Genomic DNA, 144179 nt, shown 5'->3' on the forward strand with positions numbered 1-144179 from the left:
GGGAAAAGAAGAGCAGAGAGAGAGAGAAGGAGGGAGGGGGTGGGGTCTTGGTGTGTGCCACATCTTTTGGGAGCAAGACACGATTGTAAGACACTGATTGCCCTAACAAATCAGTGTAACCTGGTTTCTTGCACCCTCAATGAATCCCCACCAATAAAAAAAAAAAAAAAGGAAAGAAAAAGAAAAAGACTGCTAAGAAATCCTGGTTTCATGTACCCCCAATGAATCTCCAACAACTAAAAAAAAAAAGAAAAAGAAAAGAAAAAGACAGCTAAGAAATCACACAATAAATTAGATTCTGGATAAGGTAAATCTGAGAAAACTTTGCCAATTATTTGGAAGATCATTTTTATTGAACAAGTATTAATATAATGACATAAATAAAATTTTGAGAAATAGAAGAAGAGATCCTGTAACTCTTCACCTTAACATAACTCTATAAATGTTGCCTGTTGCTCTGCAGTGTCGTATGTGAGGTGGTTGAGGTGGTTGGGAGCATTAGCTCAAACCAGACTTACCAATAAACTCCAGGTCAGTCATTCCTAACAGAGCACGTAAAGGAAGACTCTCTCAGCATTGGTTTTCTTAGCTGTATATGGGCATAAATACATAATGCAGATAAAGTGGTAAGATACCTGAGATGAGTTTACGTATCATTAAAATAATTTCTATAAACAGATATTACTTTTAAAAACAAATTGGGGTTAATAGGAAGGTACATATGATTAGGTTACAATGTTTGCTCTTGTAAGGTAGAGTGTGAGCTGTAGTCGAGTCCTGCACCCACAACATGTGCCTGTTAGGTGGGAACTTACTGACCCTCCTTCCCCCACCCCTCTTCTTGAATTTAATCGTGTTTTTCTCTCATGTGGGCCTGTAGTTGTTAATTGATTAGTTTTTGGAAAGAAATCTGGAGAACCCTCAAAGAACTAAAAGTGGATTTGATGCTGCAACCCCCTTACCAGCTATTTACTATGAATAAACAGGTGTTTCTTAAGCCCCTGCCGGGATCATCTTCATAGCTGGTCTAGAGAAGGTCTGGACAGGGAAGCAGACCATCAGATGAGTATGCAGGTAGATAGTGACAGAGAAGGAAAAACTCAGGAAGGTGGAAGAGCTTCCAGCAGAGAGATCTGGCCTGGTCTGGGGGGCCAGGGAATGTTCCCTGAGAAAGTATTGCCAGGCTGAGAAGCAAAGGAGAAATGGGGGGTAAAGAAGGAGGGAACCTGGGAAAAAAACCCCAAACATTCCAGCACAAGGAACTGTATGTATAAAACCTTCAGGAGAGTAGGATTCTCAGGCTTTGGGGGGGAATTAAAGGTTGGCCATTGTGGCTGGAGTGTCAAGATTGAGTGAGGGAGTCTCCAGAGACAAGACTGGACAGATGTGCAGTAGCCACGTCACGCTGCGTCTTTATCTTCAGTGTAGTGGGGAGTGAAGTCAGGGCTCTAAGCCGGGGAGAGACCTGAGCTTCTGTGAAGCAAGCAGAAGAAATGGGGTGGGTGAATATTTGCTCTTCTCTCCTCCCAGAGAGAGGCGGTGGCAACTGTGACTGGGTGTGGCATAAGCAGTGGAGTAGAGAAACACAGGAAATGTTTAGGAGGTAAAATTGATGGGGCTTAGTGTGGGCGGGATGTGGCAGTTGAAGGAGAGCCACGGTGTTAAGGATAAATCCTGGTCTCCCGGGCTGGAAACTCAGCAACAGACAATTCCAGAAAAGTACCAACTTTGCAGAGTGCCTTTGTCCTAACTTACATGCAGACGTAGTTCACAAATCTGAAACCACAGTTTACCTCTTGCCTAAAATCTCATTTTTATTCATGAAAGAGCATCATATTTATATGCACGTATCTGTAGAAACTCATATATATATAAATAAAGTAGGTTTGCTGTCATTGGTCTAAACTAGTCAAAAACCTTTATTTAGCTTTATTATAAATTCAAGTACTTTGACATTTTGGTGGTATTCATATTATTTACAAGAATCTGTCTTATATGCTTTGCTTATAGTTAGGTTTCTAAAGTATAATATATCAGGTTGGCACCTGTAGCTCAATGGCTAGGGAGCTGGCCACATACACCAGGGCTGACGGGTTTGAACCCAGCCTGGGCCTGCTAAACAATAACAACAACAACAACAACAAAAATAGCTGGGCGTTGTGGCAAGCACCTGTAGTCCCAGCTACTAGGGAGGCTGAGGCAAGAGAATTGCTTAAGCCCAAGAGGTTGAGGTTGCTGTGAGTGGTGATGCCACAGCACCCTACTGAGGGTGACATAGTAAGACTCTGTCTCAAAAAAAAAAGTATACTGTATTAATCCTCTGATCAATTGTTTTTCTCCCCAAAGTCTGTGGAATGGAATTTATGCTCTTCAGATTCATCATCATATTCAAGGCCTTGAGTCACTTTCCTGCCTCATGTTCATCCCCTCTGTACTCGTCCCTCAAGCGTGTTGTGTTTTCTAGGCTTTGATTCTGTGGCTCCTTTTGCCTCGGATGTCCTCTAATGCTTCTGCCCCAGCTGAATCCTATGCATCCTTCAAGGCTTCCTTGACACATCACCACCCCTGAGCTCTTATGGACCCCTGACAACTTGTTTCTAGGCTGTCTTGTTCTCAGGTGAGTTTATATCACAGACAGACTTGAATTATAGCCAAATCGTTCATATTAGTCTCCTGCTCTAGATCCACCGTTTCTAAAACCTTTTTGATTCTTTGTCCTTATTACTAAATATTGTTGCACATACTGTACTCTCGAAGCTGGGCTCCCCGGGAGCAGATCCTGAGATAAGGGTTTCAGTGCAGGTGATCTGTTTGGGAGGTGATCCAGAAAGTGCTTTTAAGAGAATGGGGAATTTGGGCGGCGCCTGTGGCTCAGTGAGTAGGGCGCTGGCCCCATATGCAAGGGTGGTAGGTTCAAACCCAGCCCCGGCCAAACTGCAACAACAAAAAAAAATAGCTGGGCGTTGTGGCGGGTGCCTGTAGTCCCAGCTGCTCGGGAGGCTGAGGCAAGAGAATCACATAAGCCCAAGAGCTGGAGGTTGCTGTGAGCTGTGTGATGCCACGGCACTTGACCGTGGGCAGTAAAGTGAGACTCCGTCTCTACAAAAAAAAAAAGAGAATGGGGAATTTAAGAGCAGGTGATAACAGTGGGCAACCAGAGGTCATTTCCATCGTGACCTCTCAAAGCCTTTGCAGGATGTGACTTGGAGTTGTTACAACTGAAGGCAAAGGTGCAGGGAAGCACATCCTCCCTGGGGTGCTCAGTGTTCATGCCCCCCAATATTCCTGTGTTGAGGTAGAATCCCCAGGGTGATGGTATTAGGAGGCGGGGTCTTTTGCAAATTGTTAGGTCATGAGAGTGGAACCCTCATGAGAGTGGATGAGATTCATGTCCTTGTAGCGGGACCCCCGGAAGCTGTTTCTGCCACATGAGGACAGAGCAACAAGTGAGGAGACGGCTGGGTATAATCCATAAGAGTGCTCTCATCACAACCTGACCATGGTGGCACCCTTATCTTGATTTCCAGCCTCTCAAACTGTGATGAATAAATGTTTGTTGTTTAAGCCATGCAGTCTACAATAATTTGTTCTAGCAGCCCAACCTAAGACATCCTCCTCCATCAGTCAGTCATGGTTGAGGACTGTTCCAAGGGACCTTGAATTCTCAACTCCTGGCCTGGCCTTTGGCAGCTGGAGAATCCTCCAAAGCATAGAGTTGCAGATATTAAAGTCGAAATGGTGCTAATGGTGTCTGCATGCCCCTCCTCCATATACATGGAATATCTTTTTATTTCTCTGTCAAACACAGTAATGAAAGCTTTTCCCTCTTCCTCCAAAACAGTAAAGGGGACATGATGTTTGGAAAGGAAAAGATGAAAAAGGAAGTGGTGTAGGTACCAGAACTTCTTAAGTAAAGGCACCATATTAAAAATTAGAGTCTAGCATTCCTAGTGGATATAGGATTCATAAAGGGTAAGGTCAAGAGTAACAAGGCCCTGCAGCCTGACAAGTGTTAGCATGTAAGTGTGGACCAAAGGAAGGACAGGATTATAAAATCTCTTTGTGGACTATGGGAGGCATCAACCATGTAGCTAAAAACCAAAGAATTTGCTCATGAACAATGCAATGCAAAGCCTGAATAATGAAGACTTTGGAATTTGGATAGGGTCTCAGTTTAGGAGTGTGTTTTCTGGAGTCTTAAAAAACAGGGAAAGTTTTGTATGAGAGTGTTTGTATCAAGGCAGGATCATTTGATTGTTTCCCAGTAGAGGAAAAAAATAACCAATCACCTTCATTCCATCCACCGTTTCTCTGCAGTTCCCACGGCTCCCTGGAGGTTCCCTGTCTCCCCCTCTTTTCTTCTCCTTCTTTCCCACTCCCCACCACTGGCTGTTTTTTAAGGCAATGTGATTTCTGGATCTGTGGAGTCATTTAGTGTTTTGAGAAATGAAATGACCCTGAAATGCTGTCACAGTGCCTGAGTTATAAAGTATTCAGGTGATGTGGGGCCCACACACATATGGAGAAAGTATCTTTACTTGAGGAAAAGTATAAAGATTCTTTCATACATCTGCACCATTTTTATCGCAAATAATATTTTAAAATCAGAGAGGGGTGCAGTCTTGGTGGGCTTATGTTGCTTTAAATTAGTTTCAAGAACGAAATCAGATCAGTCATTGGCTGGTTTTTCTGTTTCCAAATCACATTCCCAGCAGAACGCAATGCGGTCCAGCAATTTAATTCATTATTACACAAATTCCTAGCGAGTGAAATTTTAACCTCTGCTTCTAACGACTTCATATTGGTTTTATCTGTGATTAACTTAGTGAAAGGTATCTGGTGACAGATTCTTCCCTGTGCTCCAATTACCTCACTTACGAGGTTCTCCAGGGAGTTTATTTAACCACTTTCTGCTGAAAAGTGTCATATGGTGGACTAGGAATAATAATCAGGAATTCTAGGTGTTTTAACAGGGAATCTCAAAGGGTATTACTGGATGAGCACAGGTGGAGAATGCTTGTAAACCTTTGACTAGTGTGACAAGGTCTGGGGCAGTTTCATGGTCAAAATAACACGGCACCGAAATCAAAATTAATGTCAAAGTACTTTAAATCTTTTACATTTTTCAAAATCAATGCTTTCAAAACATTTCTTCCCACCCCTCTCCCATCCATGGTGTATAGTCTCTGCAAGTGTGTACCTGAGCTTTGCTTTTCTCTTTTTTCTTTTCCTTTCTTTTCTTTTTTCATTAAATCATAGCTGTGTACAGCAATGCAATTATGGAGTACAATGTGCTGGTTTTATATGCAATTTGAAATACTTTCATGAAACTGGTTAATATAGCCTTCAACGTATTTCTTTTCTTTTCTCTTCTCTCCCTTCCTTTCCCTTCCCTTCCCTTCTCTTCTCTCCTTTCCTTTTCTCTTCTTTTTTAACTTATTTTGAGACAGAGTCTCACTCTGCTGCCCTAGGTAGTGTGCTATGACATCATAGCTCACAGCAACCTAAAACTCCTGGGCTCAAGTGGTTCTCCTGCCTCAGCCTTCTGAGTAACTGGGACTATAGACACTTTGCATGACTGGGCTTTTATTTTCAAATGTCCTTTACCTGGGAAAAACTTTCCCTTTAGAGCAGTGGTTCTGAGCCTTCCTAATGCTGTGACCCTTTAATACAGTTCCTCATGTTGTGGTGACCCTCAACCATAAAATTATTTTCGTCAACTGTAATTTTGCTACTGTTATGAATCTTAATGTAAATATATGATATGCAGGATGTATTTTCATTGTTACAAAGGGGTCGCAACCACAGGCTGAGAACCTCTGCTTTAGAGACAATTCTGTAGTTTCTTATGTTTACTCCCCTGCCACCTGCATGTTTCTGCCTTAAAAAAGCCTTAAACATTCAGTCTAGCAAAGGTGGGAACTTTTGAGGGTGGAAAAGAGGAAGACAAAATAGGAAAAGCTAGACTTTCTTTTATAGGACAGACAAATAGAAAAGTACAGAGATCTTCAGAAAATCATCTTTGTATTTAAAGTATATAGATAAAGATATAGGAAAATTCTTTATCTGACAGCACCAAGGAGCATCTTATAAATATTAACAGTGGAAATAGCGTTCCTTTTAAGAGTGCTATGAGAGATATGAGAGGTATGGACCTCCAAATTCCATTCTATATTGTAACTCTGATTCATGACTTCTTCTTAAAACCACAATTGAAGAAAATTCAAGAATTCTCAAATTTGGTGGCTCCTGTAGCTCAGTGGGTAGGGTGCCAGCTATATACACCAAGGCAGGCATGTTCAAACCCAGCCTGGGCCTGCTGAACAATGACAACTGCAACAGAAAAATAGCCGGGCATTGCGGTGGGCACTTGTAGTCCTAGCTACTCAGAAAGCTGAGGCAAGAGAATCGCTTAAGTGCCACGGACCACCCTGTCGGTGGGCTCCAGTCCGAGGGAGAGCAGGGAGAAGGAGCGAGGAAGGTTGAGAGATCGGCGCAGGAATGACAGTCTGACACACTACGGGTTGGAGTATGCAGCTGCAATTTTACTGAAGGCATATGTTGGTATTTATACATTTTCTTTACAGGGTTTTAAACAATGCTATTTTCATTCTGCTTACACTTGCAGGTTATCTTTGTGCTCACATATGCGGTTTATCATGCATAACCATGTTCTCAATGTTCCGCTCTCCGAAGGGTAGTGGTTATCAATCAAACCTGTCTGCTTCCTCTTATTTTAAGAATGTTAACGTCTGCAACTCTTTTCCAGTTCCTTATAATCTTTTTTTTAAAACAGCTTGACATATTCCTTATATATAATGTTTGATTATTTCTATATATTTTTCTATATATTTTTACTCCTATTAGTAACTATACTTTGATTCATAGTTGATTGTTTGTTAAACATTAAATTACTCTATTGATTTGTATTACATATAAAAATTGGTGAAGCAAGATGTTCTGAACAAAACTTTATTGTGGGTGGACATGTTTTGTTAAATTTGTAACTTATGTATGCATCTTGTTTTTCTTGTTTTCATGCCTATTGTCCTAGTTCACTAATATTTATGGTGGGAAAACATCTTTGTGTGCTCATTATTGGTGCCACTGAGTTTAGCAAGCTCATGAGGTTGTGTTATATCTGGATCAACAGTGTATTGTGCTCATTCTTAACAAAGAACATATTGATTACTTATCAGGACAAACAGACTTCTGGTACAGAATGACAATCACATGAATAGATGCCACAATCTTTAAACTTTGGCAAATACCTAAACACGTTGAGCAACATTTCTGATGCTGTACGTGCTGGGGGCGCTGGGGGCAAAGCTCCGTGGAGCACAATCCACCTTCCCGTCGTTCTAGAACGCGGACAGCGCCGCCTCACTACGGCTATGGTGCCGTGGGTGCGGCACTTAAGCCCAAGAGTTTGAGGTTGCTGTGAGCTGTAATGCCACAGCAATCTACCAAGGGCGATCTAGTGAGACTCTGTCTTAAAAAAAAAAAATAATAATTCTCAGATTTGATAAATAAAATTTACCTTTATATTAACACTCTATTCTATCTATACCTTTTATGATTTGAGGGATTTTGCAATGGGCTGAATGTTTGTGTCCCCCCAAGTTAGAATTTCATATGTTGAGATTCTAAAATCTAATGTGATAGTTAGGAGGTGGGGCCTGTGGGAGATGATTAGGTAATGAGGGTAGAACCCTCATAAATGGGATTAGTGCCCTTATGAAAGGGACCCCCAAGGGCTCTCTAGTGCTTTTTCTGCCAAGTGAGGAAATAAGAAGACAGCAGTCTGCAAACCAGAAGAGAGGCCTCACCAGAACCAGACCTGCTGGCAGCCCAACCTGTCTCACATTCCAGTCTCCAAAATTATAATAAATCAATTTCTATTGTATATAAGCCACCCAGTCATTGCCAATCTCCATTTACTCTTGTAACCTTTTTTTCTTGTTTTAATCTCCCATTTTTGAGAAATGCCTCACTGCCTGTAGGCACTTCAGTTAACATTCTTGGGCATCGTCAAGTTTGGCGATGCCCCACTAATATGCAGCAGTCAGAAATGCTCACAGTTCTTCAGGGGTGGCTGTGAGGAATGAAAGACTTGTGCGATTTACTTATAGCTTACTTTTTGGTAATACCTAGTATTATTTTTGTCATTTTAGCATTCCAAAAGACAAATCTCTTTAAAACCACACCATTATAATTTGTATACCATTTTCTTTGACATTTTCTCCATACCCTAGAATTACAATCCAAGAACAACTTGATGGAAATTGTAAAAAAAATCACAGTCATTGACTACATCTACACAGTGAGCCTGATGGGTAGGGGTGGCCGGGAGTGCTCTTGAGGCAAGGCAAGAAAGGATTTATAGTAGGAGAAACCAGTAAAAATAAAATTAGGCTTTCAAAATATCTTTAACAAGGCTCCACACACAAGTTTCATATGGTGAAATAATTTATGGAGAAGAGAGTCTTGACTAAATGTAGGAAGGGAACTTTATTTATAAGTGGGCAATTCTCTGGTGAGCTCAACTGCTTTCGGTTAGGCCACACATTAAAGAGATTCAAAAACATAAAACCATACCACTCTTCTAAGTTTTGTGATTTGAAAAATATAGTTTGTTCTTATAAAGGTATTTATATTAACATTGATGAGATTATCGTCATTTTAAAATGAATGAATAAATAAATGTTTAAAACTTCTCAATTTAAATTTCTTTTCTTTTCTTTCTTTCTTTTTTTTTTTTTTGAGACCAGAGTCTCATTATGTCGCCCTTGTTAGAGTGCTGTGGCATCACAGCTCACAGAAACCTCAACTCTTGGCTTAAGTGATTCTCTTGCCTCAGCCTCCCGAGTAGCTGGGACTACAGGCGCCCGCCACAACGCCCAGCTATTTTTTGGTTGCAGTTGTCATTGTTGTTCAGCAGGCCCGGGCTGGGCTCGAACCCACCACCTTCAGTGTATGTGGCTGGCGCCCTACTCACTGAGCTACCTGCACTGAGCCACAATTTAAATTTCTAACATTAATAGTCCCAACCCACACAAGCTACAATTCTTTGGGGTCCTCAGCAAATTTTGAGGGTGTAAGGGGATTAGCTGAGGCGAAAACACTTGAGAACTGTTAGACTTCTGAGAATCCAAATGTTATCTCCGTATTCTTTGTAGAACCAAGAACTTACTTCCTCAAAGAGTCCCAATATGATTACATATCTTTCACTCACCAGGGTATTTGTATTTATCTGAGAACGTAGAGCAGTTTCCTACTGTTTTGACATTCTAAAGGTAGAACAGAGTACTTACAAATGAGAAAGTACAGTAGCAGAGAATATAAATACAGAGAATAATGCTAATTTTACCTTTTTGTGGTTCTGGACAAGTCTTTGAAGTTCAGTATTTAGCTTTCAAATAATAATGTTATAAATTAAATTTATTTTATAATCTTGGAAACACAAATCTTTCTTTTTCTGAAGGGAAAAGAAAGGGAAAGGAAAAGAAAAGGGTTAAGTCTGGGAAAGCCATCTAATCCTTACAAAATTTAGGAAATTCTGTGATTTCAATGATGGATTAAAGAGAAGCCTCAAAATTTCAGACAGAGAAAACTGATGAATGTAAGAAAGGAGGTTATGAAATTCGCTAAGTCTTCCCAGTTCCGGGATAATTAATGACACCAGTGCAGTTGTCTCATGGTGGTATTTTATGTGCACTTCTCTTCTTTTTATACATTTATTCATATGTATTTTTATTTTAATTGTTTTGGGTACACAATATATGTAGTTGTATGTCTACCGCATACGTGTGATATTCAATACAGGTATACAATGTGTGCTAATCAAGTCGGAGTAATCAGGGCACCATCACTTCAGGCACTTATCATTTCTTTGTGTTAGAAACATTCCAGTTTCACTTTTTCAGTTATTTTAAAATATGTCCTAATTTATTGTTGAGTATAGATGCTTGGTTGTGCTTTCAAATATTGTTTTTTCTATCTAACTATATTTTTGTACCCATTGACCATCCCAACTTTATCCTCCACCTTCCTGCTTCCCTTTCCAACCTCTGGTTACATTCTACTCTCTCTATGAGATCAATTGTTTTTAATATTTAGCTCCTGCATATGAATGAAGACACGTGAGATTGGTTTTTCTGTGCTTTGCTTATTTCACTTACCATGATATTCTCCATTTCCATCTAAGTTGTTGTAAATGGCAGGGTTTCATTATGGCTGTGTAATATTTCAGTGTGCACATGTACCACAATTTCTTTATCCATTCATTTGTTGATAGAGACTTTGGTTGATTCCAAATCTTGGCTATTGCCAATAGTTCTACAATAAACATGGGGCATGTAAGATAAGACATCAATAAGAATTTTATTGAGGCCCAATAAGGATGAGCGATTTCTGAGAAAATATAACTTGGTTATTAGAGAGTCTTTAGATAATTTTTCAGATGTAACAAAACCACTGTGGTAGAGATTAAATGCGTTTGTGTTTGTACTCGCAAGTAACTATGTTTGACTGCTCAAAGAAATACACCAAAGAACTCTTCTAGATGAAAACAGGAGATTTAGAGACAGGTGTGACATTTCCTATAAAAAGTTAGATTTACTTCAAATATAGAACAACTAACCTATGACTTTACCCATGTGGACCGAAGCACTGACAGCTGGTGTGGTAGATAGTGTAATGACCTCCCCAAAGACGTTTGCATTCTGATTCTTGGAACCTGTGAATATGTGACCCTACATGGCAAATAAGACTTTGCGGATATGATAAAAAGACATTAAGATATGGTAATTACCTTGGATTATCCAAGTGGGTTCAATCTAATCACATAGATCCTTAAAACAGAGAACCTTTCCCAGCTGTGGTCAGAAAAAGGGACATGTGATTGCAGAAGACTGGTCAGAGAGAGGCAACATTGTTGGCTTGGAAAGTGAAAGAAGGAGGCATATGCCAGGGAATGCAGGTGGGCTCTGGAGCTAGAAAAAGCAAAGAGATGGATGTACCCCTGAGTCTCCAGAAAGGAACTAGGTCCTGCAGACACCTTGGTTTTCACCCAATGAAGCCTTGTTGGACTTCTAACCTATAGAACTGTAAGAGAATACATATGGATTGCTTTAAACCTCTAAGTCTGTAGTAATTCATTGTAGTAGAAAACGAAGGCAGCTGGATTGACATCAGTATCCTAACTCTCGGCTCTTCAATTTCTTTTCAAGGTCAATATTGTCTGGGCTGTAACGTGCCAGTTAAAGTAGTTAACCAAATAATAAGGAAGGAACTCAGGGAGGTACATGTTGCTTTTCTTTCAGAAAGACCACACCGTAACCCATGTCTGAGTCTTTGATTCCAGTAGCAAGTGAATAAGGAAGGCAGCCTCCTGAGGAACTCATTCAAAAATCTTGCCTTTTTCTTTGGGTGGGTAAAGAGAAGAAAAATAGTTCTTAAAAGTCTCTTGAAAATTATTTAAATCAATGAAATAATTTGTTATCATCACTTATGGTCCATAGGCACATACACTTTATAAGAGAGGCTCAGCAAAATGTTAAAAATTATTTGTTAATATATTAAGCTTTGATCCAATGGTATGACAGTGGTAGAGAAAAGTCAAGTATGACAAGAAAAAAGAAAAGAAATGAAAGTTAACTAAGCTGCTTGGAGAGAAAAAAAGAGCAGTTTCTATTTTCTTTGTGCTCATGCAATTGTGTTGACTTTGGGCCAAAGATGCCCTGCGGAGACCAGCATGTACAAATGAGAGCCCCAGGAAAGGGGGATGAGGCAGCTCCTCTGCATCTAAAATGAGAAGTGCAAAAGTGGTTTGAAGCTGTTGAGGAAGGCTGCCAGGCCCTGGAAGGTCTTCTGTGTTTGCCGCCTCTTCATGCGCCACCTGGTACAGAGACTGGGACAAACTCAGTTGTGTTTGCATTGAGCATTTTTTGTGTGTGTGTGTGTGTGTTTTTTTTGGCCGGGGCTGGGTTTGAACCTGCCACCTCCAGCATATGGGACCGGCGCCCTACTCCTTGAGCCACAGGCGCTGCCCGAGCACTTTTATTTTGAAACTGTGTATACTTTGTCACTGATTTTAGTTTGAAGTCCATCATTTATCTGTAACTGATTAGCTTTAAATTACTTCAGAGTAATCTTAGCACATTTTAGGGATGACAATTTTCCTAGGAGAGGACAGCTGAAAATCAGGAGTAAATTAGGCTTACCTGAAAGAATTTGAATTTTTTAACACGTTTTCCCTGATGAGTCCATTCAAAACCTGTCTGCATTTCAGAACCCCAGTGGAAGGGGAATACTTTTTTTGCTAAAATTTCCTAGAATATGCTGAATATCATGCTAAGAGGAAAACAACATTTACTGAAATTGCTAAGCAAGGGGTTTAGAACTACCTCGCGGTCATTTGTGTCTCACCCAGATGGTGTCTCAGATCCAGTATAAATTTCTATCAGGGAACAAGGAAAGAAAACCTTTAACCAGCTGTGCGTTTTATTGGATATCTCAGGGCACTTAGGAAATGCCTTATGAGTATAAGGAGGTTTAATTGCAAGAGTGGTTTATTTGGAGGACTGAGAAGGAATCAAAATGGGAAGGGAAAGAGTTTTCTATGTGGTCTGAAATACTCTCCAACTGGGTTTAGCTTCTAGAAAGTCAGCATTTTGAACTACTTTTGGCTTCCCTCTACTGTTCTAGGAAGATTCAGCTAACTCAGCTAATTTCCGAGACCAAAAAAAAAAAAAAGACTCAATGAACTTGACCTCCCAGCTGGTGTTTGTCTATCAAAGGGTCTATTCTTCAGTTCCTTAAAGTCCTAAAAACAATAGTTTGGACAGTGTTTGAATTATAAGGTGACATAGCAGATACTGTTTTATAGGTGTACGATGTTAGTTACTATGAATCAGTCAACTAAGCTTCAAACTCACAAAAATAGGATAAAATGCTGAAGTTCTGACCTAGGAGCATAATATCTAAAATGCCACAACAAGGATGGAAAACATGTAACATCTCATTAAATATAATATTGTTACACTGTAATTTTTTTTTCTGTAATTAGCCTTAAATCAGAACATGCAATAAATTTTACACCGGATGAACCTACCTCTATAAAAGCAATGTTCTTTCCTGTGCAGGAGGATGCTGAAAAATTGCAAAAGACGTGGAACTTAAAAAGTGAAGTGTAGCAGGAGCTGTCTCAGAGAAAGGATGCCCGTGGCTTGGACCCAGGGACAGAGAACTAAAATAGAAGTCAGGAGGTCTGACTTTCAGCCTGTCTTTATTTCCAGATGAGGGACCAATGACATACTTAATAATTCCTCATGAGTTTCTTTTTCTTTTTCTTTTTTTTTTTTTGTAGAGACAGTCTCACTTTATGGCCCTCGGTAGAGTGCCGTGGCCTCACACAGCTCACAGCAACCTCCAACTCCTGGGCTTAGGCGATTCTCTTGCCTCAGCCTCCCGAGTAGCTGGGACTACAGGCGCCCGCCACAACGCCCAGCTATTTTTTTGGTTGCAGTTTGGCCGGGGCCGGGCTTGAACCCACCACCCTCGGTATATGGGGCCGGCGCCTTACCGACTGAGCCACAGGCGCCGCCCGAGTTTCTTTTTCTTATAACATGGTATCAATAACCCCTACCCTGAGTGTTATTGTAAAGACTATTAGATAAAGAAAGCAAAATATCCAATAGGGTACTTCACACACTGGTGCTTAATAAGGAGATGGGAAATGGCTCCCTCCTTGGGAAGAGGGAGAATGAGGACACACTTGGGCAGCCTCCTCCTTCTTGGTGTTTTGCTAGGATCAAGACACTTGCAGAGATGCCGCACAACGAGGGCCTGCCTCAGTTGCCTTCAGACTTGAGTGGCAGGAGCTGTTGGCAGTACTTCTTCACCTTAAGGATCAGTTTCTGACTTGGCATTTAGATGTTTTTGAGAAAAGTAAATTGGGGTAGATCTAATAAGTTGTTTGAATAAATCTGCATGTTATGGAGACGGTGTTTAATATTTTAGTGGTTGAATGGTAAAATTTCAGTGAAATCAGTTTCAGTGAGGATCCTTGGCACTTTATAAAGCAAGTGTTTACAGTTCCCACCTCACTGGGCATGACACACCCATATCTGAACCCTCAGTTCTGCACAGTGTTAACAATCTGAACATTGAAAAGAGGGCAGACGTGTTTGTGCTTGCAAACTTTTTCTGAAATATGTTCAGTGAAAAACTTAATATGCTTGTGTTTGAAGCACCATCTTTTTATTGACTGTATCTTCTTGGCAAAAAAATTTCTCTTAAATTTGATAAAATCTTAAATAGAACTGAATTTCAGTGTATTCAGTTTTATTTTTACCTTTTTCAAACCACAAAATATTAATGGAACTTTTAAAAATTGCATATTCTCTTTTGTTTTTTTGTTTGATCTTATATTAATCTTTCTCCTTAAAAAATAAACTCAACAGGCTGATATACCTCACCATAAATGGCCCAAATTACTACCTTCAAAACCTTCTTTTGATAATTTTGGCGTACTAGTTTGTCCTAAATGTGGACACAGCTAGAAGGCACCATCCATGAACCAGGAAGCAGCCTTCATTCCGCACCAAACCTGCAGGTGTCTTGATTTGAACTTCCCAGCTTCCAGAACTGTATGAAATCAATTTCTGTTATTTATAAATTAATCTTTGTAAGGTACTCTGTTACAGCAGCACAAATGGACTAAGTCACATAATTTTCTATTGAAAAGTTCATTTTAACTAAAAAGTATGATTTAGGTTTTCTTCTGTGGTTCATGAGTTTATAGTGGGCTATTCAGAAAGATGACTTACAACAATAATTTGAGCAATGGTTGCATAAATTAAAATATATGCATAATATTAGGAAGTGAAAATTTCAGAACTGAAAAAAAACTAACTTGAATGCTCACATTTTAGTTGACTTTATGAAGAATTCAGTAAAAGCATGAGATAATGTGAATTCTGATAAATTTTGGTGATGGGTTCATTCTCTACCAGGATTTGGGGTTTGGCTGGGGTAGATATTCAAGATACAGTGTGTGTGTGTTTTAAATTGGTTTATCTCTGACACATCTAATAAATGAAAATTTGTTCAAACAGTTAACAGAAGATGGAGTGAAAAAAATTAGTTTTCATTAACTTTGCAATACTTTGATCTTTCATGACATTGCTATTGTTGGTTGTCTTGGAGTATTTAAAACTATTTTGTAGTTATTCCTCATTTCTTTCCTTTCTTTTTTTAATTAAAAAATTTAAAAATTTGTTTTAAAAAGAATTCCCCCTTGAATGGAATGGAACCAAGTCATTATATTCCTGGCATGTATGCGATAATACTAGTAATTACAATTACGATATCAATAAACACTAATGTCTATTATTTACAATGCACTCAGCATTATTTTATGCAATTTTTTATTCTAACTTATTTAAAAGTATGAATCAGTCAACTTATGTTACACACAATTTATAAATGAGAAAATTGAATTAAAGGGAGGTTAACAAGCCTAGTCTAATAGCACATAGGTAGTTAAGTGGTTCAGTGGCATTTTAAACACAGTTGGCCTCAGAGCCCATGCTCTCACTAAAACTATATATGCTGTGCTGTAGTCTGAATGTTTATGTGCTCCTAAAATATATATGTTGATAGTTAATCTCTAATATAACAGTACTAAGAGGTTGGGCTTGAGGCAGTGATTAAATCTCAAGGGCTGAGCTCTCATGAACAGGATAAGTGCCTTTATAGAAGAGGTCACAAACCACAGTCTCTGGTTTGCCTCTCCCATGGGAGGACACAGTGAAAAGACACAGTTAGTCAGAGAGCAGAACACAGTTGACATCAACTCTCCCTTGATGTCAGACTTCCAGCCTAGAGAACTGTAAATAAATAAATTTCCACTATTCATAAGGCATCCAGTCTATGGTTATCTTAGTTCACTTGTGTTGCTATAAAGAAATCCCTGAGGCTACATAATTTATAAATAAAAGAGGTTTATTTTGGTCATGCTTCTGTGGGCTATACAAGAAGCATGATGCTAGCAAGTATTTCTGGAAAGGGCTTCGGGCAGCTTCTACCCATAGTGCAGAGGGAAGGGGAGCTGGTATGTGCAGAGATCACAGGGTGAGAGAGGAAAGGGGAGCCACCAGGCTCTTTTTGACCACCAGATTTTGTGGGAATTAATAGAGTAAATTCATTCCTCCACCACATCCCTGCCAGGGAGGGCATCAATCTATTCCTGAAGGATTTGCCCCATGGCCCCAACACCTCCCACCTCCAATCTTAGGGGTCATATTTCCACATGAGATTTGCAGGGGTCAAACAAAACTAACCAAACTACAGCAACAGTAGTATGTGATAGCAGCCCACACATACAAAGATATGCTGTTTCATATACATACACATACATACATTCATTCACAGGTTAATTATCCATTCATTTTGGAAAAAAAATTCTAAGCATTAACTACAGATCAGGAGGTATCTTGGATGGAGGAAAAAAAATCAAGTTAACACATACTGGCCTTCATGCCTGACAGAGCCTCGCAAGAAGGAGAACATTGAACAAAGTTTTCCAAAATGTACAAATTACTTGGAGAACTGGGAAGAGATAGATATTCTAGGCAAGAAAAAGAAAATACAAAAAAAAAAAAAAAAGAGAGAGAGAAGCGAGATTGAATACTTGGGAAATGCAAGTGGGACTACACTGCAGAGTGTGTCAAGGTCAGTGGGAGAAAGGAGCCACCCTGAGGATTTAAGACTAACTGGAAATGATGAAGGGAATTAATTTTAAGAATAGCTTATGATATTGATGGTCTCTTAGTGCTATACTAAAAAGACTTCCTGTACCTTCCATTTGTTGTTTTTCTTTTCTTTTTTTTTATTATTAAATCATAGCTGTGTACATTAATGCAATTAATGCAATTAATCAGTGTATGGGGCACCATACACTGATTTTATAGACCATTTGACATATTTTCATCACACTGGTTAACATAACCTTCCTGGCATTTTCTTAGTTATGTTAAGACATTTATATTCTACATTTAGTAAGTTTCACATGTACCCTTGTAAGATGCACCATAGGTGTAATCCCACCAATCACCCTCCCTCCGCCCATCCTCTCCCTCCCCTCCCCTCTCTCTCTGCCTTCCCCCTATTCTTAGGTTATAACTGTGTTATAGCTTTCATATGAAAGCCATAAATTAGTTTCATAGTAGGGCTGAGTACATTGGATACTTTTTCTTCCATTCTTGAGATACTTTACTAAGAATATGTTCCAGCTCCATCCATGTAAACATGAAAGAGGTAAAGTTTCCATCTTTTTTAAGGCTGCATAATATTCCATGGTGTACATATACCATAATTTATTAATCCATTCGTGGATCGATGGGCACTTGGGCTTTTTCCATGACTTAGCAATTATGAATTGGGCTACAATAAACATTCTGGTACAAATATCTTTGTTTTAATGTGATTTTTGGTCTTCTGGGTGTATACCTAGTAGAGGAATTATAGGATTGAATGGCAGGTCTATTTTTAGATCTCTAAGTGTTCTCCAAACATCTTTCCAAAAGGAATGTATTAATTTGCATTCCCACCAGCAGTGTAGAAGTGTTCTATTTTCTCCACATCCACGCCAACATCGATTTGTTGTTTTTCTCATAGTACTCCTAGCATTCAAAGATGCTGTACATCTTGGTGAAACAGAATTGTGGCATACAGATCTATAAGACATTCAGAACAAATTCTGTATGTTGGATGGTCTACTCTTCAGGGCAAGGATGCACCTTAATCATTGAAAGAACAGACAGAAAGTTAAACCTCCAACTGTGACTGTGATAAATGCCCAATGTGCTTGAGGAATGGAAGTGCCCAAGAAATTTTTGCCCAGGCCAGTGATTTACAAAGAGTTATCTTTCCTTTGACAATCTACCCTTTGAAAGTGCATCATCTATAATCATATCTTAGTACCTCAGCAGAAATGTTTGGTGAATTTTCAATGCTTTGTTTACATCATACGCTAATCCAAATTTGTAAATAAAATTTTACATGAATATGTTTTCTGAAAATATTTTGAAAAAAAATTCTCTTTTTGATTGAGTAAAGAAGTGGAAAATCCATGTTGAATTTTAATTTAGCTGTACCACTGATTAAGGAAGACAAAATTAGAGCTTTTCTTCATTTTTTCTGACAGTGTATAAAAGATGATTGATATATGCGTATCTCAGATAGATGAGATTGCAAAGTGCCTCTGCCACACTCCAGGTGAGTAGGGAAACCACCTGGACTGATGGAGGGCTCGCTGTGTTTAACAAGATAAGGAGAAAGGCATGTTTTTCTGCACGTTCTGTGAATACAAAATGACATAATTCTCAAAAGATAAAAATGTACTTAGCTTTGTCAGGCTGTGGCTTGCCTGATAGGTATCATTTTAACATTTGCATCAGCAATAAAATTGTTGAAAACAGTTTCAGAGATTCTGGTTAAGAAATATACATACTAACTGCAAAATTCATCATTATTTGAAGGGGCTTATCAATAGCTACTGTTTGGCAGAAAATTTTCACCTCCAGTTGATCTGACTTAAAAGTGAATAGGTTAAAATGTTACATGTCCTAACAGCCAAATCTTATTACTATGATAATATTAGCTTTAATAATTTGTCATGCTTGCTAAAACTTGGGCAGATATTGACATGCTTCTATGCCTGAAACCCTCACAAATGTCATATTTGTAAAGATTTCTGGTTCCTACCACCATCTCATTTGTATAGATCTTTATAAAAAATAAATACTTATTGAATGCATTACTTTACTATCCACATTATGCATAATTTTTTCATCTTTATTGGAGATATTATTCACTACCATAAAATCCCTCCTTTTAAAGTATACATTTCAATGGTTTTTGGTATTTTCATGAAGTTATGCAATCGTCATCACTATCCAATTCTAGAACATTTTTCTCTACCCACAAAAAAGCCCAGGACTCATTAGCAGTCACTCCCTATTGTCCTCCCCCACCCCCCCCAGCCCGTAGCAAAACACGAATCTACTTCTGGTTTCCTTGAGCATTTCATACAAATTGAAGCATACAAAACATGGCCTTTTGTGACTGGCTTTTTTCACTTAGCATGTTTTAAAAGTTCACTCCTGGAGTGTACTTTATTCTGTTTTACTGTAGTACAGTTTGATTTTCCATTGTTTGGATATGACATGTTTCATTTGTCCATTTATTAGTTGATAGCTGTTAAGGTGGCTTATACTTCTCGGCTATTATGAATAAGGTTGCTATGAAATCCACATATGCATTTTTGTTTGGAACATGTACATTTAAATATATTTTATTAAAATTAAAAAAATTAACATTTAAAGCATGTGAAAGAATAAGTACAACCTGAAAATATTTAGAATATATAAACTCATGCTATTAACGTTTTGGTTTACCTCCTTTTATATTTCTTTAGTTACTTTCAAAATTCTTTAAAAGAGCAAATTTGGCATCAAAATATGAATATTATTCTAGATTTGTTTTTACTTATAGAAAAGTATATATGATATATATATTTCTAGGATAAAAATTTTAATCATTGCATACATCTCCATATTTTAATTATTAGATTAAATTTCTGTGCAATATAATTACATTTCTTGAAAACAATTGCTTTATTCCTCATTTTATCTCTATCCTTCTCTTCTACTAGTAGCTAGTAGGTACCTACTAGAATAATAGTCACTCAAATGTTTGCTACAATGAATTTTTTTTCTATATGTAGAATCAAAGTTTTCCCAGGGTTGAAAAGAGTCTTAGGGATTAACAGTGCTGTGAATAATATGAATGATACAATATTTTAGTTAAAAAGTGGTTTTAACTAATGGGTGTACTTTTAGTTCCTAAACTTACACTTAACCACTATGCTATATTCTAAAATTAAACCGTTTAGGAAGACTGAAAGACTAATAGGAAATTTGTTCCTATGTTAAATCATGAGTAAGATTTAGCAACTTCCTGCATTCCAGTATGATAAAATTTGAAGGTTAGAGAGTCAATAGTTTTTCACTCAATTTAAAACGTCATCAGTGAAAAGGCTTTATTATTTTCTGAAGTTATGAAATGTTTAACAGAGTCATTATTAAAAAAACTAAGCTATCTCCAATGTTGTTTTGTTAGATATTCACAGGTTGTTTTAAAAGAGTAAAGTGCATTTGTTTTGCATACTGGGTGTAATACTTTATATTTTAACATTGTTTTTGACACTTTATCTACTGTTGAGTCAGAGTAATATCACTGACTCTATATTTCCAAGTTGAGCTTGTTCCAATTTTTAAAATATCATTAATTCTAGCTCCCAGATGGTGCTATTTTCTACTAAAGGAAACCAGAGCTTTTTAGAGAAATGACTGATTCCATGTTCAAGGAAAGAATATGCATGAGATCACCCTGGGGCACCTGTCATACCATATTTTAGGGAAGCTATGAGAGACCATTGGGGTCATAGGAAAAGGCTTCAGGAACCAACATGAAGAGGCCAACTCATTGGCCAAAGATAGGACAATTTGAGCTTTAGTAAGGATTTTAATTGCCAGGGAGTGAATTCATCAGATATATTTAAATCCTTAAATACATGAAGCTGTTATTAATAAAAAATTGATGAACTGGTTCATTGTCTCAAAAATTGGTATATAAAAAGGGGAAAAACCAAGCATTTGGTGGACTCTTCTCAAGGAACTGTCCCACTGGGTAACATGTAATAGTAGAGGAGAGGAAGAGCCTAATTTATAAAGGCATTCCAATGAATAAATGAAAAGGAACTGATAGAATTAGCATCATTTTGCAACACATATGAAATAGCAATCTAGGTATTGAGCTGCTAATGTCATGGTTTGGTAGGTCAGAAGTCCAGAGGACCTTGACTGGCTTCTCTGTTATGGATCTCACAAGGCTGGAAGCAAGTTCCTGGCCAGCTGGACGCTCATTTGGAGGGGCCTGCTTCCAAACTCATTCAAGCATTGCCAGAATTCAGTTCCTAGCAGCTGAAGGGCTGAGGAGACCGTTTTCCTTGATGGCTATCATTTAAGTGCCTCTCTCAGCTCTTTGAGGCCACTGCACCCTTGCCTCTTCCATTGTCAAGCAGCCACCATAGGTGGAGTCTTGTTAGTTTTGAATCTCTCTAATTTCTTATTCTGTTGCATCTCTTCTGCTTTCTTCCTCTGTTGCTTTTAAGGGCTCATGTGATTATATTGGTCCCACACTGATAATACAGGATAGCTCCTCATTTTGTGACTTTAAATCCATCTCCAATATCCTTTCAAATCAAGGCCTAGGTTGGTATTTGGTTGTACAACCAGGGAACCAGAATACTGGGAAGATGTGTTTGAAATACTGCCTGCCGGGTGGTGCCTGTGGCTCAGTCGGTAGGGTGCCGGCCCCATATACCGAGGGTGGCGGGTTCAAACCCAGCCCTGGCCAAACTGCAACCAAAAAATAGCCGGGCATTGAGGCGGGCGCCTGTAGTCCCAGCTGCTCGGGAGGCTGAGGCAAGAGAATCGCTTAAGCCCAGGAGTTGGAGGTTGCTGTGAGCTGTGTGAGGCCACGGCACTCTACCGAGGGCCATAAAGTGAGACTCTGTCTCTACAAAAAAAAAAAAAAAATAAAAAAAAAAAAAAAAGAAATACTGCCTGCCATAAGGGTTTCACCTTATACATTGTGTTCAGTTTTTTTTTTTTTTCTGTTTGTAGTTTATTTTACAAATACCACATGAAGGCTAAAAAAAAAAATTAAGACATAATATAAACTTTTTTTTTTTTTTTTAGAGACAGAGTCTCACTTTATTGGCCTTGGTAGAGTGCCGTGGCATCATAGCTACAGCAATCTCCAACTCCTGGGCTTGGGTGATTTTTGCCTCAGCCTTCCAAGTAGCTGGGACTATAGGTGCCCACCACAATGCCTGGCTATCTTTTGTTGCAGTTTTGCCAGGGCAGGGTTCGAACATGCCTCCCTCAGTATATGGGGCTGGTGCCCTACCCACTGAGCCACAGGTGCTGCCCCATATGTAAACTTCTTGTGATATTTGAAATATACTTGTCAAAAATGATTACTTTTCTATGGGAGAAAGAAAACAATGTCACTTCTTAGGGAAATAATTTTTTTATTAAATCATAGCTGTGTACATTAATGCATTTATGGGGTACAATGTGCTTGTTCTATGTAAAATTTGAAATACTTTCACCAAACTGGTTAACATAGCCTTCATTGCACTTTCTTAATTATTGTTTTGATTTGTATTTATTTCTGAGTAATGTCTTGGCTAATCGTGGTTTTTTTTCTGATTCCATATAAAATGAAGTATTATTTTTTTGAGATATTTAAAGTATGACAGTGGAGCTTTAATAGGGATTGCATTAAAATTATATATTGCTCTGGGTGGTATGGACATTTTAACAATGTTGATTCTTTCCAGCCATGAGAATGGTATGTTTTTCCATTTTTTTTTTTTTTTGGCCGGGGCTGGGCCTGAACCCACCACCTCTGGCATATGGGACCGGCGCCCTACTCCTTGAGCCACAGGCGCCGCCCTGTTTTTCCATTTTTTAACATCTTCAGCTATTTCTTTTCTCAGAGTTTCATAGTTCTCTTTATAGAGATCTTTCACATCCTTTGTTAGGTAAACACCCAAATATTTCATCTTCTTTGGCACTACCGTAAAAGGAATAGAGTCCTTGACTATTTTTTCAGCTTGACTATTACTGGTATATATAAATGCTACTGATTTGTAAGTATTGATTTTGTATCCCGAGATGCTGCTATATTCCTTGATCACTTCTAAGAGTTTTGTAGTTGAGTCCCTGGTGTTTTCCAGGTATAAAATCATATCATCTGCGAAGAGTGAAAGTTTGATCTCCCCTGACCCTATTTGGATACCCTTGATCGCCTTCTCTTGCCCAATTGCAATGGCTAAGACTTCTAATACAATGTTAAAAAGCAGTAGAGACAGTGGGCAACCTTCCTTGGTTCCTGATCTGAGTAGAAATGTTGTCAATTTTACTCCATTCAATATAATATTGGCTGTGGGTTTGCTGTAGATGCCCTCTATGAGTTTAAAAAATGTCCCTTCTATACCAGTTTTCTTAAATGTTCTGATCATGAAGGGATGCTGGATATTATCACAAGCTTTTTCTGCATCAATTGAGAGAATCATATGGTCTTTGTTTATTATTATTATTATTTTATACGAAAAGTTTTTATTGGCAAGGGAGGGATGCTGCAGAGCAGCACCAAGGAGGACAGAAAAGAGGAGAGAGAGAGAGAGGAGGAAAGAGAGAGGAAAGAGAGGGGTGTGTGTGTTTATTATTTTGCTAATGTGATGTATTATATTTATAGATTTACATATATTGAATCAGTCTTGGGACCCTGGGATAAAACCCACTTGGTCATGGTATATAATTCGTTTGATGTGTTGCTGGATTCTGTTTGCTAGGGTATTGTTGAATATTTTTGCATCAATATTCATTAGAGATATTGTTCTATAATTTTCTTTTCTTGTTTGGACTTTTCCTGGTTTGGGGATCAGGGTGATATTTGCTTCATAGAATGTGTTGGGTAGTATTCCCTCTTTTTCTATGTTTTAGAAAAGGATAAATAATATAGGTACTAGTTCCTCTTTAAAGTTTTGGTAAAATTCTGATATGAAGCCATTTGGTCCCAGAGTTTTCTTTTTAGGGAGATTTTGTATAGTGGATGCTATTTCAGAACTTGATATAGACCTATTCAACATTTTCACTTCATTCTGGCTAAGTCTTGGAAGGTGACATGCTTCCAAATATTGCTCTATTTCCTTCAGATTTTTATATTTCTGAGAATAGATCGTTTGTAATATTCATTAACATTTTTTTGAATTTCTGAGGAGTCTATTGTTTCATCTTTGTCATTTCTGATTGATGAAATTAGAGATTTTGGTTTCTGGTTAGGGATAGCCAAAGGTTTATGTATTTTATTGACTAGTTAGGTTAGCCAAAGGTTTATCTATTTTATTGACCCTTTCATGAAACCAATTTTTTGATTTATTGATCTGTTATATAACAGATTTATTGGTCTGTTGTCTATTTCCTTTAGGTTTTCGTATTTCTGAGAATAGAGTTTCTTGTAATATTCATTAAGGATTTTTTGAATTTCTGAGGAGTCTATTGTTATTTCATCTTTATTATTTCTATTTATGAAATTAGAGATTTTACTCTTTTTTTTTCCTGGTTAGGTTAGCCAAAGGTTTATCTATTATTGACCTTTTCAAAAACCCAACTTTTTGATTTATTGATCTATTTTATAATTCTTTTGTTTTCAATTTCCTTTAATTCTGCTCTACTTTTGGTTATTTCTTTTCTTCTCCTGCATTTGGGGTTCGAAGATCCTTCCTTTTCCTGTTGCTTGAGATGTCCCATTAGGTTGTTGACGTTCTCTTTTTCTATTCTCTTGAGGAAGGCTTGCAGTGCTATAAATTTCCCTCTTCGGACTGCCTTTGCAGTATCCCACAGGTTCTGATAATTTGTATCATTATCATTTTGTTCCAAAAATTTGGTAATTCCTTCTTAATCTCATCTGTGACCCAGCTATCATTCATCATAAGGTTATTTAGTTTCCATGTCTTTGTGCGTATGCAGATTCTTGTTGTTACTGGGTTCAAATTTTATTCTATGATGTTCTGAGAAGATACAAGGAATAATTTCTATTCTTTAAATTTCCTGAGGTTAGACTAGTGACCTAAGATGTGATCAATTTTGGAGGATGTTCTGTGGGATGGTGAGAAGAATGTGTGTTCAGTTTTGTTAGGATTAAATGTTCTGTAGATGCCTGTTAAATCCAATTGTTGAATGGTTAATTTTAAGTCTAAAATTTATTTGCTTAGTTTCCTATTGGAGGATCTATTGAACACTGCCAAAAGGGTGTTAAAATCTCTGACTATTATGGTGCTGGAGGAAATCAAGTTGCTCATGTCTGTTAGAGTCTCTCATATAAATTAAGGAGCATTCTTGTTAGGCACATAAATGCTAATAATTGAAATTTCATCATGTTGTGTGTTTTCCTTAACAAATACGAAGTTACTATCCTTATCTTTCCTTATTTTTGTTGGTTTAAAGCCTACTGTATCTGCGAATAAAATTGCAACACCTGCTTTTCTCTGAATTCCATTGGCCTGAATTATAGATGACCATCCCTTCAGCCCGAGTCTATATTTATCCTTTAAGGTAAGATGAGATTCTTGTATGCAGCAGATATCTGGCCTGAGTTTTTGTATCCAGTCAGCTAACCTGTGCTTCTTTGGAGGACAATTTAAGCCATTCACATTAGTTCAGAGTATTGATAAACCTGGTAGTATTTTGGGAGTCGAGTTTTTCAAAAGTCCAGTGGACATTTTTAATCCTTTTGCCACTGTGGAAGTTGGAATTTGATCAAAAGTTTTTGAGTGAGTTTACTTTGGTGGTAGAGCATTGTACTGGTCATTGTGGAGGATGAGTCTGAGAATATCCTGGAAAGCTAGTTTAGTTATGGCAAATTTCTTCAACATGTGAATGTCATTAAAGTGTTTAATATCTCCATCATAAATGAAACTAAGTTTAGCTGGATACAGGATTCTGGATTGAAAGTTGTTTTGTTTTAAGAAACATTAAAGGCAGATGACCCTCCTCTTCTGACTTGAAAGGTTTCAGCAGAGATCTGCAGTCATTCTAATATTCTTCACCTTGTAGGTTATGGTTTTCTTACATCTGGCTGCTTTCAGAATTTTCTCCTTCATATTAACTTTGGTGAAGTTAATTACAGTGTATGTGGGAGATGCTTTATTTGTGTTGATTCATGCTGAGGTTCTGAAACTGTCTGCTATCTGAATTTCAGAATCTTTTGCCATTTGGGGGAAGTTCTCCTCAATTATCTCTTGGAGTAGAGCATCTGGACCTTTTGAAACAACCTTGTCACCTTCAGGAATTTTTATAAGGTGAATGTTTGTTTTTTGGAATTGTCCCACAGCTCTCTGAGAGAATGATCTGTTTTTGCTCTCCACTTCTCTTCCTCTTAGAGAGTTTGGGATCATTCAAAAGCTTTGTCTTCAATGTCAGAAATCCTTTCTTCTGCCTGTTCCATTCTGTTACTGAGGGATTCTACTGTATTTCTCATATCTTGGAGGGCTGAAAATTCTTTTCTCAATGTGTCAAAATATTTGGTGATTTTTTCTTTGAATTCATTGAATTCTTGAGACAGCTTTTAAATTATTCCTAGAATTTCTTAATTCTAACTTTACTTCCATTCTGTTTATCTTATTTGTCATCCAAATTCTTAACTTGATTTCTGACATCTCAGCCATTTGTTTATGAAGGGGATCTTCTGGTGTGTCCACCTTGTCTTTCCTTAGGGAGTTGATCAACTCTGATTATTCATGTTACCAGAGTTTTTCTGCTGATTCTTCCCATGATTTTTTTTTAACCATTTGGCTAGATGAGCAGGTAAGGTGAAATTGGATTGGGAGCTCATGGAGTAGTAATTAACCAGCCCTTTGCTAAAGAGCTGGGACTGGTGACTGCAGCTTTCCCCTACAGCTTTGCAAAGGACCCGTATAATACTACAGCCTGTGACTCTGGGGAACTGCTTGGTGTGGTGGGGCTAGCTCACTCTGTCTTGTATCAGCTGGTCTCTGTCCAGTCCTAGTGAATCAGTGACTCTGACTTGAAGTCTCAGCTATGGAGAATACAAGCCACTAAGACACCCTGCCCCACTCAGGCAAGTATTGGAAGAGGAAAATCAAACCTTTCCACTAGAACACAACCAGGGTGCCACCTTGTAGGTTCCTCGGGTGATTGGCCCAGATCAAGAGTTCCAAACCAATTATCCCAGTCAGCACCAACTCTCAAGTAAGAGAGTTTAATAGGTCTCCATCAACTAGATGGCATTGGTCTACTGGCAGCTCAAGTGTGGCTCACTCCAGTGCTCTGTGGGGTCAAAAAGGCTCGCTCAGCCAATGAGTTAGTCCGGGGAGGTTGATGACTCCTTTCCCACCTTGAACCTCTGTCACACCTAGTCACTGGTAACCCCACAGGGCCATGGCCCTGTTCCCTCCAGTGAGCAAATGAGCCCACGGTTTGAGCCTGCCAGAGTCATAGGGTGATCAATATCTCCTCAGCCAGGCTGCCACACCCTGCCACCAGCTGACAGGGATGCTGAAGCTTGACTACTTCAGATACTCAGTGGAAGCGGAGTAGTGTCACTCAGTTCCAGCCCCACCTGAGCTGATACTGCTGCCTCTTATATTCTTGTGAAAATTGCATTTCTGTCCTTGCTGTGTTCCACCTCAGGCTAGGTGCATTTTGAGTTCACAGAAGCTGTGACTCAGCCCTGCCCTGTGTAGCTGCCAGTGTGAAAATTCTCGCGGACCTGGCATTTCTGTCTCTGCTGCAGTCTTTGTTGGGGCGGGCATGATTAGAGCTCACAAAAGGCTCTCAGTTCCTCCCTGGTCTGATGCCACTGCCATGTGCCCTTTTGTCCTGGCTATGCTTCACTAAGGATGGGGTGTGTCTTGGGCTCACAAACGCAGCAATTCTGATTCAGCCTTGCCCTGGGAGTATGCCACCTCTGTGCTTGCATATTCTATTCTCAGACCCCTCTGAGCCCTGCCCCGGCAGTTATTACTCCAGGCCTACCCTTTGCTCACAGGGCTTGCATTTCTGTCCCAGATCTGCTCCACCCATGGCTGCCCCCGGAGTAGAGGCCCAGCTCCCTCTGGTTGCTAAGGGAGATGGGAAGTATTTCTCCAAAATAACACCAGGTATGTGAGGACTGTTGTTCACCCTGGTGCTGTGCCACTACTGCATTCTGCTGTGGGGGACCATTTCTTCCTCTCCCACTTGGCTCCCTCACTCCACAGTCTCCACTTTACACCCATGCTGCTGATTCAACACAGGCTTCTAGCAGTCCATGCCTTGCCCATACCTCTCAGGAAATTTCCCAAGAGTCTGGACTTTGCAGGGGACAGGCTTCCAGACCTTGGGGTGGGAGTGGAGGGGAGTTGTGTGGGTTCAGAATTGCAGGTAGAATATATGTTCAGTTTTATGCCTGATGGAAGAATGCCAAGGCCCACAATTGGGTTCTTTCTGGGGAAGAAGTTTCGTTTTGTAGTGGTTCTCTCCCATGGGATAAAATAGGAGGAGATCTGAACTCTGCTCACTTGTTTCTAGAAAGTACACTGTGAGCTGTTCTCTTGGGGGAGGGGACTCCCATCTGCTTGGCAATGGATTTTGTACATATTGTTTGTTTCCTTTGGGTTGCAGTTTGCCTAAGCAGGGGTGATCTGCACTCTTCAATCTTCTCTCTTGGCTCAGCTCCAAACCATCAGCTTACTTAATAAGCTTCTGTCTATTAACTCTCCTTCTGGATGGGAACCTCTATGGAAAGCTGGCTCCAGTTGGCCATCTTGCCTCTCCCCCACCCCCACCTCTTAGCCAAAATAATTTGCACTTCCTTTTACCTTGTCTAAGGGAGTCAAAAATATTGATAGATAAAAGTAGATTCTAGAATTAGCAATACAAATAGCTTTAAGATGTTTTCAATGAAAGAGTTCTGTCTTAACAATATTTACAATTTGTATGGAGTTATTAAGCATCACTTTAAGGGCATTCTTGATAGTGTGTGGTTGGGTTCATTTACCATAGACTGACAGTGAATGCTTGAATCCATTTTGGCAATAGCTTTTAAAAGAGAGGATATTCAACTACTTTTTAGTATAGCTATCATTATATTTCTTCTATCTTAATTGATGGCATATTAAAATTTAGCTGGGGTGGATGAGCTCTTTCTGTAAAAGCCACTTTATAGATATTTTTTGAGTTTTTGGCCATGCTGTCTCTGTTGCAGGTATTTGACTCTGCCACTGCAGCCTAAAAACACATGGACAACAATTAATGGGCAGGGCTGGATTTGACTCATAGGCCATAGTTTGCAGATCCCTGATCTGTGAATTTAAATATTTCCTCTCCTATTGTGTGTATGTTTAGTACTTTATTAGTGATTGTAGTCACTTGTATGAGAATATCATACAAAAATAAACAATATGAAGATAGCCACAAAAATCAATGTGCTCATTTTGTTGCAACATGAAGATTTTACAGGGTTAGAACCAAAATTTCAAGCATGTATAAGTATATATCATATGATGTGCATGTCTGGATTCTTCTTTGAGCCCTGATTATAAAACTAAATATATTTCTGTATCAACTTTACCACTTACTCATGCATTTATTCATTCAAGAAACATTTATTTGGTACCTAATATGTGTTGTGTTAGGTCCTGGAAAGAAGTGATTAACCAAGCAAAATCCCTGCTTTTGTCATGATCACCATCTAGTTGACTTGCTCATATCAAGAGCCCAGGGAAAAGCTATTAGCTATTAATTTTTTCTAACAACTTCTCCCTGACCTGCAAGAGAACAGTATATGAAGATGAAAGTTTATACATTTTTATTTTTAGTTGTAATTTGGATATGTTTTCCTATAAATAGACTGTTAATTACAGTTGAAAAAATGTGAGGTTATGTTATATGTTTATTATGTTTTGTTTCAGATTTACACTAGGGTATGTTCAGAGTCAAAATTATTTTGCAAAATTTTACTGTGTAAAATCCATAGAAGACCCAGGTAATGTACCATCATAGTTTCTTATCTTCAAGCTGTGTTGTGTGAGTTTGAGAGCCACTGCTTTCATTTTGTATGCAGCTGTGAATAGAATTAAGATTTGTTGAAGAATAATCTGGAGATAATTGGTCATTTTGACAATTGAGCCTCATCAATTCACTGTTCTCTATCTACTTGATTTTTAACTGGTGATGTGTATCCATTTTCAGCTTCAGAGCAATTTATTCTTTTTGGCTAGGGGAAAAGAAAACATTAGATAAAAAGACCCAGGACTTAAGATAATTCTATCATTAAAATAAAAACTCAGACTTTTACTAGAACTTATGTTCAGGCACTCACTTTCTATTGCATAACTGACAATTATTCTGGGATGAGGGCATCTATGCTTAAGCCTTTCCTGGCATCAAACTGTGAGCGTATTACCTGTGTCCTCCAGTCATGTCCTTCCTCACGTACTTTTACATGAGTTAACATGCCTAAATAAAAAAATAAATAGGTCAAGCTACAACTTACCTCCTCCATGAAATGTTTATGGAATATGTATCATTTACAGATATGGCTAGGGAAACTTTATTCTAAAATTTGAATAAAAACACTAGTAACTAGTCTGTTGAATTTTGGTGAGTGTGTACACACACATCAGATTTTCTATTCTTTCTTTAAAAAACATATTGCAACTAAATGATATGAATTATAGATTTGTATGGTTCCTGCAGGTCCTCCGTAAAACTGTAAGTTTCTATAGACAACTCTGAGAAATTTGATCTAAGTCGGGAATTTTCATGGTGTGCGATGGCACACTGGTGTGCTGTGAGAGAATCTTAGCTGTGCCATGAAAATTTTTGGTGAACATAAACTATTTTCAAAAGAAGCTCAAAGCAAGATAAGTATATAATTTTTTACTCCTTTTTAAAATCAACGTAATTTAGGTGTGCTGTGGAAATTTAACTACAGCTTCAAGTATGCCATGAGATAAAAAATGTTGAAAACACTTACCTAAGTCAACCCTTTTATTTGTTAGATGAGGAAACTGAGGCTCAATGAGAAGCTGTGACCTAGGTGACTGCCTTAGCATCAGAACCCAGGAGTTCTAACCCCACGTGTGGTGTGTTCCCCATTGCTAGGAGTTGAATTTGTATCAAACATATTTTACAATCTCTGCAATTTACTTTAAAGTGCTTACAGTCTGTATGACTTCTGGTATGTGCTGGTTAGTGGTACAGCTAAGTGATGGCAGGTGGTGTATTGTGAGAGGGACCCAGTCTAGAAGCAACTTCTGCATGCCCTTCCATTCTGTATCTCTTTGATCAACTTCTGATATTCTATGAATTAGCATATTGCTTCCAAATTTGGGTTTCTGTTGCTGAATTTAGTGTTTGTTGACTAGTATGATGGATGTTAGAAATAGGATTTGGCTCTTGCTCACGAAATTAAACATATTTTGAACATATGAATTGACTAAAATAGTTTACAGATGCTCTACCCTTTTATAAATAAGGCATAAAATTTTATAGAGGACTATACTGATCTTTTTAGGGATGAGCATCATAGCTTGATTCCCTAACTGTTTCTTAGTCCAGACATTGGTTTAGGAGTATTTCTGATTGCTTGGTGCCACCCCACAGGTGCAGAATCCCACCTTGGGAATCTCACCATGTCTGTTTCAACTGAATCTTTCATACCTGGCCCACCTAAAGTGGCTTCATTCAGCATGGAGAACAAATTGTATAACTCTTTTATGCTTTCTTGCTAATGAATAGTTGCTAGTACCTGTCTGTATGAAAGAATTTGGGCTGGGATTTGTTTCTCTTAACTCTAATGGTGAAATCATGAAAAAGTAGTGAATTCTGAGTATTAACAGAGAGCCTTCCCTGGAGTAGACTCGAGCCAGGCTGCTTGGAGCCCTCTTTTTCACTAGTCGTCAACCTTGGCCCATAAAGACTTGAACAAACACTAATGTGGTTTCTAACAGCCAATATACTTAGGGTGACCCTAGATCTCCTTATAAAGTGCCTGATTGAGCACACTCGAGGCTGTCAGAAGGATTTTCTGCTTGTTACAGCCAACACCTGAATCTAGGGCTCCTCTCTCCCAGCCTCTGTGGGAGAATAGAAGCCTCACTGGGACCAGCACCAGTTAGCAAACCCAGGTGGATTTCACACGGACGAACTCCATCTCTCTGCTTTTTGTAATTTTTCACCTTTCCTACTGCTTGTGTTCCTCTCTCATGCTTCCTTTAAAATACCCAGTCACCTCTTTACAAATTGAAGTTGAGTTCAGTTCATGCTGGACCCTTTTCTCTATCAGTAGTATATTACTGATTTAAATCTGCTTTATCTCTTTTAATAATGCCTGGCTTTATTTACTTATTTATTTGAAACAAAGATCTCACTATGTTGCCTAGGCTAGCCTCAAACTTCTGAGCTTAGGGAATGCTCCTGCCTCAGCCTCCTAAGGACCAAGTCTTACAGGTACACACCACTGCGCCTGGCTCAGCTTTGTTTCTTTTTGACCACATTTCCACCTTCTTTGGTGACCACTAGAAATCAAAGACTGTGCAGCCAAACTGGCTTAGGTGGGCTTGCAACTACAGGCTTTGTCTGCTTTTTAGAGTCAGTGGGTCTTAGCTCTTCTGTGCCATTAATATTTTTTTCCTCCATTTTATTATGGCTTTTAGCCAAATTTATAAAAAAGAGGGGGTTGCCCTTGTGGCTCTTTGTAACTTCCTAGCAAGGGTTCAGTTTTGTTGTCCATCTTCTTGCCCTTGCTGATGCAATGAGGTCTGACCATTAAGTTTACAAACTCATCCTAGAAAAAGTGCTTTGAAGGGTGGACTAGGTGCTAGTGTAGGTGCACAGCTTCCCAAGGGGAGTCCTTTGAAGGTGATCATAGTGATATTTAGCAAGGAGAATGCAGCACTTTTTCTAGGATGAGTTCACTAACTTAATTGTCCGATCTTGTGCTGTCTTTGGGACACAAAGACCATGATCACTTATTTTCCCAGCATCATTCTTTGTGGAATAGAGCTGGATTCACAGGTACGTGGCCATCAGGGTGAGGAAGAGAGGTTGGGTGCTGGATCTGTGGGCTGAATGCTTAAGGTAGTCAGTGGTCCCCCAGAGTCCCCACATACAATGGGCTGATTCGTAGCCATACTTCTGCCATCCACAATTTATACATTGAAGTTGGGTTTGGATAATAAGCATGAAAGACACAATCCCAAATGCAATAATCCTGAATGTTTATATCTCAAAAGACCCAAATCCCTAAAGTCTAAAATTGCTAACATCTAAAATCTTAAAAATGGTGATCACAGGGTAGCTGAATTCGAAGAACTATTATAATCTTGTATTTTTTTATTATAATCTTGTTATTTATTATCTTTATGTAGAAGAAAATGGATTCCACTTGAATTCCCAAATCACGATGACTGATTTGGAATCAGGTATGATCAAGATTTCTGAAGTGAACTTCAAAGTATTACAAATAAAGTTTAGTTTTTCCATTCAGTACAATGCATTTGGAGAAAAATTCAGTTGGGTAGATTAGCCTGTAATGGCGCAATGATGAAAACTTCTGTTTAAAAATATATCATATACTTCCACTGGCATTCCTTACAGTTGATGGGATTCCTGGAGATTTTAATGAGTTAAAGCCTGAAGAACCCTGTGAAGTTGCTGACTTGTTTGAAAATAGTTATGTGCTTAGTAGGATGAGAAGACATGCAACAATCGATCACTAGTAGTATTGTTTCTGCCCAAACTGTGGTCTGTGTATGAAGACATGCACAATGTATTTCCATGTACCCCAAACAATATAGGAGCGTGGCATAAAAGTTAGGAAAATTTAACAGGGAATGCTCATGTCAGTGTATACTGAATTACAGAATAATTTCAAAAAGAGTAGCATCATGTAGAATGTATTATCTGAGGAGAGCCATGTCCAAAAAGAAAAAAAAAAAAGGAGCTATTTATTGTGGCAGGACTTCAAAATGTCATTAGCTATGTAAAAGTTCTCCATGTCTTAGCAACTGTCTCTGCACAATTGCCCAAATCGCTCCCTGGAATATACTTTTTCCTATGTCAAATACTTCTTTTTAGTTTTTTTCTTTTTTGTTTATTTATTAATTATTAAATCATAGCCGTGTGCCTTAATGCAATCATGGGGCACCGCACACTGGTTTTATATACCATTTGACATATTTTTATCACACTATTTAACACAGCCTTCCTGGCATTTTCTTAGTTATTGTGTTAAGACATTTATATTCTACATTTAGTAAGTTTCACATGTACCCTTGTAAGATGCACTGTAGGTGTGATCCCACCAATCACCCTCCCTCCACCTATCCTCTCCTTCCCCTCCCCTATATTCTTAGGTTATAATGTGTTATAGCTTTCATATGAAAGCCATAAATTAGTTTCATTGTAGGGCTGAGTACATTGGATACTTTTTCTTCCATTCTTGAGATACTTTACTAAGAAGAATATGTTCCAGTTCCATCCATGTAAACATGAAAGAGGTAAAGTCTCCATCTTTTTTAAGGCTGCATAATATTCCATAGTGTACATATACCACAATTTATTAATCCATTTGTGGATCGATGGGCACTTGGGCTTTTTCCATGACTTAGCAATTATGAATTGGGCTGCAATTAACATTCTGGTACAAATATCTTAGTTATAATGTGATTTTTGGTCTTCTGGGTATATACCTAGTAGAGGAATTGTAGGATGGAATGGCAGGTCTATTTTTAGATCTCTAAGTGTTCTCCAAACATATTTCCAAAAGTAATGTATTAATTTGCATTCCCATCAGCAGTGTAGAAGTGTTCCCTTTTCTCCACATCCACGCCAACATCTCTGGTCTTGGGATTTTGTGATATGGGCTAATCTTACTGGTGTTAGATGATATCTCAAAGTAGTTTGATTTGCATTTCTCTGATGATTAAGGATGATGAGCATTTTTTCTTATGTCTGTAGGCCGTGTGCCTATCTTCTTCAGAGAAGTTTCTCTTCAAGTCCCTTGCCCAGCCTGCGATGGGATCACTTGTTCTTTTCTTGCTAATAAGTTTGAGTTCTCTGTGGATTCTAATTATTAAACCTTTGTCAGAGACAAATAACCTGCAAATATCTTCTCCCATTCTGAGGGCTGTCTGCTTGCTTTACTTACTGTGTTCTTGGCTGTGCAGAAGCTTTTTAGTTTGATCAGGTTCCAGTAGTGTATTTTTGAAGCTGCTTCAATTGCCTGGGGAGTCCTCCTCATAAAATACTCGCCCAGAATGATTTCTTCAAGAATTTCTCTCTTCTAGTATTTTTATAGTTTCATGTCTTAAGTTTAAATCTTTAATCCAGTGAGAGTCTATCTTAGTTAATGGTAAAAGCTGTGGGTCCAGTTTCAGTCTTCTACAGGTCGCCAGCCAGTTCACCCCGCACCATTTGTTAAACAGGGAATCTTTTCCCCTCTGAATGTTTTTAATTGGCTTGTCAAAGATCAAATAACGGTAAGTAGCTAGGTTCATCTCTTGGTTCTCTATTCTGTTCCATACATCTACCTCACTGTCTTTGTGCCAGTACCATGCTGTTTGATCGCTATCGATTTATAGTATAGTCTGAGGTCCAGTAGTGTGATTCTACCTGCTTTGTTTTTATTTCTCAGTAATGTCTTGGCTATTCAAGTTTTTTCTGATTCCATATAAAACGAAGTATTATTTTTTCAAGATCTTTAAAATATGACAGTGGAGCTTTAATAGGGGTTGCATTAAAATTGTATATTGCTTTGGGTAGTATGGACATTTTAATAATGTTGATTCTTCCCAGCCATGAGCATGGTGTGTTTTTCCATTTGTTAACATCTTCAGCTATTTCCCTTCTTAGTTTCATAGTTCTCTTTGTAGAGATCTTTCACGTCCTTTGTTAGGTAAACTCCCAAATATTTCATCTTCTTTGGCACTACTGTGAATAGAATACAGTCTTTAACTGCTTTTTCAGCTTGACTATTGTTGGTATATATAAAGGCTACCAATTTATGAATCTTCATTTTGTAACCTGAGATGCTGCTGTATTCCTTGATCACTTCTAAGAGTTTTGTAGTAGAATCCCTGGTACTTTCCAAATATACAGTCATATCATCTGCAAAGAGTGAAAGTTTGATCTCTTCTGACCCTATATGGATACCCTTGATCGCCTCTTCTTCCCTAATTGCAATGGCTAAAACTTTCATTAAAATGTTAAAGAGCAGTGGAGACAATGGGCAACCTTGCCTGGTTCCTGATCTGAGTGGAAATGATTTCAATTAAACTCCATTCAATACAATATTGGCTGTGGGTTTGCTGTAGATGGTCTCTATCAGTTTAAGAAATGTCCCTTCTATACCAATTTTCTTAAGTGTTCTGATCATGAAGGGATGCTGTATATTATCAAAAGCTTTTTCTGCATCAATTGAGAGACCATATGGTCTTTGTTTTTTAATTTGTTTATGTGCTGAATTATATTTATAGATTTACCTATATTGAACCAGCCTTAAGACCCTGGGATAAAACCGACTTAGTTATGATGTATAATTTATTTGATGTGTTGCTGGATTCTGTCTGTTAGGATCTTGTTGAATATTTTTGCCTCTATATTCATTAGTGCTATTGGTCTATAATTTTTTTTTCTCGTTGGGTCTTTTCCTGGTTTGGGGATCAGGGTGATGTTTGCTTCATAGAACGTGTTGGGTAGTCTTCCTTCTTATTCTATATTTTGGAATAGGTTGAGTAATATAGGTACTAGCTCCTCTTTAAAGGTTTAGTAGAATTCTGATGTGAAGCCATCTGGTCCCTGGCTTTTCTTTTTAGGGAGATTTTGTATGGTTGATGCTACTTCAGAACTTGATATAGGCCTGTTCGACATTTCCACTTGATTCTGGCTAAGTCTTGGAAGGTGATGTGCTTCCAAGTATTGGTCAATTTCCTTCAGATTTTCATATTTCTGAGAATAAAGTTTCTTGTAATGTTCATTAAGGATTTTTTGAATTTCTGAGGAGTGTGTTGTTATTTCATCTTTGTCATTTCTGATTGATGAAATTAGAGATGTTACTCTGTTTTTCCTGGTTAGGTTAGCCAAAGGTTTATCTATTTTATTGACCTTTTCAAAAATCCAAGTTTTTGATTTATTGATCTGTTGTATAATTCTTTGTTTTCAATTTCATTTAATTCTGCTCTAATTTTGATTATTTCTTTTCTTCTACTGGGTTTGAGGTTGGAATTTTCTTCCTTTTTCAGTTGCTTGAGATGTTCCATAATGTTGTTAACTTCCTCTCTTTCCCATTCTCTTGAGGAACTCTTGCAGTGCTATAAATTTCCCTCTTAGGACTGCCTTTGTGGTATCCCAGAGGTTCTGATAATTCATGCCTTTATTGTTGGTTTGTTCTAAAAATTTGGTAATTCCCTTCTTAATCTCATGTCTGACCCAGCTATCATTCAGCATAATGTTATTTAACTTCCATGTTTTTGTATGAGTATGCAGATTCCTTTTGTTACTGAGTTCAACTTTTATTCCATGGTGGTCTGAGAAGATGCAAGGAATAATTTCTATTTCTTTAAATTTACTGAGGTTAGACTTGTGACCTGAGATGTGGTTGATTTTGGAGTATGTTCTACGGGCTGATGAGAAGTATGTTTATTCAGTTTTTTTGGGATGAAATGTTCTGTAGATGTCTGTTAAATCCATATGTTGGATGGTTAGGTTTAAATCTAAAATTTCTTTGCTCAGCTTCTTATTAGATGATCTATCCAACACTGCCAAAGGAATGTTAAAATCTTCGACTATTATGGAGCTGGAGGAAATCAAGTTGCTCATATCTGTTAGAGTTTCTTTTATAAATTGTGGTGCCTTTTGGTTGGGTGCATAAATATTTCTAACTGAAATCTCATAATATTGAGTATTACCCTTAACAAATATGAAGTGACCATTTTTATCTTTCCTTACTTTTTTTGGTTTAAAGCCTATTGTATCTGCACATAGAATTGCAACACCTGCTTTTTCCTGATTACCATTTGCCTGAAATATTGACAACCATACTTTCACCCTGAGTCTATATTTATCTTTCAAGGTAAAATTAGATTCTTGTATGTAGCAGATATCTGGCCTGAATTTTTGTATCCAGTCAGCCAACCTGTGCCTCTTTGGAAGACAGTTTAAGCCATTCACATTAATGGAGAGTATTTATAAGCATGGTAAAATATTGGGTATCAAGTTTTTCAAAAGTCCAGTAGACATTTTTAATTCTTTTGCCACTGTGGAAGTTGGAGTTTGATCAGAAGTTTTTGAGTGAGTTTACTTTTGTGGTAGAGGATTGGACTGGTTATTATGGAGGACAGGTCCGAGAATATCCTGAATAGCTAGTTTAGTTATGGCAAATTTCTTCAACATGTGAATGTCATTAAAGTATTTTATTTCTCCATCATAAATGAAATTCAGTTTAGCTGGATACAGGATCCGGGGTTGAAAGTTATTTTGTTTTAGGAGATTAAAAGTCAATGACCACCCTCTTCTGGCTTGAAAGGTTTCAGCAGAGAGATCTGTATTCATTCTAATTTTCTTCCCTTTGTAGGTTATGGTTTTCTTAAATTGGGCTGCTTTCAGAATTTTCTCCATCATATTAACTTTAGTGAAGTTAATTATGATGTGCCTAGGGGTTGTCTTATTTGGGTTGAGTTGTGCTGGGGTTCTGAAACTGTCTGCTATCTGAATTTCAGAATCTCTTGGCATGTCTGGAAAATTCTCTTTCATAATTTCATGGAGAAGAGCCTCTGTGCCTTGCAAAGCCACTTCATCCCTTTTAGGGATTCCAATGAGGCGGATATTACCCTTCTTCGAATTATCCCAGAGGTCTGTGAGAGAATGATTCATTTTTGCTCTCCATTTCTCTCTTTGTCTTCAATGTTCGAAATACTTTCTTCTGCTTGCTCCACTCTGTTACTGAGGTTTTGTACTGTATTTTTCAGATTTTGAAGTCTGCAAGTACTTGCTTAAATGTGTCAAAATGTTTGGTAGTTTTGTCTTTAAATTCGTTGAATTCTTCAGACAACTTTTGAAATGCTTCTCAAATTTCTAATTCCAACTTTTCCTCCATTCTATTAATCTTGTTTGCAATCCAAATTCTGAATTTGATTTGTGCCATCTTGGCCATTTGTTTATAAATGGGATGTTCAGTTACATCTGCCATATCTTTTTTGGGGGAGAGGGTTGATCTACCCTGGTTATTCATGTTACCAGAGTTTTTCCACTGTTTCCACCCCATGATTATTTTATTCCATTTGACTAGATGAGTAGAAAATGACAAGTTTGTTTTGTGGTTCCAGGAGTAGTGATTTACCAGCCCTTTGCCCAAAAGCTGGGACTGGTGTCTGTACTTTTCCCCCTGGAGCTTTGCCAAGGCCTCGTACAGTGCTATGGCCTGAGAAACTGAGGATCTGCTTGGTATGGTGGGGCTAAGTGGCTCTGTCTTGTTTTCAGCTTGTCTTTTTCCAACCCTAGTAAATCAGTTACTCTGGGTTGAAGTCTCAACTGTGGAGAAATACCAGCAATTAAGTAACCCCATGCCCCACAGGCAACAATTGGAAAAGGAAAATCAAACCTTCCTACAACCACACATCCAGGGTACTGCTTGCATAGTCCTCGGGCAATTGGCCATTTCAAGAGGTCCAAATCAATTGTCTCAGTCAGCACCTTTCTCAGGTGGGAGAGTTTAAAAGATCTCTGGCAAGTAGATCGCACGGGTCTGCTGACACCTCAAATATGACTTGCTCCAGTGCTCTGTGAGGTCAGGAGGACCCACCCAGCAAATAGATAAGTCTGGGAAGGTTGATGCCTCCTTCCCCACCTTGCACTTCTGTTAAACCCAGCATTGATAACCCTGCAGGGCTGTGACCCAGTTGCCTCCAATGAGCAGATACTCCAGGGGTTTGCACCTGCCTGAATCACAAGGAAATATATGTCTCCTCAGCCAGGCCGCTCCTCTCTGCCACTATCCAGCAGGGGGAGGTGAGGCTGAAACAACCTCGGGTGCTTAATGGAGCCTGGGGCTGTTGACTCAGTTCCAGCCACGCCCCTGATTGATGTTACTGACAGAACAGAATGACTTTGCGGAATTTGTTTCTGTCCTGGGTAAATTCCCCTGCAGAAGAGAAGCTGTTTTGAGTTCACTGAACCTGCACCTCAGGCCCTGTCTGTGCTGCTGCCCAGTCTGGGCTGTAGTTTGTATTCACAGTACGGTTAGCTGTCAGTTTTGAGTTCACAGAACCTGTGCCTCATGCCCTGTCTATGCTGCTGCCCAGTCTCCAGCGTCTGCCTGCCCTCCTTAGCCTCGGTAATGATCCCCTGAGTGCCTGGTGCATCTTAGGCTCAGTAAAGCCATCCTCTGGGTCAGCCTTGCCCTGGGAATTTGCCAGCTCTGTGCGTGCATTTTCTAGTCCCCACACTCCACCCTGTCTGGTACCACCTCAGGCAAACCCTTTATTCATGGGGCCTGCGTTTTGGTCCCAGATCTGTTCTGCCAATGGCTGCCACCAGAGAAGATTCCCAGCCTCCTCTGGTTGCCCAGAGACACAGGGGGTGTGACTCCAGAATATTCAGGGGTGAGCCCTATTGTTGCCAAAAATGGCTTCTGCTCTGTGCCTTGGGCCACCACCACTCCTGTATGGTTCCCTCTCAGCCTACTGTCCTTTCTTCACTCTGGTGCCAAAGAATCAGCACTGACCAGCATCAGTCTATGCCCTGTCTACACCTCTTGAGAAAATACCCAAGAATCTGGACTCCTGGGGACAGGCTTCCAGACCTCAGAGTGAGAGTGGAGGGGAGTGCTGGGAGCTCAGAATTTCAGGTAGAGAATATATACAGTTTTATACAGTTGTATGCCTGGCAGGAGGGCACCATCGCACCCTAGTAGGGGAAGTATGTCCAGTTTTTAAAGGGTCTCTCCTGTGGGATAAAATGGGAGGACTTTTGAACTCTGCTTGTTTGTTTATGGGGTACTCGGAGCCATTCTCATGGGGGAGGGGACTCCCATCCACTTGGCAATGGATTTTGTACCTTTTGTTTGTATCCTTGGGGTCACAGCTTGCCTCAGCAGGGTTGATGTGTGTTCTTCAATCTTCTCTCTTGGCGCAGCTCTAATCCACCAGGTTACTTGCTAAATTTCTGTCCTTTAACTCTCCTTCTGGATGGGAGCCTCTGAAAAAACAACTGCTTTTCTTGTGGCTGCTGGAAATGAATTCCTCCTCTTCCTCCAACAGCAAAGTGGTTCTTTGCCTGCAACTCTGACTTGGAGAAGACCACACAGCTCCAGCAAGGCAGCCTTTCCTCTCTTAATCCCCACTTGAATGTGATGACACACATTAACCCCAACCATCTGTTGAAACATGTCCTCAATCACTCAGCACAGTGGTATGTCAAGACAAGCTGCCCAATCCAATTGCTGGGTCCGGGTGTCTTCTACAGATTGTAGGCTGAGGGCAGGAATGAAACTGGAGGTCTGATAACTCCCAGTCAAGTAACCTCTCTTTTTTAGATTTTTCTTACCATTGTTTGTGTAAGTTGCTGTGCTACATATTTCATGTTTGTGTCATTTCTAATACTGGAGGTATAAATTGTATACTGACTTTTAAAGCGTTCCAATTTGTATAAAACCCTGTTTGCAAATGTGACCCTCATCACAGTGTGGACCGTGTGTGAGCATTGTGTGTGTATGTGACAACAATGAAATTTCCTCTATAATATAAGAGATGTCTTTTTTGTACATTTGCATTTATGAAAGATAAAATTTCTCAAGATTTTGGCTTTTTTTGGCAACTGTATTTGTGGTGATGCAGCAGTGACCCATCCACATTGTTGATTTATCTTGTCAAAAGATAGGTTGTCCATCACAGTTTTTCAGTTGACTTTTGTTACAAAGCTCAGTGCATACAGTTACCAATAATAATACATTTCCTTATGAATACAGTTTGCTCATAACTATTATTCCCACGCTAGTATACCTGAGTGTTCCCACTTACAAAAATATGTAGGTTATTATTGCCTATTTCATTGTGTGAAGTGGCCCATGAAGTGTTCTGTTGTGTTTTATATGCATTTCAAATAAAGCTTTGAAAAAGGTAAATGGATATCTTTTAAAGAATTTAAAAAATTATTTTACCAGATTATATTTTCAAGATTTTGATTTTTTGGGATTTCAACATTTGAGAGTATAGCATTTGGGATTATGTCTTTCAGGATTATGATCAGCTCTTGATAAAGATCTAACTTCCAGTACCTCAAAATGTGAGTTTGATTGGAGATAGAATAATCTCCCTATCTCCAATTAAATATTTAATCTCCCTTTAAGGGGTAATCAAATTATGTTGTGGGCCATTATCTAAGCTGACTGGTGTCCTCATAAGAAGAGATTAGAATGCAGACATGGACTACCTTTTGTAGACACAGGGGTCTATAAACCAAGGAAAGAGGCCTTTGAAGAAATCAACCATATGGGCACACTGATCTCAGGACTCTAGTCTCTGTAATTGTGAGAAAATGAATTTTTGTTTTTTAAGCACCCAGTCTGCAGTGACCTGTCTTAGCAGCTGTACAAAACTAATACACCAGGTCAGTTTGTTTCACATTCGACCTCCTCTATCTTTTTTTCGGCTCTGGCCTGAAGGCTCACACACTGGAATTGGTGTTAAGCATGAAAGATGTCTATGACATTCTGTTCTGTGTTGGAGTAAATTCCAGGAGGCAGGACAGTGCCCAGCTGGCCCTGAAAGAGGAAATGGCCGCAGAAAAGAAAGAACTTCGGAATCCCAAAAGAGAAACTTCCTGTAGCTGCTCCAGACCCTTCTAAGAAGAGTTTACAGAAAAGCAGAATTCTCAGTTATTTGTATTCTCTCCTCTGTGGGTGAGGAAAACTTTTTCTGGCTCCAAGTTAAAAACACACACTCTAGTACTACAAGAATGAAGATGAGTGCTCAACTTTCTCCTCTCAGTCCCTAAAGATGGGCTGGGTTGAAAATTTGTGCCTCTCCTAGCTCTCAGCTAGACTAGTCATTCTTTCTTTCTTTCTTTATTTATTTTTATTAAACCATAGCTGTGTACATTAGTATGATCGTGGGGCACCAGAAGACCAAAAATCACACCACAACAAAGATATTTGTAGCAGAATATTTATTGCAGCCCTATTCATAATTGCTAAGTCATGGAAAAAGCCCAAGTGCCCATCGATCCACGAATGGATCAATAAATTGTGGTATATGTATACCATGGAATATTATGCAGCCTTAAAGAAAGATGGAGACTTTACCTCTTTCATGTTTACATGGATGGAGCTGGAACATATTCTTCTTAGTAAAGTGTCTCAAGAATGGAAGAAAAAGTACCCAATGTACTCACCCTTATTATGAAACTAATGTAGGACCTTAACATGAAAGCTATAACCCACTTATAACCTAGACTTGTCATTCTTGAAAGTCTGTCTTATAATTTGAAAAGTGAGCCATCAAATTAATTTTGCATCAACCCTTATAATTTTTAAGGGCATGTCCTGAGCAAGGTTAAAATGATCCTTGTTGAGTACCTATCTTACAATATTGTGTTCAACTTGCTATTATTTGTTGCTGATGATAGATACCCTCTCTGCCTAAACATTGACTACCTCATTGGCTGTCACTTTAGATATTTGAAAAGCTTAAAAAGTTAAAAAAATAAAAGTCATGAGTTCTTCAAAATAGGAACATTGGGGTGAGATGAATCAAGCTGTGGTCTGCCTGATGTAATTTGTGAATATACTCATTTGGAATATATAAATTTTTTGTCTTTTGAGATTGATATACTTTTCATCTGGATTACTATATTTATAGAAATATGTTTTTTAAAGTAACAAGAGATTATTATTTAACTTCTGTGATCCTGGTACATAAAACTTTACTTGTCCTGTCTTATATGAGCAAGACCTGGAGAAACAAGCAAATGTGCTAAAATCACACACAAAGTCCAAATTTACTATAATTTACCAATGCATTTTAACTTCTAGGTCCTTATGTAGTTAATGAGTCATTTAGAGTCACTGGGTATTATGGTCTGAATGAATGTTGTGTGCCCCCCAAATCCAGATGTTGAAATCTAACTCCCTATGCAATAGTATTATAAGATGAGGCACGGAAATGATGCCATGGAAAGTGATTAAGTCACGAGGAGTCCACCCTTTATGGTTGGGATTAGTTCCCTTTGTTCACATGAGAACATGAGAAAGCACCATCTGTGAGGTCTTCACCATACACCACATTTGATGCTGTTTTTACCTTTACTTCCCAGCATCCAGAACTGGGAGAAATAAACATCTGTTCGTAATTTACCCAGACTAACATATTTTATTATAGCCCCAGCAGGAACAGACCAATGCTGTGTCTATCAAAGAGTTCTCGAGGTTGGCACTCTATTATGGAGATGAAAAGTACTAAAAGCAGACAAATATGCAGGTTTATAAATAAGGAGGGAAATGGTAGAGTGAGCTCCCCATTCATCTCCAGAGGTGGGTGACAATCTCCCTGGGAGAATCCTTCTCTCTTCATGCCTCTGAATGATTTAGGTTCTTGTGAATCCAATATATTTGAGATTCTCCACCAGAGCTAAAATCAGTACTATCTGAATAGTTAAGCTTAATGAATATTTTCTCCTCAATCCTTGAAGGACATTATAAATTATAATGAAAGAGTAATGTTCTTTATTTCACACTTTTTTTCCATTTATTTAGCTTTTGACAGTCATATGGTTATATGACTATATATATGGTGTATGTGAGCTAAGTGTTTGAGTTAGGACTGTAGCTACAGTTACTAATATATCTGAAGTTCATTTTTGGAGTGAGAAAGTAGATTTAAATCCTGTTCCTATAACACAAAGAGTGTCAGACAAATCTCTGGTTGGAGAAAATAGTTGTGAAGGATTCACTTAAATGATGAATGAAACACCAAACATGCATTTTTCTAGACAAACTTTCTTCACTTCTTCTCTTTCTCCCTTCCTTCCTTCTTTTTTTCTTTTACTTTTCCATCTATACTTTTCTTCTTTCTTTCCCCTCCTTCCCTCTCTCCCTCCCTCTCTTCTTCCTCTTTCCTCCTACTTCCCCTTCCTCCTCCTCTTCTTCCTCCCTCTCTCCTTTTTTTTTGTCATGCAGAAGGAACAACAGTAAAGTCAGAGTCAAACAGTTATGAATGAGATAGTTTTTGTTTGCTTAGTTGAATCAGGGATTGGGAGGTAAAAGGAAGAGCTGAAACTTAGCTCACATCTATGAGCACAGCTTTGGGTTTTTAATTTAATTAATTAAAACAAATGGAAATAGAAAAGAGAGGAGAGCCAAGATAAGAGAAAGAACAGGAGACACATGGATGTTCTGTATAGCCTGCTAGGTGGCACCACTTTAAACCATCTTCTTTAAATATTTTCTTTACATTTAATTTACAGGAAGGTCTGGGCATTGCCTTGAGGAAGGAGAGGAGGAGGATCATCTCCTGAGGAGCTCACTCTCCTCTCTATTATCAGGGGGAAATTCAGTTTTCTTTTTCTTTCTTTCTTCTTCTTCTTCTTTATTTATTTATTTATTTATTTTTTTGAGATAGTCTCACTTTGTCACCCCTCAGTAGTGCCATGGCATCACAGCTCGTAACAGCCTCAAACTCTTGGGCTGAAGTGATTCTTTTGCCTCAACCTCCCAAGTAGCTAGAACTATAGGTACCTGCCCCAATGCCTGGCTATTTTTAGAGAGGGGATCTTGCTCTAGCTCAGGCTGGTCTCTAACTCCTGAGCTTAAGCAATCTGCCTGCCTCAGCCTCTGAGAGTGCTGGGATTACAGAAGTGAGCCTCCCTACTCCCAGTCTGGAAATTCAGTTCTGAAGCCCAAACTTCTCCTTTATCAAACAAGAGCCCTCCACACTCCCCATGGGGAATAAGTACTTATTTTCAATTCTAGAATTCACCTTTAGGGTCTTTTTGAGTACAAATGACATAAAGTTCTCTTTCTAAACACATATGATCCTTTCCTTGGACAATATTAAGGTCAATACCACCTTCTCCATCTTAAATTTCCAGTGGAAATTTTGCACCCTGGTGCTACGTATAGTATCTCTTCTAGATTGGTACATGGGCAGTTGTTATCCTGAGTGAGACAGAAGGTAGATAAAAGACCGAGAAAAAGGCTTTGTGGGGGACAGGACTCAGCAAAGGGAAATTCTAGATGATTTTAAATTTGTTTTTAAATGTAAAAGAGAACTGAACTGGAGAAGTGTCTAAGAATAGTAACCATTTGAGCATATACTTCCTGGGAGTTTGCTTTGCAAAAGGACTTACTGTCAATGTGCTCTGCTGTTTGAAAAACAATGTGTACTTTAAAAATAGATGTGACTGGTCATATGATCAGTGGGTCTAGAGATTTTATGCTCCACTGTAGAGTGAATAAGTTACAGACTTCTATTTTCTATTTTCCAGCAAAATAACAGAGGAAACCATGTATTGGTTTAAAGGTTTTGCAAATTAAATTATGAATATTAGTATTATGGCAGAATTTGTGTGTGATATTAAAACTAACATTTCCAAAGAGCGTAAATGATTCAGAGGATTATCCTTATGATTGTAGAAGCAACCCTCAGATGTAATTAAAAAGCCAAGCTTCTTTGGTGACTAAGGGTGTAAATGAGATTTATGGAATGATGACACCCTTGGCGGTACTATATGGAATGCAGCCTTTTGGGAAATAGTATTAAGCACTCTGAGTCTTCCAAACACTATATAAACAGTAGGTGACCCACCCCTCCCCCCACTGCCAGTCAGTCACTGATTTTGTATTCATCATCACAGCCTTCCAGGCTGGGAAATGACTTTGTCTAGTCCCATGAATGTATGAATGGTTGATTTCACATTGAATGAATATGATAGAATTGGTCTTTGCTCACCTCCAGGGCTAAACATCAGAAGGGGACTCTTCCTTTCCCAGCAGTCACAGGAAGAGTTATTTGCAAAGGGAGGACACATAGAGTGTTAATCCAAAATCTTCCTCTCACAATCAGGGCTCACAGTTTTGCCTTAGATCATCAGACGGTTCTATTTACACCTTTATTCTTCCTTCTTCCTGTGCTCTCTTTCCCGCCCTCCACTGCCTGTTTTTATTTTCTTTTCAACATGTGATTAACAGTCCCCACATCTGTTTGGTCCCTCAAAGGGCAAAGGTGAAGTACAGGAGAAATATATGAATCATGGGCAAGATCTAAATCTGGCTGCAGTCTCTTAGGCTTGAGTCCCTCCACGAAGGTTCCTCTTTGCACCATCCACTGCATCTTCCTCCCCATGAGCAGATGCTTCCACTACCCCCAAAGCCCAGAACGCAACTCAGATACAGTCTCCAGTTGTTCACATGACTGCATTTCCTCTCCTCTCCTCTCCTCTCCGTCTCCCCTCCCCTCCCCTTTCCTTCCTGTCCCATCCCCCCTCTCTTGTTTTTTTGTAGTTTTTGGCCAGGGCTGGGTTTGAACCAGTCACCTCCGGCATATGGGGCCAGTGCCCTACTCCTTTGAGCCACAGGGGCTGCCCCATCCCTTCCCTTTTTTTGAGACAGAGTCTCACTCTGTCACCCTGGGTAGAGTGCCATGGTGTCATAGCTCACAGTAACCTCAAACTCTTGGGCTCTAGTGGTCCTCTTGCCTCAGTCTCCCAAATAGGAGGAACTACAGGTGCCTGTTACAACACCCAGCTATTTTTTCCCAATTTTTAATAGAGACAAGGTCTAACTCTTGCTCAGGATGGTCTTAAACTCCTGAGCTCAAGGGAACGTCCCACCTCAACCTCTCAGAGTGCTAGGATCCCAGGCATGAGCCACCGTGTTCGTGTCTGCATCATTTTTTAGCAGGACAGAGCTTTGATAGCACTTCTTTGACTCACTAGCTTAGTGGAAAGCTCACTGCCATGCAATGTCAGCCGCTAAGAGTATTGAGATTATTAGGCAGACAGTGAGGGATTCTGACTCTCCTAGGTCTGAAGGTGGTCCCTCTGCTTTCTGCTGCCTCAAGCAATTGCCCCACTAGGAAAGAATGACAAAGGCAGGTGCTTGTGCTTGGTGCTGCCCCATGCTTTGTCCTACCCAGAGCAACTGCCACAGCTGGGGGAAGGAGGACCGCCCATGGGCCAGGCACCCCAGGCACAATAGGATGTGAAAAGTGACCTAGAGTAACCTAAGGTTAATTATCATGTGGTTCAGCTCATTATCAAGGTGGTTCAGTGACAACATTTGAACATGACATATTATGCAGATGCTATAAAACAAGACCCCAGACTGTGCCTAGGGCCTCCTGCTATAACGGGGGGGTGTGGGGGTGTGTGGGGGGGCATTCATTGTCTGTGGCAAACATTCTTGCTTTTGCTCTATAAACCTATCTTGTTCTCCCTCAGTAAACTTCATTTCCTGCTCCCGCTGGCCACCAAGAACTGAACAGAAACTGCCAACCTGATAGGATGATAGAGGCTATTTCTGTGTGAGTCTCATAGTTTTAGTGAATAGAGAGAATATTCTTATATTCTCAAGACATTATACAGCAGCACGAAAAAAACATACTCTCGTGGTTTAAAAGCTATCACACATGACTAAAGTGTTTGGTTGTGTGGGAGAATAAATGTACTTTCGGGTTTTTATTACATTTTCATAAAATAAAACTAAATTTTTTAAATCACGTGGAGGCAAGTCATTTGCATCAGATCCTTTGCACAGTTAGACTGCAGGCACCATTTCTCAAAACTATAAATTTTGTATTTGGTTTAAGAAAGTGTATTTTTTGATTGAGGTTAGCACAGTATTTAAGTTAATGGAAAACATGCTTCCATTGCAGAGTATTTCCACCAGAATTGCTGGATTCTGTTCAAAAATCTGTTTCTATTTTGAAAAAAAAAAATGTGGTGCTGTTGTATGACCTAAATATTCCTCTTTTCCTTTTATTTTACTCTTCTACATTCATATGCTTGCTTCTCCAGGTATATTCAAATTAGATGAAATGCTTCTTAATGGTGTGTATTCTTAATGTTTTATAAAAAGAAGAAAATTATTTTGCTTTAAAATCTGAGCCTTTTTTTTTAAATGTAGGAAGCAGGAATACCCCCTACTATTACCCAAATGATGTTGGAATTGAGGAGAAAGAAGCAGAATATCTTAGAGGGTGACTCTTCAATTCTTCATGAGTTACCTTTTGCTGAGTTACATATTTGTTGGTTTGAAATAGCAATTATCTTTTCTTTTATACATATAGATTGCAGATGGAGATTGTTGACCTAAGTGGTCTTGCCTAGGCAGCCCTGCTTCAAGTTGGGTACAGCTAGGCTTGGCTTCTTGCCTGAACTTAGGCCTGTCCATGTGTCTTAATTCTGGGGCTCAGTCTGGACTGGAAGCACCAGAGAAAGGTATTGTTAAGGTGAAATTCAAGCAGGCAAGCAGGAACATGGCGTAAGCTTGGAACTGGCACATTGTTACTTCCACTCATATCTCATTGGTCAAAGTGGGTCTCATGACTACATCTAACATCAAAGATAGAAAAATTTATTAGGACAAACTGCAAAGTCCAATGTCAGAGGCATGGAAACCTGGAGGGGAAAGGAATTGGGAGCCAATAATTCAATCTATCAGAAACCCCAGCTCACTCTCTTCTTTTCACAGGCAGGAATGTTGTCATTTGTATCCTCCCTTCTCCCTCAGGCAGCAAGTCAGAAAAGGGAGGCAACATCTTTCACTAATGACTCATTCTAGATACAGTTTTCTTTAGACCCGAGATTATCAAAGTTTGGTGTACGATGGGATTACTGGTGAGGTTGGTTGCAATACTGATCCTAGGTTCCATTCTCGAATTTATAAAATCAGAATCATGATGGGGAATCCAAATCATTTCTATTTTAACAAGTTTTTCATGTCAACATTTGAGACCAACATTGCTAAAGTAAGGTTAACTGACGTGGTCATCTTGGCTCTTGAATTTGATGGGACCCTGAGAGTTTGGCAGGTCTGGTGCTTGCTTTATTATCCGGCAAATACTGTTCACTACCACATCAGCACAAGAAGTGTGTACTTCCTTGCTCAGTAGATATTGGACCTGGTCATGAGATTATTTGGGCAAATGGAATGTGGGAAGATATGACATATTCCCTGTTAAAATAAAGGTTTAAATTTATGTCCTTAAGGGTGAGTGACCATCTGCCACAATATTTGTTTTTGCATTCCCTTTCCATCCTTGCCTTTATTCCCATAGTTTTGATTTAGAATACTTTGTTTTTTACTATATTCTAATTCCTTCATCAGAGAAACAGAAATTATGGCTTTCATTTTAACTCACAAATATGATAGCAGATGATACGATTTCTAGCAAAGTACTTCATTGGAATAAAAATCCATCAAAACAACACGTTTTTATATATTGCATGAGCTCATGGCAACAAGATACAGCTTGCACAGGGTGAAATAGCAATTTTAAAATGTGTAAAAAAAAGCCCTGAAACTGCAGATGCTGGCATGGATGTGGAGAGAAGGGAATACTTTTACATTGTTGGTTGAATTGCAAACTGATAACAGCCTCTTTGGAAAAAAGTATGGAGAATCCTCAAAGAACTCAAAATAGACCTTCCATTTGATCCATAATCCCAGTATTAGGTATCTACCCAAAAGAAAAAAAAAATTTATCATAAGGGCATTTGCACTAAGATTATTTATTGAAGCCCAGTATAAAATTTCTAAGATGAGGAATCAACCCAAGTGCCCATCAACCCATGAGTGGACTAATAAACTGTGGTATATATATACCATGGAATATTATTTAGCTATAAAATGATGGAGAATTTACATCTTTTGTATTAACCTAGATAAAGTTGGAGAACGTTGTCTTTAGTAAAGTATCACAAGAATGGAAATGCAAGTATCTGATGTATTCAGTACTAATATGAAGCCAGTAGACAAACTAATACACACCTATACACAGAAAAACTCAATTTAATCCAAACTGGGGGGGAGGAGGCGGGAGATGGGAGAGGAGAGAGAGGAGAGGGCAGAGGGAATTGGTGTGCTCTCACTTAACTGACACAACGTAAGGGTATATGACACACCTCCTGGGGGAGGGGCACATCTATAGGGACCTTACCTAACAAATGCAAACATTGTAACCTAATGATTTGTACCCTTATATTAATCTGAAGTAAGAAATAAAATAAAATCATGTAAAAAATAGCACATATTCATTCAGGAACTGTTCTGAGGCATTTTACAATTATTAATTTTATTTCCAATAAAAAGCATACTGGAAAATTGTGATTGTATTTTTTTATGCTCAAGAAGATCAGGTATTAATGACTTCTCATAGCTATGTGATGAAGCCTACATTTAAGCCAGGGTTTTGTGATTATAAATGCTATTGTATTGGCTTCTATATCTCATTACTTCTTTTTCTTTGTCAAAAGGAGTCTTAAGTACCTTCAGATTACTGTATAATTACTAGTTCTTCCTATTTATTCCCATAATATAAGAATCCCTCACATGAATTTATTCCTCATAAGATTTATCTTGTCTTTCACACAAGTAAGCCCAAGAAATGGGATAAGAACTAATGACTGTATTTTTAAGTCTCTCTTGAATACACATTACTGTTATATGAATGGTTAAACAGGATTTAAATGTATCAAGAAAAATCTCATTTCTAAAAAGTCATTGCTAAACTATTGTACTGCCCTTCTATTTTTGCTCCAATCTAGGCAAATGTACTCTAAAACTATACAATAATTTTCCCTCTGCTGTTTTTAATGATTAAGTAGAGGACAGATACTCAACTGTCTCCTGTAGTAGATCTTATTGTTTCATGTCTCTGTTCAACATGGTGTAAGACAGTAGTTTAATTTACACAATTATCCCTAAGTCTATTTACCTGCCACCCTAAGAAGGTAATATCATCAGAAGTGGATTCATCTTGTTTATATCTCAGATTCTCCAAAGATAGGTGTTAGGCACCTCAACTTATTTTCTGGTATTGAGTTCACAATGAAAAGTGTTTAAACAAACAACTACTTTAAGGAATCTTGAAATTGTACTCCAAAGGGAATATAACAGCTAAACACAGAAAAATATATTTGGTAAATTTCCCATCAAACGCAGACCTCTTCCTAAATATTAATAGAAGATAAATGGGAGACAGAGTAAGAAGAAATGCATTTCCAGTCTGCTTCCTTTCAAATCTCAGACAAATAGGAGCAAACTCAAAGGTCCAGGGACATTAGGGAAAAATATAGATATATTAAGGTTCTTCAGAGAATCAGAACCAATAGGATGTGTATATGTAAACACACAGACACATTTATTATAAGAAATTGGCTCAGATGATTACAGATTAACCAGTTAAATATCCATAGAGTGTTATTTGCACTGGAATGTTTATTGCAGCTCAACCCACAATCACCAACATGTGAAATCAAATGGATTAATAAGTCGTGGTATATGTATAAATGGAATACTATTCACCCATAAAAAAGAAGGTGACTTTACATCTTTTGTATTAATCTGGATGGAATTGAAGAAAATTCTGCTTTGTAAAATGTCATAAGAATGGACAGCAATTATGCAATGTACTCAATACTAATATGAAACCAATAAAAAAGCAACTACATACTTACATGAAAGAAAAAGATAACTAAATTCAAGTGGGAGGTTGGAATAAGGGTGATTGGTAAGCCCTACCTTAGTGGGCATAATGTAAGGATATATAGCACACATCCTGAGTGAAGGACTCAACTACAACTGGGACTTTGACAAATACAAACGATGTAACTTAATAGTTTTTACCTTTATATTAACCTGAAATAAAAATTAAAAAAAAATCTGCAGAATGGACTGGCATACTGAAGACCCAAGAAAGCTGATGTTCTAGCTTGAGTCTGCAGGCAGTCTGTTACCAAGGATAATGCTACAGATGAAGTCCAAGGGCAGTGTGCTGGAGAATTTCTCTCTTGCTCAGGGGAAGATCAGCCTTGTTCTATGCAGGGCTCAGTATATAGATTGAAGCTATATTGTGGGAAGCAATCTACTTTACTCAAAGCTCATCAATTTTAATGTCAATGTCATTTAAAAACACTCTCACCTGAAACACCCAGAATATTTGACCAAATATCAGTGCACTGTGGGAGACTCAAATTGACACTAAAAGCAACCATGACAGTGGACATAAAGAGAATCTAGTTCTCTAGTAATGGTGCCATATAGGCTGAGGTGCCACAAGTTTTATGAAACAAAGCCACATAAATGCTTGCCAGCCATGCATTTGAGCATATTCTGTGTGCACTGGTACTATAAGCATTTATAGTAGCTTAGAGAATTTTGTCCCTGTATTAGTCAGAATAGGCTTGGATAGAAGTTATAGCAAATCTCAGAAGTTATGACATAGAGCCAACTATTGTCCTGCAGTACACAAAATGCAAATAGGATATAATTCTAGAATTATGTAGGAGATACGAGAGATCGTCCAAGAGGGAGAAAGGCCATGAAAAGAAGTTGAAACAGAATACATTGGATTAGGTAGACCCAATCACCAGGTGGGTACTATGAACTACAAACATACGACTCAAAAGTTAAATAAAGATAGAACTCAATATTAGTTTCATGAGCTTTGTGTCTAAAGTCTTTTACATTTTGGAGCTCACAACATAGTACAGAAAGGGCTTAGCCTGGCATTCAGGCTCATGGAAAACAATTTCCCTATTAAAGATTTTACTTCCTTCTTATTGTCTCATGGTAAGAAATTTCAGCAAACTTAGAAGACATCCTAATATATTACTTTGGGGTATGTCTTAGACCATCAACAAAATACCTTATACTGCATAGCCTATAAACAACAGAGATTTATTTCTTACCATACTGGTACTGATGTTCAGTTTCTGGTGAGGGCTGGTTTTCTGGTTCATAGATAGTGCCTTCTAGCTGCGTCATCACATGATAGATGAGCAAACAAACTCCTTTAGGTCTATTTTACAAGGGCACTAATCTTATTCATGAGGCAGAGCCTCTCAATTGGGCTCACATCCTATTATCATCATCTGGGGAGCTAGGGTTTCGACATATAAATTAGGGGGAAACACAAATGTTTAAAACATAGTTGAAGATAACTCCAAAATTGTTTGAAATGATTACTTACACAGTGAGCATCCTTTGACCCCAGGAAAATTTAGAATTAAACACAGAAATGTTTAACAGGGCCAAATCTACAGTATCAATAATTTATGTATTGCATTTGGGCATACTCTGTGTGAACTGGTATTATAAGCATTTATCGTACCTTGTCCCTGTATTAGACAGGATAGGTTTGGATCGAATATTACAACAAATAACTCCCAAATCATGGTTTCAGGTGTTTCCCTGCTCATGCTCTATGTTCACCAAGGATAGGCCAGAGTATTTGCTCTATACTGTCCTCATTGGGCAGACTGAGGGACTCTCCAGTATCTAGAGCAGTGACTTTCAACCTGTGTGCCATGACAGCATCTTAGGTGTGCCATGAGTTTTTGTTTTTGAGACATAGTCTCACTCTGTTGCCCTGGGTAGAGTGCTATGGCATCATCATAGCTCATAGCAACCTCAAACCCTTGAGCTCAAGACATCCTCTTGCCTCAGCCTCCTGAACAGCTGGGACTATAGGTACCTGGCACAGCACTGGGCTAGTTCTTCTATTTTTATTCGATATGGTGTCTCACTCTTGCTCAGGCTGGTCCCAAACTCCTGAGCTCAGGTGATCTACCTGCCTCAGCCTCCCAGAGTTCTAGGATTACAGACATGAGCCACCACACCAGGCTAGCTGTGAAAAATTTTAAAGATCATTAATTATTTTTGAAAGTAGTTCAAAGTACAGTAAGTATATTCTTTTTTTCTTTTATTTGATCAACATAACTTAAGTGTGCAGCTGAAGTTTAACTATAGGTTCAAGTGTATGGTGAGATGAAAAAGATTGAAAAACACTGGCCTAGAGAATTCCTGATAAATGAGTCTGGGGGAAGAGGATGTAGCCCTGATTCTTAAAGTTTTCTGACTGGAAAGTGACACATGTCATTTACGTTCATATTTTATTGGCCAAGAAAAGTTACATGACCTAGCCTAACCTCACTGGACAAGGAGGCACATTCTTACCATTTATCTAGAAGGAAGGCAGTGGATTATTTGTTGTCAGCCTTCATGCCTACCATCATCCATTAAAACACAGATGCTCTTTATTGGGGCTATATCCCAATAAAAGCTTTGTAACCTGAAAAATATTCCAAGTTGGAAATGCACTTAGTACACTTAACCTGCTGAACATCATAGCTGAGTCTAGCCTACCTTAAATGTGCTCAAAACACTTACATTAGCCTACAGTTGAACAAAATTGTCAAACACAAAGCCTGTTTTACAAATAAAGTGTTGAATATCTCATGCAATTTATCTATGTTCTATTGAGGAAGATGCATCATTTTTGTACCATCATAAAGCAAGGAAATAAGTTTAAAAACTTGTAACCATAAATTGGGGACCATCTGTAATGTTAGTCATGGATCCTAATTTAAAATATGCCATCTGTATAATCAATTTAGACTCATAATTTTAAGGTCAAAGATTTATCAATAATATTGGAAAATTTAAGTGAAATTTATGTCCATCATACTTATAAGTTTATTATAAAGAAAAAGTTAAGCATTTGGACAGTTTTTTTTTTAATTAGACAATGAAGCATCCACATTTATAAGTGCAATTTAAAATATCTAAGGAAATCTAAATAAATGAATATTAAAATGTGTTTATAAATTAATTTGTTTTCTTAAAAGTAACTTTTTTGAGGCCAGTGCCTGTGGCTCAAGGAGTAGGGCGGTGGCCCCATATACCAGAGGTGGCGGGTTCAAACCCGGCCCTAGCCAAAAACTGCAAAAAAAAAAAAAGTAACTTTTTTGAGTTATAAATGGGGTAATAACCTTCTTTGTATATTGAATTTAAATTTTGAGGAAGGAATTAGGCTTATACATTAATTATTATAATTAATATTAACTTTTTAAATCAAAATATTTCTCTGAACAGAAGGTATTTCTCAAAAGCTTGCCTTTAATACTACTAAATGCTATTGAGATCTAAAGGTCTATTTTATTTTTCTTTCTTAACATTTCAGCATGCAAAGTGATCATTATTAGGGACTGAAACATACAGGAGTTACTATAAATGCAGAGCTGAACACAGAGAGATCTGAAGTGAAATGCAGTTTGTTAGATCACTAAGAGAGTGATTATCTTTTCTCTTTAGCTTACATAAAATTTACAAACAGGCAAAGTTTTAGGAGGAAAGAACTATCCTTACAATACTCTGTAACAGCCCTCTTTTATAAGAATAAGCCAAAGTACAGGTAGTTGATGGTAGTGGAGGTTAAGTACTAATTTGAGTTGGATGGAGGTAGAGGAAGAAGAAAAAGAAATAATATTGTATTCGATGAAACCCACTGTTTAAAGCTCCTTTACTGTGTGGGCCTAGTAATAATTTATTCCTGATGAGTAAGAGAAAGTAAGTTACTCAAAAACATATGACCTAGTTTATACAATTCATGTAGATATATTTATTTATGGCTTCATCTCTATCAAAGGAATAATTACAATGGTTTTGTAAAGACCACAAATCTTTTGCATACAAGTCAAAGTGTCTATTCCATGTGGCTTAGGAATATGCATAAAGCTTCCATGTGGGAGAAAGATTTTCTGATACCCAAACAAATGAAAGAATCAAACATCAAAGAACTCACTGAAAGGTTTGACAAATATCAACACACATCACAAGATTTCTAATTCCAGTGTAATGTCTGCACATTTTATTTGGTGTCATTGTGTAACAGAGCTGTAGAAGATTTTGCTGAAGACCATGGAATTTTATTTATGATTTTACTATAAGTACAATGCATATACAAGTGCATATAGGTGTACATCAGCATTAGTCTATTTCAATTTGCCTTTGGTTGGCTTTTTGCACTACGTGCCCCACTGATGGACTCTCTCTCTCACAGTGAAACGAAAGAAATGCTAACTCTTCTTGAAGCAAATGCCAAACCCTCAGAATAATGATTATATATTTGATTTACACAGTTTATTTCCCCCAAAGCGTTCATTTTAAATTCACTCCACGTTGGAGTGAGTGATTATGCTAGTGGCTGACAGGGTGAGGTTAGGCCAACTTAGTCTTAACGTCATTAATGACATTAATGAGAGAGAGAGAGAACACAAGAAACTCATCATAAAAAACCAACGTTGCATTAAAAAATTAGGGTTATCGCATAACGTTGAACTCAATCTGTTCTTCCCTGGGGCCGTGTGATGGGACCCTTGCGGTCCGTATATTATTGCTGGAGATCCCCTTCAGTCCGTGCGCTGCTCTGCTGAAGTCCCAAACCACGGCCCACAGGCTGGATTTGGCGCATAGCAATGTTTCATTTGGCTCATACAATGTTTAAAATTTTTTTGAGCCAACATTTTGAAATTGGAAGCTTTCACATAAAAAATCCAGATTTCTGGCATCTCTAAAAAAATTAGGAGATCTGGGAACACTGGATTCACGTTACCACACAGCAGTCTAAGCCTGGCTGGGCAGCTGAGGCCCTCTGTAGCCGGGCATGAATTCTCCACCTCCCTACCTTTTCCCACCGCTTCACCACACTTATTCCTTCTACTTGTTCTTTTCCTGTTTTAGCAGAAAATTATGTCTTTCAGTGTCTTGATCAAAAGAATGTAAACAGCACCCCGCACTCATATGTTTAAATCGGATTATCTGTTTGTCACTCATGTCATTGAGATACGATTTCTCTTCTCTGTTTCCTACTGAAGTTGAAACAAAGATCTAAGACACTATCAGTGGGCAAGTGTACGGAGTCCTGGAAGATTCTCAGAAACATGCTTGCTGGTTTGCTTTTTCTCTTTAAGACCGGGGGAGGTGGGTAGAGGGAAGGGGATTGGTGGGATTACACCAGCGGTGCATCTTACAAGGGTATATGTGAAACTTGGTAAATGGTCTGTGAAGCTAGTGAATGATGCCCCATGACTATATCAATGTACACAGCTATGATTTAATAAAAAAATAATAAAAAAATAAATAAATAATAAACCCACCACCTACAGTAAAAAACAAACAAACAAAAAAAAAACAAAAAAAAAGACCAGATAAGATTAGGCTCAGGGAAAGTGAGAAAGGTTTCACCGGAGCCTGGGTTAACAGCAGCTTTGACGGGTGCGTCCTGTTAGGTTCTGTCAGCAGGGGGCGCAAGAGGGAGCCTGCGAGGGAGGCAGATGAGGGAACTTCTGGTTGGTTCTTGGACATCCTAGTTGCTGGGCTTTCTTGTAAGCATCACCCCAGCAGCGTTCCTTCACCTGGGCAGGAGCAGTTCTTTCACGAGGTGACAGTGGAGTACAGTGCGCAGTGTACCGTTTACGTTTACAAAGCCAGCTTCATTGTGCGAACAACCCTCCCAATCCGCCTCACCCCTCTCACCCGCCTCCGTCCCACTCTTCTTCAGAGGTCTGGGTCCCACCTCCATGGGCTTCCTCTCCCAGCTTCTAAGTTGAAAGATTGAACCCTGTCTAGAGAGCGCAGCTGCTTCCCGTGGTTGCTACTTTTGCGATGCCTTAAAGTCCTCTTTTCTTCTCTGGTTAACAAAATCTATGCTTAGTTAACAATTATTTATGTTATTTTCTCTCTGTTCAAATAACTCCTTCCTGACTGAATACTCCCTAACAGAGAGAGGGCACCTTCTCCATATGTTGGCTGATGTGCACCTTGATTTAGATATTTAGATACAAATTTAGTCAATAAACAATAAATACAATTCAACAACACACAGTTTCTCAATTATTTTAGTCACATATCAAGTAGCAAAAGGTAAAATTATAACATATGAGTAATTTGAGAAAATTTATGGCTAAAACATCTTCATAAAAATAGTACAGGTAGAAGCATAGAAGAAAAATTTCTAAATCTGGCAAAATCCTACATCTAACATTTTACTTAAAGGTAAAATAGTGATCATTTTCCCTCTGCAATTGGAACCAAGTAAAGGTTGCCCTTTATTATTCAACATTTTAATGGAAATCCTAGTCAGTTCAATAAGGCAATGAAGGTAAGTCAAAGCTACAAAGATTAGGTGGGAAGAAACAAAATTATTACTAATCACAGAAGATAATTAAGTTTTTGGCAGAAAAATCCAAGATGATAAATTATGAGGCTTGACTTGTGAGTTTAGAAAATTTTTTATATTTCAACTTAGTCAATTTTATCCACTAGGGAAAAAAAGTGAAAGATAAAAGTGCTATCTACCTCTGCAAAAGTTAAAAATAATACCATTTACAAGAATATAAACATATCATACACTAGAAATAAGTCTATCAAAAGGTGTGCAAAACCTCTGTACAGAAAACCATATGATATTGTTGAAAAATATTTAAAAGGATCCAAGTAAATGGAATATTTAATATTTCAGTCCTTTATTTCAGCTGTAATATTTCAGTCCTCCTTATGTTGATTTAGATTCAGTGCCATTCCAATCAAAATTGTTTTATGTGGTTGTATGTATGAGGTTGGCCAATTAAGTTTGCAAACTCATTCTAGAGGAAGTTTTACCTACTTCGTGGCTGACTGTCACTATGGTCACCTTTGAGTACTTCCCTTGGGCAGTTATGCACTGAGTTCAGCACCTAGTCCACCCTTCAAAGCAATTTTGAAACTTATTCTGTAATGGCCATTAGAGCTGTTGTCTTACAAAGGTCTGACAATTAAGTTTGGCAACTCATCCTAGAAAAGCCACTTTGGGGGGTGGACTAGGCCCTGATGTTGGTGCCTAGCTTTCTAAGGAGAGTACTTTTTGAAGGTGACTGTAGTGATATTTAGCAATGAGGTATGTAGCACTTTTCTAGGATGAATTTGTGAACTTAATTGTCAGACCTTGTACCATGATAGCTCTCATGGCCTTTCCAAAATTGCTTTAATGTGGGTACTAAGCACTTATATCCATCCATAGCTTCCCAAAGGAAGTACTTTGAAGGTGACCATAGTAATATTCAGCAATGAGGTATGTAGCACGTTTTCCAGGGATGAGTTTGTGGACTTTCATCGTCTGACCTTGTATGTGCATATAACCTGATAAGGTAATTCTAAAATTTATGCGGAAGGCAAAAGACCAAAAGCAGCTGAGGTGACACTGAAAATGAGTAAGCAGGTGAGAGCACCTATCAGATATTAAAAAGATATTGAGATAAGATGTCAAAGCTTGAGTAATTTGGTTAGTGGATTGTGAAAAATAATATTATCCTCTGGGCTGAGCTTGAGATGTTTCATTACCTATTTCTCTTTTGTTAGAAATATACTAAAAGTCTTTAAGTCTAATCCATTTCAATTCTTCATAGATTACAATGTTGAATCCAGATTATACGATGAATATGGAGGGGGATCCTGTACTCAAACAGTGCCCTTTGATTTCTCTCTTTCCTCGTGCGCAGGGAAGACAGCAATGAGCTTCTAAACTTCTTTTAGCACTTTTAAAATGTCTTGCACAATGATAGAGATGCTGAAAAACCAGAAAGGGTAAATCCTGCCAACATATATATCAAAATTCTGAATTAAAATTTTTTTTCAGTACTATAGATTAACGAACTTGATATTAATAAATTCGGGACAAAATAGTCAATAGATTAATTAAAGGATATCTTTTTAGCCCTTAAATAAAGCTGAAGAACTTTTGGGGGGTTATTATTAGTACATGCAGAAGAATATCTTCAAATTTCCCAACTTCCTTTGTTTAATAAAGCTTCTGGGCTGATTGATCAGGAAAATTTCACAGATACTAATCTGTTATGTTACAGAAACAACACCTTCGTGGCCAGAAAAGATGTCACCTTTGTGGTCAGGATGATATTTTGAGGAGAATTTGTAAATCTTTGAATGATGGTTTGCACTTAAGAAAAGTAATCATGGGCGGCACCTGTGGCTCAGTGAGTAGGGCGCCAGCCCCATATGCCGAGGGTGGCGGGTTCAGGCCCAGCCCCGGCCAAACTGCACAAAAAAATAGCCGGCGTTGTGGCGGGCGCCTGTAGTCCCAGCTACTCGGGAGGCTGAGGCAAGAGAATTGCGTAAGCCCAGGAGTTGGAGGTTGCTTTGAGCTGTGTGACGCCATGGCACTCTACCCGAGGGCCATAAAGTGAGACTCTGTCTCTACAAAAAATAAAAAATAAAAATAAATAAAAATAAAAAAAAAGAAAAGTAATCATTATCTTTTACTGTAGGAGGTTGCTGGTTAAGTGCAGCAAGAGTTTGATATTATGCTTACTCAACATTATTGTGAACTGATGTGGGCTTTGGAAGTTTTGCTAATATATTGTCTGACAGAATCAAGATCCTGAATTGGGTGAAAAAGGCCCAGGTTTTTCTGAAATGTAATAGCAATCAATGTCCAGCAGTACTACAATGCGCCTAAAAGTCAACTGCAGAATATAGAGTGGACAAGATGTGTCTTAATATTAACACATATGTGCATATGACCTGATATATGCAAAGGACTGTGAGTGTTTGTCAATCATGAGATTGATACGAGTGTCATTATGAAAGTTGTTAGATACACGAAAATCAAGAAATGTAAAATCCACACAGGGAAACAAATGAAGTGCTTCCAGCAACACTAATAAGTGGAGAAAATTGAAACTTGCACAGGTGAATCAGGAAAAACACTGTCAACTACGTTTCTTGGAAATGAAATAATGATCGATGACATAGCCTAATATAGACCAAACAAACTTTCATAGTGACCTGCATACAAGTCAATGATGTAATATGCTTAAAACCGATTTCATTCTCGGGCAATTAGCTCATATGTAATTAGTAAACATGATATTGAAATTGTGCCAGTATAAATGGAATCTGGATGGTGTATAGGTCATTTGTTTTTAGGCAAAAGGAGCTAGACTAGCAGAACCAGATTACAACCTTGTGCAGGAAGGAAAGAAGTCTTTATCATGGCAGTTTCACAGGCAAGAGCCCTTTCAGGTGTTTTGTGACAGTTTAAAATGAGCACTTTGGCTTCAGTGTGACTTGAGGCAGGCTGTCCTTACCCCTGCCCACCTGAACAGCAGCCCCACTGGATCAGAGCCCCATCCTGTGCACTTTCTTAGAGCCCACAAGCCAACTTTTCCACTCTACTGGTTTTGGGCATTTTTAATATCCTTGGAGGCAGCCTCTAGGCAAGCTGAGATGCTGGGTCTCTAGAGGTTGCAGCTATTCTTTTATTAGTACTCTGGTTACAAAGTTGTTTGGATTTTGAATGGTATACCTGTAATATTTTTTTATAAGTCCTACAATATTTGTGTTAAATACAAATACCGTGCTGAGATTAGTTGGGATCTGTCCATGCAGCTGTATTTGGCATGCACACTTAATATTTGGAGTCATGAACATAACCTTCAGCATTCCACAACTTTTAGGATTTTTACACACTTAACAAAAAATGGCTTGTCTTGACTCAGTGAATTACTATTCAAAAAGTCTATTATCATGTTTATTCAAAATTTGAGATATTTTAAGAGTTAATTTAATTCACCTACATTTTCTCTGGGTGTTTTCTTTCTTTCTTTTTTTTATTGTTAAATCATAGCTGTGTACATTAGTGCAATCAAGGGGTACAATGTGCTGATTTCATATACAATCTGAAATATTCTCATCAAACTGTTCAACGTAGCCTTCATGGCATTTTCTTGTTATTGTATGTAGACATTTGTATTCTGCCTTTAGTAAGTTTTGCTTGTACCCATTCTAAGATGCACAGTTGTTTTGTTTTGTTTACCTTTCCCCTCTCAAAATGCATGTTAGATAGTTTATGGCTCTGGAGCAGAGAGCTATTTCAATCCAAGTCTATCTAGAAGTTTGGCCTAAGATAATGTTAGTTATGGTTAAGGAAGATCATTGTTGTGCTAAGTGATTTTTCCTGGTTGGCAGCCTTAAAGGTTGGAATTGTTGGCTGCCTTTTGGATATTATATCATAAGTATGGATGAGTTGCAGTACAAACATTTAAAAACTCCAGTATGCTTTGTCCAAATAAAAGAAAAACAATTTAAGTTATGAAGAGATATATCTCAAAGTATTCTGACATCCAGAGGGACTTTTTTTTGTTTGTTTTTTTCTCTGTAGTTACAATTTTCATGGTGTTGTAGCCTTTCAGTGTCCAGCCAATTTGTGTTTTCTGGTAGTGTGGGGATGAGGGGAAACTTGCCCTTTCCCCCAAAGTTTGTGGAAAGACCAACTGCAATGAAGGCAGATTAATAAGAGAAAAGTTTATTTACCATGTACATGTGGAGAATCACAGAGCAATTACCCCAATTACCCAATATAAATGGGATCCACCGATTTTTATATCTGTATTTTACAAGAGAGGGGGAGTTTGGAAAGTATAGCTATTATAATTCTGTTTAAGGGCAACGTATTGTTGCTAGGGAGGATAAATGGATGGGGAAAACAGATTGACTCATAAATGATTCTCTTAGCAAATTAAATTAACTTGAGAGACAGGTATTAGATAATAAAACTATTTGGGCCTTGTCTAGTTGCATTCTTGATCATTTTTTTCTGCAATATACTAAGATAACTGGGAAGGGAAAGGAAGTCAATTGTCCTTTTGAATGATCATTCTGGGGTTTATTCAAATAGAAGGAAAGTGCCTTCCAAAGCTTTTTGATCTTGAAGGGCCTTTAATTCAAAATATTTATTTTATTTTATTTTTGTGTGTGTGTGTGATTTTTTGGCCGGGGCTGGGTTTGAACCTGCCACCTCCGGCATATGGGACCGGCACCCTACTCCTTGAGCCACAGGCGCCGCCCCAAAATATTTTTTAAACCAAGGAGTTATATCTTGGAAGTGTCGTTTCCTGAGTTCCTTCAATAGGATAATTGAGTTGAGATTTTCCTCTGCTGACATGAAATTAGATTATAAAATTTATAAACTTTGGGGTCTTTATAGCAGGGAAAGTTGATTTTCTCTGATTTCACCCTTGGCATAATTTAGGTACAAGAGAATGGCTGCCTTAGCAATTGTGAATATAATTGTCTTAACACAATAACTAAGAAAATGCCAGGAAGGCTATATTAACCAGTGTGATGAAAATGTGTCAAACCATTGTTTATAAAACCAATGTATGGTGCCCCATGATCTCATTAATAAAAAAAAAGAATGGCTGCCTTTCTGTTAATTTCCTATTTTTCAGGAGCTGATCATACAATTTGTACGTAACTCACTTATTCACATTTCCTTTTTGTAGGTATTGCTGACAACTCTTGACTGTTTAACCATTCTTCTGTATCTTTATAGAGAATATTCTTCTACCTAAGCAAGATGAAGAAATTTGTTATTTAAATTTGAAAATTTTGGTTGATGTTTGCTTTAGGAAGTTTATGCAATGTGAAAACACACAAGTAGTTGGGTATGAAAACGATTTGATATAGAGTTGAGCATGAGAAAAAGCCATCAGCAGGAAATTTTAACCTATTCATACCTCTTAGATATTGGTAAAAACTAATATTTGCTTACTATTAGCTTGAAATTTCAAAAATGTTATTTGTAGTCCTCACAGCAGTCTTAGAAAGTAAGTCTTCTCATTTTCTTTTGATAAAATTCAAGCTCAGAGAGGTATGTAATTTATTTGCTGTTATTCCATGGTGAGATAGAAGGGCTAGGATGTGAGTAAGTTCTTTCTGGTACTTAAGTCCTTGTACCACACTGCGCTTTGGTGACAGGTTTATCTTGCTCTGTGTTTTAAAGCATTAATAGTGACATGTTGACCTTTTGTCTGTCTCCTTTATGGGACAGACAACATGTCTTTGGTTGTATGAAAAATAGTCTAGGTGGATGTGTTAACAACCAGGACAAGTGGTCTAAGGAGAAGCAAAGAGAAGTTTATTAATTTGCTCACAGTTGAAGAGAATGGAAACTCTCATCTTAAAGTACCAATGTCCTCACTGTAAGCAGAAATACAGAATTTTTAAAGGAGTGGAGGTTTCAGTTCAGGCTATTGCTATTTAAATATAGTCCATAGTCCTGACCCACCTAACTCAGGGGAAGACAATCTTGTGACCTCTGCTGAGATGATTCCATTCAGCCTTGTCCCATTGTACATAAAACCAAAGAACTGCCCCCCAGCCCCCACCTCTCCAGTTACTGACCTTGGGCAGGAATGCAGATTTTAGTTCCCCCAAAGAATGAGGTGTTTTTGAAAATGTAGGTCATAAAACATTATGCTACTTTTCCGGCTTTTGCATCTGTTACAGAAGCATGATGTTGCCTTGACTTTATTTGGAAATTAAACAGGTTTATAGTAATAGCAGAGATACTGAGTAAACAAGATAAAAAGGGCATTGCATGGACTGTGCTGGGTGGGCTGTTTTCAACTTGACTCCACCACCAACAGCCCCATTTAAGGCCAAGGATTACATTTCCTTATATATTTTCCCTGTGGGGTTCTTGGTTAGAATTTGCTGTGAAAGGAACTTGAGTGAGAGTTGGAAGGTGCAAGTGAAGTGGAAGCTGTTATTCTGGAAAGGTCCTAATTGTTAGATGTAGCCAGTTTTTAGAACTCGCCGCAAGCTTCCACTCAGTGGTTCTGTCACTTTCTTGGACTTCCCCAACCATATGTTCTCTAGGTTGTGGCAAAATAGGCAGTTTCCAGACCTTCCTTCAAGGTCCATTTGGTGGATTGTGTCAGTTTCATGAGCTTTGCAGGGATAAGTGGCTTTTCCTCTCCCTTGTTAAGAGACACCCATCTAAACCTTCTTTGTTGCATCCTTTCATAGACGCTGCTGCTTGAATTTTTATAGTCCATTCATTTCCCTCATAAGGCTGACACTGACTTTATTTTCCAGACCAATATCAGATTGACATATAAAGCGTGATTTTTCTTATGTATAAGTATATTGTTGTAATCATGCAGAAATTTTCCATTTTGGTTTAGGAGTGAGGAATAAGAGATATTAGAAGCAACCTAAAATTTAGAAGAATCTAAAGTTGGCAGAAAGTCCTGCTAATTGCAATAATTATTCCTTATATGAAAGCCCATATTTTCAAAGTAAGAAAATAATATTCAATTTCATTTTATTCAAGAAACATTCATTAGGTATTCACTACACAAAGCTCTGAGCTGGGTGTGCTGGGCTATACAAAGAGAGCTAATATTTACTGAGAGCTTACCATGAGTCACATACTTCTCTTATAGCAGGGATATTCAGGCCTAGAGAGAATAAGTAACCTGGCAGTGGTCGCAAAGTGATTTAAATACCTGATTTACCTGATTTACCTGATTTAAATACCTGATTTACCTGATTTAAATACCTGGTCACCATCCTGATTTATCTAATCTCAAGTCCCCAAGGTTCTATCCACTGGTCTGAGGAGCTTCCTGCCCTTGTAAAGATTTTACTTCAATTGAGATGGATTTAGAAAAGAAAACATATTCCCTGTCCTCTCTCATAAATTCAAATGGATTATTTTTAAAACTACTTAGAGTCAAATTCACTTTTTTCTTATTTACAGCAAATTTTTATGCATTTAGTCACTATCTTGGTTACAAGCAATTGACTCATACAGCACATAGTTTTTATTCATTCATTTTTCTCCCTGTACTGGTTTGTCCAAAACAAACTCCAAGTGAAAAACTTATTGAATTCATTGAAATTGGTGAAAAATAAATCAAAGGCAAATAGAAGAAGGCAAGAGTTTTAGGAATTCTCCAACAGCAGGATATTTAGTTATAATATTCCTATAGAAAAAAAGATATTTCCAAGGTGTATTAGGCACAAAATATGCTGTAAGAACACATGTAATTTTTCTATAGTACCATGTAGTGACCTGAATTTTTTTTGGCAAATCTATGAATCAAAGTGAATTAGCTTCCAGGTGAGTTCATTAAACTCTGAAGATGGATATTTGTGTTCCATGTGAGTAATGAGAGTGAAAGACAATGTTTTTAGCAATTGCATGTTTTTTACATACCTGGGCAAAATGGATGTTTGAATATTGGCTTTTATATTTAGCATTTCACATCCTTGGAATTCTAGGCATCCTTGGCATAAGGAATTCTAGGCTGCCAAAGTTGTGTTTTTAGCAATACACAGTAATCCTATCACAAAGAACAATGAACCTCATGTATTAATCTAATATGTAGAACCGACTTACATAAGATCGGGCACTTTATGCTAAAACTAGGAATTGCAAGCAGATTTTGCTTACTTGTTTCAGTAAGTCTGAATTGGTAGCCAGGTTTTTGTTTGGACGTCACCAGGATTTTAAGATATGGGAAGTTAAAATAAGTACGCTAAATAGTGTATGTTATATTTCTTTTCAATAGCAGAAATTTGGTCTTGGCAGGTTCCGCTTGAGAGAACACCTACTCAGAAACAATTCTTATGCTTTCCTTGAGTTGGGGTGCTGGTAAAAAAAATGGTTTTGTAGATCTCTAACTTTAGTGCCTGTTCTACCACCAGACGTCTCCTTATTGGTCTGAGGCCATCCTTCATTCTTTTCCCCTTCCAAAGTGAGTAATTAAGCAGAGAAATAAAACATTGATGTTAATGGAAAAAGAAACAAACTCTATAAAATAATTGAAAGAGGTTTATTTTGCACCAACATGAGTGACCAAGGCTCAGGGAAGAGATTATATTAGGAGGTCCTGAGAAAGTGCACCCCAAGGCAGCTGAGTTATAGTCTGGTTTTATACATTTTAGAGAGAAAAGAATTTCAGATAAAATGATAAGTCAATACATGGAAAGTACACATTGGTTTGGCCTTAAAAAGCAGTGTATCTTGAGGGAGGGGCTTCTAGGTTGGTGGATTCAGAAATTATTTGATTTGTAATTGGTTAAAAGAATAAGGGTTTGTCCAAAACCTTCCAGTCAATGGGAAGAAGTGCTTTAAGTTGAGATAGGAAAATTTGCTAATCTTAGAGCTAACTCTAAATACAATTTACCAAAGCCATCTGTTAAGCAAATTGATGGCCTGCAGGCATGACTTAACCTTTGCCTTGCATAGCCTTAAGTTTTGTTTGTAGTTTAGTATATTATTGCTACAAACAGTCTGTTTTGTCGGTCTCTTCTGTTTCAATAGACAAAAAATATATATATTTCTAAGGTGTATTAGGCACAAAATGTGCCTTACGAACATGTAATTTTTCTATAGTATCCATTCACTGTCCTGATCTCTGTTTTGACATTAATACTGATGAGTTGTGGTGTCTAAAACTCTAAAAGGGTTGGGGCACATGAAAGTGAGTAGGACTTTCCTTCTTCTCATGGCAGGGAATTCAATTTTAAGGTTTTTCTGGGGTTCCTTTGGAGAAGGGAGGGTCCATCCGTCAGTTGTTGGGCTTAGAATTTTACTTTTAGTTTACACTGGGAATGACCATGAAAGCAGTTAGTGGATGTAACCACTTTTCAGCGTCGGCGTAGTCAGAGTCTACACTGCAAAACATTGGGAGGTTGTTAAAAGTACCAAATTAGGGGAAGCACATGGTTCAGGGCATCCTCAAGCACAGCAGCTGTACAAGGATGACCAGCTCCTGGATGATGCAAGACACTGGGCAAGGGTGGGTGCACCAGCCACACATCATGGCCACAGGCCCCAGCCACAGAGGGGCTGGCTGTCAGGTCAGACGATGCCCTTGAGGCTCTGCACATTGAGCTCTTCTCCAGCCCTCTAGAGCTGCCCAATTTGATGAAACCCCAAGAATTCAGAAAGCAGCACCAATGAACAGATTGCACAATGGGGGTCCCTGGCCTACACACCCAGTAAGAGGCCCATTCCACCCAGTAAGAGAAATTTAGATATCTGAAAAAAAAGTACTAAATTAGTGGTCTAGGAGGACATGGACCATGATACATAACTTATTCAATTATCTCTCATTATAAGGACCTATTCTGATGGGCATACAAGAAGACAGGGAGCCAGTGAAATGTTATGTAACTTAAATTCACATGTTTTCTGAGTTTCATCAGATCTTCCTCTTCATGGTTGCTTGTACTTTCTGCTCACCTGATAATTGTGACATCATTTTTTGTTAATGACTTTGAAATGCTATTGGTCAACAATTCCAGTTGGTAAACACATTCAACCTACCTAAATGGATTTGTCTTCCCTGACTGGTCTTTGAGACCTAAAGTTGATGACTCTAAGGAACTTTTATTTAGCTAGTAATAGAGCCAGACACACTTTTTATGATCACTTGGGCTTATATACTTTTTCAGTGACATCTGATTCAGTTGTCACAAAATGGAGGAATTTTTTTTTCTTAAATCATAGCTGTGTACATTAATACAATCATGGGGTACAATGTGCTGGTTTTATATACAATTTGAAATATTTTCATCAAACTGTTTAACATAGCCTTCATGGCATTTTCTTAGTTATTGTGTTAAGACATTTATATTCTACATTTAGTAAGTTTCACATGTACCCTTGTAAGATGCACCGTAAGTGAAAATGGAGGAATTAAAATATATAGTCAGTACCATAAGGGTGTGGGATCTCTTAGAGAACTGTTGTGTGCGGTTGGTATGTTAGACCTTGGAAGTTTTAGCCATAACTAGGCTATATTATATTTGTTATATAATTTGACTTTAGTGTGCCTTTATATTCTCAAATACATAAGAAATGCACCACCCAAAGTTCTGAAGAAAGAATAAAGTGAATATACAGTGCTATTCATAAGATTTTAGGTAAATTATTCTATCACTTAAGGTATTTATGGGTGTCAATAGCAGCAAATCTCAACTCAAATGAACATAAACAATAATGATATTTATTTTCTTCCATTTCTGATAGTTCAAAGGGTAAAGTGGGTTCCAGACAGAATGAATAGCAACCCAATGAGATCCTCAAGAATTCAGGTTCTTTTTGTATCTCTTCTCTCCCTTTCTTGATCCCTAAACCAGTTCCCTTCATGGCAGCAAGATGGTTTTCTGTGACAACTAGGAGTTCAGGCTTCCTTATCCCTGTCTAGCAAAAAGGAAAGAGAGTACAAGCCCTTCTTACCAATTGTATTAGAGCAACTTAGGCCATATGCTTATGCTGGACACAATATCACTTTTCTGGGTAATGACATGCCCAAGATTGGCTTAGGGTAATCAGGATATCTTCAGCAAGGAGGATAGGGTGAATGCCTGAATCAGATTGAGGTTCTGAAAGGAAGGAAGAAGTATTGTTGGACAGGTAATTAGCAGCATTTATAAAAATTATCTAACATTCATTGTTATAAAATCAGCAAACACTATTTGCATTTTAAGATCTTAAGGGACTAAAAATATGGTGTGAATAATTCTTGAAATAATAAAAAGCTTTACCTCTATAGGAAAAAATGTAATGAAGCAACTTCAGAAACACGGCTACTCAAATCAAATTCAAAGATCTTAAATCATAGAAATGTGGTAATTTAATTTTCTACCCCACGCTAAAGGAAAATTTATGAGACAGGTATAATGTAGTATGTTGTGGACTATTGGAATTTGAACAAGTTGTCTTACTTGATTTTCACATTTTGATATGTTTATCCCTCCTATCCCCATATACTGCCTTTTTAAAAATTCCTATTCAATTTTTCTCTTTTGCAAAATAATGGCATGTTAATAACATGGCAGACCTCATTTTCTATTCCTCTGTAATGACATTAGCAGAGATCCTCTATGGTGATTGACGTTAAAAGAGTTTCCAAGAAAAATGATGTGTTTTGAAAGAGAATGCTCTCGCCCTTCATGATAATGCCCTATGCAAGATACTATATTACTTTGGTAATTATATAATGCAGGTGAGAATAAAATCTGTTGTTGCAATAGGTATTGATTTTGACTGGACTCAGATTGCAGCTTGCAATTAAAAATCCACAGATGGTTAACTCTTCAAGTGACAGTAGTTAGAAACTAAATAATACTACTTTATATAAGCGTCATGCGTAAGACATGCACATTTTCTATTTTGTTAAAAGTACCCTATTTTTAACAAAACTACTGTATCATTTATCTTCCTAAAAGCCTTAATTCAATTCAACAATAAGCAGAATACCTTTTGTCGTTTTTTTTCTAAATCACTCTTCTGGTAGAATGTCTTCTGGTAGATTCTTATTATGGTTGAGTTTGAAAGTACAGTTATTTGTTAAATTGCTACATTCTTTCTCCATAATTTGCATGAAATCTTGAGGGGAGGAGGAATACCTCTAACTGTAAAATAGGCCTTTATTAAGTTTTAAAGTTGCTGGTATTTGACAGCTGGCAAAGATTTCCTTGGAGCAGAAAACCGTGCACTTTGACAAGCACAATTTATACTTTTTTTCAGAACAGCAATGCAGCCCTAACTGTCCTCCTGAGTAGGATTTACTTAATCCACAGAAATAATAATTATAGAACTTCAGCTACAGTCTACTCTTTTCTTCACAGTATTTTTGACACTCGTGACTCCTGCTGCCTCTCTCATCCAGTCCCTTCTGATACTCCCTTCTGATTTCCTTCCTCCCACTCTACACCACCCTTAGGACCTTAACTCGGCTCTTGTTTGCTCTCTCATCCATTAAAGGAAATCATTCCCTATGGTTCTCCTCTGCTTATCTTCCCTACCTTCTTCTCTACTGCTTCAAAAGTCCTTCATCTTCTGACTAACTTCGTTCACTCCCATGGATGCAGATTTGGAAGCTGTGGGCAGACAAATGGAAGCTGACACTCAACATCAACTCCCAGCCATATGAGTCAGTCATTTTTCACAGCTGGCCCATGAACCTTCAGAAATCTCCACATCTAGCTGCGACTTGACTGATGCTACATGAAAAATATCAAATAAGGCCATCAGCTGAGCACATTCAATTCCCACATTCAACTACTGTGGAGATAGCCACTAAGTTTGGGGATAGCTTTTTGCATAGTAGTAGGGAAGTAGAACACCCTTATATCTTAACAGAGAGTCTCTTGGTTCAAGTCTTTTAAGGACAAATGTAATGTTCCCTTTCCCTATTCCACTACTCCTAGTGAGATGTTAAGAAGGGTTATTCCCCTTTCTCTCCTCTCCTTCTCTTCAGTCTTGTATTTAAAAAAGTGGGCAGTAGGGTATAGTGTCCTTTAGGTTATGCTTAAATTAGTCACCCAGCTCACTGTTTAATTGTATTTATCAGGGCATTAGACTTTCTCTGGAAGGAGGGAAAGGAGGGGAGGGAGACCACCTCACACTTCTCCTTCACAGTCATCCTGTTCTACCCATATTGTATGATGACACGTAGACAGCAAATATCAATAGATGTGTTCCAGATGTTCTTCCTCAAGATACATATATTTTACCAATAGACCTTCATAGCCTATCCAATGCATCATCATCCTTTAGTTCAGTGATTTTTAGCTTTAATATGAATTAGAATCATGAAAGATGATTTTTTAAAAAATTTTGAATCCCAGCTTTATCCTTTAGAGAATCTGAATTTTTTTAAAATCTAGAGATAAGTATTTTTATAATTTATTTTATCATACTTTATTTAATTTTTCTTATTGTTTCAGGTTCATTGAAGGTACAATTAACAAGGTAAAGTATTTGCATTTGTTAGGTAAAGTCCGTCTTATAAGTATGTCCCACCCCCCAAGAGGTGTGCCATACACTGTAACTCTCCACCCCATCGTCCTCCCATCTTCCTGCTCCCATTTATTGATCTATAGTGGGTGTTGTGGCCATTTTGGGCTCCTATAACAACATACCTTAGATTGGGAGTTTATAAACGATAGAAACATATTTCTTATTGTTCTGGAGGCTGAGGAGTCTGAGACCAAGGCGATGGCTGACTTGGTGTGTGGCAAGGGCCCCCTTCCTGATGAGTACACAGCTCTTAAGTATCCTCAGATAGCAGAGGGGCAGACAGGATCTTGAAGGCCTCTTTTATAAGACACTGATGCCCCTCATGAAGGCTCTGCCCTAGTGACCTAATCACCTCCCCAAAGTCTCACCTTCTAATATTGTCACATTGGTGATTAGGTTTCAACATACGAATTTTAGGGTCATAGACATACAGACCATAATGGGTGGGTCCAGGAATCTGTGTTACAAAAAAAAAAGATATTATGCAGAAATTCAGGCATCCACACTATGGAAAAATCTTTGTGACTCATTTTCCTTTGAAATTTGTGTCAATTTTTCTTAATCCTTAAACATTTTTAGCTGTGTTTGTAACTTCTGAGTTATTCTTCCCTTGTGTTCTATAGCCTTTAAGAGAATAGGATCTTAGACAAAAATTGAGAGTGAGGTAAGTAAAAAAATTCAAGTATATTTAGATTAGAAGGTATTTATTGAAGGTCATAAAAACCACCCAAACAAATGAGTATTTTACTAAGAAATAATTATTAAAATGAGAAATTGATCTAATCAAATATTTAGAAACTGGAGACTGATGGAGATAGACCAAATTCATAGAATATTAAGAGAAGTATTATTGAGATCCTCCCCAAACTAACTTCCTGGTATAGACTTGGAAATGTATGTCGTCAGTAAAATGGCAGTGTAGTGTGGCGTATTGAACACAGGTCTGGCAGAAAGTGTGCCTTGTATGTCTCTGGCACTCTGACGGGGAGGATAGGTAGGTTACCTGTCTGATTTACAAGACTCATTTCTTAGTGTTTAAGGAGGTAATTCTGAGCATCCTTGATGAAGACACTCTTACCCCAAGGGTGTGTACATTCAGTTCCATTCCTGTAGCTCACAGGGGAGCTTGCAGATCTGTGGTTTGGCTTTTCATAGCCAAGTCTCCAGGGCTCAGAGGACTGAACTTCTCTGGAAACTGGAGAGGCTCCTAAGCTCACATGCCAATCCTTCACCATATGAGCAGAAATATGGAACAGGGTAGGATTTGTACCTGTCTGAGAAACTAAAAATTAGATTTCTAGAATTTCACATTGCCTAGCCATCAAAACCACCAGAACAAATTAGTGATTTACTATGGAATGATTAATAAAATAAGAAATCGATTTACCTGAATATTTTCAGGATTTAACTTTCACAGAAAAAAATTAGATTCTATGAGTAGTTTAGGCCATTGGAAAGCACTCATAATTTGATACTTTCCTCAATTATTAGCTCACCCATTCCAGGAGAATGAGTAAACATAGGCAGGGAAGGAAAGCTATAATGTTCTATGGCTGGATCTTGAGATGGTCTAGATGTTTACTGCACTAATTTCTACTAAACCCTGGCCAGACATTTCTTAGATTTTTTTTGCAATGAATAGTAGGAGGTGGTGGTAGTGTGAGGATGGGGTTACTGCATGAAATTTAGAGGTAAATACTGCATTCAAGTATGCCCATGAAACCATCTCACATACAGTTCTTCCTGCTCTAATCCAGCATTGGCTTAATGCAAAGAAGGGTGAAACCTTAGACCACGTGCTACTACAACATGGCAGGAGACTGCATCCCTGAATGACTCCTTGGAGCAGAGCTGCCTGCTGACCTTATTAATTGTGATGTGAGATAATCTCTTAGTCTATTCAGACTGATAGCACACATTACCACAGATTGGGAGGCTTATAAACAACAGAAATTTATTCCTTACAGTTTTGGAGGCTTAGGGGCTAGGAATCCCAAGATAAGACCTGCAGATTTGTTATCTGATAAGGTCTTGCTTCATGATTTATAGTTTTGGGACCAAAGACTTTGCCCCCCTAAAGATTTGCTGAAAATCACTGACATGAGACAGATTTATTAATGAGGAGAAAAAGCATGTAAATTTATTTAATGTATATGTTAGGTAATTGCCCCAGAAAAGCCCCTCCTACTTTCTATAGACCAAGATTAACTATGGCCTGCCCGTAACACCTCTTCTGACCAGGGAAGTAACTCCTTATTGGCTATTCTGCCCTCCCATCACCATTCTAAAACTTCCCCTAACTGAACCTATACAGCTCTCTCTCGTATGCGTGCTCTCTCTGTCTCCCCTCCTCTCTTTTTGTCTCTCTCAGTCTCCGTCTCCCCCTCCTCCTTTCCTCTCTCTCTCTTCCCCCCCCCTTTTCTCTCCTCCTTGGTGCTGCTCTGAAGCATCCCTCCCTCGCCAATAAAAACCTTTCGTACAAGCCTTGGTGGTCTGTGAGATCTTTGCCAGTGGAGTGCTCCCCCCCTTTCAGTATATGCATGGGAGCCTTCAGAATGAAGACCCAAAGATACAGGGGAAATGGTCCCTTTTTATGATTGGCTTCAACAGAGTTCAGCCAGGTAGAAATATGATGAACAAAATGGGCATAATAATGCTAATAGGCTGAATGAGGATGGGGCTTGTCTGTCTAGAGTCTTCTTCTTCCGGCATGTGGGGCAGGGCACTCTCTGGAATGGGAATCTTATGACCTACACTCAAACAAGGTGGGTCAGATAATTTCTTTATGGCCATTTTGTACACAGGATAATTCTAGGTTTTATGGGTGACTTTCTAGGAAAGAAGACCCAAAGATACAGGGGAAATGGTCCCTTTTTATGATTGGCTTCAACAGAGTTCAGCCAGGTAGAAATATGATGAACAAAATGGGCATAAGAGTGCTAATAGGCTGAATGAGGAAACCTAGTGAGCTTGTCTGTCTAGAGTCTTCTTCTTCCGGCATGTGGGGCAGGGCACTCTCTGGAATGGGAATCTTATGACCTACACTCAAACAAGGTGGTCAGATAATTTCTTTATGGCCATTTTGTACACAGGATAATTCTAGGTTTTATGGGTGACTTTCTAGGAAAAGGAGTTCTGGTTTGCATGCTTGCCCTGGGGAAGAAGAATTCTAATTTCTATGACTAGGCTCAGGGGAGAATAAGACTGAGAGACAGGAGAGCAGGAAAAGTCAGAGAAAAACTTTGCATCTGAGGTCTTCATTTTGGTGTCCTGTTTACTGAGCCTCAGTAACAAACACTGCGTCTTCTCTGTGTCCTCATATGGAAAAAGGAAGGGGTGGGAGTTCTCTCTCAAGCCTCTTTTACAGGGGCACTAATCCCATTCTTGAGGGTACCATCTCCATGACCTAATCACCTCCCAAAGTACTAGCCCCCTATGACCACCAACAAAGGAGTGAAGGTTTCAACATATGAATTTTGGGGGTACACAGACATTCAGACCACAGCACAGAGCAAGTGCAATGACAAGGGGCTGCTGACACCTCAGTGTGGTGAACTAGTCCAACAGGTGGGGACTGTGTACAACACAGGCCTGTCTAATGAAGGCAGGAGCTTCCCAGGCAGCCTTCAGCTACAATAAACATAATCATCTCCCAAAGGTGCTCGTAACTGGGGTTAGGATTTCAACACATGAATTTTTGATGGGACACACACATTCATTCTATAGTAGCAAACAGTAAAGGTGTCTATTCACTGAGATTTTAGAAGCTGTTTCAGCATTTATCAGATCCTAGTATAGGTCCTGAAGATGGCAATTCACTAGCATGTCAGGGAACCTCCCTTTTGAACACCCTATTGTCTTTTTGAGCTCCAACATGAGGCTTGAGTTCCATATGTCCCCACCTCTGGAATCCAGAACTCTCTGTGCAGTTGGCTAACTGATAATGACAGATACATCAAAGGTCTATTTTCAGTAAGACACTGTTGAATCTTTTGAGAGAGAATTTATCCTCAGGATCAGAGATCCAGGAAGATAAGCTTGGCCTGATAACAAAGCAGTGTTTGTGTGAGGAAGGTGGTGGCTCTGAATATGGCTTTCTGTTTGTTTTTGAATCTATCCCTGGCCCAGTTCAAGCTACGTGGATGTTAGTGGGTGATGGCAGCGGAAGGTGGGGTGGGGGGGGGAAGTGGGGGAGTGGGGGTTGGGAGGGAGGGGCCCAAAGAGGGGAGAGGGAGGTTTGGTAATAAAAACTGAACAAGTTGTATAATTGGTATCTCTTTGCTTCATGTTATATCTTTCTAAGTGAAATAAATGTCCCAGTTCCTGTTTATTATGGTTCATTGGAGATTTAAATTTAGTTGTATTTTGATGGGTATCTAGCTTATTCAAGGGTTTTTACAGCATTCAAGGAGGTTTTGTAACCTGAGAGATCAGAACAAAGATCCCCTGGCCTTCAGTCCATCATCATGTCTTCTGAGATATTCATGCTTCATGGTTACCTGTCCCATTAGGAAGCCGATGGCTCTGTGCTCAGGGTAGGAAGACTTCGAAGTGTCAGAGTTCAAGCATTTATGTAGTCCTTTTTCAAAGGTCCTTGTTGCCCTTGAGTATGCTCTTTAACTCCTGAGTTCAGGTAATCCAACTGCCTCTGCCTCTCAGAGTGCTAGGATTACAGACATGAGCCATTGTGCCCAGCCAACAGTAAATTTTTGCAACCATTTTTACTTAAATGCCTAATATCTGGAGGTAGAGTATAACAGCCCTTTAATATTCCCCTGACACTCTCAAAGAAATGGAGATCTGTTCTTCTCCCATTGCCTCAGAATACCATATACACTGGGCACGATGATTGTTCTTTGGAGCAGCTACCATCCCCAGTGGAGCTGACCCAGTTTCAGGCAGAAGCTGAAATGCTAATCAGACGTTGATGTACCCAGAACAAAAGGCAAGGCATATCACTTAAACTGGAAGGCAGCTGGGGCTGGCGAAAAAGAGACACTGTATGCCAAGTCCTCATTGATTGGATGTGTTTTTGAGCCCAGATTATACGTCTGCTAGATTATATGTCTCTTTTGAGATTATACCTCTCTCAAAAGTACCTGGAGGCAGTGTGGTGGTAGGAGGAGACTTTCCAGGTAGCTTGATTTCTTCATTGACAGAAACATCTGGAGATACATTAATTATATTTAGAGTGAAAAATGTCTATTAGTTTGTGGTTGCCCTTCATTCTATGTTTGCCCCTTTCTCAGTGTTCCCAGGATCTACAGGTTAATTTGACTCTTTCCTAAGTTCAGTGAATCACTCCTTTGCTGGATACCTGAAGAATTTAAAAATAGGCACATCAGGTCAGCCGTGTGCCCTCACACTGGGATTCCAGGACTCTCAGACGGTGGCCCCTTTTCCTGAGCACGTGTACTTTCTGGATCTTGAATCTCCATGGTGTCTTCATCTCTTTCCAGGGCTTTCCATTGTTTCTGCTACTTTTCATTTTTTAGTTCCTGTTCCACAGTGTCTTAGAATGACAGGTTAATACTTCTCCCCACTTCTTAGTTTGTTTTCATGTACTCATCAGCAGATGCACTTAAAAATTCTTTACCAGATGCCAGAGACCATAGGTTTCCTTTAGAATTTGTTTTCTCCTCTATGTTTGAGTGCCCTTTCCCTAGGCCTTTGTTTTCTAATAGAACCTTGTCTTCAGGGACACACTCAGACTTTCTCTCTCTCCTCCCAACTCCCTGTTGGTTTCCTAATCCATTCTCTTGGCTCAATCTGGCTTTGCTCCTCGCATGACTTTGTGGTGGATGATTGGCTCACTACTGGCACAGGTTTTGACAGATTTTTAACAACTAGAATCCTGAGCCCAAGAAATAATGAGTAAACCAGCTTTTCTTAATCAGCTTCCTCATCCGAACTGCAGAATCCAGAACATGACTGGAGTCGTGACTTTCTCAGTTCTTCTAACAATGGAATGCTGGAAATAGGAAATTTAATGTTATGTCTACTAGTCATATGGGTGATACTCAGATACATTTATATAATATTAATATTTGTGAGAATTTTTGGTTATAAAAATTTCACCCTCTTTAGATCCCACCTCTTCCCGGAAGACTTCTACCCTGTTCTTCATCACTGTTCATTTTCACTACACATTTTGTCATTTGATCACTGACTATTTTCAAGTATTGTCTGGTTTCCCATGCACCTTGTTACCTAGTACAATGTTATCAGATACAATGTAAAAATAAATAAAACATGGAGGAAATAGTACCAGGATCTTTTTACCTTCTAAAGATCAATAGTAAACATTCATGGTTTTTAATTTCTTTATTTCCATATTTAATAAATTCTATTTCTGTCCTACCAAGGAACTTCTTTCTCACTGATACTTTATTGATATAAACCAAATTAGAAGCAAGAATACAGAGAATATTGTTTTCATTTTCTACAATTACTGATCTTTTTCATAATTCTGAACTCATCATTATTGAGTTCTCACCTAGCATGACTTCCTGGTAAATTCTACAATTAGTTTTAAAATACACACCTGCCCACCTGTACAAATCTACCCAGCAGGGTAGCTCCTCAGCTTTCAACATTTATGGTCTACGAATACAAGTGTTGACTGAAAGTCTTTCACTAAACTTAGGTAGAAGAGTGAGGTATTGTGTAGCATGGAAGGAGGTCTATGGCAGTCAGATGAAAAATGTTATGCCTGTGATGATGTGATTCTCAGGAGAGTGACACAAGGAACTTCATTTTTAAAAATTTCTGTTCACATGCAGAGGCAAGTGCCCAAAACAAATCAATGGGAAAAAATTGTACATCAAAATGATCTGTTAATTCTTTTGAGTCACTGTGTCTCAAAAATCATGCAAGTGATAAACTATGAACATACCAATAGGAATGAAGGTGGGAAAGGCAAGAATCCAATGAAAACAAGAGAAACTGATCTCTCTCACATTGCCACCCTAGTATCATACGAAGATGAATGAGATAAACACACAGTACACATACCCACTTTGCCCACACAATTGTGGCAAGGCTGAGTCAGACTATATACAGAAAATGATATGAATATTCTGCTTGGAAACCCAGTCTGAAAACAAAGAGAGGAAATGACTTAGCAGGGGATTTGCACATGAGCTACCTTGACCCTAATCACAGAAAATCAAAATGAACTACCAGGAGATACCAGTGGCTTTATGTTATGAAATTATTGGATAATCATGATGGATAGTCATATTTTTGAAATTTGTTTAGAATTCCAAGATTATCTATGTGGCTTCTATCACTTGGCTTCTAATCAAAATGACCCTGTTGTGATTTTGGCAACGCACTTTTGGAAATGATGTTTACAAATGATGTTGTACCAGGGACTCAGGTACAAATGACAGTCATATTTTCTGCTGTGCTTCCACATGGGATGGAGATTATTTGATTAAAACATCATAGCAGAGATGATTTAGTAAAACAGTGAAGCCAAAATAGGGCTAGTCAGCAAGATCCATGTACTATCATTCAGATGAAATTATTTTCTTGGTTGCAGTACAGATTTAATTCGGGAAAATATGCCTGTTACTTGTTTTGATTCTGAGTCTCTGAGCTTGGACAGACCATGCCTGGCAAAGTACAGTGGTGTGGTGGAGATGGAGGTTGGCAATGAGGGGACTGGCCATTTACAATCAGACAGACATGTTTGAGGAAGTTAATTTTATGAAACAGAAGCAGAAGTAGGAGCATGATTTCAAAGGAAAGCCAACTTTGATGCTGTTACATAGAAAGTATCATGATGTCTGTTTCTGTCTCTCAAGGCTCCATTTTCAGTCTTGACAACAAGAAACAAATTGCTAGTTCTTCAAAAAAACTCTCCAAAACACAAAATCCCCCAAACAAAACACCAAAGCCAAATAGAACTCCTGCCCTATCTAGAGGACATGGGATAGGCATGCACACGTGTGACCTGTGGTTAAAGAACAACACCTGGTATGAAGCAGGTACAGTGAGAAGGCGGAGCAGAGATAAAATGTTAAACAATGAGCCAGTGAGTACTTAGAAGCAGAATCTCCTCCTATTGAAGACAATTAGTGTATCAAATAAGGCCCTTTACTGTTTAGTAAAGTAGTTGTAAAGGTCCTGAATGAAGGAGCTGCAGCCAGAACAGAGACATGTGGAACCAGAACAATGTGGATCACAATCTCCACCAGCCTCCTTACTGAAACTAGCCTTTTAGCAAAATAATGCCACGTGGTGATCTAGGCATACTTTGTCCCATAGCCAATCGCCACATGTAGCTATTTTGATTTAATTTAAATTAATTAAAATTAGAAAAATAAAAATTCCATTTCTTGGGTGCATTCACCACATTTCAAGGGCTCGATTGTCACAAGTGGCTACTGCCTGGGACAACACAGACAGCTCAGTCTATTATTATGGAATGTTCTACTGCACAGCACGAGCAGAGCATTGTCTTGGGAGCCTCATATTGATTCCTGAATCTGCAAATTACCCTCTGTTTCCCCATATTTAAGATGGGGCTGGGTAATGACATCTAACTTCTGGAGTTGTTATGCAGCTTATTGAAGTGAGTTATTTTTAAATAAAGTGAGTATTAGTTTGCAATCTCACCAGCAGTGTAGTGGTGTTCCCGTCTCTCCACATCCATGCCAGCATCTGCAGTTTTGGGACTTTGTGATGTGGGCTTTATGAAAAGAAGTATGCAGAATTCCTAAAGAACTAAAAGTTGACCTTCCATTTGATCCTGCAATTCTATTACTAGGTATCTACCCAGAAAAACAAAAATCATTTTACCACAAAGACATTTGCACCAGAATATTTATTGCAATCCAATTCATAATTACTAAGTCATGGAAGCAACCCAAATGCCGTTCAACCCATAAATGGATTAACAAATTATGGTATATGCATACTGTGGAATACTATTCAGCCATAAAAAGATGGAGACTTTATATCTTTTATGTTTACCTGGATGGAGTTGGAACATATTCTTCTTGTAAAATTCTCAAGAATGGAAAAAAGTATCCAACATACTCAGTACTATTATGAAACCAATTATAAACATTTATACTCTTATAAACAAAAATACAGCCTTGCGAGGGGGAGGGGTGAGAAGTGAGAGGGGAGGGGAAGGGGGAAGATGATTGGTGGGAAGAGGGAGAGCATTTGGTGGGATCTCAACTAATGTGCACAATGCAAGGGTATATTTCAAAACAACTAAGTGTAAATTTTAAATGTTATATCACAAAAAATAAGTAAGTGAGGTGATGGCTATGTTAATCAGTTTTATTTAAGCATTCCACATGGTATACCAAATCATCACCCCATAAATGCATACAGTTATGATTTTAATTAAAGATTAATAAAAAAGTAAATAGAAGTGTGCAGAACCATGCTTGACACACAGTAGAGCGATATTGATAGTTTTTAAACGAATAGATGCCTGATGCCTCTATTCTCTAGTTTGTGTGCATTTAAGCTCACGTTAATTTTTAATAGTAATGATGACTAACATTAATTGAACACTTCATCTTGTCGACTAAGCATTTCACCTCCTTTGTTTAAGTGCAATTAAAATCTCATGAGGAAGAATCTGTTATTACTACTTACTAGGTAATGCTGTTGAGCCCGAAGATCACTTAGCTAAGAAATGATTTTGAACTTGGCTGACTTTTAACTGCTATAGCATTTCCCAGTGTGGCAAGCTACCAGAATCTGAAGTCTATGCTGTATTGTCTTTTATTCTTAAAACTAAAAGCAATAGATGTTTCTCCAGGCTTTAACTCTGATTAAAGAAATGCTTCAGGGATAATTTACATAATAACAATAACAAACCACCACAAATAATGTATGTATTACACAGTACTTAACATATGCCAGGCACCAATCTAGGAACTTAACATGTACTATAATAATTAATTTAGTGCTCAGAATAATTCTGTGAGATAGATAATAGTATCGCCTCATTTTATAAATGAGTAAATTGAGGTCAGAGAGGTACAGTAACTTGCCTGGTTCACACAACTCGTAAGTCACCCACTAGTACATTGGGACTCAAATTCTATTTCTAATGTCTGTTTTCATCAACCCTGTACATATGGCCTTTCAGTATACAGGGGAAGAGCACGCAGGTAGCTGACCTGGGAGGCGGATGCTGTCTGACCAGTGCAGAATAGATACTGGTGCTCAGAATGGACAAAGCCAAGGAATTTTACTTAATAGCTACTGAACTACTTAAACAAGGCTATTTCAGTCCTGCGTACTAGGCGTGCATATCCTGACTTGCCCTTTCCTTGGGGAAAATAGGGAGAAAAGTACATACATGGAAATGTACTACGAGCTGCTGCACCAGATTTGGCAAGGACTGTGGACCACAGTCTCTCAGCAAAGGAGGAGTGCTTCTCTGCCAACGAATGCCTGTTTCTCAAGAGCAGATCCTTAGGATCTCCCCTGCACATATTTCCCAGGCTCCTCCACATCAGCTGGAGGCAAAAAGGAAAAGTGATGGATTTGGGAAGTCAAAAAGCTAAGCAAAGACCCACTCTTTGCTGCAATTCTCAAAATACTTTTCAATGAAATAAAGCATTCTGAGTCAGGATATGACATTCTCATTTGCATGATTCAGAATGGCAGTGACGCCAGGGGCAGTCAGTCATTGGGGAAGAGTTCCCGAAAGTGGAAACAGTGAACAATTAAACAGGCACTGTAGCTGGCACCGAATGAATTATCTTAGATAACTGAAGCTGTTCCACCGGCCCAGTCACAGGAAGCATGTGGCTATCAGAACTTCACAGTAGGTGATTCCTGTTACCGCCCCAATGTTTTCCTTGAGTTGCAGCTGATGGTGGACAGTTTTCTGAGAGGCATAGTAGTTGCTGAGTTCCTGATCCAGGATAAGCATTTAGTTAATATACATCTCTGTTTTTGCAGTGGCTCTGAGAATATTTGTATTTTATTAGAATGGGAATTTGTAACCTGATAGCCATGTGAGAGGAACAAGCTCTTTAAGGCATCCATAATGCTCTTAATTTGTATGCAAAAGGTTTGATTTTGTGTTCTAGGAGAATGGCCCACACTTTCTGTGATATTCTCAAAGGGGTCTCTGGCTTCAAAAAGAGCAGAACCATGTTGGTGATAATCACACAGTTTAAAGGACACAAACAAACTTTTCTTACAAATTATAGAGAAATCAAATTTTAAAAGCTGGACTTCGTTGATTAAGCAACAGGATGCATTGCGTGCTTTATCTTTGAACATAAACCCACAAAAAGCCCTCACAGGTTAGTATTTCAGAAACACATGGGAATTTGGGCCCAGCTGCCCTGCCAGACCTAGCCAATTTAACAGCCCATTTATTTAGTAGCCTTCCTGTCCAGTCTCTTCTATTCCCTAAAAAGTTTGCCATGTTTTGGAAGATACATAGATCAACAGGATTGCCCTATGTACTTTTAAAGAAACACCACCTATATATGGATGAGCTTAAGACCTTGGCTGTGGATTGCTGCTAGGGAAATGTGAAGAGTAAAAAGGAGGCATCCGTCGAGCATTCAGCCTTGTGGGATGAGCTGAGTTGTGCTCACTTGCTCTGTGCGGTTATGCACACTGATGTCAACAGGCTTTGACAGTTGAAGTGTGCATTCCTGACACTGCAGAGACCCACCCTCACCCTCCCCGGGGTGCCTGGGTACAGACTTGTTTCCTCTCAGGTCACCTGGGGGCAAACACCCTTTCTGTAGTAGTCAAGCCATAATCTCACCCAGCGTTTGTGCATAATTAGAATTTGGTTGCTGGTGTTAGGGAAAAGGTATGGGTTGCCGAAAATGAGTCAAATCAAGTGGTGATCGTGATACTGACCAGTGACCATAGCAAGCTGATCTGTCCAGGAACCATAGGAATGGGAGCAACTGGGACTCTGCCTAAAAGTTTCTTTTTCAATGTGTTGATAATTGAAATAAACCACCTGCAGCAAGAGAAAACTTGTTAGAACCGTTTTTACTTTCTTTCCCCACCTACTGTCAAACTCCACAGCTATCTTTCCTACAGTGAGTCATTAAGCAGACATTTGCTGCCAAGAAATCACTTATTTTGGCATTTTGTTAACTACTGTCACTGGCAAAACCCAAATTGTAGTAGAGAGTTAGAAGAAGGTGTCCTGATGAAGATTTCTATAAATATAGTTTTCTTACCGATTAAGCCAAAAGTTATAAGAACAAACAGTTCAACTTCTATTTGTGGAAATAGAAAAAGAGGATTGGGAATGTTGACATCTATAGAAAATGAGAACTTGTTTTGTTACTGTGCTCCCAAAACTTCTTTCTTCTAAACAAAGACTTCATTCCAGAAAATAGTTGGAATAAATAAAAAGGTCTTACCCTGGCATCAGGGATGATTGATTAATAAGATCTTCTGCTTAAAAGAATAAGAATTTTTCAATTTAAAAAGATTAAAAAATGAGAAAATCCATTTTCCACTGCAATTTTTCTGCCATAACTGAAAAAGATCTCCTTGAGAGCTTCCTTACTAAAAGCTAGAAGCTTGTTAGAAATTCAGATTTAGGGGCTCCACTCCAGACATACTGACCTATAACCTGCATTTTACCAGGGGGGTTGTGTGCACATTCAAGCTTCAAAACCCTGGTTAGGGTAATATTTCCTAAGCTGGGATAATCATCCTAATCACCTGTGTGGAGCTCTTAAAAAATACTATAGAGAGATAATGCATGAGTCTTATTCTACCCACTTTTTGGTTTAACTTTCTCCTTAACTTTAGTAAAGGGATACTGACCAGTGACCATAGCGAGCTGATCTGTCTAGGCTCATAGCCTCTTCTCCAGTATTTCAAAGCCTTTCTGCACATTCCACGTGGTATATGTGTTGAGCAGAGCCTATTGTGTTTGTTCCTAATGTAAATAATAAATTGACAAAATCTGCACATGATGAAGAGAGTGGCGTGGTTTGTTGATTGTTACCTGTGGACACGGCAATTCTACATGATTTGAAAAGTTTTTAACTCTTAAGAGGTTATACTCCAGTTTCTTTATAAATATCCTTAAGTTTTTGTTCTACTTCAAAGAAACTAAAACTGGAGAGTGTATACCGTGCCCTGTGGGTATGAAATATGCAAGAAACGTAACTTTATAGTTTGATCAGTAATCCTATATATAAAACAGAGCCCATACTGTATATCAAAAGTATGTCAAATGCACATATTTATATGTTTCATTTTCATATAAAGTGTTATACCCTAAAAATGGATACGTGGCCTAATACGGATTTTTTTTTGGGCGGGGGGGATTTCTTGTTTCATACAACATTGGTGTTGAGCAAATCGTATGGTAGTTGTAATTTTGTCAGAGTTTTTACTACATGTATTCCTGGATCTCGTCTCAGACCACTGAAGTAGGGTAAGGCTCGAAATACGTATTTTAAAAAAGATCTGGCAAATGCGAGGCTTGGAAATTATTGAATTAGTGAATGCTGATTGACCAACCAATACTGCAGAAGCAGAAAAAATTTAACAGGTTTAGAATTTTTAAACCTATTTGCTAAAGAATTTTCAGAACTTCTGTAATAATAAAACAATCTCAGCTGATTCCACAGGCAGTCTTTTGGATGTTATCTACATTTCCTGGTATAATGTTTTTGACGTTTTCCTGGGCCTAGGTCAGCTGGCCTTTCTAAAGAGGAAGAGCTTTGGATCAAAATCTCCCTATGTCAGTTTGAGAATGTTTAAATCTTCCTCTGCATCCTGCTCCACTGAAGTTGGTCATAGGGGCACACATACTTTCTTTGGGTAGATTCATTCCTCTCCAGTGACTTCCTATTTCCTTAATCCCCGGTAAACTGACATAGGAAACTGAGTAAAGGGAGTTTTGAGGACACCAAGCTGTGTTGACTCTTCCGGGACTAGAGGACTGAGCTTGTCCTTTGATCCCCTCATCTGGTTTATTTAACCTCTATATGTGCCTTCCAGACTCCCAAGGAAACCTGGATGCTGGTAGGTTATGAATCTATGGAAAGATAAACAACCTTCAAATGACATGAGGGTTGGAAAATGAGATTATCAGCTGCCTTTTAAATTAGACATGACAGCTATAGCTATTCCTGGATTAGATTTGGGTCTTGTCTTTAAAGGTTTAAGAATGTAGGTTTAAAAAATGTTTTAAATGAGCCGTCTTCTGGACCTGTCCTCTTGTCTGTGGTCCACTCCACTAGCTGTTCTGCATAGTTCTAATATTTGGCGATCAGATACATACTCAGTGCCCACCAGTGCACTTGCCTATACTGGGGCCCTTGCTATAGGAATGCACATTCTGGCTTTTTTGCATGAGAAATGCCATGGTTTATTTTGATGTGCAGAACGATGGTTGAAATATCTGCTTGATGTTAAGGATGACTGTTTGACAATAATGGACCAAGGCACATTTATTTATAAGTCAAGATACGACCTCAGTGACTGCACCGTTGGCCCTGGAATCTGGCTGTCTGGTTATAATTTGCCACCCACCTCCTCCTCTTTAATTACCAGGGAGACTCGAGCAGGAGACCATTCAAATCCAAGCACACTAAAATACATCAGATGTCTTTGAGAAGAGACCTGCCAAGACACTGAGGTAAATTCTATGGCTTCTAACATGATGCCTGCATTTCTCAAACTTGCCTTCTCTTAAAAGCCATTACTTAAACAATTTATATTTTTCCCAGTACTTTCCAGGGATTTCCACTCACTAGGTCTGTTGCCGGAAGGGTCAAGTTATTCCTACAAACAGGCAAGTTTGTGGACCCTTGCTTTAACTAATATTTAATCACAGGATTTATTTCAGTCTGATGCCTTGTAAACACTGGATGCTCAATAAATGATGACTAGTGATGTAACATACTTATTGCCAGAGTGCGAAGATGCGCTAAGGATTTCTTGTGACTCTAAGAGAGCCAAGGGCAGTGTGCGGTGCTCACTTGCTCTAAGCAGCAGGACTGTTCAAGAAAACTTCTGCAGAACCAAGATCTAGTCTGAACGCACAAGAACATCACAGATGCCAAAATTGCTCATATTTATAACACAGTAACAATAAGCACTTCTTTTTTTTTTTTTTTTTTTGTAGAGACAGAGTCTCACTTTATGGCCCTCGGTAGAGTGCCGTGGCCTCACACAACTCACAGCAACCTCCAACTCCTGGGCTTAAGCGATTCTCTTGTCTCAGCCTCCCGAGTAGCTGGGACTACAGGTGCCTGCCACAACGCCCGGCTATTTTTTGGTTGCAGTTTGACCAGGGCTGGGTTTGAACCCGCCACCCTCGGTATATGGGGCCGGCACCTTACCAACTGAGCCACAGGCGCCACCCAATAAGCACTTCTTAACTCATAGTAGTTGCAAACACCAATCAACAACATATCCAGCCTTTATGAAATAAAGATGCCAAATTTTAGGTATTTTTAAAATATAAGTATCATTAAGTTGGTATGTTGAATGAAAAGGAAGCAAGCTTTTATATTCTGTATGCATACGTAACTGTGCATGTATGTGCATTCCTGTGTAGGTATGCATATATATACATAAATGCATATATGTGTATAGATACACATGATACATACCTTCATATTTTTATATGTTCAGGGACATAGATAACAGTAGGTCTAGAAAGTGTATGGACTGTACTTGACTTATATTAACGTTAGCCTTGGAAATTGTTCAAGTAGAAGGGAGCTTACAAATAATTGGTTTCAATTGCTTCATCTTACCCACCAGGACACAGAAACTTGGGGAAGCTAGAATGATACAGTTACTGCTGGAGTGAAAAAGAATGGTTGCTCTAAATGTTTGTACATTTTAATTTTATTTTTAAGTCAATTTCATGAAAGTAAAGTTTTCATGCTAGAAAGTGCACACATTTTCAGTGTAAAGTTCAATGAGCTTTGAGTATGTGCTTGTGTAACCACCCTCCTGATTAAACAGGTAACATAACCATAACCCCATAATTCCCTTTGTGCCCCTTTGCAGTTAATCACCTGCACCCCCAAATTCATGTCACTACAGCTCTGATTTCTAATGTTATAGATTAATGTTGCCTATTCTAGAATCTCATATACATGGAATCATACAATGTGTGCTCTTTTGTGCTTGGTTTCTTTTGTTCAGCATGACATTAACTGAGACCGATTCATGTTATTGCACATTTCAGGAGTTTGCTTCTTTTGATTACTAACCAATATTTTATTGAGTGAATTTACCACATTGGCTTATTTATTCACCTGTCAGTGTATATTTGAGTTGTTTGTATATTTTAACTTTTATGACTTTATATATGTATATATATATCATTTATTTTGATTAAATACACAGGAGCAGAATTTAGAATTGTTGGATCATAGTAAGTACACGAGCAGGCTTGAAGTGTTTTGAATTTGCATTTCTCTGATAACTAAGGATCTTAAGCATCTTTTCACCTTATTAGTCACTTGTATTCCTTCTTTTTCTTGTTCAACTTTTGACTATTTCTTTATTGAATTTCTTGTTTTATTATTGAGTTTTAATAGATCTTTATGTATTAGAAACATCTTTTTTTACATACATGTATCACAAATATTTGCACCCAGTCCGTTCACCTTATTTTCTTAATAATGTAATGAATTAACCAAGTATTTTTAAATATCCACTTTATTTGCTCTATTGGCTTCTTAGCTATACTAATTTTTATTAATATGTAATAGTTTCTCTAGGCCTAAAGCTTATCAAAGTTCATTTAGAATCAATGTTATAATACTTCACACTTCACAGTTTCTAGTTAACACTGACCAATTTTCTTTGTAATTACCTTATAATAATATAATTCTGTTTTCCCCTCCACTCCTCTTTTGTGGCATTTTTGTGGTCTCTTTTGCATCAAATGCAAAATGTCCACCTTTGAAGACTGATATTATATTTTTGTTTTAAATAGGAAATTACAAGAACTATAATAAAAACATATTTCTTGATTGACATTTCCAATGGTCTTAAATTCTAGTAGGTTTGAGTTTCTGCCTGGTATTACTTTTTCCTCTTGCTTAAAGAATAGCCTTTAGATGCCGAGGGTGGCGGGTTCAAACCCAGCCCCGGCCAAACTGCAACAAAAAAATAGCCGGGCGTTGTGGCGGGCGCCTGTAGTCCCAGCTGCTCGGGAGGCTGAGGCAAGAGAATCGCGTAAGCCCAAGAGTTAGAGGTTGCTGTGAGCCGTGTGACGCCACGGCACTCTACCCAAGGGCGGTACAGTGAGACTCTGTCTCTACAAAAAAAAAAAAAAAAAAAAAGAATAGCCTTTAGCATTTCTTTTACTATAGATTTTGTGCTGATAAATTCTTTTAGTTTTTTTTTTTTACCATGACTTTTTAAATCCTTAGTTTTAAAGGATGTTTTAACAGACATATTTGCCCTCATAGTTATATTTCAGGGGTTCTTCATCCCTCTCTGTAAATCTATTATTTCCATCGTCCCCCATCTACCAAATAAGGTAATAGAAATAATCTCTTTGAACTTCAGTTTTCCCACAAGCAAAATGAACAGATTAGGTTGGAATGTATTAGGGTTTCCACATACTGTAGTATTTTCAAGAATCTTTCAAAAGTATGTTTTGATTGCTGGGCTTATTTTAATAAAAGTTCCACAAGTATCTGTTAAGAGCTATTCTCTTTTGGAATAACTACATTTTTTCATGGTAGGAGATGCTTAAATAATTTTTCTCCCCAAATAAACTTTATTTTTTAAAAAATAAGCTTTGCAAAAACTTACATGTTTGTTTTCCAATCCAATCTCTCCTTTTATCATTTTCTCCTGATGTATGGGCAGAGCTTAGTGGTGATGTCACTTTTTTCAAAGTTGATTTTAGTGGATTGGATGAATGGCTTAGCAAGTGGATTTGTAAACTGGCTGAGGCCTGTTTTGATAGTGAACCAAATAGGGTACATATCAGTATATCTATCACGTACCAGACAGCAGGGTGAGAACTTGCCTTTCTTCTCCAGTTTGGCTCCTTTTCCACTTGGCGTCTTTGGGCTTCTCTGCTTAGTAAAGGAGACGCGTAGCCTTAGCACTGTGTGGTCCACAGTGGCCTTGATTAAAAAAAACAAAAACAAAAACAAAAACCGTCGTAGCTGGCCTCCTTGATGCTAAGTGGAGTCACACCAGATATGGGTCAAGGTGAGGACCCCAGGTGACAACCCTATGACACCACTTTTTTTTTTTTAAATCAAGGTATCTGGCTTTCTGCCTTGGATTCCTGATTAGTACTTCTGGTCCTCACTGGACCCTGTTATATATTTCAGCCCATTGAGCCAGGGACTTGATAGTGTACCCAGCAATTTCTAGAATCTTTCTCTAGTGTCTCTAGATCCCATATAGTCATAGTCATTTGTTAAAAGCCTGATACAAAAACAGATCATTGACTTGACACAATGACAGTCCCAGACACTAGAAACCGCTGCTGCTGGCTGAGAGTAAGGTTACTCCTAATAGGCTGGTGTTCCTCTTGGATGACAGCAGTAAATAGAATCCCACATCCCAGTTTTCATCCTTGGTTTTTTATGCCTTGTTGTAGATAGAAATGGAATAATGAGACTTCTTATGTCTTATGGGGAGAAATGATAAATTTAGAATTGTGTCAAAATTTTATGGATAAGATGGAAGGACATCTCAAAGGAAAGAAGAGCCTTCTTTGCTGTAGCGTTCAAAATTCCTATAGTTGACGTCAGCATAAAGTTTCTCTAAGATTCTAGGCAATCTTTTCTCTGTTATTCTGCTATTACAAAGACTAGAATTGAACTTTGTTTGGGTTGTTTTTCAGATAAAGGGCATACATTTTAGTTAATACAGCTATAAAAACACGAACTAAAATTGTTTTTCTGATAAGACATTAACTTTTTCTGAGTTTCACAAACTTCTAATTTTTTCTTACTTCTGAGTCTGAAACAGCTGGCATTTGCTTGGCACTGCAATTTGGCCTTCTCGTTTTAGGAGACATTTCCTTAGATTTACTGAGTCATATGGTGTTTCTCTCTGATTATGGCTTGTGGGAATAGTAGTTCCTTGATGTTCTCTTGATTTGCATGTTATCCTTAGTTCTTAGCAACCCAAACCCAAATTAAAACCATATTATTTTAATAAGAACATTAATAATTGTTGACAATGGAGAAGAAAGGAAAACATTAAATCAGTTGTTCTTCTACTCAGCCCTTTCATAATAAAGATGCAGTCTGTCCACACAATGATTCAAAGGACATCAACAGAAGGTGTAATAAGGTAAAGCAGAGTTAAAACAAGGATTTTAATTATAGCCATGGGTAGGACAGACTAAGAACTTTTTTATGAGTTTATTTTAGTATCACTGGAACAAATACCAATGGCTGGTAAACAGACTGTTTCACAAATGTCATCTTTTACATGATCAAATGATTTGGTGAAAGTGAATTCAGTTTACCAAATGGCAGTAAATTGGCTTTGACTTTGATTCATTATTTTAATGCCTTCTTGGCACCTTATGGTAATTACTTTATGTGCTCTTAAAGAAATGTATCCAGACAGTGACTTCTCATAAAACATAAAATTATGTGAACAAAACTGTCTGCAGTCTTCACAAACTCTTTATCAGTAACCAGTGTATTAGTTTGCTAAGGATTCTATTTAGGAGGGCACTAGTCTGGGTGGCTTAGATAACAGACACCCATTTTCTCATAGTTCTGGAGGACAGGAGTCAGACATCAAGTTGTCACAGGGCTGGTTCCTGCTGAGGGCTGTGAGGGAGCATCTGCTTCAGGCTTCTCTTCTTGGTGTACACAGGGCTGTCTTGTTCCTACATCTACACATAATCTTCCCTCTGCACATGTCTGTGTCCAAATTTGCTCTTTTTTTTTTTTGAGACAGAATCCTTGGTAGAGTGCCATGGTGTCACAGCTCACAGCAACCTCAAACTCTTGGGCTTTAAGTGATTCTCTTGCCTCAGCCTCCCGAGTAGCTGGGACTACAAGTGCCCACCACAACAGCCAGCTATTTTTGTTGTTGTTGTTACAAGTTGTCATTGTTGTTTAGCAGGCCCAGGCTGGGTTTGAACCCACCAGCCCTAGGGTATGTGGCCGGTGCTCTAGCCACTGAGCTACAGGCGCCAACCCAAAATTTGCTCTTCTTGTAAATAAACCAAGTCATATCAGATTAGAGCCCACCTTAATGACCTTTTTTATCTTAATCATCTCTATAATGACCTTATCTCTAAGTATGGTCACATTCTGAAGTCCTGAAGGTTAGACTTTTTAAGAGGGACACAATTCAGCCTATAACAACCAAAATAACATGAAATACTCCACCAAAAAGTTGGTTTATTATTATAAATAAACTCAAGCTCAAAAAAATGTAAGAAGTGAAGCCTAATTTTTCATGGGTACACTAAGTGTCCAAAAGTCAAATGCCAACTTACTGTCGAAAAGTAAAAGTACTCCAGGGCATGGGTTCTTATGCCAGTGCAAGGATGAGTTATGGGAGAGTATTTCATAGGATCAGTGACAGGTTAGATACAAAATTTTTCCAGTGTTATCAATTTTCATAGTAACTTTTTGGAAAGGAGAGATCATTCCAAAATATACAGTTAAATGAGTTTCACCTGTGTGTGATTCAATACTATTTTACAGGCAGACCTAGCTTTGCTTTAATAATCAATTCAAAATAAGCTTCTAAGTTCAATTCTTCACGTCTTTTATTTATAGTACAGAATGATTTAAAAGGGCAAAAACAAACTATGAACTGTGTCCCAACATATAAACCATTAATCAGTAATAAAGTACACCATAATTATAAGAAAATCGGCCAGCAAATTCCTTTTGTGAGAAGTCCAAGCAAGAAAACATGTTTGTTTTTTGTGGAGATAGGGTTACAAGTCACGAAAACCTGAACATTTTATTTTGAGAAGTGAGGTGGCAGAGGGAGAGACTTGAGGGAGTTGAAATTCTTGAGTGACATTTCAAGTAAAACTAATTTAAATATGCTTGTTGTACCACTCACACCATTAAATTTAAATTTCTGTCCTAATTTTGATACTTCTTGATTTTGTTGTCCTGTTACTCTTTTTAAGAAAGTCAAGAATTCCAAATACCAGAATATTAGACATTGGTTAGGCATCCTCATTTTGCCATTTCCAAGAAAAGCTTGCTATTTTAATTTAAGACCCTTAGAAATAGTATTGTGTCTGGGCATTGAATAAGGAATTGTCACATGATGAATTGCTGACGGAACAAGAATCAGTGGGTTCTCTGGATTAAGAAGAAACAACTTTTCCATGTCTGTCTCCATATGCAATGGCTGAATGCTTTGTAATAAAGAGAGAGAAAACTTATAGTAACTAGAGGTAGTATATTCTAGCATATTCTAGAACTTGTATGTAGCCCTGGGTGGCTGATTGGGAGCTCAGCTGTAAGAAGTTATGGACTGGGAAAGGGGGACAGGGAGAGATTTAGTATGATTTGAATTCACAGCACGCAATACAAGGTTCTTCCTTATTTGGTTCCTGTTTGCTTCTCCAGCCTCATTTTGCACTATTCTCCCTTCTTCCTCCAGCTCTGCCAGACCTGCTTCACTGTCTCGGCGCTCACCTGATCCCATCTGAGGGCCTTTGCACCATCTGTGCCTCTACCTCGTGGGTCTTTCTTTTGGATCTTAGCTCTCACGTAAACGCCCTCAGTAAGGTGATTCCAGACCATTGAATTCCAACTGGCCACTAAGTCATTCTCTGTCCTACCTTGTAGTACTTCTCTGTCTGGCTTTTACGTCTATGTCTTATTTTCCTTTTCTTTCTCTTTGAAGTTCTACTAGTTGATTCTGTGACCACCTCCCTGGAATCCAAGATCCAGGAGAACAAGACCTTATCTATGTTGTTATCACTGTACTTCCAGTGCCCCAGAAAGTGTGCGGCAACATAGTTCCTTATTTGTGAAGTAGATGAGCAAGAACAACAATTATTTTTACTGCCTGTCACACTAATTAGAATCTATTTTGAGTGATGTTTGGGTTCTAAAGGGTTGAAGTGGGACTCCTTGGAATCCATCCAGAGATGAGAGACTAGAACAGATGATGTAACAATCGTACTGTATGAGGAACTGGTCATATTCTTTTTTTTTTTTTTTGTAGAGACAGAGTCTCACTTTATGGCCCTCGGTAGAGTACCGTGGCCTCACACAGCTCACAGCAACCTCCAACTCCTGGGCTTAAGCGATTCTGTTGCCTCAGCCTCCTGAGCAGCTGGGACTACAGGCGCCCGCCACAACGCCCGGCTATTTTTTGGTTGCAGTTCGGCCGGGGCCGGGTTTGAACCCGCCACCCTCGGTATATGGGGCTGGCGCCTTACCGACTGAGCCACAGGCGCTGCCCGAACTGGTCATATTCTACCTGGAAAATATTTAGAGGACCAGGAAACAGAAAAAAAAATTACAAGAATGTGGTATTCAACTTGTTAAAGAAAATAATTTTCTGTTAATTTTTTTCCCCACAATGGCATAGACTGGTATTCCCGCACAGGAAATTTTGACGTAAAAACTTCATAGCTGTATCTCATGAAAGTTATAGAAAGGATTTTGTTGGTAATAGAATTTTTAAATCTCTATAGTTCCTTGAAAATCTAATATTTTATTATAAGACTTTTCATTAGCATTCAAAACTTTTCATAAAAAATTTTTCTTTTTTTATTATCTTTAGCTAGTTCATTTAAGGCAAGGTTTATTTCAAGAACTACTGGATGAGAGTCCATATTTCAAATGTTTTTTTTTTTTTTTTTACTTGTTTCAATGGCAAGACTTCTTGTCATATCTGATGAAAATTGCCACTGTTTTTTTTTTTTTTTTTTTTTTTTAAATCAGATGACATGATTGGCAAAGAACCTCACAGCAGAAAAGGAGTTAGTTTTGCTATTTCCTTGTTGCTTGTAGTATTAGCACTGTCTTCAATTTCCAACAGTCTTCTTAAACTATATTCCTGTTTTGGGAGGATTAGAGACCTTATTTTTTGGTAATCTGAACCCTGTGGTCATCGTAAACTGAAAGTGATCAAAGGAGTGACAGTTCCATCGTCAACCTCTGGAAACCTCGTATACTCAACATGACAAGTGGCACCTGATCTGTGCACCTAGTGAAGATGCCATTAATTGCACTTAAGTTATTCGTTATGCTCATTTTTTCCTTTATGTTTGTCAACATAACTGTTAACATGTTCTCATATCTCAATGGGCTATCTTCTACTTCTTGTGATTTATACGAGGAAGTATCTAGCCATGTAACAAGAAAAATAGTATTAACAGTGGTTGGATACTTTCCAGACAGCCCTGTATACCCCACTTAAAATTAAATATATAATTTGTAAAGATATAAAATATATGCGTGAAAAAGAATAATGGTTAAGCTTTTTCATTTTTGAACCCAGTTATAATACATTAATGAAGAAGAGCCTTGTGGAAGGTAAATAAACATGGTATTTGATACTAGGTAGATTACAGTCTTAGTGACTTCACTCTAGGTCTTTCAGAACAAAATTTAAATAAGAGGCCAAATAAAAGTGCCCCTGCTTCTGTTTTTGAACTAACCACAAGGGGAAATAAAGTCTACTACACCTTTTGGGAGGCAAGAATTTATCACATTAAGTAGAATCTTAAAGCTCAGCCCTCTGCTGTTTGATTTATGACTCAGTGTTTCCCTTTGCTGGCCTTGTGTTCTAATCTCATTGTTGGAGGTAGGGGTTAGGTTAGGGAGGGAAGGAGAATGAGAGGGAAAGGGGGAGGAAGAAGAAGAGGAAGAGGAGAGGAGAGGAGGTAAGAGGGAGAGGACAGCGGGAGAGAGATGCTCCTACTAAAATTGTAAAGAAGGTATTCCTTCCTTCCTGCTCCATTCTGGGTCTCCAACTCAGATCTTTCTAAGAATCATCTGACTCAATCACTCTGGGTGGGAATTTAAGCAGCAAGTAAGAGTCAGTTTTAAATGAGGAAAGGGAGAGGGCTCTTGGTCATCATCCTTATACTCCCCACGTTGGGGCATTGCTACTCTACATCTAAGAAAATCCGTCCTTGTAGACAAGAAGAGGCATTCTGAACTCTGCATTCCCAATAAACATTAGAAGTTCAGAAAAGGGGTATGGTATTCTACAGAGGAAGGGGAGGGATCTTGCTGGAGAGACACGACTGAAAAATATCACCTGTCCCAAAGTGCTTTCAAAGGTCAAAAGAGAACGACTTTCACACTGTCCTTGGAGGCTGCTTACGTGCGTTAGGTGAGGCCATCCATGTGCCCATGTGGAGTCTCTTGTGCTACTTCCCATAACGAACTTCTTGAATGGGATTTACATCAGATGTCATCTTTTAAATTCCATATTCTAGTCATTCATATGTCAGCAAAATGTCACCGTAATCTAATTTATATAAGGACTTTTTCTCTCAAAAAAACATGCCATTTAGTTTTACAAATTGTCTATCATGTTTTTCTCAATAGCCTAAGGGCCCCAGAAAATGGTGAATCTAAAATTGAAATCTTGGCATTGGCTTAAGCTATTTGATCATATTTTTCACTCTGAAAAGTTCTGGAAAACTTTTCATTTCAAGGATTTCTTAAATTGCAAAAATGTCTGATGGACAGGTTTCAATATGTTATTTTTCTGCATGTGAAAACCAGTAAAGTGAATCATAAGTGACAATCCTAACCAAAAATATGTTCTTACCCAAAAGTTGAAAAAAAATTTAAAAAATACCTATGATAGAAATTTTAAAAAACTACTAGGCTATGAGAATATTAATGTAGCATAAAACATAGATGTATTCATAGATAGGAACAGACATCTTAGGTAGTTTTTAACTGAGCGTAATTCATCTTTTCTGAGTCTATAATCTGACTTGGCTTAAAAATGTGTAAATAGCACCATGATTCTGGATTCAATTCAGGATTGCAGGTAGGGGGAGAGGGCTAGAGAAAAGAATTATGAATTTTATTTACATCCACATGAATTGTCTCAATAGGGCCTCATATTGTGTGAACAATAGACATTAGATTGTTGGTTCTTTTTGAAAATATTCCCACTGTGAAGAAAACACTGCATTACTCTTGAAGCTTGGAGAAAGGCCCTGGGTCTCTCTCCCTCTGAACAAAGTGCCATTTTACAATGATGCCTGGTGACAGAAATGTCAGGAAGAGTCCGTAAGCTGCGTCAGTGTGGGAGTTCTGCAACTTGGATGTGAGAACACTGTCTACATTTCTCACTCCATTTCATTTTTTAAATTGAAAAAAAAAAAACAAAAACAAAAAACCCATTAGCCATGAAAGTAATGGGAGCCTTTAGTTAATTTGTACATACAAATGAACAAATGCAACTGGTACCTACCCTAAAGCTAATTTTAGGGTCTCGCTCCATCACCCAAGCTGGGGTGGTGGAGGCTCACTGTAATCTCCAACTCCTGGGCTCAAGTGATCCTTCTCAGCCTCCCAAGTAGTAGGGGTTACTAGAATGAGCCACCTTGCTTGGCTGAATACATATTATTAAATAACTTAGTTTTAGTTTGAAAGTGTCTCATGGTTTTTTGACCCTGAAAGGTATGGGTTTATGTCTCCAGACTCATTCTTTTACTTTGGTATTCCATGTGTTCAACTTAATACTAGACGTTTACATTTCAATATTCTTTTTTTTTTAAACATTTCTTCTTTTCAAATTTAACGACACAACAGAACTTAACACATCCCTCCAACTAGTGCTGCAGCTCAATTATTGGATTTTGTCATTAGTATAAACATATTTCATCTACCTGGGATTGGAAACGTGGGGCAAAGTTGCTCAAAATTGTTAAGTTCTCTAAGAAAACATTGTGTAAATTATCAAGCTTTGTACACATTCAAACTGTCTCCTTTGTATCTTCTATATAAAATCACAATAATTTGATTTCAGTGTTTGCCATATATCTCCCCCCTTTACCTCTTTTTAATTTTAGAGAAGGAGTTTTGGCTGGGCACAGTGGCTCCTAGTGCTCTGGGAGGCTGAGTTGCGTGGTTTGCTTGAGCTCGCGAATTTGAGACCAGCCTAAAGAGATAGATCCCCATCTCTAAAAATAGCTGGGTGTTGCGGTGGGCTCCTGTTGTCCCAGCTACTTAGGAGGCTGAGGCAAGAGGATTGCTTGAGCCCAACAGTTTGAGGTTGCTGTGAGCTGTGATGCCATAGCACTCTACCAAGGGCAATGAAGTGACAGTTTGTCTCAAAAAAAAAAAAGAGAAGTGGTCTTGCTCTGTCACTCATTCTGAATTCTCTGTCACTCATTCTCATACCATGGCATGATCACAGCTTAATGCAATGTTGAGCTTTCCCACTCAATTGATTTTTCTGGCTTTAGCCTCCTGAGTAACTAGGACCACAGGTGTGTGCCACTATACCCAGGTAATTAAAATTTGTTGTTGTTGTTGAGAGTGTCTTGCTATGTTGCCACGCTGGTATTGAACTCCTAGGTGCAAGTGGACTTTACTGCCTTGGACTCCCAAAGTGCTGTGGTTACAGGCATGAGCTGCTGCACCCAGCCTAGTCCTCTCTTTTCATATTGATAACCTTATTAATAATTCAAATATTCATAACCTCATGGACTGTATTCAGTGATAGCTTCATCTGTTTATTCATTTGCTTATTCTAAGCTGTGTATTGAGCAACTATTATGTCAGACAGTATGCACGGTGGTTAAGTGATAAGTAAGACGGAAGTAATTCATGCCTTCATGAAGTTTACAGTCTAGTGGCAAATGAAGACATCGAACAAAGAAGTAAGTTGAAGCCTGATGGATTGTTGTGTCCCTTTGTGGTGGCCACTTGTCGGGGCCTGGGATTGGACAGGTATATGACCCTGGCTTCTCTATGGTCCCAAGACAGCTATGCTATTATCTTGCTCAGGAACAATTACCTTTAGTTGCCTGAGGGCTATTTGCCTTAGCAGAAGGGAGAGAGAAACAGTCCTTGCAGAGAAAAGCAGTCTTAATAGAAGAATCTATCTTAGCAGCCTTTCGTGGAGAAACTCCGGGCAGATGCCCTGTGGGCAGGAGAAGTGAGAATCAGAGCGAGCTGGTCTGTGAAAGAACGTGCGGACCTCAACTGCTTTCTCCTGCAGCTTCTTATAAACGTGGCTCTTAGCAGCACAGGGGTAGAGACGGCCAATCACTGATGTTCTCATCTCGCGAGCTTCCACGTTAGGCGAGCGGAATCTCTCCCCATGCCCTTATCACCAAGGTGTTACATTACCAAGCTGTTACCGGTGTTTCTTATGATTACAGAGTGTTCCCAAACTTAGCTCTCACTGCTCCTTTCCTTAAAGCTATATGGTCTGCTATAAGGGATAATATGAAGAAGAGTGGAGAGTTCTGCATTTGCATCAGGGGAACCCACCCTGATCTTGGCGGCCAGGAAGCCTAGCTGATCTCTGCCTTTAATGATGACACCAGTGTTCTATGAACACCATTTTTATCACATCATTTATATTATCAAATTAACTAAGGCTTAATCACCAATCTTCTTGAAAGCCTTCATAGTCTCACTCCGTCCCACTCAGCCACATGTGTTTCTAAGGACACTGAATGCCGCTCGGGAAGTTTTCCTTACAGTTGGATGGATAGGCAGAACTTCCCCAGTCACCAGGCCTTCATTTACGACAGCACTACCTTTGCCTTGGGGCCCCCGTGGTGTTTTCTCCTGTGGGAGTAAAAGTCCTGGTAAAAGTGAAGTTCTAATATTTGGGCTTGAGTGGTCACCCATATTGCAATGCTATGTCTTGTATATCTGTTGTAAATCTCAGTTTGTGTCTCTGATTTGTAAATTTTTGTATATTCCAACTGGTATTTCAACCCTACTTTCTGTAGTTGCAATTTCTTTGTATTTGTCCTGAAACAAGTTGTATGAACATATATGAGGTCTGACAATTAAATTCACAAACTTACCACCCTGTGGTTACATCTTACATCGGCACACCTTACAAACACTTCAGTAGGGTTTCAAAACCCTGGTATGTCAGTGTCTCACAGTTGTGCGCATGTCAACATGTGGCTGTGTCTTGCTGAGTGGTGTTCATTATTGCTGCATGCTTTTCTGTGCTGTCGCAAGAATGTCAAAGCTTGCCTTAGAGCAATGAACAAACATTTGTTAATTTCTTGTTACATTTGGCAAGAGTGGGAGTGAAATCGGGGACATGTTAGTCCAAGTTTATAGGGATAATGCCATGAAGAAATGGTAGTGTACAAATGGATTAAACATTCTTCTGAAGAGATAGAATGCATCATTGATGGAGACAGGGCAGGGCAGCCAGTGACAAACAGAACTGATGAAACATTGCAAAAATTTGTCAAACTGCGCCTCAAAATTCTTGGCTGACTGTGAGAAGCATAGCAGACCAAGTAAACATTGATAGAGAAACAGGAAAATCTTAACTGAAAATATTGGCAAACAATTCATGGCTTTTGCATCAGGATAATGCATGCGCTCACATGGCACTGTCTGTGCGGGAGATTTTAGCCAGTAACATAATTGTTTTGGAGCACCCTCCCTATTCACATGATCTGGCCTCCAGTGACTTTTTCTTTACCTGAGGATAAAGGAAATATCGAGAGGAAGACATTCAGGACCTCAAGGGTAATATGGCCACAGCTCTGATGGTCATTCCAGAAAAAGTTCCAAAATTGCTTTGAATGGTGAACTAGGCACCTGGTGTCGGGTCATAGCTTCCAAAGGGGAATACTTCAAAGGTGACCATAGTGATATTTAGCAATGGCATAAGTAGCACTTATTCTAGGATGAGTTTGAGAATTTAATGGTCAGACCTGTTATGTGTATGTGTTGTCATGGAGATTTTGCTTTAGCAAGTTGGCTAAGGATAATTTCTTGTATTTGGAAAATTACTAATAGATCAAGGTAGCAATTTCTTGGTTCAAATGTTATAGATACCTTTAATGGAACATAGTTATCATAATTTTATTGTGTCCTATTTTGGCAGTGAAATAGAAACATTTTAGTTGTGGTGCTTATGAATAAAGAAAATGAAACTTTCAATTTAAACCTGGCCTTGAGATTAACACTTCCCCATAATTGATGTTAATACATGTACGTACCTAGAGTAGAAATGATATATGCATCAACTCATACAGATACACATACATAGATACAGACTATGGATTCACATATGTATAAACATATACATACCAAAATATTTAAACATGAGAAAATTTGGATTGTCTATTCATGAAGATATAAAAATGTGGTTTTCATATTGAACAAAATTTCCAGATGCATCCTGTCATGTTTAAAGAGCTAAAAAACTGACTTCATTTAAAAAAAAAAGCCACAATTTGACATAGCCTTTATTCCTAATTAGAACAAGTTCCTTTGACATACTTCGAAGACAAATGATTTAAAAATAGCCCAGTTGAAAGTACTTAGAGTGAGGCGTGAGCACCATCCTCCAGTGTGCTCTGCACTCTGTCTGTTGTAGGCATCCATCTCCCTGACTTCAAAGACAATTCTCCAGAATAAAACCACTACACAGTGGAACAATCTGTCCTTCTCCCACTTCCATTGTATTTGAAACTCAGCATTAATATCTGTGTACTTTTGAGGCCACCATGGTCTTGGGTCTGCTATAACATCCAGCATTCTACCCTATATTAATGGAGTTCCCTTGCAAAGCTTCTGGTTCCCAAATGGAAGCGCTGTTTTGGCTGTGTAGAGGTGCTATCAGCAAGAGCAGACCACAGTTTTTAAAACTGTGCATGCCTTTGGTGGCATAAGTGCATCAACATGTGAACCAATCCTGTATGGTCCATGCTAAAAACATGGGGGAAAGCAATCTTTAAGGAGGTACCCTCTGGTCAGTTCAGATTTAGGGCATTCCTCTCCTCTTAACATAGTTATATGGATAGATTTGTAGAAGAAAACCTCATGCTCTGGAACAATTTTCTGAGGTGTAGCATAGTCCCAGTCCATCAAAGAAGACTTCAGTTCTGACCACTACACTGTGCTGCCAAAACAGGGGAGAGAACTGAGACATTTTAGAAAGTTCTGTGCCTAGCTGGAGAGAAAGTGGTGTGAGGATTTGGGGAAGGAGAGTGGTTTGTAGAGTGTAGGCTTTGACAATAGACAGACCTGGATTGGAACCCTGAAAATATTCTTTACCATTTATTCTCAAAGGTTAAATCATTAAAATTTATATATTTTCTACAAAATGGGGAGAGTAATATGTATTCAATTGCTTTGCTCTTGTGAAATTTATAATTCCTGGCACATAGCAGATATAGTACTAATAATAGTCAGGCCTCTCTAGAGAAATAGAATGAACAGGATGATACACACACACACACACACACACATAATTATTATAAGGATTGACTCATGTGATCATGGAGGCTGACAAGTCACAATCTACAGTTGGTAAAATTGAGACCCACGAAGAGTCTATGTCTTAGTTCTAGTCTGAAGGCAGGAAACACCTAATGTCCCAGCTCAAGCAATCAAACAGAAGGAAGTTCCTTTATTGGGGCCTTTTGTTATATTTAGGTTTTGAACATATTGAATGAGGCCCATCCATATTAAGGATGTCAATCTACATTACTTGGTCCACCAATTTAAATATTAAATTCATCTATAAATACCCTTAGAGAAATACCTAGGATAAGGTTTGATCAAATGTGGCCAAGTCAAGTGCCATCACAGTGATTTATAAATAATATCTTAGTAATAGTGACTGGAAATGTAGTTTAGTTTTTCTTTTCTGAAACTTAATTCTGTTTAATTAAAATTCTACTTAAATTTAAATCCTATATATCACTTTCAATTTAAGCCTTTTAAATTAAAAAAATTATTTGTTTTTACCACTACCACTAGTAAGTTTTTATTACTCATGCAAATAACTATGCAAAGAAAGCACTAGAAGTTGAAATAAAAATCATTTAAGTAATCTGCTCATAAATTTATGTTTTACTGAAATATCCAATTATAAAGAAAAGATTTAATGTTGGCTGTTAGTATACATCACAACAGTGTAGTTGGCTATGTGACCATATGCTTTAGAGGCAAGGAGTTTCCCTTTTATAACTTTGAGGGGCAATGCCTTCTAATCTCTTCCTCACTGAGTATTCCGTACACTGGTCAACATGATATAAAATGGACATGTCTAACTCAGCCACTGTAGACATTTGCTGAATGAAAAGTCAAATTTGTGACTCACCTGGAAGGTCTCCAGCTGTCTTTCTCATACTGGGAGTGGTAAATACCACCTGCTGTCACAGGCAGAGACTTGAAGGGAGAGAGACAAAATCCAGTCCTACATGAATGAAGCAGGGTAGACTGAGAGTCTGAGAACCTTGATTCCAAAATTTTGTGTGACCTTTAGAAGCCTCAGTTACCTCATTAGAAAGTAAGGATTGAACCCAGATGCCTTGCATAATCTTCCACTCAGAGATCCTTTAATTCTAAAGACTGCGTTTACCTCTCCTGATGGCAGTTGTCCTGTCTGGACCAGAGCATGCTGCAGTGATGAGTTCAGACAGGCCACCTGCACAGCTCACCACCATCCTCCAGGTAGACACATACCTCAGAGTGAACCAGCTGGGGACAGGAGCCCTGCCATGAAACCCACCTTTGAACCCTGAGGTAAAGTACATTTTTTTTTTTTTTTTTACAAGTGCAAGCTTTAACTAGCTGCCAAAACTAAATACCACACTGAGAGTGTGAGATCATGCCATTATGAGCTCATTCAGAAAAACAATAGAATGAGGAGAATAAACCTTCCCTGGGGTTATACTCATGTAAGGATGAAGAAGGACATGCAAAAAGAAGTTCTTAATAAGAACAATATTCTAAAGCAGTTAAAGGTTTTATCTTATTTTTCTTTTTGTACCCTAAAGTATATACAAGCATAGGTACATATATCCTCAGTAAAAAATACCCCGGGAGAGAGAAACTCTATGAGCTGTCTCCCTGGAAAGTTGAGTGTCGCTGAGGAGTTACTTATGAATTCACTGTGTTACCTGGAATGGGACCAGGGGGTCTGAAGGCAAATGCCTGGAAGTGACTATGAAGGGTGACTTAGATTAGGTTCCCCAGAAGCAGACTTTGCGACTAGTATTGTTGGGTTTCAAGGCAGCTGCCTGTCTCTTAAATGTTGGGTTTTAGGCAGCTGCCCGGGTCCATGGTTCTTGGAGCATTCTGGGTTGAAAAATTACCAGACACCCCAAAGTAAGGCAAGCATGAAACACAGTTTATTGAGAAAGAGAAAGATAGGTTTACAGAATAAGAGCAAGATGTAGGTTTACAAAGCAAGATATGTTCACCATCTTTGCCGAAGACAGAGAATGGGGCTCATTGTCATGACAAGGAAAAAAGGCAAGGCATGGGTTATGGCCAAATAGTTTTTTCTTTTACACAGACTGGGTTGGGCCTACCTTGTGGTTCAGAGGTCACCTGGGAACCAGCGTCTTACTCTGCATGTGGACTTTTCATGAGCCTGTCTGGGAGCCCACTGTGGTGTGGGACGTCCCTTTCTCCCCAGGTGTGAGCAATCTCTTGGGACAAAATTAAAGTGGGTGGCACCAAGATGGAGACCTGGGGGCCCAGCGCTAGTCCTCCTTTCCCAGGAGAGCTGACTCCTAACTGACTACCTTACAGCATCGGTGGCAAATGGTTTAGTAAGGAAGTGTTCCCAGGACTAATTAAGTGGGTCAGAGAAACAGGACAGGGGTGGGGGTGAAGTCAGTCAGTTGTGGAGGAGAGCACCAAGCTGATCTGCAGGGGACTCTGGTGTGTGGGTTGAGCCTCAGTGCATCTCCACTGGTGGCAGTGGCCAAGGAGTTGGGCTTTTCTTGTGATGAGAACACCCTGCCATTTGCTGCTCTGAGCTGCCTATGTGCCAGCTTTAGCTCCTGGGGCTAAGGAATCCCCAGTGAATAGAAAAACCTCCTTGCCCTTAGGGAATTATAGTCCTGGAAGGGAAGAACAATCACAGATGAATAAATGACATAACAAAAAGAATTGTTAGAAGGTGAGGAGTCCTAGGGAGAAAAAACAAAAAGCAAAAAGGGGCTAGAAATTGCCAGAGGGTGAGGCGGGTAGTACTATTGTAAATAGTAAAAAGCATTTAATAAAGAAAGTCTCAACTGGAAGATGACATTTAAGAAAAAACCCAAAGAACCCAAGGTTGAGAAATGTGGTTATCTGGGGAGAGTAAGTTTCCATGAAGAGCAGTAAGGAAGCTAGCGGCTCAGTAAGTGCTTGGCCTTGAAAAGAACAGGCAGACTTGGGGGTGTGCTCCGAAGGTGATGGTAGTGCATGGAAAGAAATGATCCTACCCACTTCGTGTTTCAACGGGATCGTTCTGGTTGCTGGGCAGAATATCCCAGCTAGAGTGAGATGGGAGTGTGAGGAAGGAAACCAGGCAAGTGATGCTGGTGGTTTGGATCACTTTTGGTAGCTTGGAAGTGATAAGAAATGGTTGTATTTTAATATGTTTTGACACAGAGCTGACGGACTGTGCTGGAAAATTGAACTTTTGGTTTGAGAAAAACTCAAGTCAAGGATAGCTATAAAGTTTTTTGGTTGAAGCAACCAGAATGGAGTAACTTTTAACTGAGATGGATTACTGTGGTGGGGTGGAGGTCTTGGGGGTGGTTAGGGGTTTGGTTTTAGATACATCAGACATTCAAGTGGAGACATCCTTAGGCAGTTGGAGTCTAGAGTTCAGGGGAAAGGGCCATAGAAAAATTACGTTGGGAAGTTATAAGCATATAAATGGTATTTTTTTTTTTTTTTTTTAAAGCATGAGATTGAACTACTTGGGGAAAGAGAAGGAGAACAGTTTCAAGTCCTGGAATATTTTAGCCTAGAGAGAGAAGAGGAGGAGGAAGCAGCAAAGATGACTGTGGAGATGCTGTGAGTAGAAAGAAAGCCAAGTGCAGTTCCCGGGAAGCCAAGTGAAGACTATATTAGCCAGGTACCATGGCCCAAGCCTGTAATCCCAGCCCCTCTGCAGGCTGAGGTGGGAGGATCACTGGAGACCAGGATTTCAAGACCAGTTTGGGCAATATTGCAAGACCTTGTCTCTAAAAAAATAAGTTCATGTCACTGTACTCCAGCCTGGGTGACCCTGTCTCTAAGAAAATTAAAAATAATTAAAAAAAAACCAACAACCTAAATTAAAGAGGAGGGAGGGTTCACCTGTGTCAAATACTGGACAGAAACAAAGATGAGAAAACTGATTTTTGGTTTTAGCTACAAGGTTTTCCACCTTGATAAGAGCAGTTTTGATGGAGCAATAGAAAAACTTGGCTGAGAAGGCTCAGGAACAAATGGGAAAGAAAAGGCTGGCAGACAGTGAAATTGGAGAATGCTTGAAGAGATTTTGTATAAAGGGGAGCAAGAAAATGGACAATAGCTAGAGGAAAGAATTAAGAGAGAATTGACTTTTTCTTTTTTAATGTGGGAGAACTATAGCATGTTTGTGTGAAAATAGAACTGGGCAAGGAGAGGGAATTATATTGCTGTTGTAGTTCAAAAGGGAAACTGGTTAGAGTAATGTCTTTGTTAACATCTTCAGAGGCAAAGAAGAGGGTTTTATTTTGTGAAAAACAGTCTTTGGATTGGGGAGGCACGGCCTTCAGTACAAGTGAAAGTGCGACTTCCAAAGAACAAAGAGATGGTCTGGCCATACTGGGGTAAGTTCCCTCCCAGGTTCTCAGTCAGTTTATGAAATGATGAAGGATTTAAACTTGATTAACTCTGATTGGTCAAAGTGGTTGAGCCTTGATTGGGTGGTTTCTAAAATCCCCAAAAGGTAAATCTTCACTGGAGGTTTTCAGGTGGTGGGTCGGGGTGTTTCTGGTTGCATTTTATCTTGGCTCTGGTTATAGAACTCGTCCCTGCTGAGGGACAGAATGTTTATCAAGGGCTGCATTTCCTTTAGATCACAGTGTACATGGCTTCTCTTTCATCTCACTGTGGCTGCCTGGTTATGCTTTTAAATTTAGAGCATCTCTGTTAGCCACAGGGAGTCCATCTTGCCTGGAGAATTGTGGCTTCTTATTTTACAGTTTTATTTCACAACCCTGATTTCACGAGGGGGTGTGGGACCAAGTATCAAGTGGAGAGTCTCATACTTTTCCATTTTTCACTGAGGTCAATCCCAAGTCTACTTCAGACTTTTTCCCCCCACTCCCCTCAAAGTAGGGTATCACACATTAAATTTCTGATAACTCTGCAAGTCTTACCTAGTTATTAATGTGTGGAATGTCATATGTGATGTCTCACCGTGCCTAGACCATACATCCTGCCACACTATAGAAATTGTGAATTTCTGCTTTTGACAAACCTCATTAGCTATTTGCATGCCTGTGTTTTCTTCTTTTCCCTCCCTGGGAGGCAGAGTCGTAATACTAAACCATCTTCTAAGCCAAGAATACAAGGGTCATAAAAACTAATATGATATCACTTTCCCAAATGATACTTCTATTTGAAATTTGTTTTCAATGTTCTCTGGTAATTGTAACCTATTTGGCAGGTTTAACAGAAGAAATGACACACAGGACATTACTCCACCATCAAGAACATTGATACTTGTTTCAGCGTCTTCCTTTTTCTCTGCACGATTTTGCACTCGACTTTATCCTGGGCCATATTAACATCACAGACTCCCAATGCCCTTAGGTTGGGCTTGCTTTTCATTACTCTCAAGGAGCACATGACCCATGACTCCCATGACACTAACTAAACTTAGGGCTCTCCTGCAACTTTCCCCATCATTTCTGAAGTGTTAATAGCATAAGCACCCCCATCTTTCACTACCTTTGATCCCTGACTGCCACTAGGCTTCTTTCAGACCTTGTCAATAACTGCAGGGATTACTATTCTCCCTCTCTGTTGGCTCATCTTGACTTCAGGTCATTAGTCACTGGGGTACTCCATGGCATTTTTCTCTACAACTGTATCACAGTATCACCAGCTCTTTTCACTTACTGTTCTGTCACTGAGAAAAACTAATCAACCTTTACTCAGTGCTCTTTCCTTTTGACTAAGTAATGAGTAATTCTCAGACTCAAGGATCCTTAAGGCTGCTTTCAGGCTCAAATTCGTGAGAAGAACTTGTAGAATCCAGAAAACCATTATGCTCATGGTTAAGTTCAGTTATAATGAAAGGATACAAATTAAAATCAACCAAAGAAAGGGTGGTGCCTGTGGCTCAAAGAAGCAGGGCGTTGGCCCCATATGCTGGAGGTGGTGGGTTAAAACCCAGCCCCGGCCCAAAACTGCAAAAACAACAACAAAAAAATCAACAAAGAGAAAAGGTGTTTGGCATGAAATCTGGAAGAAATCAGACATGAGCTTTCATTGTCTTTTCCCAGTGGAAGGGCATGGATTTCATTGTCCCAACAATGTGTGACAACATATGTGAAGTGTCGCCAACCAGGGATGCTTACCTGAGCTGTGGTATCCAGGATTATTATTAAAGGTCAGTCTCATGCGCATGACTGGCCTCAGCTACTCCTCCAGCATCCTGAGGATAAAAGAGCCATTCATCTCAGATCACATTGTTACCCCAAACTAACTGATCAAACTAGTGCTGCATGGCCCAAAGCCTCGGGCATAACAAAATACTCTTATCAAGCAGAACATTCTATTCTGAAAATAGGCTTCCCTTGGAAATGAGAACTCAGGCCTGCACACCTGTGAATTGCCCTTCGTCTCTTATATAAAGATTCTGATCTCTTTGAGGTTCTCACTGCAACTCAGCTTCCTACTCTGCTTTCTTTTCCCTTCCTCAGTCTAACGTATCAGTTTTCACTTCACTGTTAAAGTTCATGATTCTTTTGCTCTTCCTATCATAGTGAAAAAAATTGACTATACTTCTATTTAAATTTCCTCCATAATTACCTGCATATTATCTTTATCTGAACTCATACTTCCTATCTCCAGAAAAGATCTGTTCCTATTTCTACCCAAACTGGCTGTTTTTAGATTTTTGCACAAATGGAATCATATAGTACATAGTCCTCTTTTAAGACTGCCTTTTAGGGAAAAAAAATGCCTTTGTGAGGCTTGATATCTCATTTTTTAAAAAAATCACCAAATAATATTCTGTTGTATGGTTGAACCACAGTTTGTTTTCCATTTGTCTTTTAAGCAATATCTTGGTCACTTCCAGTTTTTAGTTATTATAAAGTTATATTTATATATACATTTTAAATATATCTTTATATATAATATATGTTATATAGAAATAAAACTATATATTATATATATTATAAAATATTTGTGTGCATGCTTTTGGTGGACATGTTAGTTCACAAATATCTAGAAGTTTGGTTATACGGTAAGACTATGTTTAGCTTTGTAAGAAACTTCTAAACTGTCTTCCAAAATCACTGTACCATTTTCATTCTCACCAGTAATGAATGTATGCTCCTCTTGCCCCACATCTTTGTTAGCAATTCGTGTTGTTAATTTTAGCTATTTTAATAGGTGTGTGGTAGTATGCTATTGTTTTAAAACTACTCGGTTTTGAATCTCTGTCTAATTGCTAGGTGTGTGCCATTGGCCAAATTGCATAGCTGCTCTCGGCCTCATCTTTAAATAATGATAATAATAATACTAATCTCCTAATGTTGTTGGAGAGGGATGGTGAGTGATATACAATGATGCTTAGCATAAACTAAGTGCTCAATAAATATTGCCCCTTCAGACACAGAGAATAATTTCAGTAAATGTAAATATACAGTGATCTGAAGTTAACTGAAATTGGCTGTTTATTTTAAACTTCTCTAAATTCTCTCATCCCTCCAAATGAATCCAAAATATGATCTTTCCATTGTAGAATAATTCTCTGAAATTTTGCCACATAGAATATTTCTTGTTTTCCTCAAGTAGGAAGCCAGTGTCTTCATATATACACATAAAAATAACTTTTGCTTTCTTTTTTTATTTTTTTTACTGTTAAATCATAGCTGTGTACATTAGTGCAATCAGGGGGTACAATGTGCTGCTTTCATATACAATCTGAAATATTCTCGTCAAACAGTTCAACGTAGCCTTCATGGCATTTTCTTAGTTATTGTATGTAGGCATTTGTATTCTGCATTTAGTAGGTTTCGCCTGTACCCATCATAAGATGCACTAGGTGTGGCCCCACCCATTCCCATCCCTCCACCCTAACCTCCCTCCTTCCTTCCCCTCCCTTGGCCTTTTCCGCATATTCTTGCACTATAGTTGGGTTATAGCCTTCATATGAAAGCTATAAATTAGCTTCATAGTAGGGCTGAGTACATTGGATACTTTTTCTTACATTCCTGAGATACTTTGCTAAGAAGAATATGTTCCAGCTCCATCCATGTAAACATGAAAGAGGTAAAGTCTCCATCTTTTTTAAGACTGTGTAATATTCCATGGTGTACATATACCACAATTTATTAATCCATTCTTGGATTGATGGGCACTTGGGCTTCTTCCATGACATAGCAATTATGAATTGGGCTGCAATAAACATTCTGGTACAGATGTCTTTGGTATATTGTGATTTTTGGTCTTCTGGGTATATACCTAGTAAAGGAATTATAGGATTGAATGGCAGGTCTATTTTTAGATCTCTAAGTATTCTCCAAACTTCCTTCCAGAAGGAATGTATTAGTGTGCATTCCCACCAGCAGTGTAGAAGTGTGCCCTTTTCTCCACATCCATGTCAACATCTCTTGTTTTGGGATTGTGCTATGTGGGCTACTCTTACTGGGGTTAGATGATATCTCAAAGTAGTTTTGATTTGCATTTCTCTGATGATTAAGGATGATGAGCTTTTTTTCATGTGTTTGTAGATCGTGAATCTGTCTTCTTTAGAGAAGTTTCTCTTCAAGTCCCTTGCCCACCCTGAGATGGGATCACATGTTTTTTTCTTACTAATACGTTTGAGTTCTCTGTGGATTCTGGTTATTAGACCTTTACCTGAGGTATAACCTGCAAAATTTTTCTCCCATTCTGAGGGCTGTCTGCTTGCTTTCCTTACTATGTTCTTGGCTGTGCAGAAGCTTTTTAGTTTGATCAGGTCCCAGTAGTGTATTTTTGATACTGCTTCAATTGCCTGGGGAGTCCTCCTCATAAAATATTCACCCAGGCCGATTCCTTCAAGAGTTTTCCCTGAACTTTCTTCAAGTATTTTTATAGTTTCATGTCTTACGTTTAAATCTTTTAGCCAGTGAGAGTCTATCTTAGTTAATGGTGAAAGGTGTGGGTCCATTTTCAGTCTTTTATAGATCGCCAGGCAGTTCACCCAGCACCATTTGTTAAATAGGGAATCTTATCCCCAATGAATGTTTTTAATTGGCTCATCAAAGATCAAAAGTGGTAAGTAGATGGATTCATCTCTTGGTTCTCTATTCTGTTCCAGACATCTGCTTCTCTGTTTTTGTGCCAGTACCATGCTGTTTGATAACTATCGATTTACAGTACAGTCTCAGGTCTGATAGCGTGATTCCTCCTGCTTTGTTTTTATTTCTGAGTAATGTCTTGGCTATTCGAGGTTTTTTCTGATTCCATATAAAATGATGTATTATTTTTTCAACATCTTTAAAGTATGACAATGGAGCTTTAATAGGAATTGCATTAAAATTATATATTGCTTTGGGTAGTATAGACATTTTAACAATGTTGATTCTTCCCAGCCATGAGCATGGTATGTTTTTCCATTTGTTAACATCTTCAGCTATTTCTTTTCTTAAAGTTTCATAGTTCTCTTTGTAGAGATCTTTCACATCCTTTGTTAGATAAACTCCCAAATATTTTATCTTCTTTGGCACTACTGTGAACGTAATAGAGTTCTTGACTGTTTTTTCGGCTTGGCTATTGGTATATATAAAGGCTACAATTTTATGAGTGTTGATTTTGTAGCCTGAGACATTGCTGTATTTCTTGATCACTTCTAAAAGTTTTGTAGTAGAATCCCTAGTGTTTTCCAGATATACAATCATGTCATCTGCGAAGAGTGAAAGTTTGATCTGTTCTGAACCTATGTGGATACCCTTGATCACCTTTTCTTTCCTAATTACAATATTGAACCAGCCTTGAGACCCTGGGATAAATCCCACTTGGTCATGATGCATAATTTTTATTTATTTATTTTTTATTTTTTTATTGTTAACTCATAGCTATGTACATTAGTGAAGTCAAGGGGGTACAATGTGCTGGTTTTATATACAATCTGAAATATTCTTATCACAGTGTTCAATGTAACCTTCATGGCATTTTCTTAGTTATCGTATGTAGACATTTGTATTCTGCCTTTATTAAGTTTGCCTGTACCCATAGGTATGGCCCCATCCATTCCCCTCCCTCCATCCTAACTTCCCCCCTCCCTTCCCCTTCCTTGGCCCTTTCCTTATAGTCTTGTGCTATAGTTGGGTTATAGCCTTCATGTGAAAGCTATAATTTAGCTTCATAGTAGGGCTGAGTACATTGGATACTTTTTCTTACATTCCTGAGATACTTTGCTAAGAAGAATATGTTCCAGCTCCATCCATGTAAACATCAAAGAGGTAAAGTCTCCATCTTTCTTTAAGGCTGCATAAATATTCCATGGTATACATGTACCACAATTTGCTAGTCCATTTGTGGGTGGATGGGCACTTGGGTTTTTTCCGTGATTTAGCAGATATGAATTGGGCTGCAATAAACATTCTGGTACAGATGTCTTTAGTATATTGTGATTTTTGGTCTTCTGGGTATAAACCTAGTAAAGGAATTATAGGATCGAATGGCAGGTCTATTTTTAGGTCTCTAAGTATTCTTCAAACATCCTTCCAGAAGGAATGTATTAGTGTGCATTCCCACCAGCCGTGTAGAAGTGTGCCCTTTTCTCCACATCCACGCCAACATCTCCGGTTTTGGGATTTTATTATGTGGGCTACTCTTACTGGGGTTAGATGATATCTCAAAGTAGTTTTGATTTGCATTTCTCTGATGATTAAGGATGATGAGCTTTTTTTCATGTGTTTGTAGATCGTGCATCTGTCTTCTTTAGAGAAGTTTCTCTTCAAGTCCCTTGCCCACCCTGAGATGGGATCACGTGTTCTTTTCTTGCTAACACGTTTGAGTTCTCTGTGGATTCTTGTTATTAGACCTTAATCAGAGGTATAACGTGCAAATATTTTCTCCCAATCTGAGGGCTGTCTGCTTGCTTTACTTTCTGTGTTCTTGGCTGTGCAGAAGCTTTCTAGTTTGATCAGGTCCCAGTAGTGTATTTTTGATACTGCTTCAATTGCCTGGGGAGTCCTTCTCATAAAATATTCACCTGGGCCGATTCCTTCAAGAATTTTCCCTGAACTTTCTTCAAGTATTTTTATAGTTTCATGTCTTACGTTTAAATCTTTTATCCAGTGAGAATCTATCTTAGTTAATGGTGAAAGGTGTGGGTCCATTTTCAGTCTTTTATAGATCGCCAGGCAGTTCACCCAGCACCATTTGTTAAATAGGGAATCTTTTCCCCACTGAATGTTTTTAATTGGTTCGTCAAAGATCAAATAATGGTAAGCAGCTGCATTCATCTCTTGGTTCTCTATTCTGTTCCAGACATCTACTTCTCTGTTTTTATGCCAATACCATGCTGCTTTGATCACTATTGTTTTATAGTACAGTCTCAGGTCTGGTAGCATGATTTCTCCTGCTGTGTTTTTATTGCTGAGTAATGTTTTGGCTATTTGAGGTTTTTTCTGATTCAATATAAAATGCAATATTATTTTTTTCAAGATCTTTAAAATTTGACAATGGAGCTTTAATAGGAATTGCATTAAAATTATATATTGCTTTGGTTAGGATAGACATTTTAACAATGTTGATTCTTCCCAGCCATGAGCATGGTATGTTTTTCCATTTGTTAACATCTTCAGCTATTTCTCTTCTTAGAGTTTCATAGTTCTCTTTGTAGAGATCTTTCACGTCCTTTTTTAAGTATACTTCCACATATTTCATCTTCTTTGGCACTACTGTGAAAGGAATAGAGTCCTTGACTGTTTTTTTTGGCTTGGTTATTGTTGGTACATATAAAGGCTACAGATTTATGGGTGTTGATTTTGTAGCCTGAGACATTGCTGTATTCCTTGATCACTTCTAAAAGTTTTGTAGTAGAATCCCTAGTGTTTTCCAGATATACGATCATATCATCTGTGAAGAGTGAAAGTTTGATCTCTTCTGACCCTATGTGGATACCCTTGAGCACCTTTTCTTCCCTAATTGCAATGGCTGAAACTTCTATTACAATGTTAAAGAGCAATGGAGACAATGGGCAACCTTGCCTGCTTCCTGATCTAAGTGGAAATGATTTGAATTCAATTCCATTCAATATGATATTAGCTGTGGGTTTGCTGTAGATGGCCTCTATTACTTTAAGAAATGTCCCTTCTATACCAATTTTCTTAAGTGTTATGATCATGAAGGGATGCTGGATATTATCAAAAGCTTTTTCTGCATCAATTGAAAGAATCATATGGTCTTTATTTTTTAGTTTGTTAATGTGCTGAATTACATTTATAGATTTACATATATTGAACCAGCCTTGAGACCCTGGAATAAATACCACTTGGTCTTGGTGTATAATTTTTTTGATGTGTTGTTGGATTCTGTTTGTGAGGATATTATTGAGTATATTTGCATCAATATTCATTAGTGATATTGGTCTATAATTTTCTTTTCTTGTTGGGTCTTTCCCTGGTTTAGGGATCAAGGTGATGTTTGCTTCATAGAATGTGTTGGGTAGTTTTCCTTCTTTTTCTATATTTTGGAAGAGATTTAGTAATATAGGTACTAGTTCTTCTTTAAAGGTTTGGTAGACTTCTGACGTAAAGCCATCTGGTCCTGGGCTTTTCTTTTTAGAGAGATTTTGTATAGTTGATGCTATCTCAGAACTTGATATAAGCCTGTTCAACATTTCCACTTCATTCTGGCTAAGTGTTCATAGGTGGTGTACTTCCAAGTATTGGTCGATATCTTTCAGATATTTCATATTTCTGAGAGTAAAGTTTCTTGTAATATTTGTTAAGAATTTTTTGAATTTCTGAGGGGTCTGTTGTTATTTCATCATTACCATTTCTGATTGATGAAATTAGAGATTTTACTCTTTTTTTCCTGGTTAGGTTGGCCAAAGATTTATCTATTTTATTGATCTTTTCAAAAAACCAACTTTTTGATTTAGAGATCTGTTGTATAATTCTTTTGTTTTCAATTTCATTTAATTCTGCTCTGATTTTGGTTATTTCCATTATTGTGCTGGGTTTGGGGTTGGAATGTTCTTCCTTCTCCAGTTGCTTGAGATGTCTGATTAAGTTATTAACTTCCTCTCTTTCAATTTTCTTGAGGAAGGCTTGCAGTGGTATAAATTTCCCTCTTCAGACTGCCTTTGCAGTATCCCAGAGGTTCTGATAATTCATGTCTTCATTGTTGTTTTGTTCCAAAAACTTGGTGATTTCCTTCTTAATCTCATCTATAACCCATCTGTCCTTCAGCATAAGGTTATTTAGCTTCCATGTTTTTGTATGGGTATGCAGATTGAGTTGAGTTCAACTCAACTGTTGTTATTGAGTTCAACTTTTATTCCATGATTGTCTGAGAAGATGCAAGGAATAATTTCATTTTTTAAAATTTGCTGAGTTTAGATTTGTGGCCTAGGATGTGGTCGATTTTGGAGTATGTTTTGTGGGTTGATGAGAAGAATGTATATTTAGTTTTGTTGGGATGAAATGTTCTGTAGATGTCTGTTAAGTCCAGATGTTGAATGGTTAAGTTTAAATGTAAAGTTTCTTTGCTTAGCTTCTCTTTGGAGGATCTATCCAGCACTGCTAAAGGGGTGTTAATAATCTCCAACTACTATGGAACTGGAGGAAATCAAGTTGCTCATGTCTGTTAGAGTTTCTCTTATAAATTGAGGTGCATTCTGCTTGGGTGCATAAATATTAATAATTGAAATCTCATCATATTGAGTATTACCTTTAACAAATATGAAGTGTCCATCCTTATCCTTCCTTTTTTTGGTTGATTTAAAGTCTATTGCATCTGCGAATAGGATTGCAATGCCTACTTTTTTGTGCTTTTCACTTGCCTATAGTATAGATGACCATCTCTTCACCTTGAGTCTATATTTGTCTTTTAATGTAAGATGTGATTCGTGTATGCAGCAGATATCTAGATTGAGTTTTTGTATCCAGTCAGCCAACCTGTGCCTCTTTAGAGGACAATTTAAACCATTCACATTAATTGAGAATATTGATAAGCCTTTTGAGAGTTTGGTGGACATTTTTAATCCTTTTGCGACTGTGGAAGTTGGAATTTGATCAAAATTTTCTGGGTGGGTTTACTTTTGTGGTTGAGAATTACGCTGGTCTTTATGGAGGATAGATCTGAGAATATCCTGGAGAGCTGGTTTAGTTATGGCAGATTTCTTCAACATGTGAATGTCATTAAAGTATTTAATTTCTCTATCATAAATGAAACTCAGTTTACTTGAGTACAGATCGTGGGTTGAAAGTTATTTTGGTTTAGGAGATTAAAAGTCAGTGACCATCCTCTTCTAGCTTGAAAGGTTTCAGCAGAGAGATCTGCAGTTATTCTAATATTCTTCTCCTTGTAGGTGATGCTTTTCTTTTGTCTGGCTGCTTTCAGAATTTTCTCCTTCATATTAACTTTAGTGAAATTGATTATGATGTGTCTGGGGGTTGTCTTATTCGAGTTGAGTCATGCTGGAGTTCTGAAACTGTCTGCTATCTAATTTCAGTCTCTTGGCATGTCTGGAAAGTTCTCTTTCATAATATCTTGGAGAAGAGACTCTGTGCCTTGTGAAGCTGCTTTATCACTTTTGGGGATCCCTATAAGATGAATATTGGTTTTCTTAGAATTATCCTTGAGCTCTTTGAGAGAGTGATCTGTTTTTGCCCTCCATTTCTCTTCCTCCTTGAGAGTTTGGGTGTGTTTGAAAGCTTTTTCTTCAATGTCATCAATCCTTTCTTCTGCTTGCTCCATTCTGTTACTGAGGGATTCTACTGTGTTTCTTAGATCTTTGAGGGCTGGAACTTCTTGTCTCAATGTGTCAAACTCTTTGGTCATTTGGTCTTTGAATTTGTTGAATTCTTGAGACATCTTTTGGGTTACTGCTTGGAATTCTAATTCGATCTTATTTGCTATTCAGATTCTGAATTTGATTTCTGACATCTCAGCTATTTGTTTGTGGTGTGATCTTGTGCTGTGTCTGCCCCATTATTCCTCGGGGAAGTTGATCTACTCTGATTATTCATATTGCCAGAGTTTTTCTGTCGATTTACCTCATGATTGTTTTTCACCATTGCCTCTGGCCATCCTCAGAGTTGATGAGGTGTCTCTCCAAAATTAGACCCCAGCGGGATCACTCTATTGTTGCTGGATCTTTGTAGGGAGTGACCCTGTGTAGCTCCTTTGGGGCTGTCCCAGCCAGTGAGTTCTGGTTGTGGGAGCAGCTCTGGAATGTGACACACCTGGATCCAGCAACAGGGTGGGGGGTGGTGCACACAGTTCTGGGGGTGCCTGTCATCCAGTGACTTTGGCACAGAGGGCCCAATGCTCTAGCAATCTCTTGCCAAGAGAAGGGCTGCACGCAGAGGCAGGGAGGGTTCCAGAGGGCATGCGGCTATCAGAGCCTCTGGCCAGGTGAGTGGGCCAGTGTGGAGGCAGGGAGGGTATGGGAGGGAGGACACGGGGTTGCATGGCTCCTGGAGTTCCTGGTCAGGGCGTGCAGAGGCCCAGTGGGCGCGGGTCATGGGTTGCGGCACAGCTCTTCTGGAGTTCTGGGTGGGTGCTGGTTGTGGGTCACTGTGCAGCTCTTCCGGAGGTCCAGGCGGACCCCGATCATGGGTCACGGTGAAACTCTTTCCTAACTTTTGCTTTCTAATTGCTATATTTCTATTTAGGCCACATTATTGTCTTTCAAAATTTAAGCCAGCTTTTAGTAATGTCAGATAACATGTCATTTCACCCAAAGAAGTCTTTTTGATGACTAAAAATAGTTGAGGTCTCTTTCTTTTTGAAATTCCTCATGAGATTATATAGTTTTTAAAGCTATGGACTTTTAAAAAATTGCTTGGTTTGTCCTATAGTAATTTTATAAGTATTTGCTTAATTAATAATTTATTAAATAATACCATATGAATGTTCTGTTTATAATATCAGCATTTGAAATGCTGCTTTTAAAAAATTGTTGTAAGAATGCTTAATATAAGATCTACCCTCTTAAATTTTTAAGTTCACAATATTGTTAACTATAGGGACAGACTTGTACAAATCTCTAGAGCTTATTCATCTTACACAATTAAAACTTCATATATCTTAAATAGCAATTTCCTATTCTCTCTGCTGTCAACCTCCTGGAAACTATTAATCTACTCTCTGTTTCTATGACTTTGACTATTTTAGATATGATACCTCATACAAATGACAGCATGCAGTATTTGCTCTACTGTGACCAGCTTACTTGGCTTAGTATAATGTCCTTCAGGTTCATCAATGTTGTCACATATGGTACTGTTTTCTTCCTGTTTAAGGTTGAATAATATTCCACTATTTGTATATGCCATTTCCTGTCTTCCTCCCTTCTTTCCTTCCTTCCTTTTGTGTTTCCTTCCTTCCTTCCTTCCCTCACTCTGTTACCTGAGGCTAGAGTGCCATAGCATCAGTCTATCTCAAACAGCAACCTTAAACTCCTGGGCTCAAGCCATTCTCTTGCCTCAGACTACCGAGTAGCTGGGACTACAAGTACTTGCCATAAGACCAGCAATTTTTTTCTATTTTTAGGAGAGATGGGGTCTCACTCTTGTTCAGGCTACTCTTGAACTCTTGAGCCCAAGCAATCCTCCCACCTTGGCCTCCCAGAGTGCTAGGATTATAGGTGTGAGCCACCATGCCCACTCCATACTTTCTTTATCTATTTATTTATCAATGAACATTTATGTTGCTTCCAAGGCATGGATATTGTGGAAAATGCTGCTATAAACATAAGGGTGTAGATATCTAAATCCAAAAGCAGAATTGCTGGATTATATGGTAGTTCTACTTTTAATTTTCCTGAGTAACTTTCATACTGTTTTGCAGCGACCATTTTGCAAGCCCACTAATAGCATACAAGTGTTCCAATTTTTCCACATCTTTTCCATCACTTGTTGTCCTTTCTGTTTTTGATTATATACATCCTAATGGGTGTGAGGTGATATCTAATTTTGGTTTTAATTTGAATTCCCCTGACATTAGTGATGTTAGGCTTCTTTTAACATACTGTGGCCATTTGTATGTCTTCTTTGGAGAAATGTTTATTTCAATTAACAAAGTGAAGGACTTTCATTAACAAAGTGAAAATTACATGATAATTTCCATAGATGCAGAAAAAACATTTGACAAAATTTAGTAGTTTGTTAAAATAAAAACTCTCAAGACACTAGGTATAGAAGACTTTACTTCCATGAAATAAAGGCCATAAGTGACAATCCCATCGCTAACATCATATTCAACTGTGATGAATTAAAAGCTTTTCCATTAAGATCAGAAATAAGAATGCCCATTTTCATAACTTCTTTTGAAGCAGGACTGGAAGTCCTAGACAAAGCAATCAGGCAAGGAAAAGTAATAAAAGACATTCAAACTGGAGAGGAAGAAGTAAAATGATATTTTTGCAGATGACATGATCTTCTATGTAGAAAAGTCTACAAAGTCCACAAAAAACTATTAGAATTACTAAACGAATTCAGCAAAGTTGTAGGAAACTAAATCAACATAGAAAAATTAATTATATTTCTATATATTCACACTGAATCATCTGAAAATAAAATTAATAACACAATCTCATTTATAATAAAAAAGAATAAAATGCTTATATGAATAAACTTAATCAAGGAGGTAAAAGGCTTATACACTGAAAAACTACAAACATTGATGGAATAAATTAAAGAAGACAGAAGTGGCAAGACATTTTGTGTTCATGGATAGAAAAATTGATATTGTTAAAATCTCCATATTTCCCAAAATTTATAGTCAATGAAATCTCTATGAAAATCCAAATGCTATTGTTTTTACAGAAATAGATAAAACAATCCTAAAGTTTATATAGAACTATAAAAGGCTCTGAGTAGCCAAAGCAATCCTGAGAAAAATGGACCAAACTAAAGGCATTCTATTTCTGATTTTAATGTATATTAGAAAGCTGGAGTAATTAAAACAATTTGATACTGGCATAAAAACAGGCATATGGGCCAATAAAGGAGAAAGGATAGCTCAGAATGCTTTTCATTAAAGCATGCATGTGTGGACAACTGAGCTTTGATGATAGTACCAGAAAATGCAGAGTGGGGAATAAATAGACAGTCACTTTGATAAATGGTATCTGGAAAACTAGATATTCATGGCAAAAGAATGAAACTGGACCCTTACTTTATATCATATAAAAAAACAACTCAAAATGGATTAAAATGTTAAATTTCAAACCTGGAACTTTAAAATTTCTAGAAGAAAACAGGAAAAAGTGTTTGTGACATTGGTGTTAGCTATGATTTCTTGGATGTAACATCAAACATACCTACAAATAAATAAATAAATAAATAAATAAATAGGATAACATCAAACTGAAAATGTGCTGCACAGCAAAGGAAACTATCAACAGGTTGAAAGGCAATCAATAGAATGGGAGAAAATATTTGCCAACCGTAATATCTGACAAAGCAGTAGATATCAAAAGTAAGCAGGAACTCCTACAACCAAAAAACAAAACTCCCCAAATAGCCTGATTGAAAAACTGGCAAAATCTTGAACTGCTGCTTTCTAATCATTTAATAAATTTTCTTAAAAGCACTTATTAAGTACAAACCACTCACTGTATGTAGAGAAACAATGTAAAAGACACAAGCTTATGACAGAAGTAAATACACAGTGGCAAACAAAGTGATGAATTGCATAGTACAGTTTTTGGTTTCTGCACTTCTGGAATGGTCATATTGGTCTCTACTTGCAGAAACTTACCAGAGGTGGTTATGGTGGTTGTGCCTTTTAAAAGATCAGGCTTTGGTGGCTTAAGCCAATAATTCTAATTATAGTCATATGTATTAAGTGGCTTTTCATGCCTGAAAAATGATAGTCTCATCAAGATAATGTGGTCACTGATTATGTTTTTGAAATCTTTTTAGAAAATTATGCAGTGTAATTTATACTATAATTTTTTAACTCCTCTATTTAATTATGGTCAACAGTACCTAGTATTCAATTCATGTCAGACATGAAACACTTTTCTCACCAGTCTAGATTTACTCTAATATAAATTGAATGCTGGTTAGGTCCTTCTGAAAGGAATTTTTATTTTTTATGAACATTACATTTTCAAAGTAGAAATATATGTTATTAGGTGATAATGTGCTGAGACTTTAGGTCTTTGAGCAAATGATTTTTAAAACATAGAATTTAAGATTTTACTATGTAAACACTAAGTCTGATAGTTTTAGTATCTCATTTAATAATTGGACTTTGTTCACACAAATGGGCTTTTCAATTCAGGTCAAATCTTATGGTGGGTCGTTCTTTGTAAGACTCTGAGAAGTACTTTGGCAAAGTGAAAAAGTGAACCTGGGTAATAGATATGAACATCCTTCTGTGACCCCAAGCAATTTCCTTAATTTTCCTAACCCTGTTTTTTAAATTTTAAAATAAATAAAATATTAGCTTTTACTTATATCTTGTCTGTAAGAATGAGATAAGATACTGTGAGAAAACTCAGCATGTTATTGTTATAAAAATGGTAGAGATTATAATTGTTGTTTTCAGCTGGTTAGTAAAAAGTCAAAAACAGTGTAATATAATTAATAATATTATTTCTAAATTCAAACAGAAAATAACCATGAAGAAGTTACTGATTTTTGGTTCTGGGATCAGGAACAAGTTGAACCTGGGTCATCTTTTTGTTTAGAGAGCAAGAAAAAGCTTGAAGACTAACCAGGTTATGCTGAAGGAGCCATTTTAGAAAGTCAACCACTAGCCATTTTTGGGAAAATTAAAGCACCAAAAAAAAAATACTGACAATAATTGATTATAATACATAGACTTTTTAAAAGATCCATGAATATTTAGGCATAATAAAAGAAAGAAGGAAGGAAGGGCAAGAAAAATGCTTATTTTGAAATAAAGGAAATAGTATAGTGAACAAATATAGGGTGAAATGAGGTATTAATGAAATGATTTATTTGGTAAATAAGTATTTGGTAAGTATTAGGGATGCTATAACCACTGTCACCCCACAATTATGAAAACAATGTGTCTGTATAATGATAGACAATGAAACATTAAGCGATAAAAAAAGTAAGTAACATTATTGGAGGGATGACCTGATATTCTGTTTCCTGTTGTGATACAATATGGAGTGTACAATACTATCTGACTTCAAAAGATGTTTACCTGCATTTAATCAAGACGCCAAACCTAACTTCTGGTTACGGGAAATAGAGGCATGCGTTAATCAACTCTGAAAAGAAACAGTAAGACAAATCCAAAATAAGGGATATTTTAGGAGATGGTCAAGACTCTTTGGGGAGCTTTATCAACCACATTTAACATGTGAGTCTCGACTGTAACCTGTATTAATGTCAACGCCCCTACCCCCCAAGTCATACTGTATTTGATAGTGTATGGACGCACGTTTGATTATATATATGAGGTCAGACAATTAAGTTCATGAACCTAAAAAAAGTGCTGCATAATTCATTGCTGAATATCACTAGAGTCACCTTCAAAGTACTCCCTTTGACCAGCTGGTGATCCTAGTCGTATTCAGCAATAAAGTATGTAGCACTTTTTCTGGGGTGAGCTTGTGAACTTAATTGTCAAACCTTTGTGTGTGTGTGTATGTATGATCTCATATTTCATATAGAAAGGGTGCCAAAAATTGCATACGCATTTTAGGAAAGAGAAAAAAAATATGTTAAAACTGTAATACTTAATATATACTGATAACAAAAAATGAATGCATCTTCTCTTGCATTGTGGAAGTCAAACATGGCTTAAGCATTACAATTTCAATAGTTCTTGTTTCCTTCCAAAAGTGTATATACCTTTTTTGGCACCTTCCCTATATATATGAGATTACTGTTTGGGTTATGTTCTTAGGTGTAATAACAGTTTTGTGGTTATTCAAAAGAATATCTTTGTATATAATTCTTGCTGAAGTTTTTAGAGTTGAAATATCATATTATTTGCAACTTACATTCTCATGTGGCAGAATTTTACCAATTGGTGAATCTAGATGAGAAATATGTGATGTTCATTGTATAAGCCTTTCAGCTTTTCCAAAATTTTGAAAATTTTCAAAGTAAAACATAGATGAAAAAATTAAAACATCATAAAATAATTGTTTCATTTTTCCCCCCAGTTTTAAAATTGTAATCATAGTAAACACTTACTTCTTGAATCAGTTAAGGTAGACATAGACCATCAGCGTTCATTTGTGTCATTAGAGAAGAAATTCACTCCATGTGCCAATGAGAGAGTGTTAGATACTCTTTTGTTGGCAAGGATGACTTTCTCAGATTATTTCAAATTATTAAAAAATAAAATCAAATGAGAAGTCACATGGAGATAAAGAAGGCAGGAGTCAGCTTCATATCTAGGTGTGTAGGATCTGTGGAATAGCTGTAGTGACGGCCTTCATAATGACTCAGTTCAGAAGCAAAACTGTCTAACATGTTGCCTCTGATGAGACAGGGTGTCTTATTTCTTCCGCCACGGGGACTGTGTATTCTTCCAGCATGCTCTCTTTCCACTACTTTCAGTGCTAGCAAATTTCATCTATCACCCACACGCTGTGATTTTTTTTTCTTCCCTTTTATCTCTCTTTTCTTCTCTCCCATAGCTTCTGTTGCATCAGGGCATCTATGTTGCTCATTCTTTGTATATTTTTCAACTTTTTTTTTCTTTTGAAGTTTTTGGCTGGGGCTGGATTTGAACCCGCCACCTCCAGCATATGGGGCCAGCGCCCTACTCCTTTGAACCACAGGTACCGCCCTATTTTTCAAGTTTTGTACCTCCTACCAATTGACTAACGTTCCTCTTGTATTTCTAGCTTGACTTCTTCCCCAAAACTTAAGTCCAATCAGCTGAATTGGTTGGGCAGAAGTTTTGTTTGCCCCTGGTCATTTACCAGGGAATGGGAATTTAGTCTTCAGCTGTCCTGGCTCAATCAAGTGTGTTGGGTCACAGAAAAGATGTGCAGATGTTATAGACATGTAAGTAATACCCTAGGGTTGCACCGAGGGGCAGAGCCTATAATGTGAAGGTGACAGTTTCCACAAAATAAAGTAAAAGAGCAGGAAGCTTGATAGACCTTTAGGGTACGCCATATAAGCTTTCTTTTTATACTTTTCTCACTTTGCCTGAATATTGCTTTAAAAGAGTGATGCATCTCTTTTTATAATGCAAAAGTTTTACTTGCTACATTATTTATGTCTACCTTTCAAAGATCTAAGAGGTTGTATTTAGAAATCTTTGAACTTTCATCTATTTAAGAGCTTATATTATATTAATTTCATTGGAGAAAGAACATCCTGCATTTAATAGTTCTGATCTTTCTGCCAGCCACATTGGGGGTTGGCATGCAAGTTGTCTTTAAACATCACCCCCCCCCCTTTTTTTTTTTTTTGACCAAAATGCTTCTTTTATATCCTGCATGTGGACAACACCAAAGTAGGCCATGTCTAATCTCTGCAAGCAAATGAGTCACCTCGAGGGCACTTTTGATGGTCAATAAAACTTAGATCATTTATTAACTATTTAGGTTTAGAAGAGTTTCTGAGCAGTTTATATTTTGGATTTCTGGAATGTTCATTGTATACTAGATAAAAAGCAGCTAGACTATAATAAAGTTTTTAATTAAAAATATGCAAAGCAATTGGCATTTGTAAATGGCTAAAAATGTTACTTAATAGGGATAACAGTGAATTTTTAAGAAATGAGGCTGATATATGAATTAGTAACCACAATTGGGAGCACATGGAGAGGAAGAGTTAATAACCTACCTGGGAAAGGAAGGAGGGCTTGCGTATGTAGAAAATTAGTTTTGTAGACTGCCTCATCCTGATGAATGTCCTAGAAATTTATAACAGGAGTTTTGCATAATTTCAGAATCACTAAGGAGTAGATTTAAAAAAAATGACTAACCTATCAAATGTATAATCTACCATGTCAACATATCTAGATATTATAGTGACTAGAATAAAATAATAACAAATCAATTTAACACAAAACCCACTTGTGGTGAATGTATCTTCCATGGAAAGCATCAGGCTTAGTAGAAGATGACCTGAGTAGTTCAGAGTATGAGCTGTGGGGTCCTAGAGCCTCGACTGGAATCCCAGCTCATGGATCCTGGGCAAATTATTTAATCTCTATGAGTTTTGGTTGCCCATTTGCAAAATGAAAACAGTAGTGAGGTCAGGCTACTTTGCAGGGTTGATGTGAAGCCTTGGTGATGTAAGCAAGGCACTTAGACCCTGGCTTCTAGGATGTGTTCAGTCAGTATTATCTATATATTATTGGCAAAAAGGATTCACATATGAACTCCTGCAATGCTATTGGGGGGGAGAGGTGGAATAGAACCAGTACTAGGAAGCAATGTAAAATGAGTGAAAATTAGTAAGGAGATTTATAGCTGAGTAGTGACAAATTCTAACTTTGGTGACCAGAGGAGAGTGTAGGGAGTTGTTGATTATAACTTATAGAGAAGGAGATTGCATAAGGTCTAAACTATTTTGGTAAGTTTATGTTTTCACATTCCCGTGGAGGAGTTTCATTTTGCTAATGAAGGCCGTGAGGCTCAGAGAGGTTAAATAACCTAGCTAAAGTCACATAGGAAGTAAGCAAAGCACACCAGAAAACCTAAATTTCTCAGATTACAGTGATCTCTCTATTAGTTAAAAAGTTGGGTCTAGATGGATAAATCCTACAAACATATTTATCTTACATATCCTCCCCCCGAATATAGCCTTCCTTGTATTTTATTCTTCATGTTCCATGATAAGCCAATTCAGACATATAGGTGGGACTTGAAATATGTTTACAATTTGGCCTTTGAAAATTAGAACAAATACTCAGAGGGTTAATGTTGACTTTGGAAACCACTTGGAAAAAAATATCACAACTCCCATGACTTGTTTCACATGTTTGGAAAAATCTATGCAAGTAATAAAATATTAAGTTTACTTAAGAATATGATTCCTCACAAGACACATTCAGTCTATCTTTAAAGAACATTTTATACATTTTCTAACTTATGTATGGGTCTTCTAGAACTATGCAATGGCAGATATGTTGAAAATTATGCTAAGAGACAGAATCACAGACTGTTAACATTAAAAGGACATTAAAATTTGTGTTCTTAACAAACACCTTTGCAATGCTTACTAGGTGTTAGGGATAATTCTAATGCTTTATAAATGTTAATATATTTGATCCTTAGAACTGTCATAGTAGAGGTAGGTAGCATGATTATTCCCAATTACAAATGGGGAAAGTGAGTCCCATAGAAAGGGTAAGTGTGATCCAATTTTGACCCTAATTACCTGGAGTTAGTGCAGACTTCTCAATTTAGAGGCACAGCATTCAGACTGCCTTTACTTTAGACACCAGCTGCAAGCTCTTGGGGTACCAACTGGCTACAGATTTGAGCATGCCCACTATCCTCTTCAGGTGCGATAATTTGCTAGACTAACTCACAGAACTCAGGGAAGCATTGTACTTAGGATTACAATCTTATTATAAAGCATTCAAATCAGGACCAGCCAAGTGAAAAGATGCATACAGCAAGGTCTAACAGGTCCCGAATGTGAAGCCAGGAAGCTCATCCTTGGGCTTTGACATCTAGAGTTTTTATCTGGGTTTCATTACATAGGCTTGATTAATTGAATCATTAGCCGGGTGATAGAACTCAGTTTCCAGGCTCCTCTATTCCCCAGAGGTTAGCCTGATGCAATGTGGCTCAAAGCCCCCAACTCTTGTCATCATATGGGTTAATCTTTCAGACCTGGCATAGCCAGTCCCATTTGAAACTATCTAGGTGTCATGTGAGTCACTTTGCTAGCATAGACTCTTTGCCTCTGGGCAATGCTTCCCTCATATTTGCCTCACCCAATTCTCTTATTGATCTAATGTTATTTCACCTTTACGAGAACTCCTGAGGGAAATGTTATTCCTACTGTATAGGAGAAGATTTAAAATACCATTCACTTGCATGAGGAGGTTGTAACCTGGGTTTTCACTGTCTAATGTCAGTGCCAGAGAAAACACTCTGTCATCTTTAGCATTAGTTGGTACCACAGGCCATTGAAAACATTTTAAAAGAAGTAAACCTCATGACTCTCATACAGGTATAAAATGAATGCATGTTAAAGATGTTTATTTGATTCATTGTTAATGAGGGATTTCAGGCAGAAGCTCCAACAAATTCAAAGAAGTATAATAGCAAAGATATTTATGGATCAGAAATACTGAAATGAACTTACAGAGCTATGCAAAACTGGATTTGTTTCAGATGTGGGGCAAGTTATCCCCTCAAAGGACAGAATTTATTTGCACATCCACAGACAAGAATTAATTACTTTGTCTTTAGCTATCTACCAGTGGCCATGAAGGTGAAGAGCCTCCATACACTCTGAATCGGACAGCAGAAGGGTGTGCTATAAACAGTGATTTACACTGCAGCACAAACATTCTCCTGCGTCATCCAACTGAGGTCGATCAGGGTAGCAGTGTAAAATGACTTTACCTTTTCTTACAAATAAATGGAAACATGTATAAGCTTGACTCTTAAACTTTAAATTCTACAACACATTTGCCTATACCCTATTTGCATAGACTTTCATGTTCATAAATATCGCTTGGTTCTCTGGAAGTCTAACTGCAATGTTGTAAGATGACAGGGAAATTTCTGAGAAGGTATAAAACTGAAGTAGAAAAAAAATTCCACCAGATTGAAATATGACCAATATTTCATTAAAATAAATAAAACTGACCTGGAATTGCATTTGCAAGATAACATCTATATAAGCAGAAAATTCATGCAGAGGTAAAAATTGAAAAGTGAAAGTCCTCATACCCACCCCTGAGGGGGCTCCACAATGTTAACTCTGTTAGCAACATACGTGTCTTTTTAAAATCCACTTAAAGATACCACATAATATGGTGTTTTGAAACTTACTTTTTGAAACAATACATACATACATATCTTGGAGAGTTTTACATACATATGAACACAGATATACCTCATCATTTTTACTAATTGGATAGAATTCTCTTATATAAATGAACTATGTACATTTTGAATATAAAGGAAAACCACTTAAATGGAAATAAAGAGAGGTTATTTATGGAGAGCTTGCCGTAGCAAGGGAGTCATGCACTATTACTTGCATTTGGTAGACACTTAAAAGCTGTCAGGAGTGGAGGAAATTTATTCATGGTGAGGAAGAGAGGAGAAGAAAAGAGAAAGGGTCAGAGGTGTCCAACCAGTGGCCCTTGGGCTGCATGCTGATTTTTGTGAGAACTTTTTTGCTGTATCTTGAAAATTATGCACAGATCTATTTTCTGCTATAATCAGTTTTCATTAGTGTTTGTATATTTAACGTGTGGCTTAAGACACACAACTCTTATTCTTCCAAAACATGTGTGGTAGAGAAAAGAGAAAGTTTGGACACCCCGGGCTGGATGCATCCTGCTTACACATGGTTTGTATAAGGAAACTCTTAGCCCATGGCGATGGGCTAACCAGAAGTTAGGCATCTTATGTGATTGGTTTGGAGGAATATTGGCTTTCTCTTGTTGGTCCAAATTTGGAGGCAGGCACAGAAACATAAGGCAGCTGCCAGCTGTTGACCACGTTCAGACTGTTCTGGGTTGACTGCTGTAGAAATTTGGTTTGGCATCTAGGGCTTCTTAAGTCTGTCAGAGTTCCATTGTCACATGTAATCTGGTCACTGTACCATTTTATATAGTCAATCACTCAGTTTCATCTTTTGCATTCTTTGGCTTGCAAGAGGTTGTCAAACTTAAGGAAGACTAGAGATCCAGCTCTTCCTCACTCAGAGATTATTGAGTCATCTCCATAGTTAACTAAATGGCAAGTTTTTCACAACCCTTTAGTTGTTATATCATCCTGGTGATCATCTGACAAGATAGCAGCTCTGCATAACCATTTAAAACTTTGGATAGAAATGCAATAGTCTAGAGCTGTGATTGCTATGACAAAAATAAGAGCAATTAATCTTGTTCAATATTAAGATACAAAATGCTCTGTAATCAGGAATTTCAATCGCCAAATCCACATTAAAAGAATAATTTTTTTTGGCAGTTTTTGGCCAGGGCTGGGTTTGAACCTGTATATGGGACTGGTGCCCTACTCCTTTGAGCCACAGACGCCACCCCCAAAGCACAAACTTTATAGGCAAGAAGGACCAACCTTAGGGAGCCAAACAGTTTTTTCCTTAAGGTGATATGAATCTTGTTCCACCTTGACTATTTTCTTTGATCCAAGTAGGACAAGAAGGACAAGTGATGACACAGGTGCCACCCATGACCAGGAGTCAATAAATGTAGAGCAATGCCATTCATGGTCCATTGCTACTGAGACAGCAAGTTGAAACTAATTTGTGTTCCATTTATGGCAGAGGTGACATCAACAACTTCTGCTAGGGTTAATGATCAGTTTTGTACAGTATTTTTACAATTTGATGATTCCTGTCATTTGGGCATGCTGTTCTGTTTGCATAAAACAACGAGTCACTGACTCACATGGGTACAGCTTGAATAATAAAGGGTGAGTTTGTTTGGGACCTCACATCTGGGTTGGCTTTCAGACTTAGTTATTTATAAATTGGGGTGTTTGTGTATAGACAAGTCTCAGGATAGTACTCCTAACATACAGAAGAGGTTACTCTGAGGCAAATAGGATTAGGCGTACTGACTACAAAGAACATAACACGTGGTTTTGAGAAAAAGGAACTATTTACTACATAAGATTAGAAACAAGACCTCATATTAACTGGGCTGCTACTGAAGTCTCTCTTAGTCTCTTAGATGTGACAAGTATTTGGCCATCATGTCAAGAAGGTCATTGAAATTAAATACAGAATTACCTAAGGTTTGATCCATATATTGTAATAATTAATTCTCTTTTCTGAGAGAGAGGAACAGTAGCAAAATTACAGGTTGATCTTTTTAAGGTTATTTGTCCATGTGGATACCAGGGGGAGATGATGACAGCTCAGATTCCCCTTAGTCTCGTTTGATGAGACTGGATTATCCAGAGGTTTCTTCATGGTGAGTCCCATGATGGATGGCAGGTGCTACTATTTGGAATAATCTGAGAATAAAAATATGTATGTTCGGACCTATCTCTTATTATACCACTTATGATAATACTTAAAACAAAGAGGAAGAGAAAAGGGAACATTATTGGTAAACAATACTGAGGGATCTATAGAAAAAAGAAGCACGATTATAAGCAAACAGATGAAAAACAAAAGAGGAATTAACAGGGGAGTTGGTCTGATGTGTTGGGTAGTTATCTACTAAATGATGTTATCTGCTCATTCAATGTCTTAGGTTAGTTGTCTGCAATCAAAGGTCGTCTATATCTGATAGATCTTTAGGAATTCTCAGTTTGAGCTCCCTGTTAGAATAGGCTTTAAATTGTGTGGAATTCTGGATTATTTTTTTCAGCCTGAATTCAAGATTTGAATCCCTGGAGTTTCTGTGCAGTATTTTTTTCTTAACAGTACCTGATAAGGTTCCTTCCAATATTGTTTGAGAACCATTTTTTCTCATGTCTCTGCCAAAGGCAAAATCTGATGGAGAATCATGAGACTCTTAGTAGTTTCTCAAATAGGAAAGGGCATTTTCTGGCTTGGGTCTTGTTATTAAGCCAAATAATCTACAGTTACCATATGTTGTTAAACTAAGACACCATCAATTAGAAGAAGCTCCATTATTTTATGTGCTACTAAAAAAGAAACCCAGCCAAGTGAGTCATGAAATAATGTTTTTCTTTCATCTACAATTTTTGTTTCATACTTATTAAAATACCTCTTCTATATTTAGAGATTCATTTTTATCTCATGTCATTCTTGAGCTTTATAAAAATAAAAATGCCAAATGAAATATTCTTAAAATGCTTTCATATTTAGATAGCAACTCTTCAGAAATACCTTTGACTCAGAGTCATTGATCTTAGGGATTTAGTGCAGCATTTCTTGAGAATATTTTTTTGTTGCCTCTGAAATTTCTTCCCTATAGTACCCATTTTATAAACATTAATGCTTGTACTCTCTTGATACTATGAACCAGAATCAAAAGAGGGTTTTTAGGTAATAACCAAGATTCATATTTCTTCTTCAAATGGTTCTTAGGTGGTTTGCTGGATGATCTTTTATGCCACCAGGGAAAAGAATTAGTCAATGACAACTACATTATGACAACAGCATGGCTACTACTGATTATAAGTTATTACTTATGTATCTTGGAGTCATTGAAATAAAGTATTTTGTATGGAAAAAGCTACTGATTATAATATTTACTCTTATCATTCCTAATTTATTCTTTACTATATATTCTTGTTAACTTGATTTTCTTAGTCCTCTGGGAGGCTTCATTCCTATATTAAATGTTTTATTCTAGGATTGACTACCTTGGCAGACTCTTTTTTAGCACCTTAGAGGACCATTCTTCTTTCTTATAAAAGTCTCACCCTGAAGGCCATAATGTGCAATTTGCAGAATGGTATTTTATTGATAGAACATATGTACTTGATTTTCGAGGTGGTTTAAGTGGAAGTTTCAATTCCAAGCTACATCATGACATCAAATCAAAAACTGTCTGAGAAAATGAAGTGATATTAATATGACCCTTCTGGATTAAGTTATTTAACCGCAAGGTGTCCATTGAGCGTGAGCTGAACTACTGTCTGGTCCTGGTACAAAGTGAGACTAATAAATTCACTTAAAGTGTCAACTTCAGTTTCAACTGCATAACTGAGTGGTCTCCAAACAGAAAACCCAATAGCTCAGCTCTTTGCTATTCTGATTTCCATTACATTCAGCAATAAACTAATCACAACTGGTGGAGTAACCACTGCAGTGATCTTGAATCTTTTTTTGGGGGGAGCTTGAATTACATGCTGGTGGTTACAATATTTTAAGGAAAAGCATACAAAGAAGACCAGTTCAGTTGAAAATTTAAAAAAGACTTTATTCTTTAGGAACATAGTAAAGGATGATATATAGGTCACTATGAAAGTTTTGAGACTGTATTATGGTACATTATTTCACTTCCAAGAAACACAGCAGACAGTGTCCTGTCTGATTCACCCATGCAAGTTTCAACTTGCTTGGCTCATTGGTGTTGCTGGGAGGGCTTCATTTGTTTTCATGCAGACGGATTTTACATTTCTTGATTTTTATGAATCTCAAAACTTTTGTAATGATCCACGTATCTGCCGTAAGTGTTAATAATGATTTTTAGGGGATTTTATTGTTTTTTCCCCCTTCCTTAATATATTACCCATTGCAAGCTTTATATTGCATTTCAGTTATTGAGATGACTAAACTCAATTATCTCTCTTAATGTGGCTAAAGTAACAAAAATGGACAGTTCTCCAGGTGGCCTTGGATGAACCCAGTTTTTCTCCTTCTTGCTTGTGGCTCTGAAGAATAACTATAGAATAGGTGGGGAATGCAACGTCCTGATAAGGAGAAATAGCCTGGAACAGCCTAGGCCTTGCCACTGTCTCTCCCGGGAAAGGTAGCATCTTGAGTTAGGGAGGGGCTGCTCAGGAAGATCAAACTTCCCTTTGAAAGAAATATATCCTTTAAAGCTTTATCACAGTGAGTGACATTGCCCTTGAGGTGTATAACCCAGGGCAGGCTACCTTTGTAGGTCCCTCAGCCAAGGTGCTGTGGGACATGAACAGCCAAGACTCCCTCTGCCTTGGGTACCTTCTGTGAGCCTTGGGGGATTCTAATGAACCTTAGGTTTCTGTCATCCCTTTCTGCCTGTCTCTGAATAATAAAATACATTTCAAGTAACTTCCTGTGTCTGAGTGCATTCTGTCTCATAGGATTCAGTAACCAGTGCACAGTAAGCCTGCTTTACAAAAAAAAACTTTATTTTTGCATGGAGGGGAAAGATATATTTCCTTGTCCTCTTTTCAAACATAAAATAATAAGTAAGATTCTGGGGTCCAGAGAAAGAGGTAATTACGAGGGATTAGTGTGTGGGAAAATTCATTATGAAACTGTCATATACATTATTAAACCCTCGTATATTCAAGTACAGATTAAGGCCATATTAGGAAATGGAGATACAAAAAGGCATGGCCCATAGTTTCTCATGGTTTATTTTTATTTTATTTTATTTATTTTCAGTCGTTTACTTTCTAGTGGAGGAAGGAAAACCTATGCAGAAACTTGTGGATCACAACAAGAGCAGGAGATGCACATGGCAGAATGAGGGATGTAGCAATAAATGTTTCTAGTTATCAAGGTGAGGGGAAGAAATTGTTGATTGCAGGTGGGGGGAGTTTCATGGAGGAGGACAAGTGTGCAGTGAGTTTCAGTGACTTTTTTTTTTTTTTCCATTTGTTTCACAGAGAACAGGGCAAGCGTTTTCATTTGTATGCTAAAGCTTTATTTAGTTCCTTAGTGGTTTCTCACTGTGGCAAAGCCCAGTTGGACTTGGTACAGATGGCTTAGGTGGTGCGCCAGAAGCCAGGGAATGCTGTCATTTTTGCTAAAATGGGGGGGGGAGTGGGGTGGGAAACTAAACAGGATTCAGCAAGCAACTTGTTGGAGGACTCTGCCCTGCCCAACCTAGCCCTTCCCCATGCAGGTCACATTCCTTTTCTGAACTATCTGACCTTGCAGGATTCTGTACAGAGTTGCTCCCTGCCCTGAGGTGGGAAAGTACAACTTACCGAGCCCCATTATGGTGGGAACAGGCCAAAAGACGGTGAAATGAGCACATTGCTAGGGTCTTCCTTCTTGCCCTGGTCTGGGAGGGGGAGAGTGGCTTGCTTCTCCAAAGGAACTTCCCTGCCCACCTATTGTCTGCAGACAATACTTCTCATCAGCTTAAATACATAAGAAGCCCAGAATGTGGTGGAAGCCAACTCACATATCAGCTATATTCAGAAATTGATGATGCTCATTTTTGGCAAGAAAATCTCAGTTTTGCTTACTGTCAGATTTCTTAATGATCTCTTAGAGATTCAGAATTGTGATCTAGCAACTACTTGTTTGGAGAGTGGGAATTGCTCCTGCCCTTCTTTTATGCTTTGTCAGTCAAAATGATAATTGGCATGTTTAGTCATGATGTAAGCTACTGATAGGGTAAGGATAGCTTGGAAATTAAGCTTTTTTTTCAAAGAGAATTTAGTCACCAGGATAGCATTTTGAATGTGAAGGAATGTAAAACTGGGACATTTTGCATTCCCCAAGGGTAACACTTTTCAACATTAATGAGCAAAGATTTGGACTGGGGCTAGTGCCTTTTAGTCTTAGATCAGACTAACAAATATGTATAATTCTGAATAAATAAAAATTGCCAGACTTTCTTAATTAACACGTCTTTCTTGTTGTGTTCTATTTGTATTGTAAGATATATATATTTACCTAGCTCCCTTAAAAATTCATCATGTTATATTTACAAATTAAGAAAATATTATGAAAAAAGAGTAAGATTAAGGAAGTTTAATTTAAATGCCTAATACAGGACATTTACATTTAAATATATTTTTCTTTTATTTTCTAAGATATCTTATTTTAAATCACAGTTGATTTCATGGTTGCTTCAGTATAATTTACTTTGTATTATTTTTTAATTTTTTTAGTATAATTTTCATAAAAGTAAAATTATGACTCTCACGAAACAATAAACATGCATTAAAGATGACATTAAACTCTATAAAGAGGAAACCAATAAGATATCCAAACCTGCTCAAAGGAGAATTTGAACAATGCACAGTTATATATTTCAAATGCATATATACATATATACACAAACACAATATTGCTGAAATAAATTTGCCATTGGATGATGCAAAATTGATTAATATTCTATAGGGCAATAAAATATAATGTAGCAATGTATATTTGGGATTATCTACAAATATTTCTAACAACAAAATTTATTTTCATTGCTATGGACAATCATTTGCCTACTATTAGTTTTCTACAAATTGACTTCTAAGTTTAAAAATAGCATAAAAATACCCAGTTTGAAAGAATCAAATAATTCCTGGCACCCACAACTCTGCTGAAAAACATCTGGTAATTTATTTTTCCCATTTCCAACTCTTGGACAATTTTCCTGACACCATATTTAATTATATATCTGAATTTGGTGCGAGGTAGGTGCCATTCTGGATGCAACATAAATAGTTGCACATTCTTACAAATTCATTAGTTATAATCTAATGCCTAAATTTAGGGTCTAATGTTATATGCTGCCTTGACATTTGGTGGGAGGGCCTTCACTGGTCTAAACACAAGTTCACCTGTTCACTCTGCTCCCATGAGTAAGGTCTTCTATCCAAACAACTCTTCTTATCAAGGAAACTATGAACAGTTCCTGCTTATCACTGAGTAGAAGGTTTCAGTTATCTGCCAGCCCTCATGATAATTCACACAAGCAAATCTCATCTTCCTATGGGAACCAGGGTTCTTCCCATGGGAACCAGGATTATCCTCTTGATACTATAAAGATGGTTCCCACAGTCCTGTTTGTTCACTCTGTGCCCAAGTGCAACCCTGTGTGGTCCCGTGTGGTGTGCAGTGTCCTTGTCCCCTGGCCTGTGAAGGAACTAACAAGCTACTGTCATTATCATCTCTTAAGGGTCAGATGTTAGATGTTCAAATATCCCATAAAACTGGGGGTAGAAACATTTAACATGAAAAGTTGAATCAGAACAGAACAGAGAAAGAGAAAAAGAATACATCTGAGAGCAAAAAGACCTGGGCCCAGCAGAAAGGGACAGTGAGATTTATGTTATGGGCTAGAAGAATCATTTAGACAGAGAAATGTTCATGTATGAATATTAGAAGAAAAAGGCAGAGTTTAGCTTTTTCAAGAGACTGGATATTTTTCAAAATGGCTGGAGTATATGGAGAGTGCAAGATAGTGGTTGTTTAGAGATAAGATATGGCAATGAAAGTCTTGTTTAGGAATTGAGACTTTATCTTAAACACAATATAATACAACAGAAAAAATTGGAAGGTAGATCAGGTTTGTGTTTAAAAGAATCATTTTGGCTTTAACAGAGAGTAAAGTTTGTTTTGACCAGGGTTTGGGGGCCCATTGTGGAGAGCAAGCTGTGAGACTGACAGGGTCCTCACATCCTGGGGAACATTCAGAGAATGAACCCTCAACTGCTTCTCCTCCATTCCTCAAACAGCTATATTCCATTCTTCATGCTCCCTCTGCCAGAAGTCACATAGCCCTTTCTTTGTCTAGTTAACTATGCAGAGATCCTTGAGATCTCTCCCTTCTTTCTCCTTGTCATATGCTAACAAAGTTAAGTAGTAACCACTAAGTCACATAGTTCTTCCTTGTTTTGTTAACTATGCTGGAATCCTAGTGATCTTTCCCTTCTTGCTTCTTGTCATGTGTTAACTAAGTTGAGTAGAAACCATAACAAGATAGTTTGTCTTTGTTAAAGTTATTTACATCTTCCTATTGTACTGTAAGACCAAAACTATGTCTTTTGTTTATACTATTTCTCCATGTTGTCTATGCTACTTCCCCCTGGACAACCCTGTACACATACTATAAAATAAAGCTGATTTTGTCCTTTGGTGCTGGATACAGCCATCAGCTCTGTCAGACCTCCCTATCCCATCCTTTGTTTACATCTCTTCTCTTATGCTGCATTTTCCTCATCCCCCACCAGTTCCACTCTAGTTCACTCTCCTTCCCGTGCTGGTTCACGACAGCCCATTAGGAGGTCCTAGTATAATGTGGTGTCTTCTTCAAAAGTAAACATACTAGACGTAGAAAAAATGGACTGATTCAGCAAGTATTGAGGAAGTAGGATTTATAGGGTTTGGTAATATGTGAGTACGGGTGTCAGATTTGGTTTCACATGAATTTCAGATAACCAGCAAATAAATATTTGGAACACATACTAAAAATTATTTATATTTAGCTGAAAATAAAAAGTAGTGCGGCAACCTCTATTTTATCTGCCAACCCCAGACATATGGTTGAGGGAAAAGAAAGAGTAAGAATGAGTTAAACAAGTTGTATGATTGGATGATAAGTACAGCTCAGTGACCAAAGGAGCACACTAGTGACAGGTAGACCAGCATGGGCACATTTCAGAAACTTTGAATGAAAGAATAGATACAAAGAACATATTATATGGTTCTCTTAATGTATTCACAGGAATCAAAACAGTGGTTGCCTGTGAGGTGGTGTTAGAGTGGGAGAGACTAAAAAAGGGAGGGTGGCAAGTTTCTCTAGAGTGACACAAATGTTCAGTACCTTAAATGAGTGGTGGTTATGTGGGTGTATACAATTGTCAAAATGTATTTGAACTGTCTACTAAAAAAGGTGCACACAATTTATTGGCTGTAAATTCTGCCTCAATTAAAAAGACAAATTCACAGTGATCTTGATCATTAATTTTATATATCAATTTAACTGGGCCATGGATATCTGGTTAAACATTATTTCTGGGTATGTCCATACAAATGTTTCTGAAAGACATTATCACTAATCTCTTAAGGTACGACTACCTGCTTTACTCAGTGCACCATTGGTGCAGGCAGCATTCAATTGGTTGAGGGCCCAAATAGGACAAAGAGGAGGAGGAAAGTTATCTCACATGACTGCTTAAACTGGGACATTGGTCTTCTACTGCCCTTCACTTCCTGGCTCTCAGGCCTTCAAATTATACCACTGGCTTTCCAGGGTCTTGCAGAAGGCAGATATTGGGAATTCCCTCTCTCTCCACTATCATATGAACCAATACTTTATGATAAATCTCTTTATATCTATAGATGTCTATCTATCACTATTTATTTTTACCTAATCTCTCTAGAAATATAACCATATACATCACCTATTGGCTCCATTTCTTTGGAAAATTATGACTGCTACAGCTCTTTCTTGTTTGGGAATAGAATAAATGACACAAATGATTCTACCAAGGAAGATGAAAATGCAAAGGTCATCTAGGAAATTCATTGGAAAGAATAGCCTTCCATGAGTAAGAAGATTTGTGCTTCACTGGATCTCATCCAAATTTTTTAAGTTCAGTGTCTTCTCTGTGACCCTGTGGATAAAAATATGTATGTGAAAGTGCTTAGTAGAAAGCCAAGTTTTGAGTAGTTTTTCAGGAAATACCAATTCTTTTCTCTTCTTTGTTGTTGTTACTGTCCTAAGTAGTGACTGGTTAACTAGCTTAAAGCATTTGCTCAAATCAGAACACAGAGGGTTAATTTTCGGCACTCAGAGTCAATCATTAGTAACTAAAAAGAGAAAGAGTCGTGAAAGAAAATTTTTATATTTTTGAAAGGGGATTTATGTTAAAAATTACATTGCATCATTTTGAAATATTTTGGGGGTTTAATCACTAGAAAGCCATTTTTAAAAAGTGTTACTGAATATTATTTCACTTGCAAGAGTTACTTTAAGTAATAACTTCCCTATAAATTATTTCTCCAAAGAATAACTCTTTGTCCTGTATTTGGTGGAAGTCATTATTTTTTTCTTTAGGATGTGATCTTTCTCTGTCATCAAGGCTGGAGAGGTAGAAGACGTTTTAAGGGTAGTTTCAAAAATTTAAAATATTTAAATCGTCTCAAAGAAATTTAATTAAATTAAATTAATTAATTTATTTTTATTCAGTATTCTTTTTTTATTATTAAATCATAGCTGTGTACATTAATGAGATCATGGGGCACCATACACTGGTTTTATAGACCGTTTGACACATTTTCACCACACTGGTTAACACAGCCTTCCTGGCATTTTCTTAGTTATTATGTTAAGACATTTACATTCTACATTTACTAAGTTTCACATATACCCTTGTAAGATGCACCGCAGGTATAATCCCACCAATCACCCTCCCTCCCCCCCTTCCCCCATCCCTCCCCTCCCTTTCTCACTTCCCCCTATTCTTAGATTATAACTGGGTTATAATGTGAAGCCATAAATTAGTTTCATAGTAGGGCTGAGTACATTAGATACTTTTTCTTCCATTCTTAAGATACTTTACTAAGAAGAGTATATTCCAGATCCATCCATGTAAACATGAAAGAGGTAAAGTCTCCATCTTTCTTTAAGGCTGCCTAATATTGCATGGTGTACATATACCACAATTTATTAATCCATTTGTGGATCAATGTGCACTTGGGCTTTTTCCATGACTTGGCAATTATGAATAGGGCTGCAATAAACATTCTTGTACAAATATCTTTGTTATGATGTGATTTTTAGTTTTCTGGGTATATGCCTAGTAGAGGAATTATAGGATTGAATGGCAGATCTATTTTTAGATCTCTAAGTGTTCTCCAAACATCTTTCCAAAAGGAATGTATTAATTTGCATTCCCACCAGCAGTGTAGAAGTGTTCCCTTTTCTCCACATCCACGCCAACATCTCTGGTCTTGGGATTTTGTGATATAGGCTAATCTTACTGGAGTTAGATGATATCTCAAAGTAGTTTTGATTTGCATTTCTCTGATGATTAAAGATGAGCATTTTTTCATATGTCTGTAGGCCCTGTGCCTGTCTTCTTCAGAGAAGTTTCTCTTCAAGTCCCTTGCCCAGCCTGCGATGGGATCACTTGTTCTTTTCTTGCTTATACATTTGAGTTCTCTGTGAATTCTGGTTATTAAACCTTTGTTGGAGACATAATCTGCAAATATATTCTCCTATTCTGAGGGCTCCTTGCTTGCTTTACTTACTATGTTCTTGGCTTTGCAGAAGCTTTTTAGTTTGATCCGGTCCTAAATTTGTTAAATTCTTGAGACAACTTTTGAGTCCTCCTCGAATTTCTAATTCTGACTTTTGAATTATTCCTCCAATTTCTAATCCCAAATTTTCCTCCAGTTTATTAATCTTGTTTGCAATCCATATTCTGAATTTGATTTCTGACATCTCGGCCAGCTGTTCATGAATGGGATCTTTAGTTATATCTGCCATATGTTTCCTTGGGGGAGGGGGGGTTGATCTATTCTGGTTATTCATGATACCAGAGTTTTTCACCTGATTCTGCTCCATGATTGTTTTACACCATTTGATTTTTCCCCTGGAGCTTTGTTGAGGACCCTTACAGTGCTATGGCCTGAGAAACCGGGGCCCTGTTTGGTGCGGTGGGGCTACGTGGTTCTGTCTTGTTTTCAGCTGTTTGACCCTAGTGAAGTAGTTACTCTGGGTTGAAGTCTCAGCTGTGGAGAAATACCAGCAATTAAGTCTCCCTGCCCCCAACAGGTAACAATTGGAAAAGGAAAATCAAACCTTCCTACAACCACACACCCAGGGCACCATCTGAATAGTCCTTGGGCAATTGGCTCAGTTCAAAAGGTCCAAATCAATTGTCTCAGTCAGTACCTGTCTCAGGTGGGAGAGTTTAAAAGGTCTCTGGCAACTGGATCACAGGGGTCTGGTGACTACTCTGATATGGCTTGCTCCAGTGCTGCGTGGAGTCAGGAGGGGCCACCCAGCAAATGGATCAGTCTGGGAAGGTTGATACTTCCTTCCCCACCTTGCACCTCTGTCACACCCAGTCACTGATAGCCCCGCAGTTGGTTGACCCAGTTGCCTGTAGTGAACAGATATTCCAGGGCTTTGCACCTGCCTGAATCACAAGTTAATCTATTTATGCTCAGCCAGGCTGTTGCGCTCTGCCTCTATCTAGCAGGGGGAGGTTAGGCCTGACAACCTCAGGCGCTTGTTGGAGGCTGGGGGGTGTTCACTCAGTTCCAGCCCCACCCCTGATTGATGTTACTGACAGAACAGAACAACTTTGCGGGAATTTGTTTCTGTCACTGCTAAATTACCCTGCAGAAGACAAGGTGTTTTGAGTTCCCAGAGCCTGCACCTCAGGCCCTGTGTTTGCTCCTGCAGGTTTGTATTTGGTTTCCTTTCAGTTCTAGCCTCCTGTCTTCCTTTGTGTGTAGGCTGACGATCTCCTGAGGGCCGGGTGCATCTTAGGCTCAGTAAAGTGGTCCTCTGGGTCAGCCCCACCCTGGGAACTCCCGGGTCTGTGAGTGCATTTCTAGTCTCTGCACTCCACCCAGGTCGGTACCGCCTCAGGCAAACCCTTTACTCATGGTGCCTGCGTTTCCATCCCAGATCTGTTCCGTGGTGGTTGCCACCTGAGTAGATGCCCGGCCTCCTCTGGTTGCCCAGGGAGACAGGGGGTGTGGCTCAGAATATCCGGGAGTGAGCCCTATTGTTGCTAAAAGATGACTGCTGCTCTGCGCCTCAGGGCACAGCTGCTCTGGTGTGGTTCCCTCTCAGCCTATCGTCCTCTCCTCGCTCCTGTGCCCCAGAGTCAGAACTGACCAGCTGCAGTTTAGGCACTGTCCATATCCCTTAAGAAATCACCCAGGAATCTGGACTCCTGGGGACAGGTCTTCAGACCTCAGAGTAGAGTGGAGGTGAGTGCTGGGAGCTCAGAGTTACAGGTAGAGAATATATACAGTTTTATACAGTTTCATTCCTGGCAGGAGAACGCTGTGGCACCCTAGTAGGGGAGGTAGGTCCAGTTTTTAGAGGGTCTCTCCAGTGGAGTGTAGTAGGAGGACCTTTGAACTCTGCTCGTTTGTTTGTGGGGCACTCTGAGCCATTCTAATAGGTGAGGGGACTCCCATCTGCTTGGTGATGGATTTTGTACCTTTTGTTTGTATCCTTGGGGTCGTAGCTCACCCCAGCAGGGTTGATGTGCGTTCTTCAACCTTCTCTCTTGGTGCATCTCAAATCCACCAGGTTACTTGCTAAATTTCTGTCCTTTAATTCTCCTTCTGGACGGGACCCTCTGTGGAAAGCTGGCTTCAGTCAGCTATCTTGTCTTCCAGAAAAATCTCAAAGAAAATTTAAAAAGAAAAAATATGAAGTATTTTTACTATCAAGATAATGTATCCGTAAGATTATGATCATATTATTTATGGTTTAAATATTCAGTTCAAACATCTTTCACATCTGCAGGGAGAATTTCCAAGAGATATAAAAGGGAAATCTTGTCTTACAGAGATTCTAGTAGCATAACCACTTCTTTGATAGAGTTGAGAAATTCCTTCCTTTCAGTAAATTTAAAACTTATAGAATAATCAATCTTTTGAATGAAGAATAAGGTACATGCTATTTAAATTTAAAAGCTATACCATTTTCCCCTGCAAAATGAAGAGAGAATATGTTTTCCTTTTGAAATTCCACAGTGCATAAAATAGCTCCAATTAACTAAATTTCAAGAAATAATTATTGTTACTTGTTTTTTGCTCTTCAGTAGTTTCTGAAAATACTTCTTGTAGTGACTGCAGCCTCCTTACCAGAAGCTCTGGCTTTCTAATTACCTGTAAGTCTGGGAAGAAGGACAACCTGACCAAAGATGGTGGCAGATGAGGGGGATGCAGGGACCATTTCGGCCTAACTGTTCAAGTCATTGCTGTCTGTGACATGTGTGGGGCCACTGTACATGCCTACTTTTCAACCACTTGGCTTTAGGGATCCCTCTTATATGTGGACCAGTTTCCTGCTTCCTTTTCTTTTTTAGAGCAGGTGCCAAAATTCAGTCTGCTGGTCTTTTCTGCTTAGGAACTCTTCTGGTTTTCCTGTCCTGACTTCAGTATAAAACACATTCCCCTCAAATCCCCACTTCTTTGCTGCCTTCAATATTTGGTGTACAAAAATTACATTATTCATTATTCTATTTTGGAGTATTTTTTTAAAACTGTTTCACTCTGTTGCCCTGTATAGAGTGCTCTGGCATCATAGCTCAAACTGTTGGGCTCAAGCAGCCTCAAACCGTTGGGCTCAAGCAGTCTTCTTGCCTCAGCCTCTAGAGTAGCAGGGACTACAGGTGTGTTCCTCCATACTAATTTTTTTTTTTTTGGAAATTAGTCTTATGATAGTAGGACTCTTTTGTCTGTAAAATGAAATAATAGTAACAACTCTCTCATAAGTTTTCCACAGCAATAAAATGAGACAACACATAAAAAGCTTTTCTGGTGTTGTGCCATCGTAAATACTCAGTAAATATTAGCTGTTTATAGTTATTATTTCTGGAAATTCAGCAGTTTAGTTTAGGCTGTATGTTGGTTGAAATAAAGGTGTCAGAGTTTAACCTGTTTTTGAGATTTAAAAAAAATGAGGAGAAAAAAATATATGTCTAAAAGTCAACTTTTGAATTAGTGGTTTTTCCATCCTTTGCAGTTACTAGCCCCACTTTGGGCAGTATATAATGTATTGACTTACATGTTCCAAGGGCACTTTATAGCATCCGTTGGTAACGTTTCACTAATAAAGGTATCACTTTACAAAAAGAAAGACTGACTTGAGGGAACTTGAGAGGCAAAGTCATAAAGAAGAGCAGGTGACCCCCATAAATCAAATAAGGGTTTTTGGTACGTAATAATATGAAGAAATCATATTGAAAACTATTAGTGTGTCTAGGGCAAACAAGGACCCAAGGAGAGAGAGGGCCTCTGCAAAGATTAAACAAGCCCCAAGGGTGAGTAATACACCTTGCAACTCTCTCA

Source organism: Nycticebus coucang, chromosome 16 (genome assembly GCF_027406575.1).
Source record: "Nycticebus coucang isolate mNycCou1 chromosome 16, mNycCou1.pri, whole genome shotgun sequence".
NCBI lineage: Eukaryota > Metazoa > Chordata > Mammalia > Primates > Lorisidae > Nycticebus > Nycticebus coucang.